The sequence below is a fragment of the Pseudonaja textilis genome, chromosome 4 (genome assembly GCF_049901715.1).
Source record: "Pseudonaja textilis isolate UNSWEBS1 chromosome 4, rPseTex1.2, whole genome shotgun sequence".
Lineage (NCBI taxonomy): Eukaryota > Metazoa > Chordata > Lepidosauria > Squamata > Elapidae > Pseudonaja > Pseudonaja textilis.
In genome coordinates this window covers 32,028,075-32,172,253 of record NC_141993.1, presented here as the reverse complement: position 1 = coordinate 32,172,253, position 144,179 = coordinate 32,028,075, and positions in this window count along the sequence as shown.

Below are 144,179 nucleotides of genomic sequence, written 5' to 3'. Positions count from 1 at the left end.
TGCGTATGAAGTATTAAAACTTTTCTGTAAAATATATATTTGAATGACTCCCAAATTGGAAAGCTAGCAAGCCAACATTTTATCTTTTCTTGTGACTAATAATTTTGTGCCACTTACTAGTTACCTAAAAACTGGATGCATTTGTTTGCTTGTTTGTTTTCTAGGGCTTTTATGGTGGTTTAACACTCCCACCACCAAACCTAAGGGCTTATTATTTCCAATATCAGGAATTTAATCAAAAGTATAAAAGATAAATAAAAAATGAACAACAACTAATAATGCAACATAAGTTGAATACAGCACAATGCATTATAAATTGGCTCAGTGGCTAAGATTCTGAGCTTGTCAATCAGAAATGTCAGCAGTTCAGCGGTTCGAATCCCTAGCACTACTTAACGGAGTGAGCTCCCATTACTTGTCCCAGCTTCTGCCAACTTAGCAGTTCAAAAACATGTAAAAATGCAAGTAGAAAAATAGGGACCACTTTGGTGGGAAGGTAACAGCATTCCATGCACCTTCGGTGTTTAGTCATGCTGGCTACATGACCATGGAAACGTCTTCAGACACTGCTGGCTCTTCGACTTAGTAATGAAGATGAGCACCACCTCCTAGAGCTGGAAACGACAAGCACATATGTGTGAGGGGAACCTTTGCCTTTTACCTTTACCATCAGTCCAACTTGTGCCTTCTCTCAACTTTAGAAACAGCTAAATCATGTATGTATTCCATCTCCCAAACCACTCTGAGAGAACAGAACTTAATAGTCTTCCAAAATACTAACAAATTTGGAGTCATCATTGTCTCTCTGAAATAATGTTATTCCAGAAAAGGGATACCATAAGCAGAATAATACTTAATCTTTTAAAAACTTCACCCTTACATACTTTCATTCTGACACCTGACAGAATAGGTAAATCATGGTTTTTACATCATCACCATCCCTTCCCCACATTGCCTTGGATCCATCAGAGATAGGACATGACAAACTAGTGGCTGACTTATTGGATGAAAAAAAAATGAAGGATGGAGTACTATGTATGCCATTCAGAATTCCAAGAAGAAAGGTGGGAATGTAAATCTGATGAATAAATAAAGGATATTGCCAAACTCAATAAAAAAAAGTAATAAAATGACAGTAAATTTTTAAGTAGGCAAAGAAGCCAAAATCCTGATGCATTTTAGTTTTAATTTTTTTAAAAATAATTTACTAGGAAAAGAGCACAAGAAGGTATATAAATGATGAAGCAAATAGGGGGAAGCTCTCAGTTAATTATAGTAATTTGGCCTGAAATTTCCATCACTGATGTTGATTGTAAAGTGTGACATTTTGCAACCAGTCCCTGATCAGTAAGTGAGACAAACTGTTTACTCTCCTTTATCTTAAATCCTGGGCAACTGAAGTGTAGCTTCGTAGCTATTTGTGCTATGTAATAAATGCATTGAATTACCGCACTCAACATGATAAGAGCTACCAGTTTTGATAGGTTTTAATTGAGAAATTAAATGTTTTCTGAAATATAGTTCAATTTAAGAGAAGTGCTAAGTCAGTGCATCGGAGCTTCCATTTCAGAGGTGGCATGTCTCTGGATGCAAAATATTATCCTAGGGAGCTTGTACTGTATTACAATTTTCACAGGAACTGCCTTAATAATCTTTGCAATAATCCCATAGTAAGGAAGGTTTGTTCTGCTTTCCAGGCTCAACTTGTTCCTGGAGACAATAATATTGCACATGTTTTTCAGTAGCAGTAAAGAAGGGAGTTTCCCCCTCTCCAACTTTTACTTTATAGTAACTAAGGCAGAAGACTCCCTCTGTGATCATTACAAGATATCAGCTTCTAGGCAGCATCCCTCAAACTGGTGCTCTCTGATAGCCATCTTAGATAAATGTTGGCAGCTGCTGTCCTAACATATCTGAAGGCTACCAGGCTAGCAGTAGTTGTCATAGATTCTGGAAATGTAGTTAATGTTCTAGGCACAAAGAATATTTCTGAGAAACATCATCTATTTATGCTGAATTATTTCTAGAACAGGTAATAAAACATGGTCCAGCCAATCGCATATCAGCAGGTGATCAGGTGCATCAGAAATTATATGTATTGATTTACTATATTTGTTAACTACTCCAAATGTACAGCTCTGGGCAGTGAATAACAAAGTAAGCAAATGCAGAAAAACAATGCAAAAATAAACATTCTAAGACAATAAAGTTCTCCAACTTTATCAGTTTGTGGTGCCCTTAGCATCTCAGTAATTTGTTCATGGTGACCCCAGTGGTTCCCAAACTGTGCATTTCAGCACCTTGGGGCACCACAGTAAACTCATGAACAATTCTGTTTATTAAGTAGTAAAATATCCCAGGGTCCCACTGTGAATTTGCTGTAGTGCCTTGGAGTTCCACAGTGCATAGTTTGGGAACTGTGGCTATAAGGTAATATAAAATAATGACACATGTACAAAGATGGGTACTGATAGCAACCGAAGCCAAAACCTTGCTAGAATATGAAGTTTTGATTATCTTACAAGCATAACATTGTAGAAATTAAAAAACCACAAAACTCATTTAGTGCTTTATGTAGTCCTCAACTTGCAATCACAAGTGGGACCAGAACATCTATTATTAAGCAATGTGGTTGTTAAGTAAGTGGTGCCTGGTTTTACAACCATGTTTTGCCATTGATGTTAAGCAAATCATGTAGTTATTAAGTGAATCCAGATTCCTTCATTGATTGTGCTTATTGGAAGCCTCCTGGGAAGGCCATAGATGGAGATCATGTGATCCAGGGATGCAGAAAATTTTGTAAATACATGCTGGCTGCCAAGTACCTGAATTTTGACCATGAAGATGTAATGGTCCTGTAAGTATAGGATTTGGTCGTAGGTCACTTTTTTCCAGCACCATTGTAACTTCAAATAGCCATTAAAGAAATGGACATAAGTCAAGAGATGCTACCTACACAATGTACAAGACAATCAAATAAACCATGCAACCCTATGCTAAAAGTTTCTGGAGATGAAGAACCAACAATTCCAGTAGATAGACATTTCCACTACTACTAAATATATCTTACAGTGAGGGTTTTTTCTTTCTTATTAAAAAGAACTTCCAAAGGCTACCGGGAGGTTTTCTCATTTTGTCCAAATGCTGTGAATCTCATAAAGAGGGACAATCAATAGGCACCTTCTAAATCTCTGAATCAGACAAGCGAAGGACCTTAGCAAGGTGATGCTGGATGAAACTCAATACTATGCAAATCATGAATTTCAGAGTACAGATTGTACATTTAAAGTGCCCATAAGTGATTTCAGCTTTGAGGAAAAGAATGAAAATGCAACTCTCACTTCCAATAAATTAACAGGATTTTATCTTTCAGGCCCTTCTTTAAAAAAAATGGTTCTGAATTACCATCAATGCAGTTAAGAGTTTTTTTAAGAAATAAAATGCCTACCGGAAATGAATTTTATTTCCAGAGCACTAATGTTTGCTGTATTTTAGGCATTTTAAACTATAATAATATGTTTTGTAGAAATTTGACCCTCTTTTGAATGGCAAAGAATATGATGATTTTTCTTTCAGAACTGTACTATTCTCCCCCATAAGCCTGGAATAGCAAGGATATTTCTCCCCTTTTCAATTTAAATATCCATTTGTTCAGCTTTCTGCATTTATGGCCATAAGTAATACTCCTCTTTATCCACATTAAACATTCTTGCCTCCTGTTGTTTAACTTAGCACTGAACTGAGCATGTAACCAAATTTAACTCAGCAAAATGTACATGCATCAAATGTTAGAAATCTTGACATAAAGATTTTGTTGATTCTACTAATTCTTGCAGGCTTTATAATTATCTTGTTCTACCTGGGGAGCGTCTGCATTTGAATCATAGTAACACAATGGATTTTGCTTTGAGACAGACCTGGTCAAAAAACATCTTGCTGAAGTGAAGCAAATGTTTTCATCCCCTAACACTGAGGTGGGTAACTATGGCCCTTTTATGACTCGTGGACTTCAATTCCCAGAATTCCTGAGCCTCGGACTCAGGAATTCTGGGAATTGAAGTCCACGAGTCATAAAGGGACCATAGTTCCCCACCCCTGCCCTAACTCAATGCCATTTTAGTCACTTTGGCAGATCAGGCAGAAAAGTTCACCAGTCATCCTTCCATTCCCTTGGCAGTAAAAATCCAATAACAATAAATTTAGAATCTTTATAATTTGAAATTGAATTTTGGGCAACTATTTTGGTCTGAATATGCTCATAAGACATGCTGAAGTGCAAACAGCCACATTTCAGCCTAATGAAAGTGTTTTTAAACTCTGTGAAGCCATGACACCATGTAATAATAAATAAAATTGTGTGCCCCATCAATAAATCATGACATTAATACTAGTAACAATACCATCACTAATTCTATTTAAACCTTGTCCAAGGATATGGATTTTTTTTACCATAATCTTCAAGCTCAAGAAACCAAATCCCGTCATCCTCAGGCTGGAGATGATGGACTTGGACTGGATGGTCTGGCATGTGAATTGGTGTTGCAGAATCCAATCTAGGTTAGTCTTCTGAGCTTTCAGACTAATGCTGGGACCTATCTTCAGGATACTTGTCTCTAGTAGAGTGTTTTGTCTCTAGCAGAGAGAGGTTATCTGAAGATGGGCTCCAACAGGTGTTCGAAAGCTTTAAAAGACTAAATCTTCCTGTGACAAACCCAGATTGGATCCTGCAACATTATCCTGAGACACGTATATTTGCCTTTATTCATGATTTTCTTGTAAAATCAGCTACACATGGGTGAATGCACCATGTAAACACAACTTCTTTCTCATAGGTGGCCAACACTACCTGGAAATGTGATAAATGAAATAATAGTCTTTTCAGGGTTGGGAAACACCCACCTTAGTGTAACTAGAAATTACAAATCCCCATCCTACTCTCCTCTTTCTCCCACTTCTCCTCTTCTTCCTCTTCCTCCCTCCTCCTCTTCTTCTTCCTCTTCCTTCTCCTCTCCCTCCCTACTATTGTTATCATTCTGATTCTTTGGAAGAGTCAGGAGCTTTCTGAAGGATTCTTATTTAGGACCCAAAGGCTGCATTCACATAACATGTTTAATCAATTTTCTGATTTCCACAATACTTTGAATAATAGGATAATGATTTTGCTCATTGTTTTGAGCACAATGTGATAAGCATTAACAAACTGACTAGAGTTAAAAGCAACAATGGTTCATGTATTGTGCAAGTTTGGCTACTAAGTCTTTGACTGCTATGGTTAAGCATATTGCTAAAGCCCAGCCAAAGTTTATTTCAGATAAACCAAACCTGGTTACATACTAATCCACTTTTCAAATAAGCTTCACTTAAATATTGAGTGGATGTGAAACTTAGATGCTTTCTCTTTTAAAAGGTGTTACTTTCCAGATTAATGCTGGGTTGATCCTTTCATATTGCAAGTCCAAAGACTGCCATTATGAAGACTGGGTTAATATAACAAGCTATGATGAAAAGTAGTTGGCTAAGTTCAGGGCTTATGTGAAACCAGGCACTGGGGTAAATTCAGTGAATTGTACTTTGCATGCTAAGAGCAAACACATAATATGAAGATATTGAGCGCATTGTTATTCTTACATCATGCATTGTTAATGCCCAAAACAAACCTTTTTCTGGGGTTCAGGAAAAGGAAAGTCATGATGTCAAGAAGCAACTTAGGCTCAGGCAATTCAGACAAATGATCTTGCTTCCATAAAAGAGAGCTACACTTTATAATTATTGATTTGTTAATCCTGTTGCTATTATGGCTGTACATGTCATGACAATGATTCAGATGAGGTGGTTTAAAATAAGTGGTAGTGCGGATGCACACCTCTTTAAAGCAGCTACTTCTGCTTTCAAGTTTCTATACAAGCCAGTATTAATAATAAGTAGCTATAAAGAGGCAACCCTTTTTAATGAGTTCGCTCAAGCCAAGGCAGTAAGTGACATGATTGTTGACTTGACAGAGCTTGCTCAGAAGGTTCATCTTTCTCCCCCATTTTGGCAGATATTGATGACAATAATGATAGACCAATCGCTTTATATGCATACCAGAGATTTGTTCTTGCATTTTTTTTGTTTACTTGTTTCCTAAAAGTGTTGGCGCAAAGTTAAGAGACTGTACATGTCACATGTAAGAGACTTATATGTCACATATAGTTCACAGGTTTGACCACTTCACTCCTAAGCTAAGAGAAAACAAGTGAGAGGTTCTTCAGTGCTTAAATGGCTTAAAAGGAGAGCATGCAAATCATTCACAAGGCCTGAAAACAAAATGGTAAAATGCACATCATGAGTGGTAGACCCAAACTCAGCTGCATCTTTACTAGTATGGCCTGGATCCTTCTTGTTATCCTAGTTTCCACACACAAAAAGTTTATTTTAGATGGGAAAGACAGAGTTTACTTGATACAGATTGAAGATTAAAGGAAAACTTTCTAGATTCTAACATTTTAGGGTAATACAAGGCAAAGTACAACCTCATCTCATGATTAGAGGATGCCTTCTACCAGATCAGATTCTTCATCTATATTGCACTACTGCTACCTGATTACTGCGAGCATGATCCAAGGTCTCAAGACTTCCAGAATTGCCTGCTACTTCTTCCAGAAGGGATATAATAACATGGGAATGACTTTGGGTGATAGGGCAAAGACGATGCTACCTAGGAATTTTCAGATAAAAGACAGCATAGTCCACAGTTGATGTGAGGCTCAGAAGGGACTCACCCTAATTTCTTGAGGTCTAAAAGTGACAGATATCAAAGAGAAACTGGCCAAGACAAGTGGAGAGGTCAAACCAGGGAAATAGTCTGGAATATCTAAGTGGTCATAAGATAGCAAAGTCTGACTCCCTCTTAAATGCCATTGAACCTTATCTAGGTGGTGTAAACCACCTATCTGAGAATATTCCTTATATAGGCTTGAGCAATAAAATAGCTAATTAATCTCTTCACATGTGGATCTGATTGCTCTTGAATGATACAGCAGTAGAATTATACTTTCAGACTTATATTTTTCTGTTTATGTAGCTTTACGATAAAGTAGATTTAGCTTATGTGGCCATGTTTTCTGTCTGGTCTCTCCAGTAAGACTGGCAATGGAAGAGTCAGTATTCTCCGTCAGAGTATAGCAGTTACAGGCACACAATACCACATTTAATTCTATAGAGAGGTTTAAGTATGTTTTTCTTTACTCAAGACTTGGGCAAAGAAATCATGAGTAAAACACTTAAAGGGAAAGTATAGCCAGTCCACTATATGGGTTTCATGTACAATGCTTATATCAAACATTTCATTTTTCTTGCCTGCTCCTCTTTCTCTCTCTTTCCCTTTTAAATACATCTTATACATTATTAATTAACCCCTCATTCCTTTCATTTCATGTGCAGAACAGTGAGCAAAAAATAATGCTTCTTTCAGGCTTAACGAGCAATTTGCCATTAATTACTGAAGCTTATTAAGGGCAGCTTTAGCTTAAAATATTTTCTTCCTACCTTTCCTCTACAGTATTCACCAAAATTTGGCTTCCTGGGAGGAACTAATTTAATTTCATGGTTTGTGCATTACTTGCACACTTTTTAATCCACTATTCCCTGTTTCTTTTAAATATTGTCCCTAAAGAAAACCAAAACATTAACTTTCTATTCATCAAACAAATAAGATTTGGTTTTAGTTCTATCTGTGCATGAACATACGGACATAAAACTCTTCATTCTCTCCACTACATCCCAGTAAGTCAATAAATTGCCGGGATTTTTTTTCCCAAAAAAGGAAACTTGCAAGGAGATTTTGAAGGTGGCCAGATTCATCTACTGCAATTAACTGTTATAGACATTGAAATATTGATTATATACGTATACAGGTAGTTCTCAAATTATGACCACAAATGAGTCCAAAATTTATGTTGCAAAGTGAGAAATTTATTAAGTTTTGCCCCATTTTATGATTTTTCTTGCCATATTTGTTAAGAGAATCACCGCAGTTGTTAAATTAGTAACGTGGTTGTTAAGGGAATCCAGCTTTCTCATTGACTTTTTGCTTGTCAGAAGGTCACGAAAGGTAATTACATGACCCTGGGACCCTGCAGCCATCATAAATATGAGTCAGTTGTCAAGAATCTGAATTTTGATTCAGATTTTCTATAGAATAAGTCTGAAATATGGTCATAAAACACTTTTTCAGTGCTGTTGTAACTTCAAACTATCGCTAAGTGAACTGTTGTAAGTCAAGGATTGCCTATACATATACATCTGTCTCTGTGTGTGAGGTTAGTTATTTGATTGGTAAAATATTTGCTTACTTGCTTGTTATTTTATATTGTTCATTACTTTCTTCTAAGTGACATGCCAAACTCTATGAGGGAATCATTTACATGGTTTACATACCGAGCTATCATTTGTTATTGTTTCTCAAATGTAGATTTATTTGATTGACTGGAGATTGAAAAAAAATTGTTTTTAGACTGAACTATTTTAGACTTCAAGGTTGTACCTGGCAGGATACAATCAAACATCATGAAGAGAGAATGGTGCCTTCCATCAGATCAATTCAGGTTATTTAACTCTGAATTGGCTAACCTGAGTGGCAGAAGTTTTTCAGAGTATATCCCAAATTGTAAGTTCAGCAATGAAAGGCAGTGTTGGCAGTGAGCAGCCACAATTAGCATCACCCAGAAGTATCCCATAGAGCACACAAAAGGGCATTAAAATAGAGTAGAATTAAGTGGAGTAAGCCAAATGATACTATTCCCCTCCCAAAGTAATGAAAATTAGTAGAAAGCATGAACAGACAAAACTTTTTTGTTAGAGGCAGAAGAAATAACATTGCTTGGGACAGAACCAATAATACAACCCTTTCCCTATTTAAATCAGCTGGCAGCCTTTTTAAAACAGACAGGTTTACTTTACAGGAAGACTGCTGAACATTTTTAATATAAGTCTGGTGCTCTAGTTCTCATAAAAGTGACCCTATTCTCAAAGCATTTAGTATCTGGGATCTGTGTCTCCAAAGGGGGGAAAAAGCCAGTCCAAAATCTAAGTTCAGTCTTGCCCAGTTTCTTGGTCAAATTTTAACAGCATGTTGGTTCCTCACCATAATATATATTATAGTCAGGAACCTATATACATAAAGCTTAGTAAGTATAATATAGTTTTAGTTCTGGAGATCATAAGATGTCTGTTTCTTCTCTTACATATATACAGTGTGTGTGGGTGTGTGGGTGTGTGTAAAAATGCATTACCACCAGATGTATTGCAGCCTACCTTTTGAACTAGTGAGTCTTCTTCACTTCTTCCAACTTTAAATATTGTAGTAGCTATAAGTTCTGCAAATTTTCATTTTTGATTACTTTGTCTATTATGTGGTCTCCCTAGTTCTCATTTAAAGGCAAGTGGCATTTCTTGCAGATATTCCAATGCACCATTGTTGCTGTGTTGTCATGCTATTGTTTGTAGTCACACTGTGCAATCTTCTTGCAACAGCTTAACTAGATGATCTACTGTTTCTTCATATTCTTTGCAAAGGGGACGTGTGCTATCTGTTGCTATCTTCTCACTTCTGGCTTTGTATGCTCTTAAGGCTCTGTTCTTAAAGCTTGGCATTGTGCAGTCAGAATTAGCAGCTCTGTCTCTTTTCTCAATGTTACCATTCTTAGCAATTGCCAGGTCTTTGTTGTTATCTACTTTGCCAGCAAGTTTTTTAAATGTACTGACCATGCCTTGCCATGTCTCTTTTTTATTCTTCATTTAGTCTTTCTTGTGGACCAGTTTGGTCTCTCCAGTACTCAGTGAGCACCCATGGTATACTATCTTTGGTGCTATTACTGTTATGGTTTGTCACATAGTCAACCAGATGTTTAAACTGGATTTGCCATTTAATCCACCTGCCAGAGTTTCACAAGATATGGCCAAACAGTCAAGATGAGAGGTGCAATGCACAGTGCAAGTGAAGCTTCAACTGTCTGTTGTCTATTGCAGCTACCATCTTGACATTTGTTTTATCTCACTCTGCAGATGCCCTTATACAAAGACAAGACTAATTAAGGAACTAGCAACAACTAAAAGATAAGACTAAGCCTTCTGACTGACTAAGGAGAAGATTAACAGTCAATTTTACAGTGCTTCTTGGTATAAGTAAGGAGGCAAAGAAAGGATAGAGCTAATTGAGTTAGTTAGGATGTCCACCTGCCACCCTACTGGAGTTGGACTACAATAATTGTGTGATGGGATTTTGGAGGTAGAATCACTTATCTACTTTTCACTTGAGTCGTTCCCAATGGCTTAGAACTTAAGCTCCAAAATTTCATACCCAGATCTGACATTTAAACTTGTAGCCCAATACATCAAAATGGTAGCATGTTGAACTACTCATATTGCAATTTCCTATCTTTGCCATCAATGAAAGAAAATGCATATTTTCTAATCATACTCCTTAACTAAAGTGAACAAATAATTACGTGCATATGGAGTTTATTTCTTTACAAACCAAACAAATAGTATACAGTAATTTGAAGAAGGTATTGTTTCTCTATTTCCTAGAGATCCACCATATTAAAAGCAGTGGGAGGCAGGAAAGCCCACCATACTAAAGCGCACATTTTATGTTACTTGAACCTGATATGAAATACATCAACTAAATCTAATCAGCAAAGTAAAAAAGTATTCCAAAAATACTTGGAGGGCACAGCATTTATCCTTAAAGAGGGAATTAAGCTAAATAAACTTTCAGGTAACTTCCAAGTCTCCAATTTTGTATCTATATTTGTTGCCAGTTCTAACAAAAAGCACAATGTTTTATTTTTAAAATTATATAACTTTTAAGCTGTTCAACCATTCTTTTTTTTTTTAATAAAGGTTCGGTTTCTTTATTTCTGTAATTTTAATCTGACTGCCAATTTTCTAGCTGCTGGGCCATGGCAGAAGAAAAGATTGATCAATGTTACCGTCATTTGCCAACCACATTCTTATAATAAACAATAACATATGCAGAGAATAAGCTGCAGAAATTGTGTTGCGTGTTACAAATTTGATTCCCTAAGAATCGTTCTAGGGTTAATTTAAATACTATGCTCAAAAACTGTATAATCCAATGAATTTTATTTTTAATATTATGCTGTAGATGCATTCTGTTACCTGATAAAGACTCCAGATAAAATATATTTTCATTTTGCCTTTACAGTCTCCCGCTAAATTAAAGCATCAAATGTAATTAATTAAAATCCAGCTCATGGTTTTCAAGGCCTGGTCTGGTGAAGCAGGTGACAATGAGTTATCCTAATCTACTGACTCAATATCTGATCCATCTCTGGAGAGCAAACAAGGGGTATTTGCTATGAAAAATATTTTAAAGGAACAGCCTGACATCCTGTGTGCATGTGCTGAGGGGAAGTTCCATTAACATAGGATGGGGCTGTTGAGTGTGCAGGTGTAGCCCAGATAGTTTTCACACAATTAGGTCCTCAGCAGCAGTATTATATCTGGAAATGCTTGCAGGCAAAAGGCCTTGCACACCCACCATTGTTCTCCAAACAAATGAGAACTACACAAAAGGACACAGATACAAAATGTCTGTGTGCTTTCTTGCGACATGTGTACTCAGAAACCTGCTGTTCCATTTCTCTCCTCTTCTTCGATGTTCTGTTTTAAACAGTAAAAGGGCAATCCTGTATTTCTGAACTGAGCAAAAGCTTCCCTGAATTTGGTGGGGCTTATTTCTGAATTACATTTATAGGAGTACAGTGGAAAATATAGTTGCTTGCTTGCTTGCTTGCTTGCTTACTACTTACTTACTTACTTACTCACCAATTCATTCTCTGGAGTTACAGCAGAAAACAGATAACAGATAATCAGAGTTGGAAGGGACCTTATAGGTCATCCAGTTCAAATCCCCCTCCCCCGCCCAAGTGGGAGACCCTACCATTTCTGACAAATGGCAGTCCAATCTCTTCTTGAAAGTCTCAAGTGATGGCACTCCCACAACTTCCGAGGGCAAGCTGTTCCATTAATTGATTGTTCTCACTGTCAGAAAGTTTCTCCTTATTTCCAGGTTAAATCTCTCCTTGGTCAGTTTTCATCCATTATTCCTTGTCTGGCCTTCAGATGCCTTGGAAAATAGATTGACCCCTTCCTCTCTGTGGCAGCCCTCAAATATTGGAATACTGATATCATGTCTCCCCTGGTCCTCCTCTTCACTGGACTAACCATGGTAGCCAGTTCCTGTAACCATGTTTTACATTTATGTTTTAGTCTCCAGTCCCCTAATCATCCTGGTTGCTCTTCTCTGTACTATTTCTAGAGTCTCAACATCTTTTTTATAATGTGGTGACCAAAACTAGATTCAGTACTCTAGGTGTGGTCTTACTAAGGCTTTATAGAGTGGTATTAGTACCTCACTTGATCTTGATTGCATCTCTCTGTTAATACACCTTAGGATTGCATTAGCTTTTTGGGCTGCTGCTGCACACTTCTGGCTTATATTTAGTTGGTTGTCCACTAAGACTCCAAGATCCCTCTCACAATTATTGCTATTGAACCTGGTTTCACCCAGTCTATATGTGTACTTTTGGTTTTTCTTGCCTAAGTGTAGGACTTTACATTTTTCTACATTGAATTTCATTTTATTAGATATGGCCGAGTGTTCTAGTCTATCAAGATCCCTCTGGATCTTGAGCCTATCTTCTTGGGTATTAGCTATTCCTGCCAGCTTATTATCATCTGCAAATTTGGCATTTCACCATCCCCTAAGATATAGTACTTGTGAGAAACAGAATACATTATAGAACCAAAAGAATATACATAGTTCCTGACTTACAACAATTTGTTTAATGATAGTTCAAAGTTACAACGGCTCTGAAAAAAAATGACTTATGACCATTTTTCACACTTACGATCACTGCAGCATCCCCATGGTCATGTGATCAAAATTCAGATGCTTAGCAACTGACCTCATATTTACGACGATTGAAGTCCAATACCTCTGCAAAAATTGATGGCTTCGGAGTTTTGGTTCTATAATATTACCCAAAGATAAAAGTTTTTGTGCAGTTTTAGGGTATTTTATCCAAATTCGTGGAGAACAGCTTTGTAGACCTCTTCTATTTGTTTCTTGAGCATCTGAAGGGAAGGGAAGTAGGGCACATGACAAATAATGCATCATAATATCACAATAAAAGCTCCATCACTTTTATCTGTGTATTGTGGCATACCAAGCACATACTGTACATGAGAGGTGGGGCTTGCAGTGTGAAGTTCTGATGGTCATTTCAACATTCTGATGAAACTACCATATTCTGCAGATAATTCCAATGCTTATCATTGTTTGTGGGAAGGTCAGCTAGAGCACACATCTTTTAAATGTAGGATTTGCCTAGGTCCAATCCTGCCATCTCCATCAAGATTACAAACATCATGATGAGGCAAGACCTGTGGATAAGATGATGAAAAAAAAAACTGGTATTGAGAATAGATCATGCTATATGGACAAATATTCTGAACGTGCATAAAATAAATTGATTCCTTTTTAAAAAAAATTTTTTGAATTATTTTCTTTTCTGGACCTCAGTGAATGGGGCGCTGTAAAATTACAAGTTCTCCTGACAGAGCATGAGCCTCTAGCCATCTTCTATACTGCAACAAGGCATTGTAAAAAGAATCTTAGCTATCATAACTAGCTAAACTACTTAACCACTCTTTGAACACTGTCCAGAGTCACTGCTGTAGATGGGTCGCCACATAAATTGTTTTTTAAAAAATGGATAAATTAGCTACTTGTTGTCTCTATTTTTATCTGCCAAAGAGTATACAAGCTTTTACCACATCAAAAGGTGAAGAGGAGCTGTTACGGAACCAAAACTCAGAGCCATCATTTTTTGCAGAGGCATTAGAGCACTCTTTTAATATGTATTTTATTTATTAGGTTTCTATTCTGGCTTTCATTCAGCAGTTCAGGCAGCTCCTTCTTTTTTTCTTTTTTCGCTACAGCAATATTCCTGTGAGGTAAACTGGCCCTATGGAGACTGACTCAGAATCACTCACAGGGTTTCCATGGCTGAGGGAGAATTAGAATCTGGATCTTCCTGATCCCAACTTATCCAATGAACCACAGTAGCACTCACAAAGCACAGGAATAAGGAAAAGATGTGACTGTATAAGCAGAAGGCTGCAAGGAAAATAGTTGAAAACCCCAGGCATCTCTACTCTCCATTTCTGATTATCCTATGGACATGTTACTTGTAATAGGGAGTATTAGAGAAGTCCTTCTCAGTTAGATCAGCATCATTTCACGTCTTATTTTCTGACATCCATCTCAGAACATCATTCCTCCATGCAACTCTAAGACTTAATACTGAATTAGTCTTGTATTTGGACAATGGCTGTTAGCATATCAATTTGGTATGCCTTAAAGGCCAATTGTGGAACTAAACTGGCATAACCTCTTGATGGTGCCTTAGATGAATAGTGTGACAAATATTGATTCTGGTTACTTGAAATGCAGATAATGAAATACACCTCCCAGAAGATTCCCATAGCTGAGCATGATGAATCAGAGTTGGCACTCTTGCTTAGTAGTCATTGGTGAAGATGAGGAAACATTCAACATGGAGAGACCACCAATCCCACCCCTTTTGGCTTTTTTTCCAATGACCAAAGGATCCAGCTCTGCAAATGCTATGCAGCAGGCTGACTGGAAAATACTGGGAGTTGAAGTCCACAAATTTGAAGGTTGCCAAGTCTGAAAAATACTTATGTAGCAGGAATATGGTCCTTAACAAAACCAAATAAGTGTTTTATATATGGCCTCCCATTTTATTTTTAAACAGTTTGCTTATTGTTTACTTCTGTACTGGTCTTTGACCAAAATAAACTAGAAAAATGGAAGTAAATGTTTCAAACAAGAACCGCATTCAGTTAAAACAATTGTTGTCTTGTTGAAAAAGACTAAAATCCAAATATGTTTCACTTATGTTTAGTAGAATAACCCTCTGTGTTCATAAAAAGAGGAGAACAGGGAGAGAAAGAAACACTGAAAACATGATCTGAAATTGAAAAGGTCTGGTGATAGTCCTCAGAAATTGTCAAGTTTCCTTGTTTCCTTTTCAGCTGATCTTCACAATCATATATTAACTTACTTTTTAACACATCCTACAGATCAGTGAAGAAACTTCTGATCTATACACATTATTATTACAGTTCAGAACCATCTCCTCATCTGGTCATATCAACTCCAACATTCATACTTCTCTCACTTTTCAAAGCTGGATTTTTCAGGTAATAGATTCTCAGATGTAATTTCTACTACCCTTAATTAAAAGATATGGTTTGGATTTTTTTCAAGAAGAACTGATAAAAAAAAAAATCAAACCTGTGTGTTTGAACTCCAAGAACACATGTAAAGGGAATATTAGACATGAAACAACCAATTTTGAAATATTGTGCAGCTGTAGGCATTGCCTCAAAATCTGTTATAATATGAGTCTCCTCTGCCTTTTCCCTCTCACCAAGGTATAAGACGTAATGTCAAGGTGGTAATTAGGAAAGAGTAACTGGTACTATGTGCCAGTTTACATGCTCGTCAGGCAGCATCAAGCCTCTCTTATAATTTAAAAAGCAGGCAGTTTAAATTAAACAATTTTGATAGAAAATTCAGCGCCGGTGTTTCCCTTCCCTTTCTGAAGCTGCTCTTCCAAGAGGCAGAGAAACGGCACATTCTTTCTAAAAAAAAACAAATAAGGTTAGCTACCCTTTTGCCACTCACAATTCAACATTCACACTAAATTAATTTTTCCAAAAGTAATTCAAATAAAAGCTTTGCTGCCACTACCCTTTCCAGAACCAGAAGATTGAATAAGGCATCTGAATAAAATTGTGTATTACAGCCTTCTTTAATATTTAAGCATGACATTCATTGATTTGTTTCTTGTTTTCTGAAAACCTTGACAACATGATAAAATAAATCATAAGAAGAAAATATAGTGGTAACATCTTTTATGGACTTCACATAGTCATCAATCTCAAGCTGTGAGTGAATTATCAGTGCAGCCAAAGATCTATGTTTTAAGAGCTCCAATAGCATACTAGCTAGAGGTTTTTCACAAGGAAACTCTAGGCGAGTGACTGATAAGCATCATTATTGTTTTCTGAGAGTCTAGTTTATAGTGTGTTGTGGAGGTGTTGGCATATACGTTTCAGAAGGAAAGGTTTGATCAATTCTAAGTAGACATCTACTAACATATAAAAAATATAACAAGGGCTCCTGCTGAGCAGTATTAAAGTACCTATCACACCATGTCAGTGTGACAGCCCCCATGTTGTGTTTCTGATTATATTTAATATAGAATTAACCTGCTGTAATGTAGCATATTGTGCATGCAGTATGGATCAAAAACATTTATTTAGCCCCCCAAAAAAGCCCAAATCCTACATTTATATTTTAAGCAAGGTTTATTTATTTTCCATTTCTAAAACTACGCATTACAGGAAGGAAAAAAAAAAAAGAGGCTGGATCTTTGGGGACAAAAAGGAGATCATAAAACGTACTGCTTTGTTTTTTACTATACATTTGCGAACCAGTAGGATACAGAAAATGCAAGCAATCATAAACCAGTATGTTGCTTGTCAGGATCTAATGTGGCTCAGACAAAGCCGGGAACTGCAAAGAAAAATATTTTGGATTCTGGGAAAAAAGATCAAAGGTAGAAGGATTATAAAACTTAATTGTATAACTGAGCAGTTTATTAACAAATATATTTTTAGAAGTTGTCATTCAGTTATAAAGATATGTAATGTAAATACTGCACTTCCAAGCAGCATTCTTAAACGGGAACTTCAGAGGTCTGCCTTATCCTTTTCTTCTTAAGAAACTTCTGCTCATCACTGTGATTGTGTTGCATATCACATTTTAGGAAATGAGGAAGAAAATACTCAGATATTTACAAAATGCAATGTAAAAATAATATCCTTGGAATGTCTGGAAGTTATTAGAAGAGCAGATGCAAAAAATAATTGAAGAATGTACCTAGGATTAAACAAATAAACTGATATAATTTAAGTTAGTCAGAACTAACCTGTCATATTTATTTCAGACAAAGAGTGACTGTCTTTCTCTGTTTTTTTTTCCAGATGACTAATATATAGTAGATGCATAATATGTGCATAGACATCTTTAAACAAGTAAAGCAATATTTCTAGCATCCCTGACAACTAATATATACGCGTTGTGTTAAAGATGGATATACATATTATATGTACATCTGATGTTGATATTCATCACTGCTGCAGAAAAACAGAACTAAAATATCAAGATCTCCTATAACTGTAATCTTTGAAATTATCCTGATTCAAAAAGGGCTGTATTTAAAGAAACCCTATGGTTTTAAAACTCAAGATAGGCTAAGTAAAAAAAAAAAATCTTTTACTCTCTGCAAAGGGCCATTCCTGAAAGCATCTCTTTCAACAGTCTTGCAAATGCTTTATATCTGGTGAGTGGGCTAATGAAAGCTTTAGGTTTAGAAAACCCTAGCACAGGGATTGCAAGAGTAAATATTAAGATGTTTTCTGACAAGCTGAATATATATATGGTTTCCCACAAAATCCCACAGTGCTTTGCACTCCATAAATATCACTCCTCTTCCCTCACAACTTTTACTATATGAAATATGTTACCCTGGTCCACTAAAACATAGCCATATTTTCACTGGACTTGAATTTCAGGCACACATATATTTACATAGGTTTGAGCACAATTCATCATGCTCATAATTAATCCAAGTCAATTGAAGGAACTGGAGGTATTTCCTTTGCTTGCAGGATGTTGCATTAATATTTTAGTGGAATTCATCAACAGAATCTTTTTCAGGTTCACAGATCCAATTCCGCCGGATCTGGTGCATTAATATATTACAATAAAATAATAACATTTTGTTCTCACCTTTCTACTGAAACCAGGTATTCTTATTTGAGCTGGGCAAACAGAGGAGATTCTTCAGCAGATAGAAGTCTAGTTTCCATCAGCAATAATGTACATTAGCTCACCAAAGCAATTCTGTTATTTATCAAGTGCTTAGCAACATTTCAGAAAGTTCAGTTCTTCATAAGCATGTGACCTTCCTTATGCTCATGCTCCCCACTGCTGAGTTGATGCTCAGTCCATATAAAACAGCATGCAATTTGGTGCCCCCTTTGCTGATCTCTAGCCCACTTCCACTGCCTTTGTTTCAAGTCACTGCAGTCACTCAAAATCTCTCCAAGTTAATGGATAACAAAGCCTAACAAATGTCATGTACCTTGAGACTGCCCTTGGCTAGAGTTGGAATACAGGGGCAAATGCTACTTGAACATCAATACAGCTAAGGACAAGTTGAGCCTGTCTCAATCATGGACTGGGTTTGAGAGAAGGAAACCTGATGGTGACACAGGAGAAAGGCATGTTTGAGTCTTAGTAAAGTGCCAGGGCATCTTTGAGTCTTAGTAAAGTGCAAATGGGGAAAGTCCTTAGAGAGAAAAAGGAAACCATGGCCCCTTTTCTCTTTTAATTGAGAGAGAGAGAGAAGGGATCAACTTATGGCCAGAGCCATCATTTGTGTTGCTCCAGTTCTCATTTCTTTTTTTTAAACTTCAACAATCTCAGGTAATTACAACTAAAAATTGATTTGATCCATTTATATTGTGTGTGTGTCCCTTCAGGTCAGCGGTGACCACTTAAGAGACATATCCCTGAAGTTTCCTTGGCAAGTTTTCTGGATCCAAAACATGTCTCAGAGTGCAGAAAATATCACCCCAGACACTCTTTGTCATTTCCCCACTAGTGACTTAAAGTGTCATCTAGAGTCATCCAAATTAGTAATGCCAAAACAGTAGCAATGATCCAGGCTTCATATCCCTGCAGTGACAAACGGCTAATACTCTGAAGAAGTTATATGGCAATTCATTAGTGGGGACTTCTGGTGTTTCATGTGTAATAATTAAAATGCTATACAAGCCATCATTAAGAGCAGAAGTCTCCAAACTTGCAACTTTGACTTGTGGACATCAACTCCCAGCTATGCTGGCTGGAGAATTCTGAAGTTAAAGTCCACAAGTCTTAAAGTTGCCAAGTTTGGGGACCCCTGATTAAGAGTATAAAATACAACAGGAACAGGAAATGCATCACAGGAACAATAGAGATGAATCCTAGAGTGGCAATGTGATACAGGAAACAAGTACACTAGAGGTGAATGATAAAACTGCATATAAGGGAGACATAATACCTGTAACATCTGGTTTGTGATGGCACTGTGAGTGCAGATCTCTCCCCTCTCCCCTGATTAAAGTGTTTTCAAATTTCTGCAGTATCCGACAGCCTGGGTAAAGACTTCATTAATTAGGCAAATAAAACTTTCCATCACACAATATTTCATTTTCGATTGAGCTGTTGGATGGCAGCTAGATCCAAACATTTGACAGCTGGCTGAATTCTCCCTATGGCAATATCTGATGACCCAAACAAGATGGCAGAGGAAGATTCTTTTACTACTTTAACAATTTTTTAAAAAAAGTTTGTTCAACAGGATCTGCCAGATCTTAAATTGGATTTAAAATTGATGCAAGAAAAAAAAATGGTTTGCCTGGAAGATGTCCACAGGACTATAAATCAAACCCGTCATAAAATTTGAGATAAATGTTGGATTGATAGAAGGATGGATCAATGGATGGATGGATGAATGGATGGATGTTTTTAACTGAATGTGCATCTGGATAAGCACTTGAGGTTAGAATACAACAAACTTTTTTGAAACTGATAGTGACATTGATTTGATCGGTAGGTCTCAATCTTCTCTGATCTTCTGAGGACCAGTCTATTTTGAAGACAGTATAGTGAACATGGGTAATCCACAGAGGAAGCAAGGATAAGAATGACGCATATGGTGACATCATGCAAATGACACAACTTATGAAATTGAGTTAGTCATTGTGATACAAATACACTATGATTCCATTTGTAGGACATAATCATACTCAAATCAGTGGTGGAATTCAACAAATTTTACTACTGGTTCTGTGGGTGGCTTGGTGGGTGTGGCAGGGGAAGGATACTGTAAAATCTCCAGTCAGAGGTGGTATTCAGCAGGTTCTGACCAGTTCTGGAGAACCGGTAGCGGAAATTTTGAGTAGTTCGGAGAACCAGCAAATACCACCTCTGACTGGAGATTTTACAGTATCATTCCCCTGGCTCAAATCACTTGGATATCATAACAGTATCTGCTCAGTCGTATAAATTCAGCAGATTCTTCACAAGATCTAGAGTATGCAAGTTACAACTGTTTGTACCATGATGTTTGATGTATTCTACTGATTCTACATTCTTTGTTTAGGGAAAGCAGTCATTCATTCATCCAAACAGATATGATGGTACAAAGAATTACTTCCTTTGTTATAGTTTTTACAGCCTTGAAGTACCATTTGCCCCAGATGTTCTTTTGAACTATACTTATGTCAGTTGAGGGTTATGACTCACTATGGTTTAGGAACATGTCAGGAACATGCAAGGTCACTGGAAATAATGCCTGTTTGTGTGAACAAAAAACTCTGCTTTGCCTAAACAAAGAATGTAAAGCCCTGTGCTTGAGATTTAATTCCTATATTTTATTTATTATTTCGTTAAACAAATTTGTATGATTCCCACCCACCCAACTCACAGACAGTAACTCCGGGCAATGTAAAGCAATCAAAGCCATGATTTAAAATCTCCCAAACCCCCATATGGGGTTAGATTCCATGGTCTAAATATCCAAGTTAACCCTATGATTCTATCAAACATCCCCAAAAGTATTGCATTTGATGATCAATGCAACATTTTTCATCTAGTAATTACATGATTATCAAATAGCAATAGCAGTTAGACTTATATACTGCTTTACAGTGCTTTACAGCCCTCTATAAGTGGTTTACAGAGTCAGCATATTGCCCCCAACAATCTGGGTCCTCACTTTACCAACCTTGGAAGGATGGAAGGCTGAGTCAACCTTGAGCCTGGTGAGATTTGAACTGCCAAATTGCAGGCAGCTGGCAATTAGCAGAAGTAGACTGCAGTACTGTACTCTAACCACTGCACCACCATAGTTAGAGCACAAATGATGTGTCCATTGCAAAACATGCATTTATGAGAAGATTAATAGAGGTGAGAATGCTTTTTTGGCCTCTTGTTTAAGAATCCTAGATATTCTTTACCTTATAGCAAATTTACTCTTTGTATCTGGATAAGAGAGTCCAATTTAAAACCAAACTACATTAAAAAGAAAAAGAAAAAAACTGAAATGCATTTCGAGTACATACTGAGCCCAGAGATATTCTTGTAAAGGAAGGTGATATTAGAAGATGGCCTCCAGGTTTTTAGCAAGGTAGCTTTGAATTTTTATAAAAATTAAAATATAATTCATAAAGATAGAGAGGCAAGAAGCCATCCTAATAGCAGAGGAAATTTCATGGACTCACTAATACGTAGTGGCACTGTGGTGTCAGGTCCTTGCTCCAATACGTTGAGTAAACCACTTTTGGTTTACAACCCAAGTAGCACAATATGTGATTACGATTTGTCATACTGTTATAAGGCAATCAGTGTTCTCATCTGAACAGGTTTTCCCTCACCATGTTTGTAATAAATAAATGCATACATGCATCTTAAAATCATATCAGTAAGCATCAAAGTCTTTTTTTATAACCAGTTTTAAAAATCACTTACTGCAATGTATCTATGACATTTCGGTAACTTAATTAACCAGGGACAAGCTTCCGATTCATTTTAGTCATGTATATATTAATCCTAAAAACTAATAGAAAACAGCTAGTAAATTGTCTCCTGCATACATTGGACACAGCAACAATTACTCTGGCAGGGAAGATATAATAAAAGGGGAAATTTTAATAGTATCCTTATTCCATTTATTCTCATGGGCTTCTGTTTCAGTGTACTGTAGAAATTAACAATTATTTCTTTCCATTGTTTTTGATGATCTTTTTCTATTATGAGCCTATCTGTCTTAAAATAATATATATATATATAATTTAAATTTTCATTTTTTATTCAATTTGATGGTATCATGAGATTTACTTTCTGGTTATAGGCAGGTCCTTGATACTGGAGGGGAGGGAAAGCTGCAACTTTATTTGTTGTTGTTGTTGTTGTTGAGTTACTATTGAGAGCTAGTTAAAGCTATGTCAATCATCAATGTAATTGTGATACCTTGACTTAAGTGGAAGGTTTTTTTTCCCATACTAAAATAATTTGCTCTTCTGTGGTTTACTTTATTGACAAATATGTCTTTCCCATAGTTTATGAATGTCTGTCATATGATATGTCCAAATACTTGTGATTGTTCCACCATCTAAAGCAATTAACTGGTTTCATACATGAAATTGTCTAAGGATTTCCCCTGCCTGCTTGGGAAATCTAACAAAGGGAACTATTCTCCAATTTAGTGACATGCTCATATGTTGCAGGAAAAAATAGGGCATCAATAAAAAGCCTTTGCTGGAAGAGTGGGATCTGATTATAAGGGCTGGGAGCAGGAGACCAGGGTCTCGATTAAAATACATGGTGCACCATCTTTTGCAGAATGAATACATGTAATCATTTTGATGGGGCAAGAAATAAGAGGCAGGCAGGTGTCTTTGTATTTCCAAATTTCTCCATAAGGCAATCTGCTTGGACAATTTGAAATTCTGAATATAATTTATCTTACATAGCAGACCTCTCTGTTTCTTTTCCCACAAGCGAGCATGACAAGTTTGCTATACTGATGCTAGTAGAGTAGCTTCTGGTCTAGTGTACTCTTGTCATTACTCAGTAAAGAAAATTAAAATTGGGTTTTCTGAAGAATACATTCTCATTTTTTTTTCCTGGAAGAAATCTAATAAAGACCTTCTATACCAGGTCTATTCAGAAGCAAGTAGCAAAACGGGGAAGAGTGTATAGAAATGAATTTTACATTGAAATGCTGCTTATCTAGGAATCAGCCCCCTTGGACTTAATGGGTCTTACTTTTAAGTAAGCATGTTGGGATTTGCACTGCAACACTTTGCTGTTACGGTCTATCAACACATAACTGTTATGGTCCATCAAGCCAGCCCTGATTCATAGGGACTACAGAAACAAATCTGCACCATGTTTTCTGCTCCAAACTCGATTGCAGAAAATACGACTTCAGCAACAGAGTGGTCAGAAGTGGTATTCAGCAGGTTCTAACCAGTTCTGGAAAACTGGTAGCGGAAATTTTGAGTAGTTTGGAGAACCAGAAAATCCTACCTCTGACTGGAGATTTTACAGTATCCTTCCCCTGCCACGCCCACCAAGCCATGCCCACAGAACTGGTAGTAAAAATTTTTGAATCCCACCACTGAGAGTGGTGAGTCTGTGACTCTGTTGTCTAACCCACAAAACCTTAACCTTAAACTGTCTACCGTGGACCTCACTCCATTCCTTAGAGGTCTGTAAGTGGGTGTATGTAAGTGCACCAGCATGCCTACCGTCCCTGTCCTACTGTTCCTATTTATCCATTTATTCATACTCATTTATTATGTATATATGTATACCTGTTTATACTTATATGTTATGTTCATACTTAGACTTGTTTTCTCATACATGATTTGACAAACAAAATAAATAAATAAATAAAAAGTATTTCTGGCAATAATTTTCAATGTTTTGAAATAGTAGAGAATATTTGTAGCTCATGTTGCAAATTTTATCAGTGGTTTGTTCTCTGAGCTTCCCTTTCTGAATTCAGGCATACCAGAGAGCAGTCAAACAGCATGACCAGAAATCCCTGATCTCGAACCATGTTGGCAATGAACAACACCATTTCAACTGGGATGAAGCAGAAGTCATCACTCATGCCAAAACCCATCATCCATGTGAATTCATTGAAGCCTGGCACTCTTACAAATGGACCCATCAATAAATAGATTGACTTACAGCCAGAATATGACCCTATCAGAAACTAGCATCCAAATAACCAATAAGCAACAGAACTGAGCACATCCTCATTGGTTGACTTTTGCACCATGAATCGTACAACCAATTGACTACAACACCACATAGGAGCTATATAAATGGAAAAAGAATCAAATAAGACACATTTCACCCAAATTCCACTGAAGATATTATCAAGTTTAATAACTAAATGTTCGGAAGCAAAAGGCAAGCTCAGAGAACAAACCACTCCCAAAATGTTTGAAGGATTAGTTAGTACTTTCTTTCTAAGGCTGAGATAGAGATTGGTATAAAGTTGCCCAGCCATTTTTCATATCTTATGCAGGACAATTGGTTCCTAATCAATCTCCTGTAACCACTATATTCAACTGGCTCTGCCACTGTAATGCTTTAATTAATACCATTGTTTTTACATTGATTTAGGATTCCAAATCCCAGCAATGGTGGATAAATCCTGGAAGATGGTATCCCATTTATGCTGTTCTTTGGTATGTTTATGTCTTAAGAGTCTTGTATATTTCAGCAGCATAAAGAAAAAGTTTAAAGACATGAAACCTTGTAAAAACCCTCAAATAGAGATAATAAATTCTACAAGGCCCCCATAAAGTGATCGAAGTCAAATGCTTCATGTTCAATAACAATGAAAACTACTAAGAGCTCAAAGAGAATTAAGTCAAACTCTCCTTAATTTTGTTCCCGAATTGAAATACATGGAATTATATATAGGGATGTAATAAGCTACAAATATGGAATATTTATATAGATTTATAGAAGCACTTATGATGATGTTTTCATACAATAAATATTTCTTCTCACTTATGTTGTTAAGTATAATAAAGCCTAACTATGGAAGGAGAGAAAAAGTAAAATGGTAATGATATCTTCTCACACTACAGTGTAGAAACTTTTACGGAGCTACTAAATCATAATCTGGGTACATTGTGGATAGAATAAATTAGAATACTGCTCTATCACAAAACATTCTATAACCACAAAGAAATCTGCATTTCGATGGACTTCATCTGCATTTGGTCTGACAAATAATAAGATGTGAAATAGCAGTATAAAGAAAACATTTGGACGATAAATGTAAGTCTAATGATTTCTTCCCAGCCATCTGCCATGTTTATTAAATTATCAGTCTCTTTTGCCTTTTCTATTCTTTTCCTTAAAGTTACTGTTCATTAATATTATTTTGCTGCATGATGGTTTTCTATTGAATATAGTTAATCATCGCATTTGAACTCTGGCTTGATTTGTTTTCTATGTTTCTCTTCTTGTATCTTTAGGTCAAGAATAAACACAGAACTCTTTTTAATACATTTAAAGTTAATATTACATATGGAGTTCTAAATGGTATCATGATGTGTGTATGCCAATTTGCTTTTACCAAAAACGGTTCTGTATTAATGTGATAAATGATAATATGGGGGGTTAAAAGGATTTAGTAAAATGCAATACATTTTATGGGAAGTCCCTGTGGAAAAAATAGTTTAATACATAATGGAATAGGTACAGCTTACCTGAGACTGAAATATTCAGTCCCATTAGCAAGGTAAATTGAACTAGTTCATTGCATAGTATGGGTTGCCAAAAATTTATTCTCACTGCTAGAATATCTCCCAATGGCAAAAGAAATGTTTTGAATCATTCGCTTTTTGATAGATAGGACTTACTATGTGATGACCCAGGGTGGGATACAAAATAAATACAGGCACAAAAACAGGTGAAGCCCCTTTTATTCCTTCACTTTGCTTCAAAGCTCCAAATATTCTTGACTGGAGACAAAAAACTCCCCCACAAGCAGTTATGAAAAGGAGGAAATGCCATTTAAACTAAAAATACCTATAAATTATAAAAAGCAAAAACAACACAAACCACACTGAAGCAATTAAGGGAACCAGGCAAGATAAGGGCTTGAAGACATCCACAGATATCGGAACATACACTGGGAAGGACGCCAGAGATATTTCCATGCTTTGTTTCCAGCACTGGCCCATACACATGTCCGTTCTTTTAATCAGTTCTCACAGCTGCAGCCCATGAAGAGGATCAAGGCCCTTTCTTTCCCGGTAGACCATGCCATTCACATCTCTTCCTTATCCTCTCCTCCCTGCATGCCCTAGGATGGAGAGATGGGCCTGGGTCTTCCGCTGAATGCCTTATTGGCCTTTGCCCTTCCCCAGTTTACTCCACAACCTCCGGAGCCACACCCCCACTCCCTGTCAGTATTCTTCCTCTCCCTCAGAGTCAGTCTCCAACACGAGCATAACATACTGTGTCCTGTACTACAGCAAACACTATGGAAAAATGGGATGCCTTGTTAGCTCTTTGATGTTGTCCATGCAAGAAATACAACTCGTGCTATACTACTAGCTCAATCTTTATTGTAAGGTTACATCAACAGAATCTTGAAACCCTGAAAATATTTTCCCTTTTTTTTTTCACTTTCTGGTAAGGATCACTTCTGAATCATTTCCCTCTCTCCTTCTCTCTTCTATGGACTGAGATATCTTTTATATTGATGGTTGTGTATTCTGTGGCTCTTCCTCCTGTCTCCCAAGGTTATTCCCACATACCATTATAGCCTTATACTTTTTAATAAGTCCACCTCTCCTCCTGCAGGCAACAGACTGAAAAACAGGAGTATAGCAGGGAGGATCCCTATTTTAAGCACTGAGAGCAATTTTTTATGGCAAAGCCATTGAATAAATACCACTATATTCATCTCATATTAAGAACAATGGGAAGACCCTAAAGGCTTTCCTAAAATGGAGTTTGTGAAGAATTCCAAAAAATATATTTTATCCTTCCTAAGAAATTGAATTACTCAGTGAGTTCCATACATCTTGTGGCAGAAAAACATTTTGGTGGCTATTATTGGAGAAACTGATAGCAGTATGGAGAAAGAAAACTTGGTATCATTAGTACAGATTCTTCTGTTGAGTATGTGTGTGTGTGTGTGTGTGTGTATTCATATATACATATATATTCATTCATTCCAGCTAATTTTTAAAACACTCCTGCCATAGCCATATAAGTATAATAAATAAATAAACAAGCAAGCAAACTGTTTGGAGAAAGGCTCCTACCATTCTCAGCATTTTTATATGCCCATTTTACATTCCAAAAGGATTTCAATTATCGGAAGAACAAGTTAGTTTTCAGTAATGTTATCTCTTAATTGGCAAATAATTTTGTTTATTCAGGACAGTCACAAATCAAATTTTATTTTTTTCCACATAATCCTTTGCTCAGCAATCATTTTTTTAAAAATAAACTCTGTTCCATGAGGTTTCCATGAATTTACAGTTGCATATTTACAGAATTTGCAGTTGTGCGTTGCTTAGTAGAAGGCAGAGCAGGCCTTTGAGAAACACTGCAAATGTATTCAGTATTTCTGAATTTATAGACAATACAATACAATTACCCAATGCCTTGCAAATAGGGTATGCAGGTGCATTTTCTTTGCATTGTGCATGGATCGACACCTAGCATCATTAACCACAAAATGTGTGATGTGATCACATCATATGTGGTGTGGGTGAACAATATTCCCTAGATAAAAAGACAGACTTATTTTCAAATGTTCTTAATCTGTCCTAGTCTTTGGTAAATATTGCCTCAGAGAAGTAGTTTGAAGATTTTATTATTAGAGATGTCTTAGAGAGTGTGCAGGTTTATTTAGCTTTGAAACTGTGTAATATAAAATCAAAGAGCACAAGTCCAAATGATTGAAATAATCATTGACTGCTCCCTTCTTAAGGGCATTTAATTATTTATTTTGAAGAATCTGATACCCAAGTGAATTAATGCGAAAGCATTTCTCTGTTTGTGCCAAATCAGTGCTTCTCAGTAGGAAGTTAGTCCATCTTCGCAAGCAAGCTTTCTTTCTCAGTAGGCAGTCCATTTCTGTAGAGTGCCATTAAGTTAATTTCAAAAAGAACCAGTAAAGGTATATGGAGCAGGCAGTAATAGCATGGAAAATATCCAAAATTACTAGACCCCAGCAACAGAACTTGGATGCCATTTTCATGCACTAATAATTTGTAGTTTACATATTGAAGGTAACTATAAACTGTCTACTTGCTTAGTTAAGGCATGCACATAATTAAAAAAAATATGTCATTAGTTGTTTGCCATTCAGTGTCTGAGAACAGCGCTTTTTCCTTCCCCTTTGGAAAAAAAAAACACAGAATAAAACTATTTACGGATCATTATCAAAGACAATGCAGAGGGTCTGTGTCACTAAGACTGTGATTGAAAAACCAATTAAGAGGAGGCACTTGAATTTAAGCTGATTTAGTTCTGAATTCAATGGGATTAAATTGTCATTAGTCCAAGTATTTTCAGGCTTAAGCAGGTTGTGGACCGGTCTGTTTACTTCATCGAGATCTGCATACATAAATAGATAAAGTTCACCAGTAGATTTTTAATCTGGAAACATCCCAGTGAATTGCCATATTCCTAAGACTTCACATTTCTCTAAACAGAAAGAAAACCCTTCTAATTGAGATTAACACTCTCCTTAATGGGAAATTCCTAGGGGTCTCTATCATTTCATATTTAATACACATACACAGCAATAGAATATTGCACATTATTCTCCTGAGAGTATGGAGAATTCAAGGTAGATGTTTCCAACTAGCAGTGTTGCCCCATGCTTCTTCCCTAGATCATCCTTTTCTAGCTGATACACAATGTTTTACAACATTTCAGTCCCCACTGGGGTGCTTTAAAAAAAAAAACAGACAGGATCCCCCTTAGTTTTTAGTTAAAGGATCTGGCATTTTTTTGTTTGTTTGTTTTATTTTTGTATTTATGCAACCTACAGGGTTCCTTGAACCCTGCTGACAGCTTCTTTTTTTCAGCATCCTGTTGTCCCCAATTATCAGTTCCTATTTCATGTATTTAAACATGCTTATTCTTATTTCTTTTATATTGTAAGCATTTGACAAAATAAATAACAAATGTCTGAATTTCAATTGTTTCATCGCTGTTACATTTAATGTACTAATTAAGGAACTGGTAGCTCCAATTACAGCTCTGGACACCTTGTATGGCATTGCACCCATATCATTGTCTGTGATGGACAATGATCCTGGACTTCATGGCACTCGTATCTCACTCTTTGCAACCTTCCAGAGTTTGCTATTGCACCACTTCCCAATTTTTCAGAGAGGCCTGAATAGCCGCTAACTTTCTATCATGGCCAACATTAGCTTTCTTTAAACTGGTGCCTTCCAAATGTGCTGGAAGGTTTAGAGACTGTTCACTTTCCTTTTTCTAAATCAATTCCAGATACTAAATGCTCCAGTCCTGATTTCTACATGACAAGAAAGCTTATCACTATTTCATTGACAAATGCCCTCTTTGGCATGCTGCTAAGGATATTATTTAATAGAAAAAGAAGAATTTTTTATAAAACGTTGAACTAAATGAAAAGCAATTTCAATATTTCCAGTTTTCCTATTTCTGGAATTTTCATGTCATATTTTGCTTCTTTAGAAAGAATGAAATAGACCACATGTATAATGAGAATTATACCAGCAGTTGGGTTCAGGAATAATTAAAATGTATAAAATTATTACAATTTAAAAAATTGATTTGAGTTTTAATGCCTGGAAAAGGAAGACTATTTTGGAATAGCCTGTTCCAGATGCCAAGAAGATCTGGTGACATGCAATAACATACATGAATGGATGCAATCTCAGCCCCCCAAAAAATCTTAGATCTCCTCTATATTATAGACACAATGCTACAATAGATGTTGTTTCAATGGAACATTAGCTAAAGAAGGATATGATTTTTCATTCATCTAAAATTATTCCTGGAAATTACACAGAATTTGGGTTATGAGTTATATTGGGGAAAATCTGAAGAGAAAAGGGCTGGATATCAATAGGGGAAAAAACAAACATTAACAGCACCTTGATATTCCTGTTAAGTCATTAGAGATTGATCATGAAGATCACAGGGAAACCTACAAGTCCTCACAAGTCTATGGAGATTCTCAGTCATCTAAGTCATGGTTGTCCCAAAGGTGTTTTTTTTAAAAAAAAATCTAACTGGACTTTCTTGATTTTTTTTCTTGAAGACGTTTCACTTCTCATCCCAGAACCATCCTCACTTCTGACTGAATGCTAGAGAATGCTGGAGAAGGATTTCTATTCCTTGCAGTCATCTGGTTGTTAGCATTTTGAAGGTGGGTCATTAGGTCTCTGAGAGTTGTTGAGGCCCCTTGGGGTTTTATCTGTGCCCTCAGGGTCATCTGAATCCCAGTACAAATGGGTGTGGAACTTTCTTGGAAATTCCGAAAGGATTGTGTAGTAAATAGGAGATATGTGGTGTCATACCACTCCCTGTCTGTTGAGTGAAGGCTGTTCTAGCCAGAACGTGGACTTTTTGCTGTCTTCAAAAGTGTGGCCTTAGTCTTTCAAATGCAGGTGGACTGCTGAATCTTGTCCTGATGGGTTTGTTCTTCCATGTTGTGCCATGCATTTATGAAGTGGTTGTTTTGTTTCCCCAATGTACAGATCTTGCACATGTTTCCCTGCATTGAGACAAATCCATCAGGACAAGAGCTCAGAAAGGTTGCCTCAAAAGTCTGGCAGGTCAGGCAGAAAAGGGGAAGGGATTTTTTTTGTGAACTAAGCATGAGAAAGCACTTATTATCCATCAGTCAAATTGATCTCTATGCTGGGCAACTAAGAGGAATCCTATGCTAGATCATTTTAGTAAACTGTTTATTAACAAGAGTGGGAGGAAAACTTCATGGATTGGACCTTATAATTAATTTAAGTATCAAATTATTTAATGGGATGGGATGCAGCAGATCTGATGATCTTTCACTAAAGCTTTATGTTTTTTTGTGGTTGCTCAGGCTGACAAATATGAGCCATAGGCAACAGCTTCAAAATAATCCTAAAAGAGGAAGCATTTTTATTGTGCAATTTGTGCCCATTTGAAGAAAGGACACAAGACATCACTGTTTACATGTCAGATTCCCTTTTGCTATCATCCTCTGCCATCAATCAATCAATCAATCAGACTAGAGTTGGAAGGGACCTTGGAGGTCTTCTAGTCCATCCCCCCTTGCTCAAGCAGGAGACCCTATACCATTTCAGACAAGTGACTGTCCAGTCTCTTCCTAAAAACCTCCAGTGATGAAGCACCCACAACTTCTGGAGGCAAGTTGTTTCCCTGGTTAATTGTGTTCACTATTAGGAAGTTTCTCCTTAATCCAAGGTTGCTTCTCTCCTTGATTAGTTTCCATCCATTAGTGTCCATCCACCTTGTATCTTGTCTCATCTACACAAAGGCTGAGAAAGAGAATGAGAAGGAAAAAAAGCATTTGGTAGAAATAGAGGAATATATGTATTCCCGAGAATGTACAAACATGGGGGTAAAAGACGTAAAGATTAAGACCAGAAGCACTAACTCATATCCTTCCCATAGGGATGCCCTGTAGGCAGTGGAGGAAATGTAGTAAGTACAACTAAAATTGGATTTCATAATTGCCACTAATAAAGGGACGAGCCTGTGCAGCAATTTACTGTGCTGTTGGCAAAATGAATTGCTCAAGGCATATTAGATAACACAAATACAGTAAGTAAATGATGATTAAAATAACTATATAGTAAGCACTGTATGTGCTACACAGCACAACTCTGTTCACAAATACTTTAGATATCTTCCCCAGTGGTTGCATGTTTGTTGTTTATTACTACATTAATTGCTACATTAATTTTTAAATTACTACATTAATTCTGGGGGAAAAAAATCAATGAACATAGTCTCACCCTATAAAATGTTTTTGACTGTTATTTTCATCCCCACCCCCAAACTGCGTAGAAAAAAGTGTGACGTCATTCGGCAGCATTAAATAGCATTAAACAGACCATAACTAACATTAGTCGTATAAATTATACATAAGGTGGCATTTTTATGTACTCTGTGAATAATTGCTTCATGGGTTCTGCAATCTTTTCCAAAACAAGTTCCAAATAAATAACATATCTGGTTATGTTTCATAGTTATATGTTAGTAACTGAATTAGCATACATTTACTAAGTTAACAGAGAACATTCTTCTTGTGAGATAATCATTTATTTCTATCAGAGGTTTAATGTTTCATGCCACATCATTGCCAAAGTCAATATACATGGAATCAAGGGCTGTTTCCAGCTTTATTCTCTTTTGTAGGATACTTACCCAAGACTGAAGTCCTTTATTCATGTAGACACAAATAAGTCCCATTGAATCAGTGAGTTTATTTATGGGTAGCCTGTGTTGTATGAAACCAAGCCTTTGCATACTTATTTAGTCTTTCTATTATATGGAAGAGACCTAACTGTAGTATTATACAAAATTTACAAGGGCTAAGATTCCTACAGCTGTGTGTTAATTTTAGAAAATGAAGAATAAATGTGTGTCTTTCAGTTTAGCTGGCAAACAAGCTTAATTCTTAAAGATCAGTTTTAATAAGCTGTAAAATATGCATGTGTATACATATGCCCTGACTGATATTCCAATAAATAGAGCAATTGTTCTTTAGCAATTAGAAAGCTGCATAGCTTGTATTAATATCCAGATAACACTGTATAATGACCACATGATCTAGTGCAGCTTTTCCCAATCTGCTCTCTTCAGCACTCTAGGAATAAAACTCCTGTGATGCCAGAGTAGACAATACTGGAGGGAAGGAGGATGATAAACCTAGATTATTAAGGCAGATCCCAAATTTACTGCCTTGCACTCTTAAAAAAAAAAAAAACAATTCATTCCAAATTTTTCCCTGTCATTCCTGTGAGAAAGAATACATAGAGTGCTCCACCAGGGGGCATCACAAGATATTTTACTCAACCTCCTTCAATCTTGTAGTCCTACTGTCGTGAAGGGTGTGGTGTTAAGAAATAGGGAAGCTGTAATGATTTAGAGTAGAAAGAATATTAAATAAATAAAATAACTGTTCAGAGAAAATGGAGGATAAATTTAGAGTAGTGGGAAAAGATATCAATAAAGGAGAATATTTAAAGCTCAGAATTGAAATGCTGGGTCCTTGATGCTCTCTGAGCTTGGTTGTTTTTTTGCAGATTTTTATTACCCAGGAATATCAAAAGTGCTATCATCTATAGTCATGTCTCTGATTTTTTTGAAGGCCTTGCAGTGGACAGTTGATAGAGTGTTTGCTTCCTCTTGTGAGGTTCCCAAGCCTTTTGGTTAAGTCTTTTGCAATGATTTATGTAGGACTCATGGTGGCCCAGTAGTTAGAGTACAATATTGCAGGCTGACTCTGGCCACTGCCAGTAGTTTGTTCCTGACTAATTCAAGCCTTCCACCCTTCCAAGGTTGATAAAAATTGTTGGGGGCAATTTTAAACTGCTTAGAGAGTGCTATAAAGTATAGGTATATAAGTCTAACTGCTATCGCTCTGTAGCGGTCCCTGGTAATGATACAATGGACAGAAGTGTATGTCAGGCTTGTGTATTTTGGAGTATATGTAGAAATGTGAGAATATAGATCCACTGCTTCTCATCCACGACTATTCCTTTTTGGTAATTTGGCTTTTCTTAGGTCATTGAAAGTTCTCTTGATCAATTTGTCTATTTTTTGTATTCTATTAGTGCTGACTGATATATAAGTTTCTTTGTCTTCTAATATTTATTTTGCTTTTTGTAAATATTGTGTTCTGTCCAAATATTTTGCTTTGTCTAGCACTCATGATGTCACCTAGTTTGGGTAATGGAACATCTGCAAAAAGCAGCCAAGCTCAGTCAGCATCAAGGTCCCTTCAGGGAATAACTTTGAGGTAGAGGACTGAGATCCACTATCAAGGCAACGATTAGATAAAAGAAAGATGAGTCCAGGGCAGAAGTGTAAACTGAGAAACCATCTCATACAATATCCTCCACAGAGATAAAGAAAAGGAGAAGAAATTGTATTCAGATTCAAGATCCTATTACAGTAACCTTAAAGAAAAAGTACTATTGAATTCCATGACTCTAATTACCTAGTCTGGTCCTACTTGAAAGGCTTCTAGACAAAATAAGATTATAATTGGACATCAGGAATAAAATACATGCAGAAATACAAGTTTTTCATTGAGAAACTTGTAACTTCAAAAACATAAGAAAGCATATTTTTGGATCCAATAGGTTTTTTCCATCCAGATCACACTTCTCTATAGAAGGAAGAAATTTACCCTTTTGTCACCACGTATGCGTGGAAACTTCACTCTCTCAATATAGTGCCAGATATATGAAACTCCACTCCCTCCCTACTGAAGGTCAAACAAACTGAATGGAGTAGATACAATCCCAATCTCCCTTTCTACTAGTTTCACATTCAAATTGGAGTTTTGATATTTCCCTACTAACATTTTTAGGGCTATGGTTGTTAGATTGTGGCACATGTGTAACAGTGGTGGGATTCAAATATTTTTACTACTGGTTCTGTGGGAATGGCTTGGTGGGCTTGGCTTGGCTTGGTGGGTGTGGCTTGGTGGGTGTGGCAGGGGAACAATATTGTAAAATCTCCATTCCCATCCACTCCTGGGGGAAGATTGCTGCAAAATCCCATTCCCTCCCCACCCTACTAACCTGCTTTCCAGCTCCATTCTCTTGTGCAGGGCAACAAAAGAAGACCCAGCCGATCATCTGGGACTTGGGAGGCAGAGAATAGAATGGGTCAGGGGCAGTCAGAGGTGGTATTTGCCAGTTCTCCGAACTACTCAAAATTTCCATTACTGGTTCTCCAAACTACTCAAAATTTCCATTACTGGTTCTCCAAACTACTCAAAATTTCCACTACTGGTTCTCTGAACTACTCAAATTTTTTGCTACTGGTTCTCCAGAACTGGTCAGAACCTGCTGAATACCACCTCTGATGTGAAATAAAGACTACAGAAATATAGAAATAAATGTATGTTGGTGTGTGTGTGTGTGTGTGTGTGTGTGTGTGTGTGTGTTGAACACATACAATAAACCAGGACATGCCTCCCTCTTGCTTTCATTTAACTTAATCACTGCCAATGAGTTTTGGGAGAATATTTAGCAAGCTATTACAAATTGACTTGAAACTCCTTTTGCCAACTTACCTCAGCAAAACGGTACATCTTCTGCAAATTGCAGAAAACATGTTATTATTTTCACAATGTATTCTGGAACATAAGAGAGTATCAGAGACATTTCCTTTAATTTATAGACCTACTTTTAACATCCTGTACAGGAATTTTGCCCTTTACTAACATATTGAATGCTCCAACATGGTTTCTTGCTTGCTCACCCTTATGCCCATCTGTCAAGATGGCTTAGTGCCTGATGGCTAGGGGGTATGCCAGTTTCATTTGGTCATAAACTCTTATCTGAAATAACCTTAGATCAACAACAGTGCTATAGACTAACCCTGCAAAGAAACTGTCCACCATGTGCAAGATAGAAAGGAATGATAAAGAAAAGAAGGGAAAGGAAGGGAAATAGATGGATGTTAAAAATACATGCTATCATCACAAAACATTTTTTTCTTTTAAAATGTCTCAAAATATCAGCATGTTCTTTATAATTCTAATTCTATATTCTTCCTCATCAAGAACATGTCTGACTTCTGTCAAGCAATCTTTCTGACATGGGAAATCACTTTAGATTGTTGGGTTTGATTTGAAACAAAGGTCTTTTCAATTTTCAGTATCATTGATTAAGGCTGTAAGTATATATCATACACTGGCTTATATAACAATTTTAAACTTTTAAATAGAAAAAACAGTGGGCTTTTTGAAGTGCGACTTTTTTAAAAAAACTTGTCTTCTGTCTATTATATTGCATATGTACAATATTTAATAATATTATATCAGAAGATTAAACTGTTATTGAATGTACCTTTTGTCTACAAAATAAAAGAGCTAGATCAGATTAAGAACAAAATACTAGATATTCAATGGAACAATTAAAACTCTAGTTCCAATGTCTTAGATAACACTGGATGTTATCCAGTAATGCCAAATTTATATTCCATTCTGAATCTCGTCTATCTAAAAAAAAAAAAAAGACACAGAGAGAAATAGATCATCTCCAAAAAGCCAACAAGAGGAACTATGTAAGAACATTTATTCAGGTGACTACTAACACACTTCAGCATACATCAGAAAAAGAAACAAATGGCCTGATCTATTATAAAAAGACCACCTATACAATGTCTTTCATCTTTCCTATGCTTTCTCTGACCATTTCTTGTCTGCTTAGAGGAAGTAAGGGAGAAATTATTTGTAATAGTGAAAACACTGGAATTTAGAACATTATTTCTCGTCTTCCAATATCCCATCTCTTATCTATAAACAAATCCATAAAGCATTGCCATTTCAGGCCTGGTGTCAACAAAAGGAATAATAATACCTTTCCTTTAATCTTGCTCTAATAAAGCAACCTTATATTTATTTATTTTCATTTATTTATTTTGATTTGTCAATCACTTACAAGATAATAGGTATAAGTATATACATAGTTATGAATACATGAAATGGGTACATATAAGAAAAATAAAAAACAATAGGACAGGGACGGTAGGCACGATTGGTGTGCTTATGTATGCCCCCTACAGATCTCTTAGGAAAGGGGTGAGGTCAATAGTAGACAGTCTAAGATTAAAGTTTTTGGGGTTTCGGGAAGAAACCACAGAGTCAGGTAGAGTATTCCAGACATTGAACACTCTGTTGCTGAAGTCGTATTTCCTGCAATCAAGTTAGGTGTGGTTAACCTTGAGTTTGTATCTATTGTATGCTCTTCCTTCTACAGGTGAAACTCGAAAAATTAGAATATCGTGCAAAAGTTCATTTATTTCAGTAATGCAACTTAAAAGGTGAATCTAATATGTGAGATAGACTCATTACATGCAAAGCAAGATAGCTCAAGCCATGATGTGTCATAATTGAGATGATTATGGTTTACAGCTCATGAAAACCCCAAATCCACAATCTCAGAAAATTAGAATATTGTGAAAAGGTTCAATATTCTAAGCTCAAAGTGTCCCACTCTAATCAGCTAATTAAGCCATAACACCTGCAAAGAGTTCCTGAGCCTTTAAATGGTCTCTCAGTCAGGTTCAGTAGGAATCACAATCATGGGAAAGACTTCTGACCTGACAGTTGTGCAGAAAACCATCATTGACACCCTCCATAAGGAGGGAAAGCCTCAAAGGGTAATTGCAAACAAAGTTGGATTTTCTCAAAGTGCTGTATCAAAGCACATTAATAGAAAGTTATGTGGAAGGGGAAAGTATGGAAGAAAAAGGTGCACAAGCAGCAGGAATGACCACAGCCTGGAGAGGATTGTCAGGAAAAGACCATTCAAAAGTGTTGGGGACTTTCACAAGGAGTGGACTGAAGCTGGAGTCAGTGCATCAAGAGCCACCACACACAGACGGATCCTGGATATGGGCTTCAAATGTCGTATTTGTTATGTCCTGAGGACTCAAGGAGTTCTCACTCAGGTCCACTCACTTTGTGTGGGCGATATTCCCCCATTCCCATTGGTTGGTTCTCCCCAGCAGCCAGCTATAAAAGCAGGCTGCGGGGTCCAACTCGCTGCTGATTGCTGCGAGCCAGTTCCAGGCTTGGCAAGCACGGTCAGCCCTTTATTTGTAAAATAAAGTACTGTTGCACTCATGCTCTGGTTCAGCCTCTCATTGCTCAAACATAACACTGGCGGCGAGGATGGGATGGCTACCAGATGCACCTTGCAACCGCTGAGTCACTAGCCACCGATCCGCAGCCCAGAGAAGCGATCGGCTGGCGATAAAGAAGCGCTGATCCGCAGCCAGAGAGAGAGGTCAGCTAACAAAGCGAGCGATCAAAAGAGCAAGCGCAGATCCGCAGCCAGAGAAAGCGGTCTGAGTCAAAAAGTTAAGCGTCTGTAGCCGCTTGTTAGCCCCGCTACGGGGAAAGTGAAGCGCTGCGAGCCGCAGCCACTCTGCATTTGGCGCGAAATTCAAGCGGGTGTCATTTGAATTTCGAGCCAGTAGAAAATCACAGCACAGCGCTGTAGAGAGTCACTAACGCCCACTTTTTTTTGGCGCGAATCAAGACACCTCCAGCGGCTAGCAGCCAACGTGGTAACCCAGAGAGAGAAAGAGAGGGTAGCAAAAAACCTCTCCAGAGCTGATATCACTAGTAACTCACGGCGCTCGTAGTCCCAGAGAGATTTTTCCGCAGGTAGCCCAGCCGTTCCAGCACCATGAGTTCCAACCCAGTATTCCCAGCGTTTAAACCAGACGAAGAGAAGTGGGAATCGTATAAGAACCGTTTCAATCATTACATCGATGCGGTCGGCCTGGCGGATGCGGGAGAGCATCGGAAAAATCCTATTTCCTAATCTACTGCGGAGCCACCGTTTACGATACCGCCGCAGCACTCGTAGCGCCGAGAGAATTGAAAAATGTTCCGTGGTCCGAGTTGCTTGAGATCCTCACTAACCACTACACTCCCAGGCCTTCACAAATCGCCAGGAAGTTCACGTTCCGTATGAGGAAGCAATCAAGTAAGGAGACCATCAATCAATATATGGCCGCCCTCAGAACAGCAGCCCTGCACTGCGGGTTTGGAACATACCTGGAGGACATGCTCCTCGATCAATTAGTTTGTGGGGTCAAGGATCTCAACCTACAGAGGCGACTGCTAGCTAAAAAAGACCTCAACCTCACGCAAGCGGTAGAGGAGGCCCTAGCAGCCGAGCTAGCAACGAACTCAGCCACCGAAATTCAGGGCCCAAGTGCCAAGCTAGCATCGTTCCCAGTCCATTCCGAAGAGGTGGAAGCGGAGGAAGCCCACAAGCGATGAGAGCGATGTCCATCGCCTCACCAATGACAGACGGTCGCAGGTAGGGGCCAAACAAGAATACACCGGTCCACCCAAGCACATCACACTGTGCCTAGCCTGTGGGGATCACATCAAGGGCCACCTGCAAGTTTAAAGGAGCCGTTTGCAACAACTGCCATAGAGAGGGCACATTGCGAGAGTCTGCCAAGCCCCCAAGCGCTGCACACAGACCCCGTCCTCGCACTCGGGACCACAGAGGCAAGTATTAAACTGTCTCGCACCGCCTTGCCAGGCGTACTTGCCACACTGTTAGTAAAATTTCTCTCTCCGTTTCCCTAGAAGGTAAACCGTGCCACATGGAGGTTGACACAGGGTCAGCGCTCTCAATAATCTCGTGGAACACCCTCAGAGACTCCACCCCAGCCTATCTACTACCCGGCTTCAGAGATGCCAGTTCGGTCTGAAGGACTACCAGGGGAAGGCCATTCCCGTGATCGGCAGAGGCAAGTTCTTTGTCAGTTTTAGAGCTTTTAAAGGCCACCTACCTCTAGTGGTAGTTAACGGCAATCTACCCACCTTATTGGGGCTCGATTGGTTTCCCCACCTCGGCCTAGGGTTAACAGGAGTCCATGCTGTCTCAACCTCAGACACTGACTCCTTATTCGCTGACTATGCAGATGTGTTCAGCGAGGAGCTGGGGTGTTATAATGGAACCCCCATCTCGTTCACCGTTGACCCCAGGCAGTCCCAATCAGATTAAAACCACGTAGAGTTCCATTTGCTATTAGACCAAAACTAGAGCTGAATTGGATAAACTACTAAAACAAAGGGTCATTGAGCCAACAGATTTCGCCAAGTGGGAGGCGCCCATTGTCACACCCCTCAAAAAGATGGTAGCCTGAGAATTTGCTCGGACTACAAGACAACAATCAATAAATATTTACAAGTTAGCGCCTACCCTGTGCCCGTCATTCAGCACTTATTGCACACATTCGAACCGGGCAGTATTTTTGCTAAATTGGACATGTCTCAAGCATATCAACAGTTCCCTGTTGATAACCAAACAAGCGGAACTTCAGACCATCGTCACTCACAGGGTGCCTTCGATGCAAGCGTCTCCAATTTGGCGTAAGTGTTGCCCGGGTATTTTCAGTCCCTCATGGGCCGGATTTTACAGGGCCTCCCTGGTGTAGTACCCTACTTGACGACATCTTGGTCTCGGCCAGGGACAGACCCCAACTCTTCCAGAGAGTGCGAGCAGTGTTAGAGAGGTTCAGACAGCATGGCCTCAAGTTAAAAAAGAAAAATGTGCCATTGCCACTAGACAGGTGGACTTTCTGGGTTATAAAATTGACGCCTCTGGCATTCACCCCCTGGAGTCCAAGGTTAGGGCGATCCACGAAGCTCCCACACCGACCTCCAAAAGCGGAGCTACAAGCTTTCTTGGGGCTCCTAAACTTTTATGCATCCTTCTTGCCCCATAAAGCCTCAGTAGCCGAACCCCTACACAGATTACTAGACAAAAAGTCACCGTGGCACTGGGGGCACAAAGAAGACCAGGCGTTTAACGCCGTCAAATCACTACTTACGTCAGAGGCAGTGCTCATCCAATTCGACCCCAACCTTCCTTTAGTACTGGCAGCAGACGCATCCCCTTTTGGAATTGGGGCGGTCCTTAGTCACCGACTCGCCAATGGCGCCGAGGCCCCCATCGCCTTTTTCTCCAGGACGCTCTCGGCCACGGGCGAAATTACAGCCAAATAGACAAGGAAGCCCTAGCAGCTGTTGCAGCCGTGAAAAAGTTTCACGAATTCCTTTTGGCCACTTCTTGAACTGGTCACCGACCATAAGCCCCTCCTGGGCCTACTGGCTGGCGACAAACAGACACCTCAAGTCCTCTCCCTAGGATGACAAGGTGGACACTTTTCCTAGCGGCCTACTCATACAAACTTATCCACCGCCCGGGCAAAACTCTATCACGCTGGCGCGCTCAGTCGCTGCCCCTTACCGCTCCGGCTGAAGACCCAGCTCCTGTCAATGCCATTTTCGAAATTACCCAGTTGGACCTGCCCATCACCGCCCTTGACATCGCCGCCAAAACCAAGGCAGACCAAGCGCTCGCCCAGGTGCTCGACTGGGTGAGGAGGGGGTGGCCGGGAGGCAACGTTGATAACAAATTCGCACCCTTTAAGACTCGCATGCAGGAGCTGTCCAGTTTGCAGGGTTGTCTACTGTGGGGCACTCAGTGGTCATTCCGACCTCGCTGCGTACCCGAGTCCTGGAGCGTTGCACGAGGGACACCCGGCATTGTGAGAATGAAGGCATTAGCACGCAGCTACGTGTGGTGGCCGGGTCTAGACGAGGACATTGTCAATTGGGTAAGTTCCTGCAGCATTTGCCAGGAATCCCGTCCTGCTCCCCCCATCGCCACCCCTACCAGATGGGAGCGCCAGCGCCATGGTCTAGAATCCATATCGATCTGGCCGGCCCGTGCATGGAAAGATGTTCCTAGTGGTCGTGGACGCTTATTCCAAATGGATAGGCGTGGCACAGCTATCCACGACCACCACACTAGCAATCACCAACGTGTTAACGCGCCTGTTCGTTACACATGGACTACCCGACTCCTTGGTCTCCGATAATGGCCCACAGTTCGCATCAGTAGAATTCAGCCGTTTTGCAGCCAACCTAGGCATTCGCCACATTTTCACAGCCCCATTTCACCCTGCGAGTAATGGGTTGGCTGAAAGGGCCGTCAGGACCACCAAAGAGGCCCTCGCTAGGTTTGGCAGAGATGACTGGCACCACAAACTCTCACGGTTCCTGATGAGCCAGCACTCAACCCCCTGTGCAGTCACCAATAAGTCCCCAGCGGAACTTCTGATGGGCCGGCGCCTGAGGACTGTATTAGATAGACTGCACCCACAATACTGCCCTGACTCTCCCCTCGCTTCCACTTCGGGGGTTAGACATTTTATGTTACAGGAGCCGATATTCACAAGGAATTTCGCTGGGGACCCACTTTGGATTCCGGGCGAGGTCATCGCCGTCACCGGGCCGAGATCGTATAGAGTCAGGCTGGAGGATGGTCGCGTCTGGAGGAGACACAGCCCTTCCTGACAAAAAAACAACATCAGAAGCATCTTACCTGAGCTAAAGAAAAACAGACCTGGTCTGTTGCTCAGTGGTCCAAAATCCTCTTTAATGATGAGAGCAAACTTTGCATCTCATTTGGAAACCAAGGACCCAGAGTATGGAGGAAGAATGGAGAGGCACACACTGCAAGATGCTTGAAGGACTGTGTGAAGTTTCCATAGTCTGTGTTGATTTGGGGAGCTATGTCATCTGCTGGTGTTAGTCCACTGTGCTTCATTAAGTCCAGGGTCAATGCAGCCCTCTACCAGGAGATTTTGGGGCACTTCATGCTTCCTTCCGCAGACAAGCTTTATGGGGATGCTGATTTCATTTTCCAGCAGGACTTGGCACCTGCCCACACTGTCAAAAGCACCAAAACCTGGTTCAATGACCGTAGGATTACTGTGATTGATTGGCCAGCAAACTTGCCTGACTTGAACCCCATAGAGAATCTAGGGGGCATTGCCAAGAGAAAAATGAGAGACATGAGACCGAACAATGCAGAAGAGCTGAAGGCCGCTATTGAAGCATCCTGGTCTTCCACAACACCTCACAGTGCCACAGACTGATAGCTTCCATGCCATGCCGCATTGAGGCAGTAATTGCTCCAAAAGGGGCCCAAACCAAGTACTGAAGTACATCTGCATGCTTATACTTTTCAGAGGTCCAGTATTGTTCTATGTACAATCCTTGTTTTATTGATTGCATGTAATATTCTAATTTTCTGAGATTGAGGATTTGGGGTTTTTATGAGCTGTAAGCCATAATCATCACAATTATGACACATCACCACTTGAACTATCTTGCTTTGCATGGAATGAATCTATCTCTTATATTATGTTCACCTTTTAAGTTGCACTACTGAAATAAATGAACTTTTGCACGATATTCTAATTTGTCGAGTGTCACCTGTACTTCCAAAAATCTTAATAATTAGTCCATTCAAGAGATGTGTTTATTAGAGTTTTATCCTGCAAACATACCTAATACTCCTTCATCCTCCTATTTTCCATACAACAGGGTGAACCTGGAACAGAGATGATGGTGTTTGAATTCAACTCACAAAGGAGTTGCTTTCATTGAGCAAGTTTTATAGTCCCTCATTGTCTCTCTCCCAATCTACCACTGGAGTTGCTTAGTTGTGGCACTAGCAAGTGGAAGGTACATATGAATGTGACTTAGCATGCAGTAAGAATTATATGACTGCTACCACAAATGAGGAAAATATTCATCTTACTGAGGTTGTAGCAGAAAGTGTGTTATCTGACAAGGTGCAATAGCTACATCATCAAAGCAGCCTTTTTCTTTTAAAAGTTCATTTACACAACCATCTTCTGAACCTTTATCAGTCTAAGCAACTCTTATAGAAAGTAATTCCTGAAATGGGAACAATGTCCAAAACCATAATTTTTTCAAATCCTAACAAAAACATTTGGAATGTTTAAGTTGAATAGAACAATGCTAAGCAGATGCATAACAAGATACACTGAGCTAGGTTTTTGTATAACCACCACATTTGATAAAACATTCCTTCCTTGTTGTGGCATTTCAAACATCTATTGTTGCATGATTTATCTATCTTGGCAATTGTTGATTGAGTTATATACCATCTGTAAAACATTTTATACCAATTTTCCCCCAGATTGTGGCTTGGTGTAAGTTTTATTGATTTTTCTATAAATCTTCCCATTGATCCATTGTTGTTACTTCTTTGAAATTTTGCATCCATTTTAAAATGCAAGGTGGTTTTTTTTTTTTAACATTGGTTCTGTATCTGTTTCATATTTAAGTAGCAGTTTCTAAATGCATTCTAATTAATTGTCTTGGTTCTATATATAAATATTTTAAGGTCCCTTCTTTTTTTGAGATTGCTTTTTATTCTTCTAGTTTTTTGAAGATATATTAACCAAGCCAGATTTCTTACATCATTAACTAATTCGTATTGTGTCTTTAGTCTATTTCTTGAGTCTAAATATATCATGTTGGCATATGTAATCAGATCTTTCTTACTTTAAATATCTTTGCAATAAAAAGCATTTGACAGGGATACTAGTGGTAAAATCACTGGATTTATTCTTGCTTTTAACGATTCCAAATTATCAACAGATTTTTCTCTTATAATGTGTCCCTTGAGATTCTTGTCTCCTTTTGTTTCCTTATACCACAAATATCTGTGAAGTCCATTAGCTAAGTCTACTTTCTCCATAGTTTATATTCTACTATTGGGAAGTTTCATCCATTTTGTTAACCATGATAGGCAGTTTACTATATAATATAATCTGAGGTTGGGGAAACCTTATCCCCCCTCTCTCCCTGATATCTTCTGAAATTTTGAAGGTTACTCTTCTGTTTTCTATTTATGTAAACCTATTAATTGTTCTTTGACAACTTCCCAATTTTCCTAACAAGACGCACTGAGCTTGACATAAAATATAGCCACTCAAAATTGTTATAGTGAATATTAGTACACTAGGACAGATTTAAATACATAATTTTGTTACTAATTCATAAAAAAGATCAGAAAAGAAAAGAAAATATGGCTTCTAAAATTATTCTTTTTATTCTAGGTACCATACAATTTTGCCATAGATGCAATAAATTAAACAAACAAACAAACAAATACATAAATAAATAAACATATCAAAACAACACATTTGGTAAAAACATGTTTAAAGGAAGAAAAGAAACATTAACATATAAGTCCACTTTGGTGGATTGGAATTCCCAGATCCACAAAAATAAACTGAGGTACATCAGCGGAAGCTGTTTATTATGATACATTTCTACCAGTTGATCAAGAATTTCAAACAAGTATGAACACAGTATTTAAATGTTATTATTTAATTATGCCCTTCTTAATCAAAGAATTCCACAAATTAAAGTAATATCCAACCCATTTATAAATTAGTTTTTATAACTAGGAAAATGTGGCAAAAATAATTAAATTATTTTATTTATTTTTCATTCTCAGTTTTGGAACATCTTCATGCTAGGGTAGAGATAATTGTTTTAAATGGGGGAGGGGGAATTACAAAGACTACAGAATTTATACTTGGATCAAAACTGTTCAGTGAAAATCAGCTAAAGGAAGGTTTGGAAAACATGCCACAATCCTAGATACAAATTCACTGAATCATTTAATTCATTTCAAAGAAGAAAATTAAAACAAACCAAAAAAGGGACCAAAAATATTACTTTTTAATAATTGAAGCAAACAAAATGTGCAAAATATAGTTAGCAAGAGTTAAAATAATTTTCAAAACTTGTATAGAAAAATCACATTAAATTAACTGCTAATATTTAAGAATTCTTAAGTCTTTCCTAGAAGTAATGCACACTCAGAACTATATTGATGACATATTATATTAAATATATAATATATACATGAATGATATTACAACAGGAGGTAATATCAACGTGATTTCAAAGTCAACAGTTTGACAAAAGGAGAAAAATCAAATCAAAGCAACAGTTTGACAAAAGTAGAAAAATGGGTGGGGGAAGGTGTTTTGGCTTTCTTGGAGTACCTAAATTTCACCATTTAGTTATTCATAGTATTTTAGAAGGAAGGAAGGAAGGAAGAAATTCATGTGAGCAGTGGACATGCTTGCCCACCACTCACGCAAATGTAGCATGCAAATGCACACACTTTCCCATTGCTCATGCAAATGGGGATGTGCACACACATATGTTCCCCACCCCTTCACTTTCGTGTCCCAGTTCTGAATGGCTCAAGGCCCGGTAATGGGCAATGGCCCAGGGGTTTGGGATCCCTGTCTTAACCAATATACCAAACTGGTTGTCATTTGCTATTATAATTTATTAAATTATCACTGTTGTAAAATGTCATAGTGTGTCATAACAGCTCCTCTAATACAGTGCTTTACTGAACATCTTCAGTTTATCAGATTTTGATACTATTTAGATACCAGAAAAATTGAAAATATTTATTTGAATATATTTCCTAGCTTCTATTTTTATCTTGTAAGTTTCAGATCTATATCTTCACTTAATGAACTCAGCAAGAATTCATTCTATGTAGGCTACTATACATTTGTGCAATAATCTGTTTTCTATAGCAGGGAACTTATCAATACGCTTTCCTCCTATGTTGCTTCACCATGACTGTGTAAAATTACTGTGAAATCAAGGCATATACAAAATGATATGCCAGTATTTTAGTGTTTTGCATGTTGTTTACAGCCGATCTTTCCTCATTCTCCCAATTTAGCTATATGCCATCATACATGCACTGTGACAGTCATTTACATTGACACGGTTTTCAAATGTATGTTTGTTAGCTTGCTATCTGGAAAAGATATGTCATTTTCTTTCTGTATGGGGTTCGGAAGGGATGGTTGTGGAAGCTTAGGAAGGGAGAGATTCAGGTTTTAGCCAGCTTTGGAAAAAACCCAAAGTTCTTTGATCAGAGTTGTTTTAGAAACTATGAATGTTGGCATAAATCTGGGGGAAAAGTAAGGGTAACTAAGAAATCTTTTAGCTTGGTCAATAGTATTCTGACTTGCAGTGTAAATATCTGGGAAATGGAAAGGCTAGTGATCTAACGTTAAATCTTCCAGTCATCACATAATTGGAAACAACAGGAAAAAAAGCTTGATCCAATTGCTGGTGAAAAACTTAATGACTATAAATCTGTCCACACATCAGCAGATGTGGTTAATCCTCAATGACTGCTTGATTCCTAAAATGAGGTTATTTGGTCCAGGAACTGTCCAGTTCGGTTGTCTCATAAATGTGCAAATGCTGCTTCAATGTTCTAATGGCTAATTTCTCCAAAAATCAAAAACCTAAGGCTTCCAAAGCTTACTTTGAAAACACTAAGTCATAGTGAAAGCAATGTTTAGAGAAATTCATTACTCAATTTAATCAACAGTCTTTACAGGAAGTGATATGTTCTTTCCCAAAACAATATAAAGTCCTATTAAAAGGAAGATGCTAGAAGAACAAAGGGCCAATTTCAAGAAGTTGGCATAAGGTGCCAAAGGGGGGGGGGGATGTTTCCTGGCATTGTATTTCCAAGACACACACACACACCCCAAAGTTTCTTGCCCAGAATTGTTACGTTACAGAATAGAGGTGGAAGGGAGCTTGGAAGTCTTCTAGTCTGACTCTCGGCTCAAGCAGGAGACCCTATCCCATTTCAGACAAAATGGCTGTCCAGGTTCTTCTTTAAAACCTGAAGTGTTGAAGCTATGAAGGCAAGCTGTTCTCACTATTAGGAAGTTTCTCCTTCATTAATGGAAGATTCAGATACTCTCTAACAATTGTGTCTCTCATTCATTGTCTCAGGTCCTCATTGGTTTTTAATGTCATTAATTCAGAGGCCTCCATATTCATTGCACAAATGAAAATAAATCAACTGGAGGAGGCTTGATCCCAGTGGAACTCTTCAAATCAAATTAAGACCACTAGATCCTTGCCTTTGACTTCTTATTGACCTCTACACAGCTGTCCATTTGGTTATCTAAATAACGGGCCATTCTGTAAAACTTCTAATTTTTAAGAAAGGAAATAAGTATATTCCAGCAAACTGTCAGCCAATGAACTTATTAAACATTAATACTACTATGAACACACTTCTACCTAAAACATATTGATTGACTAATGCAAGAGAAAGTGTTGGCTGAAGAACAAGCTGGTTTCAGAGCTGGACATTCAATATGAGATCAGTGAATGTGATGCCTCATTTGACAGAAAAAATACATATTCTTGCAGTCCAAGAAGAACTCAGCTTGAAGATGGCTTTTGATTCAGCCTCTAAGAGAGGGGCCATAGAGAAAACTGACTCCTCTATAAATTGACTCTGTAGATTGACACATATAATGGCTGATCCTTATAATTGTATGTGATAAGGAAGGATGTTTGCTTCCTTTCTTCTTGGATCTTGTTTTCTTTTTGAAACAGTTTGTAGACAGGGTTTATCTTCCTTATGTTTGCTTCATTCTTGGATCTTGTTTGCTTTTTGGAACAGTTTATAGACTGGGTTTATCTTCCTTATGTTTGCTTCCTTCTTGGATCTTGTTTGCTTTTTGGAACAGTTTGTAGACTGGGTTTATCTTGATGTCAATTAACAGTTGATCCGTCAGGATGCTGCTAGGAAATCGTTTATGTATTTGGATTTTGCTTGACTTAAAATGGTTATAGTCTCTAAATTTATGATTAAATTTGTATTCAGAACAACTGGCTGGTAGATATGGATGCATTCTCCTAATAGAATAGGTAAATATATTTAAAAAAAACTTGGTGGTTGAAGAAGTTAGTGCAGCCCCAGAGTGCCTTCAGCATTCAATACTTTGCTCTTTTCCCATTTGTTTTCCTGAAAGTAAATTTCATCCTGTGTCAGGTACATTTTTGTACTACAAAAATATCCAAGCCTATAGCCTACTTATGCTTTCTGTCTCACAATTCCCATTGATTTTAATGACAACTTTTCTAAAAGCATATCTGGATAATACCTATTTGTCACATGATTGAACTCAGTCAACAGTCAATGGTTGAGTCAGCAGGTGTTTCCATTCCTGGGACTATTGGTGATTCACATTTTCCAAAAGTCAAAAAATATGAAGCCAAATTTTCAAAAAGTAATCTTAGAAATGGAATAGCTCTCAGGGAAAGATTTGAAGAATGGCTGCAAAAAATATTTATTTGTGACCAGAGAGTTTGCTACTCTTATCCCTCCCTTCTCCTCCCACAGTAGCTTAGATAAAATTACTAATCATCTTGACACCTGTTGATTCCAGGACATAGAATTTGCTTAAAATATAATAAGCCAATCTGTCATGGCTGCATTTCACTTATACAAGCTTCATGAGCTGGCAGCCAGACATTAGCGTGGGGAAGAGGAAAAGATTGGAATGTGAAGAAAGAGGGGGGATTGAAGCCCATCTGAACTGTGTGAGAAGTTCCAGTCATCCAAGGTCATTAATGATATGCAGAACTAGAACCTGAGCACCTGTTTCCTGAACAATATACAAGCACCTGATAGGACATTTGCAAATAACCAGAAGATAACTGGGGGGGAGAGAACTTTCCTTTGTGTTGTTTGCATGGGAAAAGCTCAGATTTAGCTTACACTACTTCTGTGATGATTTAAGCTTCAGTAAAGTATACTCTTGGCACAACCAATGACCAAAAATATTTATTTGCTAGATGATGAATGAGATGGTTGACACAATCACTGTATTCCATCCAGCTAACCAATAAGAGCCTTCTAGAAATGTCATTCAGTCAATGTCCAGCCCAATCAGCTGTGAGACACACACACAAAAGAATCCCATCACGTCCACATTGCACACTAAAAAGAAAAAAACTGAAAGACTGATTTTTCCCCCACTTTATATAATGATTTACAGTGTATTAGCTATATAAACTCATCTAAAATGCAATGGTCCATGAATTCAATTCATGATAGGAAGTTTGCACCCATCTGGCTATTTACCTCTGAAGAATCTCAAATAGGATGAAATTGATCATATACAGGTGAAACTCAAAAAATTAGAATACCATGCAAATTTCATTTATTTCAGTAATGCAATTTAAAAGGTAAAACTAATATATGAGATACTCATTACATGCAAAGCAAGATAGTTCAAGCCGTGATGTATCATAATTGAGATGAGTATGGCTTACAGTTCATGAAAACCCCAAATCCACAATCTCAGAAAATTAGAATATTGTGAAAAGGTTCAATATTCTAGGCTCAAAGTGTCCCACTCTAATCAGCTAATTAAGCCATAACACCTGCAAAGGGTTCCCTGAGCCTTTAAATGGTCTCTCAGTCTGGTTCAGTAGGAATCACAATCATGGGAAAGACTTCTGACCTGACAGTTGTACAGAAAACCATCATTGACACCCTCCATAAGGAGGGAAAGCCTCAAAAAGTAATTGCAAAAGAAGTTGAATGTTCCCAAAGTGCTGTATTGAAGCACATTAATAAAAAGTTATGTGGAAGGGAAAAGTGTGGAAGAAAAAAGTGCACAAGCAGCAGGGATGAATGCAGCCTGGAGAGGATTGTCAGGAAAAGGCCATTCAAAAGTGTTGGGGACTTTCACAAGGAGTGGACTGAGGCTGGAGTCAGTGCATCAAGAGCCACCACACACAGACGGATCCTGGACATGGACTTCAAATGTCGTATTCCTCTTGTCAAGCTGCTCCTGAACAACAAACAACATCAGAAGCGTCTTACCTGAGCTAAAGAAAAACAGACCTGGTCTGTTGCTTAGTGGTCCAAAGCCCTCTTTAATGATGAGAGCAACTTTTGCATCTCCTTTGGAAACCAAGGACCCAGAGTCTGGAGGAAGAATGGAGAGGCACACATTGCAAGATACTTGTAGTCCAGTATGAAGTTTCCACAGTCTGTGTTGATTTGGGGAGCCATGTCATCTGCTGGTGTTGGTCCACTGTGCTTCATTAAGTCCAGGATCAATGCAGCCATCTACCAGGAGATTTTGGAGCACTTCATGCTTCCTTCCACAGACAAGCTTTATGGGCATACTGACTTCATTTTCCAGCATGACTTGGAACCTGCCCACACTGCCAAAAGCACCAAAACCTGGTTCAGTGACCATGGGATTACTGTGCTTGATTGGCCAGAAAACTTGCCTGACCCTGAACCCCATAGAGAATCTATGGGCACTGCCAAGAGAAAGATGAGAGACAGATGAGACTGCAGAAGATCTGAAGGCCGCTATTGAAACATCCTGGTCTTCCATAACACCTCAGTAGTGCCAACAGGCTGATAGCTTCCATGCCATATTGAGGCAGTAATTGCTGCAAAAGGGGCCCAAACCAAGTATTGAGTACATATGCATGCTTATACTTTTCAGAGGTCCTATATTGTTCTATGTACAATCCTTGTTTTATTGATTGCATGTAATATTCTAATTTTCTGAGATTGTAGATTTGGGGTTTTCATGACCTGTAAGACATAATCATCACAATTATGACAAATCACTGCTTGAACTATATTGCTTTGCATGTAATGAGTCTACCTCATATATTAGTTTCACCTTTTAAGTTGCATTACTGAAATAAATGAACTTTTGCACGATATTCTAATTTTTCAAGTTTCACCTGTATTGCCTCTTGGTGGCCACTATAGCTGACAGTACTACACTCTTTCAAAAAACAGAATTTTTACCCTGTCCTGCAAGAGGTGCTTTATGTCATGCTCCATGTAAAACTTCATGCACGAGGGCATGATGTAATATTTGTATATCTCTCTTCCTAAGAGCTTAAAAGATGGAGGATTCTGTATATTATTCTGATAAAAAAGAAGGAATTTCCACTAATATGTATCTATATTGTTATTTTTTTAAAAAAGTCAACTTATCAAGGGGTGGATACTGTCTGGTTAATGTTATAAGGAGGCCCCCAAAGGTGCTTTTCAAGAGGCACCTGGACTTTCTGGTTTTTCTTTGAAGACGTCTCACTTCTCATCCAAGAAGCTTCTTCAGCTCAGCTTCATTTCGCTTCTTGGATAAGAAACGAAATGTCTTCAAAGAAAAACTAGAAATCCAGTTGCCTCTTAAAAAAGCGCCTTGGGGAAAACCTTGACCTGTCTGACTGAGAATCTCCATAGACATTATAAGGAGGTGAAGGTAAAGGGAGGTGGGAATCATTTTCTCTCAAAAGTAACGTCCTTTTCCATCATCATATAAAGGAAGAACTATTACTACAAGATGCTTCTATTCAGTCTGAACAAAACTAACTTGAGCTTCGCCAATAAGTCAAGCTCACTCAGTACATTTGGGAAAAATATATAGGTAGTCCACAACTTACCACAGTTCATTTAATGACATTAAATGTTACAATGTCACTGGAAAAAGTGACTTATGACCATTTTTCAACTGTTGTAGCATCCCCATGGACATGTGATCAAAATTTGGATCCTTACTAACCGACTCATATTTATGACCACTGCTGTCCTGGGATCATGTGATCCCCTTTGCGACGTTCCTACAAGCAAGGTCATTGGGGAAACCAGGTTCACTTAACAACTGTGTTACTAACTTAAGAAATGCAATGATTCGCTTAACAACAGAAGTGGTATTCAGCAGGTTCTGACCATTTCTGGAGAACCGGTATCAAAAATTTTGAGTAGTTCGGAGAACCAGCAAATACCACTTCTGACTGGAGATTTTACAGTATCCTTCCCCTGGCATGCCCACCAAGCCACAGAACCGGTAGTAAAAAAATTTGAATCCCACCACTGCTTAACAACTGTGGCAAGAAAAGCTGTAAAATGGGACAAAATTCACTTAACAAATATTTCGTTTAGCCACAGAAATGTTGGGCTCTATTGTGATCATGTTGTAAATATCATGGATTTGAAAACAATCTATTTCTCACTGAAAAACCCTTTCTTGAAAAGGGATATGTCAAACAAGCATCATTCTGAGTTGTATTGAGCTTAACCACAGCCTGTGATGCAAATAAATTACTTCTATCAATGACGATTGCCTTAAAACTAGTACCAGTACATTTGATTCATGTATTTTAGTCCAATGTTTACATATATGAAAGGAAATCAGGGGGGAAAAGATTAGAAATATAATAAAATATTTTCACAGCAGCCTATTTTATTAAACAAAGATAAAAGGTTCATTTTAAAAAATCAAATTAGGTTTCCAGGTGGTCTATAAAGAAATGTGAGAGCCAGGTTTTTTTTCTCTCCGTGTGTGTTTGTGTGTTGGCAGTTCAGCCAATTTCTAATCTCTAAATATGATTAAATAGCTAAATAGAGTTTAATCGAATAATTTATGTACTCTACATAGAAGGTATTCATTTTTTAAAAAAAATGATGAGTTCTCCTCACTTCCCCAACTAGGAAATTGCAAGTGTATTCAGCAACGATGTTTAATTACAAGTGGTTCAATTACATGCTAAGAAGTTGTAGTCCTCTATCTGTCAGTTGTCCAGATGTGTTGGAGAACTGGGCTGGAAATTTCATTCAGTAAATACTGCAGTCAGCATATCACACTGTAACCTCAACCCAGAATTATCACTGCTTATTATAATACACAAAACTGAATCAGACCATTGATTCGTTTAATTCAAAACTGCTTATATTGACTGACAGCAGATCTACCCCATTTAAAAAAATACTTTTCCTAGAGGTGCCAGGGATTAAACCTGGAATCTTCTGTATGCAATGCCTGTGCACTGTTAACATGCTATAGAGCAGGGGTGTCAAACTTGCGTCATCATGGCAGCGTCACGTGATGTATCAGGACTTTTTTCCCTTTGCTAAACCAGGTGGGGGTGGGGCCAGCACATGATGCATCTGGCCCGTGGGCTGCGAGTTTGACAGCCCTGCTCTAGAGAATAAGTTACCTGCAAAGGATATCCATCTCCTAATTTTATGGAAGTGGAAGTTTTCAGTAGTATTTCAGTCAGTAATTTCTAATAGGATCTGAACAAGAGCAGAAGAGCCAACTAATTGAATCTCTTAGTTTAGCTTGTGAATTTTCTCTAACCCACTTTGAAATACAATAAAAAAACATTGCCAGAAATATTTGTATGGTTTTGCATTGCCCTATAAACTGATAAAGGAGATGGCCAGGCTTAGCTGAGGGGTCAAATGAATCACTAGTCATGAGTCCCTATGTACCCACAAAACACAGTCTAGCCCAGAGGGGGGATTCAGCAGGTTTTGGCCAGTTCTGAAGAACCAGTAGTGGAAATTTTGAGTAGTTCACAGGACTGGCAAATTCCACCTCTGACTGGAGATTTTGCAGTATTCTCCCCCTGCCACACCCACCAAGCCACGCCCACAGAACCGGTAGTTTTAAAAAAATTGAATCCCACCACTGGTCTAGGCCATCTTGAATTCCTTTCTAGTCTTAATTCCCACTAATTTCCCTTGACTGTTAGTAGTTCAGATTCTTGTAGAAAGCTTAAACTTGCAATAAATATTTTATACTCATTTGAACAGCTTGAATCTCCTGTTGTTCTCAGCGCTTGAGAAGAGATTCTATTATTTATTTATTAGAGTTTTATTTAACTTTATTAGCTTATTATCCTAACCTATTTCAGTTCTTACTGTAACATGCTACAGGAAAGGATAACAGATAACAAATAATCAGAGTTGGAAGGGACCTTGTAGGTCATCTAGTCCAACCCCCTGCCCAAGCAGGAGACCCTACACCACTTCTGACAAATGGCAGTCCAATCTCTTCTTGAAAGTCTCATGTGATGATGCTCCCACAACTTCCAAGGGCAAGCTGTTCCATTGGTTGATTGGAGTCAAAATGCTCCTATGATAGGAATTTAATATATCTTTCTCTGTCCACCCACTCTCTCTCTTTCTCTCTCTCTGTCTCTCTCTCTCTCTCTCACACACACACACACACACACACACACACACGAGAGAAAGAGAGAGAAAGACAGAGAAATTATTTATTTCCTAAGAGAGAGACTCAGCTTTCAGAAAAATATGAAGAAATTAAAAAATGAGCATATGTTCATATGAGCATAATTATATGAGCATATGAGCATAATAGGGATGCAGTGGCTCAGTGGCTAAGACGCTGAGCTTGTCAATCAGAAAGGTCAGCAGTTTGGTGGTTCAAATCCCTAGCACTGTGTAATGGAATGAGCTCCCATTACTTGTCTTAGCTTCTGCCAACCTAGCAATTCGAAATGTCTTTGGACAGTGCTGGCTCTTTGGCTTTGTAATGAAGGTGAGCACTGCCCCCAGAGCTGGAAATGACTAGCACGTATGTGTGAGGGGAATCTTTACCTTTATGAGCATAATTAGCTAGGTGGATAATTTCCCCAAAACTGATTTTTGACCCAAAAGCTGTTAAATTGGAAGAAAGCAAACAAGATATCTGTAATGTAGATTTTCAATATAAAACTTTCTCTATTTTCATTCCATCCAACACCACTGTCTCTTCAATGGTCTCTGATTCTTCTGCTTTGGAGCTGATGCTCTTAGAACGTTATTTCTGCATGGCGGCCTTTGCTCGCCACAACCTCAATTAATACACAAGTCTGCTCAGATAGGCTAGCCTTATGCCAGAGCAACTTTCCTGCCTACAAATTCTGTACATCTCTACCACATTTGTGGAAACGCTATATCTAACACAGCAATGCCAAGGGAACATAACTCTCCACTTACTGAAGTCACCATGGAAAAAGATATCCAGTGGCTTCTACTTGGCAGCCAGAATGTGAGAATTAATCAGACCTCATTGTCCCTAGGAAAGAAATGTTATTTGCCACATATCACAGAAAAACTGTGTAAAGAAGGAAGGGTGAGCCTGGGATAGGTGAATTAGAGGAAAGAGAAGCCTATGGCCATTGCGCTCCCCAGAGTCCATAATTTCTCTCAAGATGCCTGAAAAAAAATCCCAGGGACCAACCAACAGAGTGTAAATTGCAGCCAGGAAGACAGAGAGTGACATATATTTAAAGCTGCATAGATATGTTGCCATTCGGGAACCGTCAAGTGACAATGGTTTGTCCCTTTTTTTTTTCACTTGTCCATAAGTAGCAAGTGTGGCAATGAATTTATGCTGCTAATAATAGTGGACATCACAGTCTGCTGCTTCATCTTCTTTTTAAAAAATTCTTCCTTTCTCTTTTTTATATCTTTCTCCTTGATCTGACTCATTTAATGTTTCGGAAAGATGCAAAATTGACATACTAAAAAGCAGAGCTATATATACTTGTGATATATATATATATATATATATATATATATATATATATATATATATATATATATATATACATACATACATACATATATACATATACACATATACACATATACACACACACATATATATATATGTATATATGTATGTATATATATATATATGTATATATGTATGTATATATATATATATATATATACATACATATATACATATATATATATACATACATATATACATATATATATATATATATATATATATATATATATATATATATATATATATATATAAATTATTTTATTTTGTAAAGCAATTATAAGATAACAGGTATAAATATAAACATAGTTATGAATACATGAAATGGATACATATAAGAAAAATAAAAAGAAACAGTAGGACAGGGATGGTAGGCACATTGGTGCACTTATGCATGCCCCCTATAGACCTCTTAGGAAAGGGGTGAGGTCAATAGCAGACAGTCTAAGGTTAAAGTTTTGGGGGTTTGTGGAAGAAACCACAGTCAGGTAGAGTATTCCAGACACTGCCCATCTGTTGCTGAAGTTGTATTTCCTGCAATCAAGTTTGGTGCGGTTTACCTTGAGTTTGTATTTGTTGTATGCGCTTGTACTGTTATGGTAGAAGCTGAAGTATTCATTGACAGGTAGGACATTGCAATATATAATTTTGTGTACTATACTTAGATCGGACTGAAGGCAGCATAGTTCTAGGTTTTCTAGGTCTAAAATTTCAAGTCTGGTGGCATAAGGTATTCTGCAACGAGTAGAGGAGTGGAGAACTCTTCTTGTGAAATATGATTGTGAAACCATCATTGATTTGGCCTTAGATAAATAATAGCAATATATATGCCAGTGGTTATTTTATGAGGCTAGATATTATTTCAGTTTATATATTCATTCATGGTCCTTGGCTTCTCCTTGGTGAATCTTTACCAACCAGATCTGGCTTTTAAGCCACTTATCTTTCAGTGGAAATGTCTTGTCTGGTTCCTTTCAATTGTGTTGTTCCAGCAAACTATTATGGCAGCCATTCAGTTATGCAAAGATTTATGCCTTCATCAAGTTGCTGCAAAAATGATGTGTCTTAAATACCAACAGCTCATTTAAGTAAACTGTTACCTGCTAAATACAAAAGACTGGTTTTAAATTATTTTGTTAAAGAAGAGAGCTGTTAAAGAATCCTTGATTGTACAGATGTAGTGGCTGTTCTGTTTTGTACAATGATACCATGCCTGATCATAGACTCCTTTATCTTTTTTTTAATTAAAATGCATCTAATTTTAATTCTTTTTTAATTTAGAGAGTTAATTTGGTATAATGGTTAAGGCATCAGGCTAGAAACCAGGAGACTGGAAGTTCTAATCCCATTTTAGAAACAATGCCAGCTGGGTCATCTTGAGCCAGTCACTTTCTCTCAGCTCTAGGAAGGACACAATGACAAACTACTTCTAGGGGAGGGAACCAACTTTCCAAAATTACAGTAGGGACTTGTCTAGGCACTCTCCAAGAATCAAACATGATTGAATGGTAGAAAGAAAAATGTTTTTACACAATCATTTAGATTTAAAATACTATATACCAATGTTCTGTTTGGAATAAAATTGAGAAATAAAGGTTTTTAAAAAGTAATTTACACATTGTTTATCCATCGACTTTTACATAGCTGTAAGCAGTTTACAATGTATACGGGCAAATCTGAAACTTGCTAAATCCATTGGTCCACTGACCTGCATGAAACAAAAGAAAAGAGTTAAGAATAGGTACATGTGGAGGAATAGATTAGAACAAGAACAATTTCCCTACTATTCCGAATGTCCTTCGAAGACTTTCTTGTTCCTTCATTTTGTTTGAATATATGTTAGCGTGGTGTGTGTCTGCGTGCGCGCATGTGTGCGTGCGCATGCATGTGTCCTTATATGTATATTTTTATACTACATTACAATTAACAGGGAAATCAACTCCACTGTTTTACAGAAACAATCATGTTTATATCCTGAATGTTGGTTTTATCACCTTGTTTTATATATAAATTTGATAAATAAATAAATTTGATATATAAATATTCAAAACTATTTTCATAATCAGGGACTTTAAAAAAAACTTTTCATGTCAGAATTATTTCTCAAGTTTATTCCTTCATGTGTATGGTTCAGTATTATGTTTTCTGTTAAAGGCTTATGAATGTGTTGCTCGTACATTAAGTCAGGGTTCAAAATATGTAGCTGTTGCTTTATTGTGTCAAAAAAACAAATGCCTTTTCAACTATTATATTTCATTCATTTGCAAAGTATATGCTCATTTATATATTGTATTGTATTTGTGATGTCATAGTCATAATGCTATTGTAATGTTATCCTATTCTCTTTGTGAGCCATGATGGTATTGGATTTACTGTATAAATATTGAAGGAAAGAGGAAAAAGTGAGGGAAAGAGGAATGGAAATTATTCTAACTTAGTAGCCCTAAGAAACAATGAAAATATGTGCTATGGTATATTTCAGGACAAATGTTTAACTTGCTGAATTTTCAGTTTCTAAGGAAGATCGAAACTGGAGAATATTCATTGTGGCTCTAACAACAATTCACTTTTACCTGAATTCTAGTTTTTGCATCAGTGACCCCATGGCAATAAATTTCACAGACACGTTATGTTATTGTGGTAATGCACATTTCTTTACATACACATTTTGTCAGTGGCACTGTTTTTCTTTAACTTCCCCCTTTGTATTCCCATATTAGGCTTCATCCTGTTGCCAAGACACTGTGGATCTTGAGATTCATAAATAACATTAAAAACAAACACAAAACCTTGCTTGATTATTAGCAAACAATGCAGTGCGGTAAACTCTTGCTTACTGCATTTCAGGAACTGATGCAAGTCAAATGCCTAATCAAAAACAGACCAAATCAAGCTACCCACTGTATAATAAGACATCGCTCACTCCATTCCTTATATATTTTCAGGCATGTTGTTAGCAGCATCTATTACCAAAGTTAGATGCCTATTTGGAAGCTTTCAGTTCTGTGAGCTTGTGATACTTTCTCTGAAACAAGAACCATAAATCATACGGCACTGAAAACCATGTTTTCCCAGATAACTAGCACTTGTCACTAGATTGTCTAAAAGGAGGGATCAACCAAAATTTAGGACAAGAAGGAATGCAGACATGTTCAGTGGAGTTGTTTTTATCACCAGTAGCAAAATAAAAGTACTATATACAAAACAATTCTTATTTTTAGAGAAAAAGATTTATTCCCAACAATACTCCAATCTACTCATCATTATCTAGGCATAAAAATAGGAAAAGGGAGAGTGCATTTAAACAGTACATCTTTTCAGTATTAAATTAAACAGACACAGAGACACAGACATTATAGTACATGTTTATAAAATATTCTTTAGCCTAGATAAATATTGAAGATGGTAACTTTAACACTCATTGCATTTACCATAAGCTGTTCAAGCTATTCCCTAGTCTTTTTTTCTTCTTCTTCTTCTTCCATTTGGGACAAGTTTTAAATAAAATAGAAATTCCTCCTGCTTCTTACAGATTGTGGTTGATTAAATATTCCACTGATAAAGGGTAAGCAAATGTCAGATTCAATATAATAAAAAGAGAAATGAGAGTTCATACAAGCAGCAAAGCAAACACTCCATTTTTGTACTTTATTAGAAACATTTATTGCTATAATGACTGCATTATACTAAGCAAGCAGGTAGAAAGGTGCTGCACATAGGAGATTCGCAAATATCTTTATTTTGAGGATTTTTTTATATGTCTAATATTTAGACAGATGTTTTATTTCTTATAATGTAATCAGGGGTGAAATGTGGTAATTTCTGTTACCACATTAGAGGATCAAAACTGTACTTGGAAGAACATGGCCTGTCATCATGATTTCTACAGTAATGGTAGACCATTACATGCTCAATTTTTCTGCTTTGATTTTATATTCCCAATTGGGAGTGATGGCTGGCTTAGCTATAAGACTGCAAAGCACAGAGCTCATTGGCAGGCATTCTGCCTGAATTTGCACAATACATTTTCATCTCAATTATTTTGTTTCAGACACAATTTTAGACATAACTAAGTCAGATCCAGAGAAATTATGGAGGTGGACACATTTCTTAACACATCTATGTTGCTGGCCAGTCTGGGGCAGATAACCCAGGAAGCAAATAGTTTAAAGTAAGCTACTAAGAAGAATTACTCCCCATCTATTTGTTCTTGCAATATTTATTGAGATTAAAGTAACAGAGCTAGAAGACTAACACTAGCAATAGCACTTAGAGTTATATACCTGTAGAGTGCTCTAAAGCCCTTTGTAAGTGGTTTACATAGTCAGCATTTTGCCCCCAACAATCTGGGTTCTCATTTTAATAACCTTGGATGGATGGATGGATGGAAGATTGAGTCAGCCTTGAGCTGGTCAGGATCAAACTTTTGGCAGTGGGCTGAATTAGCCTGCAATGCTGCATTCTAACCATTGCACTAACACGGCTCATGGCACATGGCATAGATAGGTGGATTATGCTTAGTTGAATGTGTTTACTGTCACTCTAAGAGATGAGAGACAAAAAATAAGGGTTCTGCTTTCTGACTGGTAATTCATTTTCAGGATGACTCTTTGCATGGCTGGCAAGAACTAGAATCATTGAATGGGAGATACATGAGCAATATCTGTTTACCTAGTCCCATTCTGTATTTTTAATTATTTCCTTAAAATATTTTATCGTACTAATCTATGAAAAATAATTGAAAGTCAAATTTGAAAATATTGTGCCTGCTATTAGTTTATTTGTTCATTTATTTAAAACATTGATCAGGAGAAAATTGCCTATTAAGGGAAACCTATAGATTATGTTAATAATATAATTATCCTTTGCATATAATTAGGAATCACAGAGAGATGACAGTAAACTTGATCAGGTTCATTGAGTGGTATGTGAAAGAGAGGGAGAGGGAGAGGGAGAGGGAGAGGCAGGAGGGGAGGTTAAATTTTCAGTCTTCTATTATGCATCAATTTCATCACAGAAAAATTCTGAATCCTATTTGTATAGACAGGTAAGGTTTCATTAGTTCCCTTCAAAAGATAATTGGAAGTAAATACCAGGACTATAATAGGAACAAAAGATTAAAATCTTGCCAGTCTCATTCAAATGTGTCCCATTTCCCCCACCCCACCCCCGCCCCCACAGTTATGTGATAATTGTGTATTAGAACTGTCACTCAAAGTATGGCAACATAAAGACCTCCTCCTAGTATTTTAGAAGCAGAGAAGGATTGAAAACAGAGAGATATAGGAGATTGTGACAGGCTTATTAATATACATTTAATGCCAGGGAAAGCAAAGGTTGGCAGTGTGTAGATATCCAGCAATATTAAGAGAAGCTGTTTATGTTAAGTCTTTTTTAATGAAAGTTAATTTGATCCCATGTTTAAATGTTAATGAAATTATTATGGTATTCTTCTGCTTCTTCCCTATGTTTATCCAGTTGTGCTATGATAAAGGAATGATAAAGAAAGATAAATAAATAGATGAGATGGTGGATAGATAGACGATAGATGCCCTGTGTAACAAAGAAGAAGAAAAAAAACATGGAGGAACCATGAAGAATGACTCACATCTATATTGAAAGAAATTTGGATATATTTCACTTTGAATTTGTTGCTGAAGTCATTCCATTGTCATTCTATTGTCATTCCATTGTCATTCCATTAACAGTTATCATTAAAACATATAACATTCTTTTGGTTCATTCTGTTATCTGTAAAGTACAGTATATTCATTTTCAGGATTTATTATAGTAATATGACAATAGTATAATATTATAGGTTCATATATTTATTAAGATTATGCTCCAATTGCTGCGCTTTTTTATAAGACTCTACAAAGGTAAAAATCTGAATTGGCAATAGATATTCAGGAATAAAAAAATAAGCAATACATCAAAAATTACTTCACCTACCTTAGAGTTTAGCTAGAGGGATAAAATATCATTTTTAAAAAATTAATATAGATTTTTTTTGTTTATTTCAAAAGTATGCAGTATTTATGTTCATTATCATTGCATTTTCTGTCATTTATGAATGAACATATTGTTGGTTTTGGCATTTATATGGCTTAAATGTATATCTATTTTTTATAAATGGTTTTTGTATTATAGTTTTATTCTCTTCAAAATAGTTGCATGCTTACAATATGGCTACAAGAGCAGCTAGCACAACTGCTAATAGAGAGATGTACCAGATCTGGACTGCAAACAAATGGATTACCACCTGATGGAAGCAAAGAGGCAAACTTTACTGTATTTTTTTGTTATCATCTACTGGTGGTCTGGTTTCTTGCAGTTCAAATCTCATAGTTCAATCCCCGACTTTCATGTAAACTTTTATTTCTGTTCTTAGAAATAACATTTTTGAATTGTATTTAAGGAACTTGTTTCCAAGTAAATACAATAGGAATTGGAAAACTGGATTTGGGCCTAATTTTACTTAGGCAATTAACCTAATGTCAGGGTTCCAAGTAACACCCCCAATAGAAACAAAATTCCAAGCTGGGCATATTTCTCAAAGTACAGATTTATATATTGGCACATCTGGGGAAACCCAAGTCTCTTGGGATTTCCCCTAGTAAAAAATACACTTTTTCCCCGCTCCTGACCCTTCAGACCATTACATGGCTCAATCAGGTCACAGTCCAAAGTTCATCCATACTCATGTCCCACCTCTTCACAACTGGTGGGAATGTCCTTGGTTTTCAGAGGGAAAAAAATTATTTTGGTTACAAAGCCTTTGCTATCTCTACTTCCCCCTGTCTGGTCTCCACAGCTTGCCCAGCCACCACTGTGGCAGCCCTAAAGACACCAAGAAAAATGGCTCCAGGACTTACACCCAAGTTCAAAATCTAGATGTAAGTGAGCAGTTTGGGGTTCCAAGACACATGAAGAATTAGTGAAGAGGAGGCAGAGACAAAGAGATGGAGGATTAACAGAAGAATAAGAACACACCAATCTATTGTCATTCTATCCTACCAACTAGTAGCTTCCATCTAAATTATTATTGGAGGGTCCCACAAATACTACTACCTGGTGTGGCATTAGCTAATTATTCTTCTGAGACCAAACTGCAGAACTTGAATGAGATATCTAGAAATGGGATGTCCTCTATTCCACTTTTATAGAAAACTGGTTAAGCACAAGCTATTATGTTGACAAGCTCCCTTTCTGTGACATGGGAACACAGCAGAGAATCAAAAAGACCCTGGGATATGAAGACAGCATGTAATTACACAATCACTAAAGGAACAAGAGGTAGAGAATGTTCTTTATATTTTTAAATGAAAACAGTGGGTAGCAAGCCATATAATTTACACAGACATTTGCTTTTCAGGTTCAATTATCCACAATTCTTAAGTTTACCCAATTGTTTCTCTTGAGAATATGGTTCTTCCTTTGTTCATTTTGGTTTGGTTTGGTATGTATGTGAGAAAGAGTGAAATGGTAAGTGAATAGATGGAATAACCCCAGGGATGTGTGGGTTATTAAATTCCCACATGTTTACAATTTTGCAATGAAAGAAGCTGAGAATGTTTTTTCAATGGTTTGAATTGTGTTGACTTATTTTCTTGCATTGTTCAGTTTTCAGCCTCCCAAATTTTACAAATATTTCACTGTCTTTCTGAATGCTTATTTTTGCATTTTTAGAAAAAAGAATGACTGAGGTCATTGCTTTTTCCTTTTTTTATCATGATATACCAAATAATAATAAAATCCTTTGTGAATAAGGAATAACATATATGTATTTGCATATATTTATCAAGTTAGGGATAGTATCAAACTGATTAATGTGGACCACAAAAACTTAACCATTATCTGAACTATACAAAAAGCTGCATTTTTATCTTTAGTTAAAGTCACCTAATGATTGTATTAAAATCTATGAAAAATATTGACTAAATATGGTTTTAGTACTCAAAAAACAAAGAAGGATATAATGGAAATTGGCAACTAGGATTAGTTCTTGGTAATTTCTTAATAGCCTCAATTTCCACTGCTTTAAAGTCAAAGAAAAGTGCTTGAACTCCTAATAGGAAGAGGGGGAGAAGTCCATTATCAAATATAGATTGTTGCCCTTTCTGTTGCCCTGATACATTTATAGTGAACAAGAATCCAAATTAACTCCTAGAGTAGAAAAGCTCTGAAATAAAATGTTAATCAAGTAGATAAAAGCAAAACAAACCTTAATGGAAAACATACTAAGGCCAGTGAACATTAGAATCAAGCAGAATAACTATAAGGATTTTGTAAGAATTCAGACATTTCTTCCAGGCTGCTTGGGAATATTTGTAGCTCAGGGTTCAAATGAGATATCCTTAGTGATCTCTAAGCTTGCTTGTTTTCTTACAAATGTTTCATTATCCGACTAGTTTAGGCAACTGAGTAACTCAGTGACTAGCACTGATGATGCTTTTAGTTTGGGTAATGAAACGTCGGCAAGAAAACAAACAAGCTCAGAGGGCACCAAGGACTCCTCATTTCAATCCTGAGTTACAAATGTTGCTTTGTTTCTTTCAAACCTCAAAGCTTTTCAACTTGCCAAAGAACTGGGGGAAGGAAGGGAGAAATGGAAAGTATGCGGAAATCATGAGAGCATGAAACCCATCAAGATCACCAGTGCAGGTGCTTAAGAAAGCGACGGACTGTTCCCATAACAAAAGTATGTCTCACAATGTGGTCACCCAGGGATGGGGAGAAAGGGAAGCTATTATTTAAGTAGGCAACTATTTGTGTAGGAAAACCAGAGCTGGTTTTGGTTCTTCAGTAACAAAATGGTATAGCTAATAAAGTTTTACTTTTGCAAATTCCATCCTCCCGAGAGTGTTTCCTTGTTTTAGGTTCAATAGTTAAACAGCTATATATATCCTATATCTATTCTATTTATATAAGTCCATCCTGACCATTCATCTTCAGTCACATGACTAAATAACCCTTAAAATATATGTCAGCCCCTATCTATCTTCACTCAGTATTGTAGTATATCTACTAATAATGCATTGCCTGGAAGACCATATGAGATGTGATGCAAATATGCTATCACCTTCTTGACAGGTTTTGATTTTGATTTGGTCAGTGATAAGCATGCTGAGATTTAGACATTTGCCAGAATTAATGGCATCACACTATTGGGGGTGGGAGTAATCTTCAGCCAATACAGGATGTCCTTAAGCTCTGTTTTTAGATATTCATGTCTCATGAATGGCTTTGAGAGGGCCTGCATTGCAGATGAGCAATTCTGATTGAAGTTTGGTTCCAGAAAGCAGTTGGGTTTGTTGCTGCTACACTGGCCTCTTTGGTGTGCGGCAACCTCCTTGCCTGGGATGCTTGATTCCATTGCTCAGTTAACGGAGGAATCTCTAAACCTGATAATTCAGGAAACTTTAACCTACCTTTATCCAGTGTAGAATTGGATACAACTCAGGAGTTCATGGTCATCATGCAATCATGGATGTGACACAAATTATAAACCTTATAGGTGGTCACATTACACATTTGCTTCAGGGCATTGGTTATGCGATCTGGAAGTGGTCAGTTTTTGGCCATGGTCAGATCACTCTCTGCTTACTGTTCATCTGTGCTGCCCCTTGCCGTCCCCAACCACAAACCTATATTTTTGGTCCATACCAGGCAACTAATAAACTAACAAACTGAGAAATGGTTTTCCTCTGGAGATTGACAGATGGATAGATTATAGATAGATAGATGATAGATAGATAGATAGATAGATAGATAGATAGATAGATAGATAGGAAGGAAGGAAGGAAGGAAGGAAGGAAGGAAGGAAGGAAGGAAGGAAGGAAGGAAGGAAGGAAGGAAGGAAGGAAGGAAGGAAGGAAGGAAGGAAATAGGAAGAGTAGGAGATCCATAAAATGATAAATTATGTCATGTGTGTATGCGTGTTGGGTCTTGTCTCTGGGTGTTATGTGAATTTCGTTGTATGTATATTGTGTATATACGTACAATGACAATAAAGAATTCAAATTCATATAAATATAAATAAATACATTGTTTACAAACAAATATTTGGAGGGTATATAAAGGTTGGGTTGTGGTGATTTAACTGTTATTATTAAGTTCTTGTTTTCACTATTTTCATGAGATACATTGTACTACCAATGGAGAGTACATAAATTCTTAAAGTAAATAAAATTTATACAGTTGATCAGTAAACCCATTTTTGGAAATTCTGCCACTAGAACTGTGGCATGGACGCACATGAGAGAGATGCAGTCCAGGCATCACAAGTATGGTCACTCAAGTTATTCTATCTTCTGAACATCTTAGGTGAGGGAAGGAGGAGGGACTTGGAGAAATTTAGAACTTTGCACACTGCACAACTGTATTTTGCCTTCCTCTTATTATAATATATAAAGTTGCATGTAACTTCTGAACATCACTTTTATACTGTTATGCATATATATGATAACACCAATAAATGAGCTTAATGTAAATAAATTGGCATTGTCATTTTCTATGTGTGCTTGTTGTTTCTAGTCTACTGAAAAAATATTCAGATTCTGAACTGGTATTTTTCCTTCCTTCCTTCCTCCCTCCCTCCCTCTCTCCTTCCCTCCCTCCCTTCCTTCCTTCCACAGTATCTTTTCCCATAATGGACTATTGGTGCCAAAATCTGCAGTAGAAAAGAAGTAATTGGTGTGGCAAATTCTCCTATTGATCAAGCAATTGATTCACTTGTCCAATCTACCATATAAGTATCAAGGATGTAAGGAAGGTGTCACTCTAGGGAATACAGATACTGAAATGTCATTTAGAGGGAAAGCACATGTTCCATGGAAAATAGCACATAGTTTGGTGACTTTATGATCGATCAAAAGAACCCACCCAATAAATATCCAATAGTTTCCTTCCTACATCACTTGCCCTGCCAATGTTCACTATGTGTGAGAGAAATATTGCAAATGATACTAAAATGGACAAAGCCAAAGTATAAGTTCCTTATATTTCCAACTGTCCCTTTTTTTCTGAAATATCGAGTGCAATTTTCAGATTTCACTTTCCTGATTTCAGTGCATGTCACCAAAACTGGGGTTCCTAGGATTATTTCAATAGAAGCAAGTTTTCTGTTCCCATAAATTTGGAAAATGAGCTTTCCTCCTTTTTGTTTTTTGTTTTTTTGTTTTTTGTAGATATTTTTGCAAAAGCAACACAAACAAAAAGTAGCGTTCAATGAAAATTTATGCTTCTCTTGTTTTTTTCAAACTTTCCTCTGAATAGAAACTCAAAAATATCAAAGTTTGTTTTTCTATTCTAAAAGTTTTTTTTCAGATGTGTAACCTATAGATCAGGGTGTCAAACTCACGTCATCACATTGTCACATGATGTAGTTTGACTTTTCCCCCCTTTGCTAAACCGGGGGTGGGCATGGCCAGCATGTGATGCATCCGGCCCGTGGGCCATGAGTTTGACACCTCTGCTATAGATGCACTTGGGTCCCCTAATGATTTTAGCTCTTTTCCCATTTGGGTCAAAGTTGCACACTTATATTTTGTATAGAAGTCTTTCTCCTTTCATGAAATAAAACTGATATGATGTCCCAATTAAAAATTAGCTTCTAGAAATCCATAATTCTAAATGCACATAACCTGCAAACTTACCAAGTGTCTTTGTCAAGGTTCATGTAAGTCTTGAATCTTTTTTCTATATTGTAGAGAAAATATCATCCTTCCCTATGGATTCAAAATCTTCCTGAAATAACTCCTGAGCATTTGGGAAAATAAGTGAAATACTCAAAGGTATGAGTGGCAAAACGCCGTCTCTTTGGCAGAAAGTCTCGAAGGATTCTGTTGTGGCCACTGGAGATAAAAAGCTTGAGTTTATGAGTGAGATCACGTAGATCTTTGCAAAATATACCTATTTACTTTTATTCCCATATTATTTCTTGGGGCTGAAGTGAGGGTAATTTAGAGAGGGATTACCCACTGGTGTTTGGCATAATCCCATTTTAAACTTTGGTATTCCTCTTTTCCATAAAGTTTTTTTTTTTTCATGTTCATATTCTACTCTCCCTTTTCCAGTGGATACTTTCACTACATTTTCCAAATAAGCAATTTTGGCTTTATAGATATTATGCTGTATTAAGTTTATAGATATTATACTGTATTGAGATGGAAAATAACCTTTGTATGATCTCAGTTTACAAAAGGAATTGGTGATGGTCTAAATTCAAGTCAACATTTTTTGAAAGTTTGAGCCAGGTAAATGTGTTTCTATTATAGTGATACAATAGGAAAAACACTATTTATTATTGGCTGGTGAAGCAGAACTTATGTAAACCATTAGCAGAGATTTCATAATATTGGCTTATAATCATTAATGCTTCTATTTCATTTTGCATTATTTCAGACATTAAATTTTCTTTCACTCCAAGGATCCTGTTTGCTATTTGCAGAATGGTGGATTTCTCAAACCTAGTAAAGCAGAACTTTAAACTGTTTCTGACAGGACCAATAGCTGTTCTACTTTTTGATGAGATTGCCTTTGCTATTTATTTTATTTATTTATTAAATTTATTAATTTATTTATTTTTAATTTTTATTGGTTTTTAAAACAAACATAAACAAACAAAACATAAAAACATCAAGCCATCTTCCATATATATACATACAATGTGCCGGTTGGTTTACAAATTGTTTTGTGCTTCCATTTCGTAGTCTTCAATTACAATTACATTGTATATACTCTCATATTTTCAGTCAAATATTAAATACATTAATTTCATTATTAATCAATCATTTGACTATATTTTTATTCATTCATGTTTTACAAAATAATCATATTTTACTTAATTTGTTTAATGACGGTTCATATTATCATCCCAAATCTATCCTAAAATCATTTTGTAGATATAATAAGAAAAGAATACATCTTTATATATTTATTATTTTCTAAGAATCTACATATTTCATTACTGTATTTTATTGTCTAACCATTGATACAATAGATCCCAAATTTTATAAAATTGTTTATCGTCTTGTTCTCTAATTTCAAATGTCAATCTACTCATTTCAGCACATTCCAATATTTTCTTATTGATTTTCTCCTGTGATGGTGTTTTCTCATTTTTCCAGTTTTTAGCAAATACAATCCTAGCCGCTGTTAATAGATTTACAATCAGGTATTTTAAGTCTTTACTATATATTTCAGGTAAAATTCCCAATAAAAATATCTCTGGTTTCAAATCTTTATGCTTTTTTGTCATTTTTTCCAACCACGTGTGGATGTTAGTCCAATATTTTTTAGCATCCACACATGTCCACCACATAAGGTAATATGAGCCTGGTGTCTGATGACATTTCCAACATTTTTCGGATTTATTCTTGAACATTCTTACTATTCTTGTTGGGGGGAAATGCCACCTGTAAAACATCTTATACAAATTTTCTTTATATGCTGTTGACATTGTCATTTTATTTTGAGATCACAGTTTTTGCCATTTCTCTAGATCAATCCCATATCCAAAATTCTTCCCCCAAGCAATCATTGTTTCTTTAACTTATTCTTCTTCTAGTTTAATTTCTAATAAATATCCATACAATGTTTTAATCACCTTTTCATCAGTACCTGTCAAAATCTTATCTAAGTCAGTCACTTTATCATAGAAACCTTCTGTTTTAGAATCTTTATACCTTGAATGTATTTGCGCATATGAAAACCAATTCATCTTTATACCTTGTTCCTCTAGTTTTTGCATATATTTAAGTTCACCCTTTTCATTCAATATTTCACCATATCTAACTGTTTCTTCCTTTTTGTATATTATAGGATAAGAAAATGCTTCAATAGTTGATAGCCAGACTGGAATTTTCAAATAACATTGTCTTTTAATCTTCTCCCATAGTCTCCCACAGAGACTCCCATATATAATGTTTTCTAAAATACCCCTGTGTTTTAGTTCCTTTATACCATAAAAAAGCATGCCACCCTAACAACAAATCATGTCCTTCTAATGTCAACAATCTAGTATTTCTTAATGTTATCCATTCCTTAACCCACATCAAATTTGTAGCTTGGAAATACAACTCCCAATTAGGCAAACCAAATCCTCCTCTTATTCCAGCATCTTGCAAAAGTTTTAACTTTATTCTCGCTTTCTTACTTTGCTATATATATTTCAACACAATTTTATTTAAATCTTCAAAGTATTTTTTTCCAAGCCTAATTGGAATTGTTTGGAACAAATATAAAATTCTGGGTAATATATTCACCTTGATTGTTGATATTCTCCCTATTAATGACAGTTGTAAATTTTCCCACTTCGCCAAATCTAGCGCTATCTGCTGCTTAAGTTTGATATAATTATTCTCTTTTAGTATACTGCATCTTGCTGTCAAATATATCCCCAAGTACTTAATCTTATTCGTGACCTGGATTTTCAATAGATCTGCCAGTTCTTCCTTTTGTCTTGATAACATATTCTTTGTCAGGATCTTTGTCTTATCTTTATTTATTTTCAAACCAGCCACGTTTCCATATGTCTCTATCTTTTCTATCAATTTTGATGCTGTTTCTAGTGGGTCTTCTAAAATGAAAACCAGATCATCTGCAAATACTTGCAATTTAAATTCTTCCTTTTTAATTTTCATCCCTTTTATATTCTTTTCATCTCTAATATTTCTATTTAGCACCTCCAAGGTTAACACAAACAGCAGAGGTAATAGTGGGCACCCTTGTCTTGTTCCTTTTCTTATATCGATAGAGTCTGTCAGTTCTCCCTCTATCATTACCTTTGCCATTTGCTTATGATATGTAGCTTCTATTGCTTGAATAAATTTTTTAGCAAAGCCCATCTTTTCCAGCAGTAATAACATGAATCGCCAATTCACATTATCAAATGCCTTTTGTGCATCTAAAAATATCAAAGCCATTTGTTTTTCAGGATGTGCCTTGTAGTATTCCAAAGTGTCCAAGATTACTCTCATTGTCTTTAATTTGTCTCTTTGGCAGAAATCCATTTTGATTAGGATGGATAAAATTGTTTAAGTATTTTTTAAGTCTTTCTAGCAATATTGAAGCAAAAATTTTATAATCTGCGTTTAGTAAGGAAATAGGTCTATAGTTCTTGATTTGTATTGGATCGGCCTCCTCTTTTGGAATAAGTGTGATATAAGCTTCTGACCATGATTTAGGTATCCTCTTCTTTAACATAACTTCATTCATAACTTCTAGCAATGGAAGGTTCAACGATTCTTGTAATGTTTTGTAAAATTCTGCTGGAAGTCCATCTGGGCCTGGTGCCTTTCTATTATTTTGCTTCTTGAGTGCTTCAGTTAACCCCATCATCATTATATTGCTTTCTAACATTGTTTCAATCTCTTTAGGTATCTGGGGTAGATTAGCATTCTGTAAATACTGTTTAACTCTTTCCTCATCAATATTCTCTTGTGTGTATAGTTTCCCATAATAGTCTCGTATGATTTCCTTCTTCTCTTTACTACCATAGCAAACTTGGCCTTGGTCATCTATTAATTGCAATATTTTCCTTGATTCTTTCTCCTTTCTCAATTTATATGCTAACCATCTACCTGATTTATTTGCATCTTCAAAGTAGTTCTGTTTAGCACCTCTAATTTTCTGTGCTAGTTCTTTTTCTATTAGACCCATTTTATGTTTGGTTAGATCCATTTTTAACTTAATGTCCTTTTTCTGTGGCATTTTCTGTAGCTCTTTTTCAAGTCCTTTATATTAATCCTCTAGTGCCTTAGAGGCTAATCTTTTCATGGTATTTCTTTTCCTTGTATAGTCTATTATCAAGCCTCTGTCATATGCCTTCAATGTATCCCATACATTCTGGATTGATGTATCTTCTTTTTTGTTTTCTCTAAAGAAAAAAAGCAGTTCTTTCTCCATCCACTGTGTGTAATCTTTTTTCCTTTAAAACAGTATTATTTAATGTCCATCTAGATCTTCTTCTTTGTCCTTTCCATTTAATTGTCATTGGATTGTGATCTGCTCAAGTACTTGTTTCAATATTTATTTCTTGAATATTAGTTTACAATTCTTTCTCAGCTTTGTCTGGTCAAAAGAGAAATAGAATATTTCCAAGCCTCTAGTTGGCAGTGTTACAAAGTTTCTTTTGCTTTCACTTTCCCCCTCCTTTTCCAAGCAAAATATAAAAAGAATTAATTAAAAAAAGAAAAAGATATTTTTAAAAAAATAACTAAAAGGGAGTCTCTAGCCTAGAATATTATAAAATCAAAAGGGAGAAAAAGAATAGATAAAAGAAAAGAAAAAACAGTCCAGTTTCAAAATATAAGATCGTGTGTAGAAAATCCAGCAATGAGAAAAAAAAATTAAAATATTACTTTGACATTCCTGTTTAAAATCTCCGCTTCTGTCAAAACTTTTACAGATTCTTTCTTTTCCTTAGGGTGTCCTTTCAAATCTTAGAATAAAGAAAAAATTCTCACCAAACCTGCACACTCTTTCCATTTTCTTTCGTTTCAGAGCTGTCCCAACTTCAGCAGCTTTAATGGCTGCCTCTTTGCCGCTGGCAAAAAGAGCTTCTCCTGGATCTACCAGGGACTTTGTGGTATCCCTGGAATCGACAGGATGCGCTCTTTACTTTCACCATCTCTTCAGGATGGTTTAGATCTGATTGGACTGTCCAGGAGCAAAGATATTGGCAGCAATCTCAGACCTCCAAGATCGCATGTTGTATCATCGCGATGCCAGCTCCGCCCTCCTAGGATTTATTTGTTGCCCATTTTGACGTATCAAAATGATTCTTTGTTAGGAACTGCAGGGTACAAATTCAGTAATTATTTGTTCAGTCTTTTTATAGATTTTATTCTAATAATTTATCAGTGTGTTTTTTAAAATTTGTTCCCCAAAACTCGGTATATTTGCTTCTTGAATAACAAAAATGGATATGAGGTCTAAAATAAAAGATTGCAGTATGAGATATTCCTGTTCTAATTTTTTACTATTTTCTTGGATTTTTCATCTACGTTTCTCAGTCCCTGTTCCCATAATATTATGTCATACCAAATGAACACATTCTGATCTCACTGAGTTGTTTCAATATTTTTTCCTTTCTTCATCTAATTGCTTTTGTAATTTTTTTTAACTTCTGCAAACTCCAAAATCTAACTGGTAATGAATTGTGCTTGTTCAACTAGGTATATATTTACATTTAGGGAATACAAAGTATGCGTTTACTTTGATTATTTTACCTTAGTTATGCCTTTAATTTGTTTTCCCATGAACTAGGCTGTCATACTACATGATAAGGTCAGGTCAAAATTTTTCAAATGAGGAAGTCATTTAGGCCTTTTAATTCACTGTTTTCAGTCATGGTAAACTTGCACTCAACAGTCCAGCACATCCTGTCTTCTCTAAAGTAAGCTACTCTTACATTATAGCAAAAAGCAGTCTACCATAAAAAAGACATATGCATGAAAGCTGTCCTGCAGTAATGGCCAGAGCACATATAATTTGGTTATTACTACAACTGAGAAAGTTCTAGCAAGCCTTTACAACTGGTCTAATACTTGAGTCTGAGATCAGACATGATCTTGTATTAAATCATGATGTTTTCACCTAGGGAAAGGAGATCTCCAGCCATTCAGTTGCTGAACTTCAGATCTCAGCACTGCACAAATGATTACAACTTGTTAAATGGTGTTAAAATTGTTAAATTCCCTAAGGACATAAAACATTTTACAGCAAACCTAAAACAAAACCTTTCAGAATGTTCCACATAATTTTCTACAGAGATCACATTCTAAGATGAGTCCTAAAGTCACTTAACAAATCAGCGTGTTTTTAATCAGAAAATAAGCGTTAGAAAGTATGTTTTTATCAGAACAATCTATTTTAAATACAGAATACTCTTAACCATGTTACAGTTTTTTCTGGCTTAATTACAATGTTTAGAAACAGATCCAGTTGCTCAAATTGAAACCATATTTAGGAAGAAAAAGAAAGATTTGTGATATTATTAAAATCGTTGCATGTCCTCGTGATTCTTACATAAAACCACCTAGACTAACAGTGAAGTCTCTTAACAGAATTTAATTTGAATTTAACAGAAGAAAGGAATGCCAACAACTGTTCTCTTCCTATGCCTGGAAGAACATCGAGGAACAGAAGAATCTTCTGTCATATAGCCAAGACTTTCAAATTGGCCTTTGATTACCATGGATCCTGCAATTTATGATTTACAAGTCACCCAAATGTCATCATGATTTAAAACATTGAAATTCTGCCAAATAATTAGCAGAACAAAAATTCAAGGAACACTACTCTGGGGTTATCATTAAATTAGTCATTTATGGATTTTATAAAGAAAAGAGACAAAAATATTTTATAGTGTACTTTAAAAATCATTGCATATTTCCCTCATGTCGAACATTTCCTAATGTCAGAAACAGGGTGGATGACACTAAAATCATAAATCCAATGGACAAGTGTTGAATATTACTTTATTTTGCCAACACAGAAACTGAATAAAATATTATGGGTAATATATCTGTGCAATGTATATATTTATATAGCTGCTCAGAGTCATCTCAAATTGCGAGGTGGGTGGCAAATAAATTTAATAATAAATATATAAGAATATTTACATGCATGCAATTTTCCAAAAAGACATAAAGTAAAGGAAAAACAGTTATATAAGCAACTAGTAGGCATAGTTGGGAGAGACAGACAGATTAAAGACTGAAGAAATAAATTAGATTATATTAGGAAAAATCAATAGTGATGACCCTGTTCTAAATATCAAGATTCAACTGCAGTTAACAAAGAATCTTCCTAAGAGCTGATACTTCTAGGATTATTTTCCTGAATCACTTGAAATGAGTGGAAAATCGTGAGAGTAAAAGATAGCCATTATACTTGAACAGTTCAATTCCTGTCATTGACCTTGGTTCCAGAACAACTAAGTTTGAGAATAGTCTCCTCCTTCATTTTGCTATTTTTGTCTCAAAATCCTAGACCTCCAGTGCTACTGTTGAGCCTGTCCGATTCTTCACCCCTGTAGCTCTTAAGACAGCTAAACATTTACCGTGTTTCTCCAAAAGTACGGCCTCCCCCAATAGGAGGTCCCAGCATGCTTTATAGGCATAAAATCAAATTAAGCCCCTCCCCCAAATTAAGGCCTACATTAAACATGCGAAATGGGGAGGAATGGCGGGGGGCTGACTATTAGGAAGTACTTTTGTTGCATACCCAGATATGGTACTGCCTGCGTTGACCTCGGCAATGGTGGGGCACATCGTATCGGGAGACCTTCCGCCATTGCTTTCCCTTCTCCCTGTGCTGCTGTGGTGTTTAAAGCAATGCTGCAGCATTTGGTGCAGCCATGCACGGCCAGCCAGGGCTCCTCCCTGCAACCGGAGCCCAGCGGAAACACTCGGCTTCAGGCACTCCTGTTGCTGCCTTCCCTTCACCTTCGAAGGCAAATCCAATTCTTTTAAAAACTATGCCCTACTACTGGTACGACAAAGACTGTTCGGGTAATTTCCCACTAGGAGAATGAGCGCATACAAGGAGGCGTATAGAAAGTAGTGTTTGAATAATAAACACACAGCACACAGATACACTGTACAGTAAATGTAGGTTTTTACTTCCAGAAACGTTAAGCAAAGTCCAGACAAGCAATCCAAAGTCATTCACAGGTAAATCAGTCAGTTTTTTGTCCAGGGATAATTCAATAAAAAAGTCCAGTGTCACAAACAGTTCAGTAACAAACTTACATCAAATCCAGAAATATCAGTCAATTAGGAAAAATGACAATACTCTCCAACAGAAGGAAACAGAGATACACTCACACTCTCTTCTGAGACTAAGACTAAAACAACCCAGGTTTCTGGCTCCATCTTATGGCCGTTTGAGAAACCACTCCCAATTACATTTTTTGCATTTTCTTAAAGATACAGTTTTAAAATGTTTATCCTGGTTTATATATTTCTAACCCAAATAGCTGTTAGGTGACTCATATTCCTAACAAAGACTCCCCTGCCCGAGAGGGCAGCCCAACCCCATGTGGGGGAGCCTCAGTGCAGGATCGGCCCACCCTGGGAGAAGAGCCCAGCCACCATCCCTGCCTGGCGCCAGGCAGAGTGCGAAGACCTTCACCTGGGGTGCCCAGTGCAGCTGACAGGCGGGCCCTCCTGCCTGGCAGCGGAGCTCTCACCAAAGCAATGAGCGCCTCCCTGCCGGACCCTCCACTCATCCCACCAGAGCTGTATGGGCTGGGCAGAGCCGGGAAAGCGAGCAGTGGGTGCGCGCCCAGCTGCCAACCGAAAGAGAGGGCCAACCTGAGCTTTGCTTCCTTCCCAAGTCCCTCAAAGGCTGAGCCCAAAGGGGTCACTGGGAGAGGCTGCCCAAGGCAGTGATAGTGCCCACCCGTCCACAGACAGGGAGGCGAGGCAGCAGCAGCACTGCTTTCCTGGCTGGTGGGTCTGGCGGAGAGAGCCCGAAGCTGCCCATTCTTTCCACCCCTTGCCCAGCCCATCCCCATCCCCATACATCTCAAAACATACCGGCAGCTCCAAACACTGCAGCAGCATGGGTAGGAGGACGCTGCGCAGGCTGTTGCCTTGCGTCCCTGTCCACGGATGGGTGGGTGCTATCACTGCCCTGGGCGGCCTCTCCTGGTGGCCCCTTTGGGTTCAGGCTGGAGGAATTTGGGAAGGAAGCCAAGCTCGGGTCAGCCCGGCTCTTTTGCTTGGCAGGCATGCTCGCACCTGTGGCTTGCTTTCCCAGCTCTGCCCAGCCTACATGGCTCTGGCAGGATGAGCGGAGGGTCTGGCGGGGAGGCACTCACTGTTTTGACAAGAGCTCCACCACTGGGCAGGAGGGCCCGCCTGTCAGCTGTGCTGGGCACCCCAGGAGAAGCTCTTCGCACTCTGCCTGGCGCTAGGCAGGGATGGCAGCTGGGCGCTTCTCCCGGGGTGGGACGATCCTGCACTGCAGCCCCAGGAGATTTGCCTCCCCACGTGGGGTTGGGCTGCTCTCTCAGGCAGGGGAGTCTTTGTCGTACTAGTAGTAGGGTGTCATTTTTAAAAGAATTGGCTTTGCCTTCGAAGGCGAAGGGAAGATGGCGACAGGAGCACCTGAAGCCAAGTGTTTCCACTGGGCTCCGGTTGCAGGGAGGAGCCCTGGCTGGCCATGCATGGCTGTGCCAAAGGCCGTGGCATTGCTCTAAATGCCGCGGCAGCACGGGGAGAAGGGAAAGCAACGGTGGCATAAGGTTTCCCGATACAAAGTGCCCCACCAACGCCGAGGTGAACTTCCAAGCTGTCGCCACCCGCCCACCCAAGCATGCAAGGGGGGGGAATTAAGTCACCCCCGAAAAGATGGCCTAGTCATTTTTTTTGGGGGGGGGTAAAAAAAAAAAAAGGTCCAGCCTTATTTTGTGAGAAACACGGTAAGAGAATGAGACTGGCAGAGGTTCAGTGGATGCAGTTGTAACTAACATAGGAAAAGAGAAGTAGCAACCGTGAATACTTAACCAACATCTGTAGCATGGTCACCGGAACCTTAGTAGATGGAGTAGCCATCTCCCAAAGCATTTACTGACTCCTCCTGTCACCCCATGTTGGACAACGAGCTCCAGATGTGGGGAAAGTAAGATTACATAATTACATGACTTCTCATGTGGGACAGAATGAATAATAGATCACAGTCCAGCTGACAAGGATTGCCCTTTTTTGTGTGCTCCAGGCCAGGTGTCCCAGATGATTTACAAAAAAAAAAGTCCCAGAAAATTGCATATGCTCTCAGAGAAAAGTGCAGATTTAATCATCTATTACAACTTGTTCCAGCTCTGCCGGAACAACCTGTGCAAAGTGGAAACAGCACCTGGTCAAATGGCTAAATCTGAATTCTCTTTTTCCCTAAAGCAGTGACTTTTGAAAGAGCACTGGAGTCTTTACTTTCTTGAACCCACCCTCTGTCCAGTTTAATTGCTTGAGAAGCCTAGAATACTTCATATTGGCCCTCTCCCATAGCTCCATGTATCACTCTTTTCATATGCATAAACAAATACAATTATAATATTCATAATACCAATATCTGAGGACTAACAGAAGCATATTAAGAAATTTGGACTAAGTTGGATAAGTTCCTGACACAGTCATCACATATTTCTTTCAGAACAATTCTTTATTACAGCATTTATCAATTCTTTCTGTCACTTCACCTCCGTAGAGACACAATCGGTCTTGGGTACTTTGCATGGTATTCTTGCCCAAAGGCACTAGACTTGTATGTCTACTGTCCAGTATTTTTTTTTAAAAAAAAAAACCACAATCTGTATTTCAATTATATTAGAAGCAGCTTTGGTCTATCCATGCTCTCCAAATAGGTATCATGGAAAGATAGATATGATATGATAACACTGTCATGCGTCTTATTTGGGAGATTTCTTCCCCAAATTGAGAGGGAGGGAGGGAGGGAGGGAGGGAGGGAGGAAGGAAGGAAGGAAGGAAGGAAGGAAGGAAGGAAGGGTTTTATTAAAAGATTTTATATAAAAAAATGATAGTTAGATAAATACATTTAATATATCATGACTGAATGAATGTAGGAACCTTGTTGGTTCCCTGTAAGCATTCAAATGCAGATTTAGTTTAGGTCCCTTCCCTGCTTTTCTTCACCTCCTTACATATATTCACCCCAAATCTATTGCCTGAATAGAGTTTAATTTGGGTCAAAACACAGGGGTTAATTTCATCCTTCAAAATGATGCAGGAAGAACAACATTATTTAGCAAAGGCCTACACTACATGCAGACAAGAAAGCTGTAACAATACACTTAGAAATTCAGAATTTATTCCATGCTGTGCAGCCACCCAGGAGGTTCACAAAATAATGATATCCTGAGCAGCAGCTGTGGAAAATGACTAATGTATACTATTCCTTTATTTTCCCACATTTCTTTTTACCTCACCTGTCCCATTTAACGTTGTATATTCAATTCACTTTTTCACCTCATGTAGTGGGACTTTGGAGAGGTAGGAAATGACAAAAATACAGCTTTGTTTTCTATCTGAGTTCTTTTCTAGCCAGCTTCCTCCAGTGCCTGATTCTGCTTCTTCATCAACATATCCAACAGAGCCTGGGGCAACGCTGAAAGAAACACCCAGTGCATTCAATTTACAAACAGAAATAAACACCTTTTCAGCAGGTTCTACATAATCACTAAACAAAACCAGGCAACAACAACAAAAAAATTTTTTTGATGTTGCTACAGTGTGACTATGACCCCATATTTCCTTCAAGAAATAACACTATTACCTAAAGATGTCTAGCACTGGGATCTCAGACAGAATTGCAATTTCCTTTCTTGTTTACTAAAAAGCTAATATTTTGGTTTTTGTGTCACACCTAGGCATATTGCTTTGCTATGTGTGTGCTGCATTCTATTCCCCTGTTCTGTAGGGAACACACAGTTGCTCTCTCTAAGGATCATACCTGAGCCACGGACTGAAAAGAAAGCCATTTCATGGTGCCAGGTATTCTCAGCTCAAAGGATACTGAGGCTGGCAGAAGCTGAGAACTTTGTGGAACGGCAACTGAGTGGGTGAAAATGGATCAGATATGAAAATGTCTGAAGCAATAAATTAACACACAGCAGGTGGGATGATAACTTAATCTCGTCTAGTCCAAACAGTACCTGACACCCATTATTGTTATAGGAAGTGGTGCACTGTAATGGTACTGGAGCGAAAACTATCATTCCCCAGTGATTTGAAGCAATGGAATAGGTATGTAATGTGATTCCTCAAAGGAACCTATAAGGCGATTTACACTTATTTGTGCACTGAATCTAGGTTAACCTGCCAATATACTCTCTGACATGTTTGCTGGGTTTTGACTTCTGAGTAGTCTAACTGTACACAATTTCTCTCGATTTTAAGCATATATGATGCTTTGGTAGGCAATATTTTCCAAAGTAGCATATTTGTTGCAAAATGTTATCTTTATGTCTTGAAAGATATATGACATATAATGTTGCAATTATATGTGCTAGCCAAGAAGAAGCGGACAGCAATAAGAAAAAAAAAAACCAAAAGGCTTTATTATAATCACTAAGATTCCTTTTGTTTCACCTACACATGTCACCAACTTCATAGCAAGGACACTTAGCATACAGCATTCATTTGAAGTAATGTAAGAATTTTCTCTTAAGCAACAAAATTTAGGCAATAATATTATTCAGTAAACAGAACAAAGAACAACAAAAAGAATCAGATCTTTTAATCGTTGTTGTTGTTGTTTGGAAAATCCTGGTTCCAGTTAGAAATTGCTCAAATAATATCAGTAGATATAACAGGTACACATCAAAATGAAGTAGGAATTGTGGTTGTAAATCATAGCTGATAGTCAACATATTTAGATCATACCCCAAAAATGTTCAATATACATGCTATTCCATCTAATGTATCAATAACTACAGGGATGACTTTGTAAGATCTTTTCTATAATCTATTCATTTAATGTGATAGATTTCTGTATTTTGTTCAATACTTTTTGGAGAAATCAGTTTGAGAATATCAAAAATCACACTATCCAATTGAATGCATATCTACAAAAAATATTAAGATTAAAAACTACAATATATAAAATTAGAGATAAAAAATAAACAACAAATAAAAAATTGAAAGTTAGATAATATAAATCCTATTGATCTCTTTCTCTTACGCTTTTCCTTTCTTTGGTTCAAGAAAGAATTTCACGCTATTATTTTACACTGAATTCTAATGAGCAAAAATGTTATAGCTCCATATTTTATTTCAAATTAAATGCCTTTATTATGAAATAAATTTTATTTGGTCCCTACCATGTAGCCAAATTCTGCTTTCAGTCACAGACATGTGATAAAATCACAATATTTATTATTCCTATATCCAGTAATATGCTTAGTGTAACTATTATACTGCAGTTCATTATTCCTATTATTATATTTGGCAAGAACAATATGCAACAATTGGATTGCAGACATTATTGTTTTAGTCATCTGATAATCAAAATCAATAATTTTATCAAGAGGGAGAGGGAGTAGGAACTTTCTGAAAGTCTACAACCCAGTCCTTTCAGCAGTTCCAAGAGGGGTTCACACCCATCTGCAAGGGGTGACCCTGAGGACACAAACTTCCAAGTGGCCTCAACAACTCTCTGAAAGAATGCAAATGATCAGTTGTCTGAAAGGAGTATAAATTCTTCCATTCCCCACTGTTCAGTCAGAGCTGAAGAAGCTTCTTGGATGAGAAGCAAAACATCTTCAAAGTCCAGTTGCCTCTTGAAAAAAGCACCTTTGGAGGATCTCTGGTAATATCACACTACTAACTTGAGCATACAAAACATTTGCTAGACCAATACTCGAATACAGCTCATCAGTCTGGAACCCACATGATGTATCTGATATTAACACAGTTGAGAAAGTCCAGAAATATTTCACAAGAAGAGTTCTCCACTCCTCTACTCATTGTAGAATCCTTATGCCACCAGACTTGAAATTCTAGACCTAGAAAACCTTGAATTATGCCGTCTTTGGTCTGATCTAAGTATGGTATATAAAATCATACATTGCAATGACTTTCCTGTCAATGAATACTTCAGCTTCAACCATAACAACACAAGAGCACACAATAGATACAAATTCAAGGTTAACCGCACCAATCTTGATTGCAGGAAATACGACTTCAGCAACAGAGTGGTCAATGTCTGGAATACTCTACCTGACTCTGTGGTTTCTTCCCCAAACCCCAAAAACTTTAACCTTAGACTGTCTACTATTGACCTCACCCCTTTCCTAAGAGGTCTGTAGGGGGCGTGCATAAGCACACCAATGTGCCTACCATCCTTTCTAATGTTTCTTTTATTATTTTTATATGTACCCATTTCATGTATTCATAATTATGTATATTACTTATACCTATTATCTTGTAAGTGATTGACAAATCTAAATAAATAAATAAAATAAATAAATAAATAAAAATCTTCCTGAAAGTTCTGTTGTTAATGGCAGGCAGTCCTAAATTTCTCCTCTACTTCATGAAGGTCTTATCATGGCAAAGTACTTCCTGTACATGAAATGAATAGAATGTCAGGGAATATCTAATTCATTGATAATAAGGGATTTATAAGAGCAACAAGGGTCTTTCCATTGACTCTTGATCTGGCTTGCTGATGCTTGATTTGGCTGGATTTGGTCTGCTCTAAGTCAGTTTTCCCTGATGAGACATTCACCAAATGGGTTGAGACTGTAATTCCCAATATTCCTTAGCCCAGGGGTCTCCAACTTTGGCAACTTTAAGCCTGGCGGACTTCAACTCCCAGAATTCTGGGAGTTGAAATCCATCAGGCTTAAAGTTGCCAAGGTTGGACACCTCTGCCTTAACCAACATGGGAAGCTGCAATCCCAAAACCAGGACGCTGCATCAGGTAGGGAAGGAGGACCTATGTAAATGAAGTGCTTCTCTTGTTGCTTTCCGTACCCTTAGGACAAACATTTATCCCCCTTACAGTTGGAAGGAATATGATTTTAACTTTGCTGAGTACAATTATATTTGCAAAGGATACAGATGCTAATATTTGAGTTTTGAGAAGTACTGAAAAGGATAGGTGAAAGCCATTTCACTTGTTCTAAAAGCTTTTCTATAGCAAATTAGATTTATCAGATAATAATAGGAATAAAAGTGTTCTTGAGAGATTATGTTATTCATTTCTTTTCACTTTTCTGTATTCCACATGATTAGTAGTAGAAATTACTCTGTTTTTGTATCTCCAAAACTAAGGAGGCAACTTTGAAAAATATCCTGAAATTATTCCTAGGAATAAAATAGTAGCCGGCTTGCAAGTCAAAAATACCGTCACTAAAAACTGGAGGAAAGAATGAATCAATAGCAGCTGTGTTAAATGGTTGTTCCTCTCTGTGCTGGCAAACTATGTTTGTCTGATTCCAGTAGGTGGCACAGGTAAATCTGGATAACCCTCTACAAGTGTATGTTTCACAAACTTAATTTTTTTATTTACCCTGGGCTAAAGGATTTGCCTCTCTTCCAGGTCCTGGTTCCCTCACCTTCTGAGGCAGGTACCCATTTTGTTCTCCCTACCTGATGAACAAAAATGTTCATTTGATCTCTATTCTTCTAGATCATTTTCACCCTACCACATTCTAAACATAAGATCAGGATAAGCATAAATTTGATTCCTATTCTTGAGCTCTACACAGCATCAAGTAGTTAAGCCACTAATCTATATTTCAGAAGAATACAATCAACCAGTATTCAGCAATCCATTCAGTTAAGAAAGATAACTCTAAAAGCATTTTTATATACTACAATGTGTGGTGGGGAAGGTACATATATTTTCTAATCCTGGAATAGAGACTGTTTTGGAAGATAGAGAAAAGTAGAAAGATATGATAATACAATAAAAGTATGATAAAGCAGTTTAAGACACAAAGCAGACTTGGCTAGCTTTGCCTATTATTGGTTTTTCATTCTATTAGTCATCTGCTCCCCACTCTATTAATATCATATGGGACCATCAATTATTGATATAGAATAATGCCCTACCTTCTGTATACTAATTTGCAGAGCAGGTGAATTTTTTCAATAAATTTTAGGAGGTTATCTCTGATTTTTTTTCTTCTAGGTTAAATAGGTTTCTGTTTTTCACTTACTAGTAATAAAATAAAATATTTATCCAATCCTTTAAATTGTATTTAGAAAAGAATAGGATATGGTAAAGACATCTATAATTATATTTCATTTTAACATAACTGTTTCTTCAATAGCATCTCATATATATGGCCTTTTCTTATTACTCCACTATTATTATGCTATTGATTCTAAATGTTTTTATACTATTTTTACATTTTATGTTATTCAGCTTTGAATCATTGTTGATTTGGTACAAATAGGAGAAAAAGAAAGAAAGAAAGAAAGAAAGAAAGAAAGAAAGAAAGGAAGGAAGGAAGGAAGGAAGGAAGGAAGGAAGGAAGGAAGGAAGGAAGGAAGGAAGGAAGGAAGGAAGGAGGAGGGAGGGAGGGAGGAGGAAAAAGCAATTACATCTAATATTGCATCATATGCTGTATGCGTCTCTCCTTAAATACAAGAAAAATATTTTACAAATTAAGTAGAACTTTGTTTTCAAGTACTGTTTTAATTCTGAAGAAACAAAGACTCCAAGAATTTACCTGTGCTACATTCATTTTAAAATTTGCTTTCTTTATATTCTGATTTATTCATTCATATCAACTGCTGTGAATTAATGTGCCAGTGGCACATAAACATAAGGCTAAAATCCAAAACACCCATTTTGCTAACAACAATAACTGATTTGTTGCAAAGCCTTTTTATAATTCCTCATAAAGGCAAACCATGTTCATCGGTCATTAGGATTTCTTTACTTAATTTGTTGGAAGGATAGATATGATTACCATTTACTAGAGAAACCACTGCCCAGTGCTGCCAAAATAAGAAATGCTCGCTGCAGCAGCTCTTGTAGTAAATCTCTTTCTAGCATCCCATTCCCACCGTATTTCTCATTGCATTGCACAGCCAGTTAACTAGGATTAACAGCAGCATATGCTTTTGTCTAAATGGAAGGCCAGCTCCCATACAGCCACAATATGCAGTATATGGTGGAAGTCTGAAGGTAGCTAAATATTCCAGCGTGCCTTATAGAGTGCTCACTTTCCAAATTTCCTTTGCACTTTGTTTACTATATATACCAATAGTGTAATATTAAACAAAAACAGTGTGTCCTGTGCCAGAATGATTGATTACTACACCATGGCAAGGTCACCTACCAGGAACAGGCTGAGTGCAGTAAGGGCTGTCTGACTCATACAGTTAACACTATATCCGCATTGTATGAATGTCACCAGCAATCCAGTGATTTATTGCTTGGAAGGCTCTGTTCAATTTTTTCTGCCTGACCAAATTGCACATTTTCTAGAAAAAGAAGCAAAAATATTTCAGCACATGGATTACCCCCAAGTCCTCATTTCCCCCACTAGATTCAACAATTCTTTTCAAAGATGTTCATCGTCAAAACCTTCAGTATTTTCCTTCTGCTTTTCCCCATTCCTGATGCCTGCCAAATAGTTGGTAAAAAAAATTAATTGTTACAGTAATGAAATGGTACAGCTGGAGAGACAATAGTAACAACTACGGGAAAACACTGAGGAGGGTCATTTGTTTGTTTTACTAGATTGATCCTCAATATGTAAAACATTATTTCTTAATTATTGCTCGCTAAAATGCAGTTACAAACATCTGTGTGTTTCTTGCAGAATTCCTATTTGTCTAAAATCATTTATAAGTATCCATTTTCAACCATTTTCCTTGCTTACGGAGATTTTTTTACCCTGAAAGAAAGAGTACTTATCACTGTATATAAGACGGATTGCTATTTTCTAAACAGCCGTTTTTAAAAAGACCTGATCTAGCCAAAGCTAAGCAATATGGCATGTTTTAATAGCACTTTAATAAGATTATACATTTCATCTTTATACAGCCCAAATGCTCAAACTAGGTAGTGATAGACCTACATTTTCATGCCTTACATTTTCATATTTGCATTTTTGTGTGTGTTACATTCATGACCTAAAATTCAGTAAGTCACTGCACAAGTATTTCAGAACAGATTACTTCACATTCAATATCTTCTACAGAATTCATGCATGGTCCTGTAACTCTCTTTCAGCCTTTTTCTTTTCTTTTTAATCTCAAACTGTCTCATACATTTCATTTAAAATAGTCTAGAGGCTACTAAAAATCTCAGCAACTTCCATATAATAGAGCATTAACATTAACTAAAGTATCTTCTCTGACAAGTTCACTTTGAACCCACAGAATATTTCCATGGGATAAAGCAAGGACAGATCCTTTATTCAGAATTTCCCTGTAAGTAACATAGAATAAAATAGATCAAATAAGGAAAATGGGGTATTTTTTTTAGTGACAAAAATTCCAAAATTTGCAATTTGTTTTTGACATGAGGGGTTGACTCATAATATTGCTATTAATTTCAGTTTTGCCAATGTAATGTTTCTATGAATGTATGAAAGTAGAACTGCTCATTTATTTTAGCTAAGCTTTTCTATTACTGTTGGAGGTTGAAGTATTTTGGTTACGTAGGGAAATATTCCTAAGAGTCTCTAGATGGGCAGAATACTTACATGTATGGGTATTTACATGTATGGCATTCAGCTTTGTTCAGGTATTTTCCCACATCATTGTAGTTGTGCTTTTAAAGTTGTAGCAACGTTTCGGCAGAATCTCATCTGCCATCATCAGGCTTCCAGAAATGTTGCTACAACTACAATGACGTGGGAAAATACCCGAACAAAGCTGAATGATGTGTGTGTGTGTGTGTGTGTGTGTGTGTGTGTGTGTGTGTGTGTGTGTGTATCTTTGGTTATTCGGGTTTTCTCCCACGTAAGATTGGAATCTTCCAATCTTACGCAGGAGAAAACCCGAATAACCAAAGATCCACATAAAAATACCCGCGAGAACCTCAGAAAACAAATACACACACACACACATACACACACACACACGGAGGGAGGGAGGGAGGGAGAGATTCCCAAAGAAGAATTAAGAATCAGGTTATAACTAGAATAGAAAGGATGTGTTTTTGTTTTTATTCTTGTTTTATAAGACCTAAATTGTAAAATAAGCAAGTCTAACACATAGTTAGTTATATCCTACCAGAAATCCAAGAACATGTATGCATTGTGTATGCCTAGAAAAAAGGGGCAGAAGTAAATTCAGAGTTTACTCTTTACTCTTATTTAAAGAGCAGGCACAGTGATAAACAAAGAAGAGACACAGAGCATATCCTTAACTTTGTACTTGCGCCCAAGCACTCTTTTGCAATCAGGAGACATTGTATGGAGAAGAGCCAAATTATTCTATGGGGCAAAAAAAAAGAATCAAGAATCTAGTAGCACCTTTTCCCCATGAAGTAAGCTACAACTCAGAAAAGCTTATGCATTTCAATATATTTGGTTAGATGGGAGATGTACTACTAGACTCGCAAAGGTGGACTGTGGTTTTAATTCCCTTTGGAAATGAAGAATGACTCACTTTTCCTCCAAGAAGCTTCATCAGTTCTGACTGGATGGTTGAGAGGGATCCTTCCATCTGCCCCATCATCACCACCATCTAGCCAGAGTTGATGAAGCTTCTTGGATGAGACGCAAAACATCTTTTATTTTATTTATTTATTTTTGTCAATTGCTTACAAGATAATAGGTATAAGTAAAAACATAGTTATGAATCCATGGATACATATAAGAAAAATAAAAAATAAAAGAAACAATAGGACAGGGATAGTAGGCATGTTGGTGTGCTTATCCACACCCCCTACAGACCTCTTAGGAAAGGGGTGAGGTCAGTAGTAGACAGTTTAAGGTTAAAGTTTTTGGGGTTTGGGGAAGAAACCCCAGAGTCAGTTAGAGTATTCCAGACATTGACCACTCTGTTGCTGAAGCCATATTTCCTGCAATCTAGTTTGTTGAGATTAATCTTGAGTTTGCATCTATTGTGTGCTCTTGTGTTGTTATTGTTGAAGCTGAAGTATTCTTTGACAGGTACGACATTGCAATGTATGATTTTATATACCATACTTAGATCAGACCGAAAACGGCATAATTCAAGGTTTTCTAGGTCTAGAATTTCAAGTCTGGTGGCATAAGGATTCTACAATGAGTAGAGGAGTGGAGAACTCTTCTTGTGAAATATTTCTGGACTTTCCCAACTGTGTTAATATCAGATACATCATGTGGGTTCCAGACCGATGAGCTGTATTCAAGTATTGGCCTAGCAAATGTTTTGTATGCTCTAGTTAGTAGTATAATATTCCCAGAAAAAAAGCTACGTAAGATTAGGTTAACAACTCTTAACGCCTTTTTGGCTATGTAGTTACAATGGGCTCTAGAACTTAGGCTATTAAGAGATGAGTACTCCAAGATCCTTGACAGATCTTCAACAAGGTCTTGACTATTCAGCGTGTATTTTATTTTCTGATTATTATTTTTTTGCCAATATGTATCTTCTTCCTCCTCAAGTGAAAAGACATATGCCAATTGCCTTTGTGGGGGGGCGGGGATGCAGCTTTAAGACAACCATGACCTGGATGACTGAGAATCTCCATAGACATTTGCTACTAGATTCCTTTTGATTTGTGTGTGTATGTGTGAGTTGTAGATAAGAGACTGTTAAAGCGTCACTGAGGTTAGAGTTGGCTTTCTACAAATATAAAGCAATTTATATCCCAAGTTTCCTGAAACAAACCTCCCCACCCTGCAACCTATTTAATCTGTAAATCACAACCCACTCTTTATGCCATGCTTTTCAAACTTGGCAACTTGAATATGTCTGGACTTTGAAGACTATCTTGATGGCTAGAAAATTACGGAAGCTGAAGTCCATACATCTTAAAAGTTGCCAGGTTTTAAAAATACTATGGCATGCTCTTTCCTCTTCCAGAGTGTTGGTTTCACCAGCTGTGAATCAAATGAGTGGCCTTGTGGCAAGAGGCAGATAAACCCTAGTTAGGCAAGCTAAATGATATGACTCCTATAATTATGTAGGAGAAAGGCCGGCAAGCTTCTAAAACTTTCCTTCAATCTTCCTATCAGATTAGCAAGTGTTTTTCTCCAGCTAAAAAATGTCAAGGCTGCTATTGCATGATGGCAGCCTAGATTGAGATGCTGGCAGACTTATCCAGGCCTAGCTGGCAAGCTCTCCAATTTTATTTGTTTGTTTGTTTTTTTTATTTTTAAATCTCTACAACCACCAAAGGAATACATAGGAAACTGATCTCCAGCTAGACTTGAAGCGCAGTGGGAGAAATACACCTGATTTTCCTGGAGCTGCTCTTTCTTGTAGTTCACTCGGTAGGGTATATTTAGTAGTGAGATTATATGTGGAAACACCTCAACATGTTTCTAGAGATAAGAATGTATTGGGCTACAAATATATTGTGTTACAGGTATCCCCTGCTGATTCAAAAGTCTGGAAATCTTGAGGAAGGAAAATTGGAGGAAAAATGAGAAAGGAAAGACATAGGAAAAAAGTATTCTTCCTGTCCTCTCAATATTTTGTGTATATGTATATGTATTTGTATGTGTATGAGTGTGTGTGTGTGTTCATATGTAAGATAAAAGTAAAGGTAAAGGAGTCCCTGCTGATTTTATTTTGCTAGTTGTTGCTGACTCTAGGGGGTGGTGCTCATCTTTCAAGGACATTGAACTAGCACTGTATGAAGACATTTCCATGGACATATGGTCAGCATGATGTCATGGAGCATTATACCTTCCCACTAAAGTAAAGGTTCCTCTTGCACATATGTGCTAGTCATTTCTGCTCTATGGGGTGGTGATAATTTCCGTTACAAAGCTGAAGAGCCAGCACAGTCTGAAGACATCTCTGTGATCATGTGGCCAACATGATTAAATGCTGAAGGTGCATGGAATGCTGTTACCTTCCCACCAAAGTGGTTCCTATTTATCTACTTGCACTTTTACATGCTTTCAAACTGCTAGGTTGGCAGAAGCTGGCACAAGTAATGAGAGCTCACTCCGTTATGCGGCACTAGGGATTCGAACCGCCAAATTGCTGACCTTCCTGATAGACAAACTCAGCGTCTTAGCCACTGAGCCACCACATCCCCATGATCCCACTAAGATGATACCTATTTATTTATTTGCATTTGCATGCTTTATCAGTTAGGGCAAGTAACTGAAGCTCACGCCATTGTGTGGAGTTCAGGTCTTGAACCTGGGCTGCTAGCTTGCCAGCTGACAAGCTCAGTGTCATAATCACTGAGCCACTCAGCAGCTACAAACACACACACACACACACACACACACACACACACACACACTGCTGACTAAAACCTGTTGTTTCCCTGTCTTTCCATCTGTGATTTCTTTGTTCCAACCATTGGCCAAATTATTATAATATCACTGAATATTTATAAGTTATTCTAGTTGATGACCTATACAATTGCAATACAATGTTCAAGATCAATTGCTTTATTAAGTGAAGTGAAAAGTGATCATGAGTAGAAAGAAGAGACACACTTTGAAGATAATCTAAACCAAAGAAATAATCTTTGAGCAGAGTAGGAACTATCTTGATGAAAGGAAAGGGAAATAAGGCAAAAGGATCACACCCTTGGTGAAGGAATGAAATTTGCCATTATATTCAGAAACATGAAAATAGATGAGAAGAATCAAAAATGAGCACCATGATACAATTTGGAACCATCGGAAATGTTTACTTAGACCTAAAATATACCATACTTGAACTATCTGTAGAATGATGCATGAAAGGATAATGTTTTCATTTAATCCAGTAGGAATTAATAATTATCAGAAAATAATAATAATATCCCATCTCCAATTCTACAATCAGAAAACTGGCTGAATAATCAAGTAAGAAAGGCAAAGTTAAGCCACTTTTTCTAAGGCAGTTCAGTGATGTGTCTCAGATAAGACTGCTAGTAATTACTCAAGAGACAAATACTGGGGAACCCAAATTGATCGGTCAGTTGAAATGACTCTCCAGCTCCAAATTCAGCTATTAGCCACACTGTTGTCACACTCCCTCTTCCTTTTTTTCCCCAACCAACATGCTTATAGGACTTTTTCTCAAAGCATTACCTTTGGGCCTAGTAGTGCTTGAAAAGCATTATTGCTTTCCTACAACTTGGGGCCTTACTATGAAAAGTCTTCAGGGCAGCACATCAGGACCAACACAGTTTATCAAAGCTACAGCAATATATTGTTTTGAAAAACTGTAGCATTGTAACTTAGCTATATCCATGCTGCCATCTTAGCTGATTGTTACACTATTCTTAACAGAAAAGTCAGTGCTAGTCAAATCTCTAGATGGAACCACAAGGGCATTTATAGAATCAAGTGAAATGTCCATCTTTTCTATTTCTCCTTACATTGGTAGTGCCCAAGTGAATAACAGACCAGATGCAACCTGTTTAAGTGAGCTATGATATAGAAATATCTGACTAACACAGTCCCTGTTTTGACCTTTGGTTGTTCTCTTCCTTTGGTAAGTGGAACGTCTTATGCTTACAAAGGCTTTTGTGTATAAGGCAAGTTTGGTTCAGGTAATCATTGGAGAATATATTTCTATTTCTGTCTCCTAAAACCACTTTTATGTAGATATATTTGAGAAATCTCCAACATACAGAGAACTAAACCTATCCTTGCCAGGTCCAGTTTTGCTAATCTATTGTGATGGGGTGATCACATTTGTGAACAGAAGAAATGCTACCTTTCAAATTATATATATATAAATAACAAGTGTCTACAATGATATCACATATTTTTTTAAATTAAGCTGCCAGCAACTATTATTAAATATTACCTAATACCTCACTGAAAATTAAATCAGAAAAAAAATTCAATGATTTCATCCAACTGCAAACTTTGCACAGTGCTAACTTATTTAGTAGATTCTGATCACTCTAATTGGAACCTTATACTTTTCCTAACCCTCATATACTTCTTTTTCTTACGCAGTCCAAAACCATGAGATACTCATTTCCCAATGGCTAGACCTAATTGTGTCACATTACTGGAGTGTTTCCTTCCCCATCCATTACAAACCAAATTGGAATATGAGTAATTGAATAGGAGAGGAGTGGAAATGTTAACAGGAACTTACCAGCCAAAAAGATGCAAAGCAGAAAAAGTGATGAGACACCAGCAGGAAACAGCAGATTTGAGGTTGAGGAAGAAAGGCCATAAGGATGCATGCTGTGAACTTGTCCCTATGGGACATGGAGCTGAGTAGAAAAGGGCTCCTTTGCAAGTTGTGAGGCATAATATAAAGTAAAAGGGAACAAGGTGGGTTAATCATAGATAAATAAGAATTAAAGTGATCTTTTGTTCAGTATCTTTGAATATCTACATGAAACCAAGCTTCCCAAAGCAGTTTTGTAAGATCTCCAACTGCAATAAACACAGTGAAATCTATATTGAAAAGAAAGCTGCAGGATCTGTCTCTATCACCTTTTAGTTTTTCAGCTGAGTATCCATCATGTGTCTGCTCTAAAAATTTGCTATGTAGCAAATCAGATCAGGTATAGTCAATTTATTTCTAAAGTGGCCAAATTGCTCCCTGGATAGCAATGATCTGTCCCTGTAGTCTTCCTTGGCTGTGGTACAGCCAAATTGGGATCTTCCATGTTTACCCTGTGCAGGATAACAATGAGTTAACAATGGCTAAAACAGCTTTCTCATTGGACCTGGCACCTTTGGGATACTTTTCTAGGTCAATTTCCATCTCCTGGCCCTGAAATGTAAAGGTTAAGTGTACATCTCCACTGAAGATCACAAATGAAATTCCAATCTGATTGATTCTAGTCAGAGAACCCATTAATACGCACTCCAAATGGTAGATAGGTTAATAAGTCCACTCATTTCAACATCTGATATTGAAAATGCGCCACTTTCCCCTGATCAGTACTTCTCATATTTCACCAGCAAAACTGAAGTGATGAGGAATCAACAGTGCATCTCAAGTATCAATGATCATCCTTTCCTTCCTCCCTCTCCCTGTGTGATTCTTCAATGGACCTTGAATCTTTCACCCTGTCACTGCTTTTTTATCATTATCTAAGGTGATCGGTCAGCTCTGTGCCACCACCTGGCTCTTCGATCCAATGCCAAATGTACTACGAAAAGCTGTCATTCCCAAGCTCGTTCTATTTCTAGAGAGTCTCATTAACACCTCTCTTGCCTCTGGCTATGTGCCACTACAATTTCAGATGGCTGTTGTTACCAAACAGACCGAAAATACTATGTTAAAATACCTCTGAGAATCTGAGTTAAATTTATAAAAGCCTGGTAATTCAGGGCTAAATAAAATATCCCATCTTTCACACACTACTTCATTCCAAAAGTCTATTTGTTCTATTTCATGTGAAAAGAGAAGCTGATTTTATGGGATTTATACGTCAATGTAACCTAGGCTACACCAAATAGTATAAACAATCAAGGCAAATTTTTTTAAAAAGGAAAAAGGAAGGAAGGACTATCAAATAGAATCAATTTAGAACTGGGGATCCAACAGTTCCTTTTGAAATATATCCCCAAATATCTGAACTATTTGAACTATATTAAAGAAACTTCATTCTCAAGTTTCTACTTCAGAATATCACCCATTTCTTCCCATTTCCACTCACTTAACAGTGTCAATGAAAAGTGTTAGTAAAAGAAAAAAACCTGGGAAAGTCAGTGATTTGGACTTTCATTCAAGCAAAACTTATATATGTATATATGTATATGTGTATATATATATATGTGTGTGTGTGTGTGGGTGGGTGTATGTGTATGTATGTGTGTGTGTGTGTGTGTGTGTATATATATATATATACTGCAATGACATAGTGTGCTTTATTTTTATTTTTGTTGCATTTTTTCCCTTATTTTTAAGCATTTATTATGTATTTTTTTAACTAATGTATATGTCCTTAGACTTTGTTCTTTTTTTCTGTTATTATGTTAATAGCAAAATGAACAAATAAATAAATAAATCTCAGTTTAGTTTTTTATTAAGTTATGGAGCTGGTGTGATTAGAGGTTTTGCTCTTTGATGTATTTGATCTTAGTTTGATAACATTAATGCACAGGAATAGTGGCATTGTTTTTATGGTCTATTTTTTATGTTTGGTTTATCATTCGGTTTAGTCTGTGACAATTGCAAAAATATATATAATTGCACTGAAACCATAGCCTACTTGTTCTTCCCTCTATTCAGATTAGGACTTTCGAAATCCATGGATATATGTCAAAAAGTAAAAAGTTCTGGAGAGGATCTTTATATTCCCTAAGCCAACTCTTTAAAAAAAAACCAGAATAATAGCACATTAGGATACCAAATCTTGGAAATAATGGTTACAAATAAACAAGAATAACCCTATGATGTTGCCAACAGAACTGAAAGCTTTACAGTTGTTCATTCTTCCACTACACTGTTGCCAAATCAAGATTCACATACAATGAAAAACCCCTATTGTACTTTCAAAATTCAGCTGGAGGACTGCCTGCTATCATAGTATGACTGAGGATGGAAAGAGCATGTGAAGGGGACGAGAATGGAAACAGTTTCCGTTTTAAAAAGCCTAATGCTCTGTTTCCTACCTATATCTAGATATCTAAGTATCTATATCTATCTATCTATCTATCTATCTATCTATCTATCTATCTATCTATCTATCTATCTATCTATCTATCTATCTATCTAATATTATATGCCATATACCATTCTGGCACAGCAGTGGGCTAGCCCCAAATTTAAAACTGAAACAACTGTAAAAGTCTGACTCACAGACGAACACAATACAGAAGCCTGATGATGGCAGATGAGATTCTGCCGAAACGTTGCTACAACTTTAAAAGCACAACTATAATGATGTGGGGAAATATAGGTAGGTAGGTAGGTAGGTAGGTAGGTAGGTAGGTTGGTCGGTCTAGGTGTGTTCAGGTCTTTTCCCATGTAAGATTAAGAGTATCTTGGCGACGTTTCGGTGAGGTCCCACTCGCCATCCTCAAGCTGGTGAGAGAGAGAGGGGGGCGGGGAGGGAGGTAGAGAGAGAAAACAAGCTAAACAAAAAATAGCCCTAGCCTTATGGTGATATTTAGCATCTCTAGAAGACCTCTTGGGTCCTTCTCAAAAGTCAGGAGACTACAAGGCAACTCTCAATTTCTTGAGCATTGCACATCCAGGGAATAGTTATGGAAAACAGGGTCCTGTGTACATTGATGAGTAAGCAGAACAAGCCAAAGAAGAACTCAATGCATCTTTGTGTATGGAGCATCACGGGTCAAGATTTCTAAACCATAAGTTACTGTCTGCTTCCCCCCCACCCCCTCCAAAATGTATTGGGCACAGACATGAAGAGTTAGCTGTCATCCAATTTACATGTAATTTAAATTAAATTTAATCAATAGGATTCTTTTCAAATCACCTATATCTCCTACCCCATTAAAATGACAGTTTGAATGCAAGGCTTTCCATGGGAAAAAAAATTGCTTCTCTTCAGTAGTTTCTTCTTATTATATCCTTCTCCCAAGTTAGCTAAAACACATATAGGAATGTGGAAATGTGGCTAACGAGTTTTTCACAGCATGTCATGCAGGATCCAACACAACTGAAAGTTGTGAAAGGCTATTCAAGTGCAGGAGATGAAAATTATTGAAATTATTTCAGGGATGTCACTCCGAAGTGTAATATTTCATCCAATGTGTATCAGTGGCAATAATACAGCAGGCATTACTAAAGCAGAACAGCTTAAACAATAGGCATCAAATCAAGAGCTCGCACAACACTTTGGAATCACAAGCTAATGACCCTGAAGCAAGAATAATATTAAATTAGCCATACAGAGGCACAGAAGTTGTTCAGTGACTTCCAGCCTGTTTTTTAATGTCATCTCAGCATACAGCTCTTGCTGCAATTGAATATTGAGTGGCATCCTTCTGTCATGTCAATGTCTGGAATTGTATTTCAAGTCTTGAAGTTTCCTTTCAAGAGTATTGATCATGTAATCTTGCTCTGCAACCTGGAACATGTCTGCCAACAGTGTTTCTTTGTATTATACTGGCTAAAGTTGAAAAGGTAAGTTACTGCCATGAGTTCAGGGAAAAGTCACATTGTATGAGTAGTCAAATGCTAGAAAATGCTTTTAAGCTTGACAGTTCATCAGTTGAGACAATTGTAGATTGTTATCTGTTTGCTTATAATGTCAAATCTCAAACAATCATTCAAAACAATGATGGAAATTTTGCTTTATAATATGATAGAAATTATACATTTTTTAATCAGCATAGAATCATAGATATTGAAGTAGAAAGGACAAACTTTTGGCATGTGGTGGGTACTCTCAACATGCAACCCCTACTTTGAAAGGAAGGATTAAGAATTGCAGAGATGTGCATTCAAACAACCTCCATATATTTGAAATATTATGTCTCTCTTTTCTGTAAGTCCACTTTTAATGCTGATCTTTGTTTTAGAAGAGTTGTCAAGTGCTATAATTAAAGTTGAATTTCAGCTTCCATTGTTCTTCCCCTTTTTTCATTTGCTCATAATTAAAAAATCCTCTGTGCTAAAATTGTCAGTACGTGATCTCATCCCAAAGGTATTTCTTTGTAAAAGAGTGAAACCAAAATTAGTTCAAGTATTTTTTTTCAGTTATACAGACATTAAAAATTACTCTTTTCCACACTGCTTCAATTGACAGTTTTATAATATATCTGAAAGCCAATTTCAGCTAAAATTCTGACCCTGTAGGGCTTTTATGAGTACAAAGAGAGCTAAAAGCCATTCAGATTTACATAAAATCTGTTTAAATTATGTTACAGTTTTCAATGCTGTGAATATCCAGGTTGATGTTTTGATTTTATCCAAGGCAAAATCTGCCTTGAGCCACACTCATCAAGTTGAAATGAGTATGCCATTTTATTTCACATACACAAGAGCTTACATGGGTTGCAATGTGGTTCCAAACCTGCCCTGTGGTTCCAGGAAACATGCACCCCATGCACTTGTGATGATGTCACACTAAAGCACCTAAACATAAGCTCCGAAAATGCACAGCATCTGATTTGATAAAATTAATTGCAGCCCTGAAGATGTGGGACACTGTTTACAACCAATATTGTGTATAGGCAAGGGAAGCATATGTTTTTATTCCTCAGAATGATCATTCTAAATTACCCTTCTGGTATGGCTAGGTCACCGAGGGTGGGGCGAATATGGGGCTCTTTAGACTTTCATGGCACTCCTCTCCCCATATGGAGTTTTGTTTTTAAAATAAATATTCCCCTGCACACCTATAATTAGCATTACCAAAAATGGAGCATCAGCTTTTCAATCTGATCCACAAAAGCCTTATGTGCAACCCTCTGTGTACCTACTATCCAGTCTGATGCAGAAAGAAAAAAGTCCTGCATCTGAATCTGACTGCTGAGATCTCAGGTATTGGTGGAAGACAAGTGGAAAAGCCAGAAATGCTAAAATGAAAGGTAGAGCTTTCCTTTCTAAGCAAGCAGTGTTTTCTCTTCCCTTGTCCAACTTGGCTTAGAAAAATCACCATAGCCTGATAACTACCATCAAGTAAGAGATAGTAAACTTGGAAGGGTTTCAGACAGAAGCTTAGAGCTCTATCAGTATTCCAGACCTAAGCAAGAAAAGAACAGCTGCCTAATTCAAGGAAGAATGGTAGCTATCATTCCTTACCATCTAAAGCTGAGAAGGCTGAATTCTACCCCTCTGCTTTTTATTTCCAGATCCTGCCGACAGCAGAAGATGAATGAAAAGCTCAGGGCTGCAAAATCTATGCCTCATAGGATCACAATACTTCGTTTATTTTCAAACAGAGCGTGCATCTTTTCCCAGCTAGGACTATGCCTGGCCCTTAAATGACAAATACTACATTTACATTGGACTGTACTATATTTAATTCAATGTATTATAGGAAATGTAAATGTTTTTGAAATATTGCGCTAATACAGAAAAGGAATATAGAAAAAAATAGCTTTTAGTGTGGGACCCATCATTTCAAAATGTTAAGAATTCACAAGTCAAAAACAATTGCAAAATATATTGACTAGGCCCACTGTGGTATTTAGGCCCTTGTGTAGTTAGCAGGGTCCAGGCAGCTTGAATGAAATTTCACTAATGATCCAAACGAAATAAGACAGAGGGGAGAATCTGTTCATACATTTGACATGATGAGGTCAAGGAAAGAATAAATCATTTTTTAAAAAAGGAAACGTTGATCTTGGTTTTGTTGATTATAAATATTTGATGTTGTAGAAATGGCTAGTGATATATTAATGTGTAGAAGCAAAAAGTTGAGGCTGGAGTGTAATCTTGTACTGTGCTAGGAAGAGTTGGAAGTCAATGCTCCCTTTTCTTTTTCTCTTTCCCCTTGTTCCTTTTCTCTCAGTGTATGTCCTTACACATTTACCTAATCATCCCATCTAAACAAAAGGATAAGTACTCCTGTAATGTTTTCAAAGAGAGAAAGCACATTGTAATGCCTTTTCTCATTTTTTAGAGTTGGCCCGAAACATTTTAGCATCTAGAATCCAAATATTAGGGCTTTAAAGGTGAGAGTCAATACTTTAAACCAGATAAGCTAATGAGTATCGTAGTTTCAAAAGCAGTGCAAATAGGTTTCCAATGGTAGATTCTTATTACTAGCTGAAATCTAAATAGCCCTACATATAATATGCTTCAAAAATGTATTCTGAAGATTACCAAAGTATAAATTATTATGATCAGATTGCCCTTATACAAAAGAGATCATGGCTAAAACATCACAACCTCTTCCTGCCTCAGCTATCACTTTTGCTTTAGCTGATTGAGTAGGATCTATAAGGACCTTGAGACTGAACAGCTGATTTTTCCAGAAAACACATTATCTCTTCAATCAAGCAAAATGTTTTTGCTTTTTTGTTAAAACTGAGCTCAGATTGCTGCTTCTTATTCAAGCTTTCATTTCCATATAGGAAAATAAAGCTGAAAGGTTATTTTCATCCTGATAACACTTCATCTTGATAGAGATTTGAGTGAAGCACCACAATAGCCTGCTTCTAATTGGTGAAGCAAAGCTGCAGGGCACATCGCTTTTTAAAAATAACTTACATAGAGTACATGTGAGGAAGTCACTTCTATTAAAGTGAAACAACTGATCTAAATAGCACCTTGCTTCCTGCAATGATATATGAGAAAGACTATGAAAGATGGAGGGAAGAAATGGGTCACGTAAGAGGGGGCATAATTTGTAGCTGAATAATGGGTGGAAAAAGAGACCCTTCCTAGCTTCTCAGACTGTAAAGGGGATGGTGTGAGATTTATACTTTCAGACCTGCAAGATTTTGTTAATGCAGCCTTACAATATAGTAGAATTAACTTATCTCGTTGTGTTTCCTGTCTTGCCCACCAGGGAAGGCTGACACTTGCAATCAAAGATAGACCAATGTAGCTCAATTATAATTTACCAAGTCTGTTGTTGACATTTCACTCCAAAACACCATTTATATTAAGAAGTTTCACATATACATTAAAACACATGAGACAAAATGTAATCTGTTTAAGTGGTATAGAGACAGAAGAAAAATAAAGAGTGGAAAGGAATAGAACCAAGCTGAACTAGAACAAACAGTGATTTTGGTCTGAGAAAGCTGAATTCCGTAAACAATGTGTGCTGAGATAAATGATTGGAATGAGTTCTAGAATAATTTTTTTAGCAATAGCATAACTGCCTTTGTTTCTCCCTTTAGTTGCTTATTGTTTGTGCAACACTCATTGTCACTTATGCATTCCCAGTTCCAAAGATGAGTGTATGTATATATGGATGTTGGTACACTTGGGCAGTTTGATTTAGCTCCATGTGTGTTACTTGTACATGCACTCAGCTTTGGAACTAGTGTTGCACAAGTGACAACTAGTGTTGCACAAACAACAAGCAACTAAAGGGGCAACAAAGGCACTTATGTATATTGCTAAAAAATTATTCTAGAATTCGTTCCAATCATTTGTCTTGGTATATTTCATACTAGTTCCTTTATGAATTGAACCCACCATTTTAAAGGTTTAATTTCAGGTATTAAGTTACGAAGGCAGTAGGGTTAAAACTATTTATTTTTCTTGCTCCCTATTTTTGCCTACCAACTACGGAGGCCTCAAGGCTGAAACATCCGTATGTTGAGAGGTTATTTTCCATAATCCTTTGAGAAGAGAAAAGAGACTTTTCACTCATTAAACAGTAGGAATCTCTCATCTACAGCTAAAGGATATGTCCTATTAAGAGAAAACAGAAGCCCATTTCTAATTCAGGGCAGTTCTGCTATGTATTCTCTAGGACCAATAAAAACTGCTGATTAACCAATGGACCAATGGATCTCCATGTGCTGTGCAGCTGTCACATCAGCTGTTTCCTTTGCCACATTTGGGGTGTAATTTGCTGGATATAAGTGCAGGACAGGGGAATTTTCGTATGACCATACAAATAATTCATCATCAGCTGCATTTCTTAAGACTCTTACGGTTGGAACGGGAGAGAAATATTTCACATAGTTCATCCTAAATCTGACAGAGGAGCAGCTGATACATTCAGTGAGTGACTGAATTTTTTTTTTTTTAAATAAGGATTCCTTTTTCTGCATTATTTCAGGAAGATGCATTTCACAACTTTCAGCATCATGGTGATACAAAACAAATGTAGGTAAGTTAATTTCATGTGATTTCCCCACACCAACATCCCAAATGTTTCCTCTGTTAATTTTAAAGCCATAACAAAAAGGCCAAAACACTCAGGCTTGCATTCTTATATAGCACACTGCAGTTTTTATGCATATATGCTACGTGAACAAGAGGGTTAAAAGTTAAACAGAAGCCTGAGGGAAGCACACTTGCAAGCTGAACAGGTACAAAATAGGCTTTTGTTACTTCCAAACTATTACTGCATGTCTCTTGCAGAAGCTAACATTAACAGGAATCCTGGGTTGAAAAAAAGGAAAGGAAGAGAAAGAGGAAAAGGAAAGGAAAGGAAATTGTTTTAAGGATGCAGATATTATGAAATGGAGTTATTTTAATGGCCTTTGACCTTTAATCCAAAGTCATAAATTTGTCAGTGTCGGTAAATGACAGGACATTATTCTTAATGAGAGTATTCCTCCCCCTCTTCCCTCACCCCTCCCACTTCTATACATGTGCCAATTGTGTAGTTCAGGCAATTTAGTTCGTACTAGTTTAGAGTTCTACAATTACATATGAAACAAGAACAGTACAGATATGGCAGGTCTTTTTAAAAAATATGTAAATTAGAGAACCTTATAACTAAAACATTGTTACCATTTGGCTTGAAGCAATGAAGAAAGCTCAGAAAGCACAATTTATTCTCCATTTTACAAAATGATAAATAACACAAGTCATCATGTTTATGTATAATGAATTACAATCCGACTACATTTACCTTAGTAACATTTTACTGGAGTAGTATTTTACACCCAACTACCAATTATGTCATCATCCTGGCATTTACCTGGACATAATGATACACAGCAAACCCATTCTTGTAACATAATTCATGGCTTAAAGTGTTTGTAAAGCCAACCAGAATTCTACATACACATAATGATGTGGAGATTGCTATTAAATTTTACAGATTAAAGTTTAGTAAACCTTAAAAACCCGAGCCTGGTTTGTATGGTATTTATTAATCCTGAAGGAGAAGATGTTCTGCTACTTAAATGTCAATAACACATAACCCCTATTAAAATATCCCTCCCTCCGAAAATGCCATTACATGCATCTCGTTATTGAAAACCACATGTTATAATGCTAGATGCATTGCTAAATGCCCAAAAGACACGACGTTTATTGTTTGTATAGCGTCATAGAAGAACATTAGATTCACTATCATCATTTTTTACCATTAAAACAGAGGAGGCAGCAAGTAAACTCTACCTCACATTTATTTTATACTATAAGCATATATAATAAAAAGATTTCAAAGCCTTGGGAGGAAATCTCCACTGTTACATCATCTCCCATTTATTCAATTTAATTTCAAGTTGAGGAGGGAAACATATAGTTCATTTTATAAGCTTGTAAGGTCGTCACATTTAAATTAAACTGACCTCTCTTTAAAGCCTATTAATAACAAGGACTACACAGAAGAAAATTTAATATGAATGGTTAAAATGCATAGAATTCAGACTTTACTGCCCAACAGCTCAATTAAACAAATTGATTTTTTTTTTAAGCAACGAAAGGGAATTTAATCAAACAGGAATAGTCTGGGATCTGAAATGTGGACATATATGAATGATAGTCCAAGGGTTCTTCAGCAGGCGGTTGCATTCATTTGTTGCCTCAGCAGTTACAAGGGACTGGGCAGGCAGCAACACAAAAGGATAAAAATGTTCACCAGTGAAACACAGGGTTTGGCTCCCAATAAATCATCTGTCACTTCATCACAGCCCAGTAGATAATGAGCAATAAAGTTTTCACACTCAGAATGAGGAAGCAGACCCAAGCAGCCCAGCAAAGCCTCTGGCTCTCTCTCTCTCTCTCTCTCTCTCTCTCTCTCTCTCTTTTTTTTTTTTAAATGCCCGGACACATCGTATAATAAATTATCACCATGTCTCAGGGAAAGCATGACCCCGACATCAGTAACATAAACAATTTAATGCTGTAAAGAAGCCTGATATAATCACTTTTACCTACACTTTTTAATCGCTGAAATAATTCCCACGGCTTTATATTTATAGGCATTAAGAAAAAAAAATGTAAAAATTGACAACCACTGATTTGCCTGGAAATTACAGATGTATGATAGAGAGTGACTCAAATTGAGATCAACTTCTGTTGATTACCAAACATTTATATAATTTTCATGGCCATAGTGGTTGGACATCTTTCTTTTGGAGTAAGAATACAGATGTTGTATTGTAACATTTTACCTGTTGTGAAATCTAACAATAAAATTGTGAGTTGTTTTCTTGGTTGTGTAATTAATTTATGGATACTTGTAAAAGGAATCTTTGCAGTGAACTCAGTGTGTAAACTGGAAGCATGCATATGACTGAGGCACTGAATTTTTAGCAATGTTAAAGAAATGTTAAATTGAAGCTATGTTACAAATAAAATGGTTCCAAAGCTGATATTTTAAAGATCACATGGAAAATGGAGTTAATACTTACTGGTAAGTGATAAAAAATTAAGAGAAATCGATAAAATTGTCTACTTTAACAAAAAAAAATTGAAAACCGGGTGGAGAAATATTAGGAAATGAAAATCCTGAAAGGAAGTTGGTTGTATGCAATGTATAACAAAAAAGATAAATGTTTGTAGAAATATATTTAAATTGTTGTGTTTATATTTTCATATTCAGAACAAGGGAGCAGACCTAACCAATCTAAACACAGTAACTGATTTTCATTCATTCATTCAATTGTAAATTCATGTTTTAGCTAACTGTCTTATATGAAAGCAAGAGTTATATGTGAGATGAAACTAAAGTAATTTGCACGAAGAGGAAATGGGTTACTTAAAAAGTATGTGCTGTCAAATAGAAGTGGTAGAGTCAAAAGTGAGTAAGTGATGAATGAGCCGGGTTCACTACAATACCAAAAGAATTACATTACAGAGGAATAAAAGAAGTCAACTGAATGGTCTAGTCATGTAGAGAGTGTGAAATTTAGACAAATGCATGGAAGAAGAATAAATAGGCTGAGAGGAAGTGGAAAACCAAAGAAGTTACAGTTGGGTGGAATTGAGGAGATTGTCAAAAAGAGAGTTTAGAAAGGCAAAGGGCAACACAGGTAATCCTTGACTTAAGATCACAATTGATCCTCAAATGTATGTTGCCAAGTGAGACATTGGTTAAGTGAGTTTTGGCCCATTTTACAACTGTTCTTGCCACAGTTGTTTAGTGAATCATTACAAGGATTAAGTTAGTAACTTGGTTGTTAAGTGAATCTGACTTCCCCATTGACTTTGCTTGTCAGAAGGTCACAAAAGGGGATCATATGACCCCGGGCCATTGCAAGCATCAAAACTATGTGACCATGGGGATGCTGCAATGGTCATAACTGTGAAAAATGGTCATAACTCTTTTTTTCAGTGCTTTTTTTCAGTGAATTGTTATAAGTCGAGAACTACCTGTATATTCATTAGCATAAGGATATGGTTGAAACAAGAGTGGTGGAAACAAAGTGTAAAATACATTTCATTTTCTATTTTCTTACCTCCTGCTTTTATTTCAGTTGGCTTACTTCTTATAGGACCTGGGTCTGAATTGGGTCCTTTTTATATTTGCTAAGAGGCACTTTCCTATTTGAGTTATAAATTAATTTTGCTGAGAGATAGTTTGGTACAGTGGTTAAAGTGTTGGAGTATGAATAGAAAAGTTGAGGTTCAAGTCTATCAGCATGGAAGCTCATTGGGTGACTTTAAGCCAGCCATGCTCTCTAAATCCAGACTTCCATACCCATAGGTTTCTTGTGGAGGAAAAGAGAGGAAGAGAGTCTACATACCCTCCATTTCTTTAAGGAAAGACAGGACATACATCCTACAAATTAACAACTGACTTTTTTCTGCATTGTTCCTGACACCCCCTACATCAATAGCTTATGAAAATATATGCATCTATGTAGATAAAATCTTAACTGGTGCACCTTTCACAGATGAAGACTGCATTGGTCCAAGGTGCTGAAAATGTTGCTTATATAATCATTGGACTGAACATGAACTGAAAATGTTCAGCAGCAAAGCTCATCTAAATTTGGGGGTAAGTCTCCTAATGTGAAGATGAGTATAACAATTAGCCCCATGCTCAACGTCTTCCCTTCCTTTCCATAATGTTTAGCAGTAAAGGATCATCACTCTCCCCCATTTTAAGCTTGGTTTATGTTCAGCTCTGTAGGACCTTCCAATTTCAGAAGTATTATATAATTTCTTCAGAAGTGAATATATGGAAAGGAGTCTTTTCCTGCATTGTAAAAGCTATGGAATTCTTGGTGTCTTTGCTCACTGTCTCTGAAAGAACAGACAAAATGTATTCCGCCAATTTAATATTAATATATTGATATTAATTAATATTGATTGTAATAGTTTTTATTTATTTATTAAGTCCTGACAATTTTAAAAGTAATAGGAAAATAAAATGGAAAGGAACAAAACACAACGATGCATGTGTTGTCAGAAAAAATGCATAACATGTGCTTAAAAATACATGAAAAACTTTGCACATTTTTTTTAAAGTATAGTATATTGGTACAACATAAACAGTTGGAGTGATATGTATAATTATCCAGTGCAAATACAAGAGTGTGTGTATGTTGCACTTACATAACTATTAGGGTTTTTTTTTAAAACCCACTGTATATTTTGTAAAAATGAATCCCATGTTTCATTATACTTATCCATGTACTTTGACTATAGAATATTGGCTATAATCTTTCATTTTAAAGATTGTATCTTATACTTTAATTGTTCTTGGGAATTACAGAGCACAAATAGAAAAGAGGAGTATAAAACTAAAAAAAATGAATAAATAGTAGAAAACATTAATTACACTTTAAATAGAGAATTGCGCTGGATTCAAATTTCTCTGGAAAATTGGGGTGTCGATTTCATCTGAAGGACTTTTGAGTTTCATTTACACAGAAACAATTTCAATTACAGAATTCAGTTTGAATTATAACAATGGTTTTCCATAAACTGGAATTTTAATCTATATCGAGAAACCATATTTGTAATCCTGTTAGAAGCATTTCTGTGGTGTCCGAGTTTGAGAACCAAGGACCACGCAACAGGGTACGCTCCCATTTCTGCCCCAGCTCCTGCCCAACTAGTAGTTCAAAAGCATGCAAATGTGAATAAAAAAAATAGGTTCCACTTCAGTGTAGCTTGACATATTGTCATGCTGGCCACATGACCAGGGAAATTTCTTCAGACTACTCTGGCTCCCCTGGCTAAGGAATAGTGATAACAACTGCCCACGTAGAGTCAGAAGCTATTGGAAAGGGGAAACCTTTACCTTAGAGATGTTTATATAATAATCTTGAAAAGCTGTCTCTTTGAATGTTATTGAAAAGGGTCATAGTCTCTTAAATAACTTTTTAAAAAATAAAAAAAACAAAGAAAAGAATATGGACTTCTTAATAATTAACAGAGCAGAGATGCATACAAAGGTATATACTGCATTCATATCCAATATTTGAAATATATTGCTTACATCTGCGGTAATAGCAACACAGAATATACAAATAGGGTTTGTGTAGCAACCACAGTGGAAAAAAATATTTGCAAAGATGGCAGTCTGGCAATATTGCTTGTTAGGCAAGCTATTTGTAAGCAAATTTATATGAAAAGTATGCAATCTCTAATACTAAACTACTCTAGCCCCCAACTGAAGGGTGATTTTACAAACGTCCTGCAGCACTCAATCATTCCTTCATTTTAATGTCTTTATTTTATGATTTTGTTGATGAAATACTACTTACCCGGTGCTCAAAATTCCTTTTAGGCTTCAGGCAGTGGCTAGTTGACATGGCAAGCCATATTTTACAGCTATATATTTCAGCTTTCTCTGTCCAAGTTGGAGGACATAGTAGCCAAGATGGTTTTTCATAGTGGAAATATATTTTCATATTTATTTATTGATTTGACTAATGTATCTATTTTTCAATTCACATGCTTATGTTTCAATCCATTAGAGTGATTCATGGTGAAATAATATGTTACTGCGAGTACAAAGAGGAGATAAAGCCACTGTATGCTAGCTCTAACACCAGAAGAAGAAAAATAAAAAAGAAATCACTGAGTGGATAAAGATTGGCCAAATAAACAGAAGTAGTAATGATGTGATTTGTTTGGTGAAAATTTTAAACAGTTTGAAAAAAAACTCCTATAGCTCATAAAATACATTTATTTTTAAAAGCTATCTATAGATCTCTTTCAGTTACATTAAGTTCTCAGATTGCCATCAAAATTAAAGTGTTTTAATTATAGCGATTTCCAGGGCAAGTAATAATGCAGAATGAAGCCACTCACCTTATCTTGGAACATTGCCCAAAATGATAGTCACCAAAAGTTGTAATTACAATAACCAGTAGCTATTTGGAATCTGGAATTAAATTATTTTTGGTCTGGTTCCAACTCTTAGGGGACAGATGCCCATATACAAATGAACTGCCATCTGGTGAATTTCTATGCAGAGTCAAGGGTCTAAAGATCCTATAGATCCTTAGAAAGCAACTCTAGAAGTGGCAATAAGTTAAAACGGATGTCTAAACTGGATAATGGTTGTGGTCAATCCTTTTCCTTTATGAAAATGTTTTTCTATGCATTGTTTAGCACTTGTCTTAAGACATCTCTGCTTTTCTGATTCTATGGGCTCCATCCACTCAGAGGAAAAGCAAAGGGAATGTTTCTCCGTTTTAATGTTGTTGTACATGCCTCAGGACATAAAAAAACCAAGTTCTTATGGATAAAGAGTTCCAGACTAACTTAAGGTCAATGAATCAGCAGGAACAGTAGAACAAAGACCTTAAAAAGCCCAATACCACATTAATTCCACTAGCATGATAAGGCAGCCCTGTATTTGGATAAAGCTAAGCAAGGTAGGCATGCATTGAGGTCCTGCCTTCAATGACCCAATGAAAGTATTGGTACCATGTTCAGTGAATGCACTTAATCTCTTTCAGAATTTTGAGGAGAGGACTGGCATGCATGAATATCTTGCATGACATTTCTTTTAATTCTGCAGATATACACCAAAATGGGTTAGTGTTGGATCAACAGACAAGGGCAGAAGTGCAAAAATAAATTAGGACCACTTGAACTACAATTGTGGGCCTCAGAATGTGTAGTACCTAAAATTCCAGTCTGAGATAGGACTTGCTGTGGGTCAATTGGGGAGATTTTAAGTGGCAGATTGGTAATTTAAGCCTAGAAGAAGGTTAATCGCCATGTATCACCCTATAGCTTCATGAAATCTTACCCTGGATTTGTACTTTTGCTGCTTGTAAGGTGCTGGTTAAACACATCACACAAAGTTCATACAGCCTTTCAGCTCCAGATATGTGGCATGGGAGCAAGGCAAAAAGTTAAACTATAAATAAGCATTAGAGAGATAGACAGACCTTAGAGCACAAATCAAAAGTAGTAAGGAGTTGTAATCCAAGCAGCAATTTCAAAAAGAATTTGCTTTTTGAAGCAAGTTGGTGTTTCTGTGCTCCAAACAGTTACCCAGATGAGGACTGATTAATTGCAAAACTCAGTATAGCACTGATTCTAAGAATTTTCATCAGGATCTTAGTAAAAATAGTCCTTAGCTTTCCAAAATGTTCCTTTTCAATGGTACTCCTACTTTTGAAGCTTTTTTTAAAGAGGACTTTTAGCTGAGGTCTGAAATGTATTAATTGGCAAATTTCCATGAGGTTATTTTTCCCTTAGACTGGGAATATGAAGGAAAAATAATAACTGACAACTTTGGTACATTATAAAAATTGTGTTGCTGAAAATAGTCTAACTTCAGGCAAAATGACAGCTTCCAAACAGGTAAATTTATTGCATTCACCATAAATAGTTTCCAAGAGGTAGGAAATCGGAGCACATCTGTGCTCTGCGCTGGTCAGGTTACCACCAGGAGAACACGAGGTCCTGTAACCATCATACTTCAACATGTAGATAAATTAGAGAGGAGTCAGAGAAGGGCAAACATGATAAAAGGCTGAGCAAAAGAATGTTGTACCAAAAAGATTGCAGTCATGAGTCTGTTTAGCCTAGAGAAAAGAAGATTAAGGGAGGACTGGATAACAATCTTCAAATATTTAAAAGGCTGCCACTGAGAAGATGGAGAGGAGGTATTCTTTGCTGTCACTTGCAGCAGAGCAAATGTCAACATAGGAATATTTTATCCCTTGGCAGGTCCCTAATGCAATTCTGTCCAAGAGACAACAGCATCTAGCAGATTCTTTTCCATTTATTCTATTAAGGGGCGGATTTCTACCGCTCATAAGTATATTAATTAATAGGATCCAATCCTGAGCTGAAAGTTTGCTGAAAGCAAAGAAAAGGAAAATCAATTCAGGTAGTCCAGTTGGTTGTGTTTGACCAGTACAACATAGAAAACAACAAGCGAGCCAAAGAGAAAAGTGTGAAATATCTCTCCTTAAAAAAAGTAATTAAAAATGCAATGAAGAATTCTTGCAATGGGGAAACCAGGGTAGAAGCTTAGAGTTTGAAATGGGATCCCAAAGTTCAGACTTCAGCAAAGACAACTAAGAGAACAAACACCTCCTCCACCTCCACCTCTACCCCCTGAAGATAGGCAATGAGGAGGAAAAAAGCCTTTTGGGAATTCTTGGTCTGGCATAGTGTAATGGTATCTGGGAAAGAGTCACCACTGTTTGTGCTGCCATGTGTTGGGGAAAATTCTGTCCCAGCTATAGTGTTAATAATACTATGGCATTTTGCAAATTGATTGTCTGTTTATCCACTTGTGGCTGGGGTTGCAACAATGCTGTTATCAGATGTTCTGTAGCTAGTGGAGTTCCTTGAATTCCTTAAATTCCTCTTCTTGGAAGAGAGTATGAGATTTCCAAGATTGATGTCAACTTTCCCAGGTAGATGAAAAAGGAAGCACAACCAGATAAACTAATTCTATTTTATTGTAAAGCTTGATTAACAGAATCCTGCTACTGCAATTGCCCAGCTGTTTTCTTTATCGCCAGAGAAACAAGGGAGGGTCCCTTCTGAGCCTCTTGACCCAGCCACTATCCAGCTGCACGCTATTCTCTTTCTTATCTGGCCGTTCTCTAGGCAATATCTCCTTGCCCCATCTCAAGGTCTTTCCCACATACCAAGTCATCGTGTTATTGTTATTACTATTGTTGAAAAATGCAATCCATTTACAAATGTTAACTGTATGATTTTTAAAGAGTATCATTTCTTTCTGATACAAAATACTCCTGATACCTAAATTGTCAGCTCAAAATCACCTAGTTCAGGTCTTTGGGAGGTTTTCTGTCATTGCCAATTAAATTTACTCCTTCAATTCAGGTTAGCTGTGACCTTACTGCACTTGCCATGCCTGACCAAAAATATTCTCCCAGGTCAGGAATCCTGATCATCTGGAATGCTGCAACAGCATACAACTGAACCTGATTAATTTTGAAGGAACCAACCAAGGGAAAATGGCAAGAAGAGACCCAAAAGTGACCAGTTAGAGAGAGAGAGACAGCCAGAGACAGAAACACACACACAGAGAGAGAGTGACAGAGACAGAGACTCCTATAGGAACCTGATTTATCACAAAATGCCCAAGGCAGAGGATTTCCTGCTTTTTCGGGGACAATTTTGGTAGCTTTTCTAAAAGAAAGAAGAAAAATCAATGCAATCTTGCTTTATCTCAGAAAAGCAGCAACTATTAGCCATGAAGAAATAGGAAATACATTGGGCATACCCATACCCCATAAATAATTTTATCCATGACATTTTTTCCTCCTATAATTTCACATGAGATCTTCCCTGTTGACACAGAATGATCAAAAGCAAGATAACAACATGCTTTTTGTACTTCTACACCACAAGAACATTTGAAGGACCTTAATATTTATGTCTTCTTTGCTTTGTACTCTAGTAGCTACATAAGCTTATGTAAACTGAGTTCTTCTTATTCCCATTATTCTCATTTATGACAGTTCCAAGCAACTTGTATAAATGAAAATACATATTTCTTTTTTTTTCTCTTTCTTTCCTCCCCTCCCCCTTTCTTTCTTTCTTTCTCTTTCCTTCCTTCCTTCCTTTCTTCCTTTCTTTCTTGGCTTCCCTCTCCCTCCCCTTCATCATCTACACATGTATGAATTTTGGCCTGTTACAATAAAGGCTTAACACCAAATAAGGACTTAAGTAGTCACAATATTTTACACTGATGATCAGAGCAGTCATTATTATAACTGAGCAGTGAAATAAACACCCCTCCTAATTACAGGAATTGCATGAGGCTCACCAGGCAGTGACAGGCGTCAACCTTAACGATAAAGTTTGGTTTAGAGCATATAATGTTGGGGGAGTGGAAAGGAAGAGATGAATAATAGCACAATGGTACTGTGTATATTTTAATTAGCTAAAGGTAACCAAATGAGATTTGCCACTATTATATTGAGGTCAGTTCTCCACATGGCTTCAAGCATAACACATTAAGGCAGGCAAGGTGATGCCAAACCGGGAGTTTAAAAGTAATCAACATAATTAAACATAAAGTAAGAGCATGTGTTAAAAGCTACACCCATTTTACTGATCACCCTATTTGCATTAGACTTGTACTGTAAATATTAGCACCAAAGAAGTGCTAATTAAATTGTTGCCTTACAAACAGAAAGAAGGGAGGAAAAGTCTAATCTAATTTGATGCTTTTAGAGTATCTACACCACATCTGAGTCTGTAGAAGTCATTCCAAAGAAATGTTCCATTTGTGCTGCATTGTCTAATTGGTTTGAATGCACCCACATACTGGTGATAATATTTTATGGGTAAGATAACGATTGGCCAAAAAAAGGCAAGGGGAATTAGCAACAGAAAAAAAAGTGATGCAGAAAGTGCTTTTATATTTTATGTTTTAGCTCATGCACAGAAAAATAGTTCTACTTCTGAAGATCTAAAACATTTTAAGTCGCAAGAATACTGTTTCCAATATCTCCTGAATAGGAAATGATCTTCCAATATAATAGGATTTCCCCAATGTGTACAGATGTTCCTGAATCAATACTGAATCTCATCTTCCAATCGTCTCCTGGGTCTAATTTAATTTAATTTAATCTAATTTAGATTTTGCTATCTCAAATTTGGGGACTGATATCCAAATCTGTGTGGCATAAGCTAATGACAATAGATGGTATCCTTTTCCTTTGTGCATGCAAAGAGATTCCATTGTTGGCAATAATCAAATTCTGCAAAAATCTGTGGTTTCCATTCATCATATGCACCCATGATCATACAGGATTACAAGTATTATAGGAACCAAGAAGGCAATTACTTCTAACTATTTTTTTTATTTTGCCCAGATACTATTTTGTATATAAGTATCCAAAACACAAATGCAGATATATCTGTATATACATGCATATATGTATATGTATGTGCATGTGCACTGTTTTGAAGCTTCCTTTCTTTTTGCTTCTTTCTTGTATCTTCCTTTATGCATCTTTCTTGCTATTTCCTGCATTTCTGCCAAAGAAAACCCATACATGGTCACTCCTTTTCATAATTCACATAATTGTATATTAACAACAGTTAGTACCTTGTAATCTGGGTAAGAAGCAGCTAACTTGAGATGCTATGGTCAATGCGGTGAGAGAACTGTTCACTTGGGATTGCTGGTAGGGACAGGCTGTTGTGAAAAGCAAACTACTGAATAATGAGCCCCGCGACTCGTCAGATTTTTCAGCCCCTTCCCATCCAATCCGGGTAAGCGCTGGCATTGAAAAGACCCCCAAATGAGCCCGAAGTCTTTCACTCCATCATGAAGAGCTGCTCTCTGGAATATGCACCAGTGGGGAAATGCTTAAAACACTTACCATATGTGGTTAAGAAAGGCCTAATTTGTCCATTTGGAAATTTTGCCTTGCTTGTGAAAAGGATAGTTAATTTAAAGTAATTTGTTTTGCAGGTGAGGCTTTATTCAGAGTGGTTAATACATCACCCTTGGTTGCCTGAACAATTAGAAATTGTCACCAAAGAAAAATGTTGCCGTTCACGTAAATAACTATTTACCTAAAGGAAATGTGAATCCACAAGAGTCAGCATACTTTAATGAGGCATGACAACAGGGGAAAAAAACAGCAGTATGCTGCATCTGCTAAAGCTGACATCACTTGTGGTAGAAATTGGCCAAAACAACTATTATTTGTTTTGTGTGTATGTAGGTTGGTTCTTTTTTTTTCCTTGTCAGAAATAATGCAGCTTGAAATTTTCAACAGGCAGCATGAATCCAGGCCATTTGTTATTTCTAATGGCCTAATTGTTCTCTTGGCAGAAATAAAAAATTGGGGCATTTATGTCATTTACCTAAATTTCTAATTAATGCAATGCCAATAGAGAAACTGGAACATGGGAAGAGGAACTAAAAGGTCGGATGACAAATGTCTGTGCTGGCCTGTTCGCAGTTTGTCTTGACTTTATGTTGTCTCATTTCCCACCATGCTTTAACAAGAACTACAGAGTTTATTCCATACATAAGGCAAGATTTTCTTTGGTTTAAATAAACAAAAGGAAAATATTATAATCCATCATTGTTCATTGCTATGCAATATGTGGGCAGAATATTTATGTCTCTTATTTGTTTTTGTTTTTTTTAATTTAAATTTTTATTCTTTAAAAACAAAAACTTATGTCTCTTATTTGTAATGCTGCTCTGTGACCATAATAAATAATAACATTACTATTGCTTTATACCTGTTTATTATTAAGCTCATGCTTTTTTTTACAAAAGTGGTGACAATAATGTGTCTAGTGTACTGGGCATGTGGAAAATTACCATAGTACTTTGGATTCGTCCTGCCAGGAATTTAAAAAAAAATGGATAAAAGAAAGAGTTAGGAATTGCTTTCTTGACAACTCCTTTTTAACTCAAGGAATTCCTTCTCAGTTTTATATTGGGTTGTGCTGGGTAATCAGAGGGTAAGCCAAATGTATTAACAGAACCCTAAGCTTCTGGAAGATGGGACAGCATTAGGATATATGATTGAAAGGCCCATTAGATACAATCCACAAATTTCAAGATTTATAAGTTGTTTATTATAGAACTCATAAAAGAATTTGAAAAGAATTTTGCATAGCTTAATGAATACGATTCAAAAGTTGTTTCCATATTTTCCATATAACATTCCCATTATGCATGCAAAATATTACACTACTGCATAGAGAAGCAACATATCAGGCTCTGAAAGCTTCTAAATCTTCTGGAATTATTTTAAACGTATGATCTAATAACCGCCTTTCTGGTGGAGAGGTTATTGAAGAAACTGATGGTGACCTATACTATAAAGATACTTGTGAGTGAATCTTTAACTTCATTGAGGAAGTTAATCTGAATTACTGTAATGCCATTAGAATACAGGTATCCAGTGATGCATGAAAACTGAAATTTCAAGGGGATTTTAAAAAGGCTTAGTTATTTGGAATTGAAGTCTGCCCTAGTCACCAATGGGATAATAAAGCAACTCTGTTGGGAGTGAAAGGTTGTAGGCAGATACTGATAATAGAAAAGTAAAAGAGAAGAGTGGCTGACTAAATTCATGCTGAGAACCCATAAAATCCAGAAAGAATAAGAGCTGCAGACTTGTGACTTTGAGGAAAGAGATTAAGAAAGCTGGTTATGTCTCGCCTTCAGAAAAGGGGACTATGATAACACTATTTTATTACTTGGAGGTGCATCATAGGACAAAGCCTGCATTTTGTCAACCCAGACGGCAGGACAAAGAACAACAATCTTAAACAACAGGAAGGCAGAATCCAGTTGAATATTCGGGGGAAAGGATGATTTCCCTTTGAGGGCTTCCATTGGGGTGTTGGTATTCATGTCTTTGCATTCAAGGAGAGAATTCCACGAAATATCTTCAAATGCAGGTTTGACGAATGGAAACAATATATTATATAATCCACCAGGCTTGTACTTGGCCTTGTTAGATGACCACAATACATTTTTACTGGTGCAAATGAAATGAAGAGAATGAAGAGTTTCTCTGGCAGAAATCAGGAAAGAAACAGTGACATTTTTTCTGGAGATTGGAAACAGCCCCAAAACCAATACTACAAGGTTGATATCTATTATACAAGAACACAAATAAATAAACAAATTGGTAAATCTCTCTCAGGCACAACCATGTCACTTTGGTTTCATATTTATTTCTAAGGTGACTTCTTTTCCAGCAGGGTTATTTTATACATGTATAGTTTGAAAAGAGCCTTGAAAGATACAGCCCCCTGTATCTATTCAGCACTCCAATGCTGAAAAGAACAGAAGGTGAGCTATATCGTACTGTGGTGGGACTGCATCTCCCTACCAGGGAACAGTTTGTAGCAAACAGGCTGCGATATGAAAATGTATTTAATGCAATTAATAATTTAAGAAGTGAGAGTATGTGCTCTTGGAGAGTTAAATGCTTGTCAGAGTGATAGATGTACGCTTCAGCACCAATACATTTCCTATGAAGAGCAGAGGGATTTTGCAAACTTGTGTTGACCTTGGGTTGCAGGATATAGGAGGCAGCTTGCAAGGCAGGCCTGCTTAGAGTAGGAGAGTACGTCAGTTCTCAATTTACAGCCCTTTCCCCAATTAAAGGACTGTAAAAACATTAAAATTAATGCCGTCTTAACTCCAGAGTAGGCTCTACTTTCTTAATTAGTGCATAATTATTCAGTTTTTGATATCCTGGAAAATTATCACATGGAAATTATTTTAGGCACTGTAGCAATAGCAAAAATTGCTCTCCATCCCCTCCTCTCCCCCCCTCTGCCACTCTATTAACATGTGGAAGTAATTAACACTTTATTACAGGGAAAATACTATTACTGCTAATGTTTAATGACTTTTTGCCATTGTATCATAAGCAGGAAATTTAGAACACTGTAGAGCAATCGTCAGATGATCATGCTAGAAATATATCACAAAGGTTATGGAACAGCACCAAACGATACATATGAATAGGGTTTAAGATGAAGGCCCCACATGCAATCAGTTTTCAGGACATCTGTGTGCAAGAAATATGATTTGAGTGGAGTTCATTGCCTCCGTAGAATACATTTCACTGTAACGTTGATAAATCAGGGGATGAGCAGCAAAGATATGGATTAAATTCTGGTCCAATCCAAAAATCTGTGGTATCATTTTCTCATGATGATTGATCGTGTAACAATTTCAAATCAAAATAAAAACCCGCCTCCCCACCCCCCCAAAAACTCAAAGTGGTTTTAAATATACAAATACGTCTAATATAAAGTGGCGGTAATTTTCATGTGGGTTATAGATTTCTACATTTTTGTGACTCATAGCAAATATCTAGAGTAGGCATCCTATAAATGTCTGAAAAAATTATGCACCAGCTTAGATGATTCACACCAACAGCAATTAAGATGCTGAGTCTACGTAAGTGTCGAAAAGGTCAGTGCTCAGGAAACAGCATTTCATGTAAACTAGTGTGACAGAGCCAAAGGTATTGAAGACAAAGGGGGTGAGAGAGAAAAGGAGGCAGGTTTCTTGCTCATGGAATTCCTATGTTTGGTAGTGATGAAGCTGCAGCAGTTAACTAGAATACCATTGTTTACAAAATATGTCCCAACTATCAAAATGTAAATAGGAAAAAAAAAAGTACAGTTAAGGCCAAAGCTATTTGCTTTGAAATGTCTTTATGGAAATGTCTGTGGTAACAGCACAAAACAATGAGCTACAGAGCTCTGTGTTAAATAAATCTAGAAGGAAATAGAAAACAAGAATGACCCAACACAACCTCTGTATATATCTGCATTGAGTTTCATTCTGCATATAATCTAATCAAGATATTGTCAGGGTCACTTGTTCAGATGATAAAATGAACAGGGTGTACTAATATTTTAAAGTCAATCTATATGGATTTGTTAAAACAGTTGGGGGTGAAATCTCACCCCTTCATTTATTTTTATTATTATTTTCAAACTGTGCATGTTCACATTGTACATTTATTTGTGAATTCACTTACATATATATGCAGGTAGAATTTGTCCCAGAACATTATATATACAATGCATCGTATTGTGGCAATTCATTTCTCATGCTATTGCAAGCATTTCATTGAATATGAGCCTATTATCCAATCTTACATTATCTTGCCAGAGGAGTTTATCAGGAGATCCGTATAAATATAATATGGAATGATCAGGCTCATTTACCATATAGTTCTATTAATGAGAAAGTAATCATTTTGTAGTTACAGATTAAATCAATAATCACCTAATTGAACCAGAGAATAGAATAACAATATGTTTAACACTGATTGAGCCATAGTTCTAGGGTCTCTTGTAATTATATTCTTTTATAATAATAATATGGAAATCGCTCCGAAGATATATGTTACCACAGTCATACATTTGTTTTGAAACAATATAAAAGTGAGATTATTTGGTAATCCAACCACTGTAAATGGGACAACTTGATATTTACAAGACAACAAAAATCCTTATCTCTCTGGAGGAAGGCGGAGCCTCCTCGCTGACGGACCGTAGATCACAACTCTCTGTGGCTATGGTCCATGCTCTTTTGTTGAAGAGTCCCGATTATTATGATTAGGGGCTGAAGCTGCCTTGGAGGGGCAGCAGAGTAAGGGGAAGCCACAAGCCAGGTTGAGGGGAGCTGCATCTCCCCCCCTGGGCTTGGTCTTTTTCCCCCCAAAGATGACTGCAGTGATGGTTTAAAATGGCCATCCCAAAGAGGAGGACTCAGCTGGATTAAGATTTGTGCAAGAGGGAAGAAAGAGGTGGATAACATCTGAACCAGGACAACTGGGCAATACAACTAAACAAAAGTGCCCTGGGATTAAGGTAACATGAAATTTTTAAGAAAAGAAAAGTGAGCGGCGAAATTACAAGGGACAGGGGGAAAAAAAAAATATTTTTGACAGCTAAGTGGGGCTTCGAACCGGGAAAGGAAGAAACTGGAACTAAAGATTTAACTAAATTGAACTAAAATATTTCGGGAATAAACAGGCATAAAATAAAGCTGGACTTAAGATTGTCAAATAATAATAATAATAATAAAGTTTACAAATTGGAGACTGGACTGTGCTGGAATATTGAGGTTCGAAAAACCCTAAATAAAAAAATAGAGGGAAAAGGTGAAGACTTTGTATAATGGAGAGTGCCACCTTTTCACAAAACTTGAGCTCAAACAAAAGGGAAAGTGTCCTGTTTCTGAATGAACTTGCGAGGATATAACATTAAAAAAATATTGAAACAAAGTAAGAATCTTAGAAAGTGAAAGCAGAACTAGAATAAAGAAAAAACAACAAACAACCTACTCTCCAATAAACAATTTGGTTTCAGAAAAAAACTATCCTGTAATCTGCAACTCTTACACTGCAAAAACATATGGACTACACAACTTGATCAGGGCAAAACAATAGATGCAATCTACATAGACTTCTGTAAAAGCCTTTGATTCAGTGGTACATGACAAACTACTACTAAAAATAAAATCCTATGGTATCTCTGGACAACTGCATAACTGGATAGAAGCATTCCTGTCAAACAGACAACAAATGGTCAAAATTGGGAGCGTCCTATCAAATTCTGTACCTGTCAATAGTGATGTCCCCCAAGGCAGTGTTCTAGGACCAACTCTTTTCATACTCTACATAAATGACCTCTGTGATCATATTAAGAGCAACTGCGTTCTTTTCGCTGATGATGTAAAGCTGTTCAATACCACAGACAATACTGCTACCCTTCAAAAAGATCTTGACTGTGTATCAGAATGGTCAAACAAATGGCAACTTCAAATCTCAACAAATAAATGCTCTCTCTTACATATTGGCAAAAAAAATCTGAAAATAAAATACAAGCTGAATAGTCAAGATCTTGTTGATGATCCAAGCTCTGTAAAGGACCTTGGAATACTCACCTCTAATGATCTAAGTGCTAGAGCCCACTGCAACTACATAGCCAAAAAGGCATTAAGAGTTGTTAACCTAATCTTACGTAGCTTTTTCTCTGGTAATATCACACTACTAACTAGAGCATACAAAACATTTGCTAGACCAATACTCGAATACAGCTCATCAGTCTGGAACCCACATTACGTATCTGATATTAGCACAATTGAGAAAGTCCAGAAATATTTCACAAGAAGAGTTCTCCACTCCTCTACTCGTTGTAGAATACCTTATGCCACCAGACTTGAAATTCTAGAACTAGAAAACCTTGAATTACGCCGTCTTTGGTCTGATTTAAGCATGGTATATAAAATCATACATTGCAATGTCCTACCTGTCAATGAATACTTCAGCTTCAACCATAACAACACAAGAGCACACAACAGATACAAACTCAAGGTTAACCGCACGAAGCTTGATTGCAGGAAATACGACTTCAGAGTGGTCAATGTCTGGAATACTCTACCTGACTCTGTGGTTTCTTCCCCAAACCCCAAAAACTTTAACCTTAGACTGTCTACTATTGACCTCACCCCTTTCCTAAGAGGTCTCTAGGGGGCGTGCATAAGTGCACCAACGTGCCTACCGTCCCTGTCCTATTGTTTCTTTTATTTTTCTTTTATTTTTCTTATATGTACCCATCTCATGTATTCATAACTATGTATACACTTATACTTATTATCTTGTAAACAATTGACAAATCAAATCAAATAAAATTAAAAAAAGCAAGGAAAGACTAACTGTGGGATTGATTGATGTTTTTGGTATAGACCCTCGGCTGGAATAACAGAACTTTAGAAAATTGAAAGAAGAAAGAAGGAAAGTAAAAGTGGTTTTTTTGTGGACTTTAACGATCATAAAATGTAAGAGTGTGTAATGATGATATCTCTTCGGGAATTAAAAATGGAACTTAAAAATATGAGAGAATTATTACAGGAAAGAGGCGAATCACTTTGCTCTGTGTTAGAAAAAATGAAAATGGCGATTGAAGAACAAGAAGAAAGAGCTTCAGAGGAGGAGGAGTCGATTCAAGGAGAAGACATTTTAAATGGACAATTAACACAAAGAACACTACAAAGAAGTGGGGGAAGAAGGAAGGTTAAAAAGTTGAGATTTAAGAAGGCAATCAAAAGGGGGAATACCTGTGAAGTCAGAAAATGCAGAAAGACCCAGCAGAAAAGGGGAAAGGAAGATATTAAGAAAGAGAGGGATATAAACTGGAATGAGAAAAGATTTGGGGAAAAGAGGGGGAGGAGAAGCAGTTAGAAACAGGTGCATGAAATAAAGAAATACGGAAATAGTAAAGTGTTAAAAAGAAATTGTTTTTTCAGAGATATGGTTGATCAATTAAAAGGGAGATTTTGCAATTAAAAATATTTAGAAAATAGGGTAATATAGATACTGATAACTCTTATTAAAAATCAAGGGGGGAAAACATGCTGTGGAATCCAAATGAAAAGATGTAATTATTATTATTGTAACTTCTTAAAAATAATGGTTTATTGGGAATCAAGATGAAGGAATAAAGGTATATTTTAACCATTGAGGTGTCACACTCAAAACAGTAAAAGGGGGGAAACCTATACTTGTTTTTATTTTTTTTAGTGTTAAAATTTGTATTAATCTAGAATTTATAAAAAGAATGTGTAATGGAAAGGGAATATGACAGACTAAAGAACCAACTAAATTAATAAGTTAATATAGACTATTAAAAGCAAGGGGACACATTGGTAACTATTATTATTATTATTATTATTATTATTATTATTATTATTATTATTATTATGCAAACACATATTGTTTATCTTTATTTTTAAAATAAATATTTTATTTGAAATAATTGAAATGAAACAAAAAAATGTTTCAATTTAGATTAATGAAAGAGGCTAGAATTAATGTGCTTGTTTCTCTCCTTACTGAAAATTTGGAATGGAAAAGGTAATAATAGAATTAAGTATGCATATATGAATGTATAATTGCTGTCATATTTATATGTAAAGGTGATGACCCGGAAATATGTTGTCCACTAAAAAGAGATTTTTGTTTTTAATGTGAAAAACTGAATAAAATTTGTTTAAAAAAAATCCGTATCTCTGTCTCTCCTTTCCATTAAATAAAAATATTATTCCCAATGTTCTGAATCAATGTTTGGACTACATAACAGACTGGAAAAAGACCATTTGTCTCAAATTAATTATAAAGAAGATGTAAATCTTATCCGTGGACTATTTGTCTGTTCAGGATCTGAGGATGGGAGGTGTACATTACTCCCAAACAAGTTGGTTTACTGTATTCAAATTAAATTTAACCCTAGAAACATAGGTCTTCTTAGCTTAGATATCTTTGCCAACTTAGTTTACTGTAGCAACTGTGATTCTGTTTGACTTGCAGCATTGGTTTGTTATTTGATAGTCTTCCGTTTGCATTATTATATTGCATTATATAGCCCTTCATTGGAAAGCAATCTAGAGATTCCAGTAAATCAAAATCACAGAATTAACTTTATTTTCTTTGGCCAGTAAAATAACATTACACTAATAAAGTGATTTTATTACACTAATAAAGTGTAATATTCACTGCCCTCATTGGGTCTTCAAGAACAGCTGAAAAGAAAGAAAGGGCTTCAAGTTTTCTTACATAAAGGTTCATTTCTCACATAATTATCTATTGAGAAGTGAGATCATCATCTGAGGACTTTCAATGGCCCTGCCAAACAAAATGAATGGGATAATTACAAACATCTGGAATAATATCACTTTTGCAATTTCTCAATATAATTCTTTTATCCACCCCCTCCCCCATGCTTGATGCAACCATAAATCCTGGTAAAGAGTCAGACTCCAAAACTTTGGTATATAATTCAACATCACACTAACATCTTTAACATTTAAAGATTTTCCCACAAATCTACTTGTATTAAAATACTATTCCAAAAAGATACCAGATGATCACATAACCATATTATATGGGTCAAGGAACCCTCAAATGTTTTACATCTTTCAAAAAAAAATCTGTTGTTCATGCATTCAAGTACATTCTGTCGGAAGTCAAACCCTCACTTTATTCACCTTTTTATGAATCAAATTTACTTTCAAATATATTCATATAATTTTAAATTTTAAGGACATTAAGCCTTTCATGGGGCATTATTGAACATTCCAATTATTTATTCCATGTCTTGAATATTTCAGAAAAGTCCACTTGTAAAATATTACTGAGCTTTCCATAGAAATATGTTATGGGATTTACTCTTGTCATGGATTCCATCAGAACATCTCAGGAATCTTTGAAGGGGCCAGAGTGTTTGACCATCTTGATTGATCAAAAAAAATTCTTAAATTGAAGATGCTGCTATTGATGTGACTTGAGAAGACCAAATTCAAGTTAAAATTGAGCAAAATCTTTAAATAGTAATTACATCATAATTGCTATTGAAACATTCCCTGGTAAAAAAATTACCACTTCTTTACAGACTAGAATTTTTCCAAAAAGTTAAATGTTCATAAGTTTCATTATTGAAACCCAATCTATACCTCAACATTGCTCAAAGATTGCCTGCACTTCTGAAAATAGTTTTTTTTCAATGTTGTTCCAAGAACTTACCAAGACTACAAGACAAATACATAATAGCTTTCAGACATATCCAGTGGTGGTATTCAGCCGGTTCACACTGGATCAGGCAAATTGGTAGCAAGAATTTGGGCTGGGTTGCCAAACCGGTAGTAAGTTCTGGCTGGCCATGCCCCCACCTGGTCACCCTCCCACCTGGTCACCCTCACTCACCCCACCCACCTGGCGTTTGCGTAAGGTATTTCTTTTTGTTTTTTCCTTCCTGACAATCAGCTCTACATAGATCAGTTGTGCCAGGATTCCCCTTGCTAAGGCAAAAAATAGCTCAGCCCCCGCTTTCATTTTTTGCCTTCCTGAGTCTCAGAGGAGCTTTAGAGGAGCAAACCCCCCCCCGAGGCTCTTCTGAGGCCAGAAAACTCCCAAAACGGAGGATGGAGGGGTGCTGCGTGTCCCTCCCATGCTCTGTTTTTTTTCTTCCTGAGCCTCAGAGGACCCTTAGAGGAGCAAACATACCCCCCTAGAAGCTCCTCTGAGGCCCAGCGGTCCCCCAAAATGGGTAGGGGCTGCAAAAAAAGCCACGCCCACTCAGTCACATGCTCATGCCCACCAAGCCATGCCCACAGAACCCAGTAATAAAAATTTTAGTATCCCACCACTGTACATCTCCCATAAAGTCCAGAGTATTTTTATTTCACATATTGATGGCTGATAATATACAAACCAAATGATACTTTTGCAAATCAGACAGATTAAAACAACCTTCTTCAAATGATAATTGCTGTTTGCTAAACAAAACTTTAGTGGTACATTATCACAAATGCATTTCCTATGAAGGGAATATTTATTTGATATTACCATACAAATACCTCTATGGGCATAAATCAAGAGAGATACAATATTCATTTTAATAACATTAATTTTACCCCACAAACTTAAGGGAATTTTAACCGATCTGTTTACATCCAATTCAACCTTTTATAAAAGTTTCAACATATTTATTTTCTGATATCTAGAAACATTTTTCCAAAGGGTATGTAAATCCCAAATATTTAATATAATCAGTAGAAATCACAAAGCCCAACTCTTTACATAACTGTGTGGATCAGTTAGGACCTAAGGCAAGTAAACATTACAGATAACTATATATCTTTGGAATTTGTCTCATCAATTCTTCTTACAGTATATACAGTATGTTTTATTTCACACAAAATGTTTGTGGTAGAAATAAGAATGTTTTGCAAGGAGAGACAGAGAGAAAATAGTGTTAAAATAGTTTTAACACTTAGTTTTTTAAAAAAATCTCTTATTTTCTGCATTTAATTTCATTTTCTTGGTATTTCTCATTGTATCTGAAGTTGCAATGTAATATTATTTATACCTAAAAGGAGTACAGTAATTAAATGTGTATGTATATAATGCTAATATTTGTGTTAGTATAATTGTGTCCTGCTATTAAATGTTACAACATGCAATACTCTGGCTTTCTGATTTCAGCCAAGTAGCCTTTATATTCTCCTTCCATTAATGATTTTCCATTTTTCCTCTCTAACTTTCATGCCATTTTCTAAGATATTTAATCTCTTTTGAGGTCATTTCTATTTATTTCTTACACACACACACCCCACCCCCAAAAATACACAGACACACATGCCAGTTCTTTTGTAATTCTGAAAAGTCAGAGTTTCCCGAATCTGCTCGTATCTCCTGTCATCTGAAGGTAGCATTGCTTTGGCTATATAAAAATTAAAAAATCTGGTATTAGCATTGTATTAATTGTTGGCAAAATTTATCAGATCTTATCAGCAACCTTAATTTCGTTGCTTAAATCAAGGCAATCAATTTTATCAGTGTTCCAATATTTAAGGGGCTGCCACAAAGAAGAGGTAGTCAACCTATTCTCCAAAGTACCTAAAGCAGGACAAGAAGCAACGGATGGAAACTAATCAAGGAGAGAAGCAACATAGAACTAAGGATAAATTTCCTGACAGTTAGAACAATTAATCAGTGGAACAACTTGCCTTCAGAAGTTGAGGATGCTCCAACTTTGGAAGTTTTTAAGAAGCAATGGACGGTCATTTTCTGAAATGGTTTCCTGCTTAAGCATGGGGTTGAGTTGGAAGACTTGCAAGATCCCTTCCAATTATTCTGTTATCATATAAATGTATATACACAGATATCTACAGAAATATTCAGCAAAGAATGTGGAATACAATATCTAAGGCTATCCGGAATGAAAGGGGAGTGATGAAAATCATATGTATAGGGATGGTCATTTCATTTTCTATTAAAAATAAAGTCAATTTAAATAACTAACATTTCTGATACTGACTATTATTAAGAATTAATGGTATTAAAATGACATCCCTGAATAATTAGTTTGAGGGCTGTGCTATTAGCATCTAACCAAACATATTCTGGCAGTGTTTTTTCTGACCTGCTGCAATGATGTTCCTTGTATTTCATCCTTAGCAAGGTTTACTGGCTGCATTGGTTAAAGTGCTGCACTCCTTCCCTTAACGCAACAGCACCCAACATCAGCCACAAGTTACATACAATATGCCATATTTTGCCATTAGAAGTGACTGGTAGAATTAGAATTGGTGATTCCTGGCAATTTCAAACTGATGTGGACATATGCCCTCCCTTCCAGTACAAGTGCCCTATTTCTGCTGCCATTTTATTTTATTTTATTTTATTTTATTTTATTTTATTTTATTATTTATTTTGTCAAACATGTATAGGTATGAACATAAAGTATAGGTATGAACATAAACATGAACAAAGGAAATAAATACAGATAAATGGGGACAGTAAGACAGGGGCGGTAGGCAAACTGGTGTACTTATGCACACCCCTTTAAGGACCTCTTAAGAATGAGGTAAGGTCCATGGTACAGTTTCAGATTGAAGCTGTGAGGGTTTGAGGCTGTAACAAGGGAGTCATTTTTTTGATATTTTGTTGATATCTAAGGGAGTTGGATAGTGCCACAACTTCTAGTCCATTTCTTCAAGTCCATGATTGCTTGGCAGTGAAAGAAGGATAGTATATTTTACAAAAGCCCACATGATAGGCCAGAAATGTAAGTTTTCAGCTGTCCCACTAACTAAAGTGGCCCTCAGCAACATTTGTTTTTATTTTTCCCATCTTCTTTTTTGTTTAAATGTGAAATGTTTGTTAGTTAAAACATTTATTATAAAAGATTGAGATCACCTCAGTTAATTTAATTTGGGAAGACTGAATGGCAAAACAGTCTAAAGTTCTGTTTTTTGCTTAAAAGATCTCAGTAACAATTGTAAGAATCTGGAAATATGCATTATACAGATCAAGAGTCAGCTTAATCTAAGGAACCATAGAGATTAATGGCTTTCATTTAGTTGGCATTTTTTGATCCAGCTGACCTTAGAAATTAAAATGTGAATACTAAACATAATAAATTGAAGGGTGGCACCATGAGGCTTCAAATAGTTAAACATTTTTATATAGACAAAAATAAATGAGAGGGGTGTATGTGTGTGTGTGTGAAAGAGAGGGAGAGGGAGAGGGAGAGGGAGAGAGAGAGAGAGAGAGAGAGATGCAAATGTATAGATACATTTGCATTTGTACAGGTACAGCTTTATGGTGAAAATATTTTGAATGAACATTCACTGACCTTAAAATAGTGCAGATTTCTACATATTAAATCTGACTTCACTTTAAATATGACTATTTGATTATTTTTATATATTCTGCACTAAATAAATTAGTATGATATCTTGAAAATAGAGGTTGGTTGAATAATTCAAAAATGGTGAACAATTACCAGCTGAAGACAAATTCTAAAAATGGGAGAAAAAAGAAAGAGAAATTAAAGAAATCTACTCTGCTATACAGCTAAGGGGCTTTTATAAAGCAGCCAATTGTTATGATTCCTTTTAATTAAACACAAATGAATTAATTGATATAAAGTACTGCTAGCCAATTATTTTGCTGACATTTCGTCTCTTTTGAGACATATTTTGTTTACTGCATCTATCATCTCTAAGAATTTGCTACCCATTTCTATGGTAGCTATTTTAACCATATATTTAACCAGTTAAAGTTTGTTCTATTCCAAAGTTTTATATTAATTTAGTATTTGTGTTAATGGGACACATATTAGACCCAATAGTATTTACATTTTTTAATCCATCTGCTGTCCCTAGGCCATCATTGTACATGAGATATTGCATCTTAATGAATTTTCCTGGTTAAAGATATTTAAATAAATGAATAACTAAATAAGTAATGAAATGCTGATTTTCATTTCAGTATACACAAATTTACTGACAGCCTTTTGCATTCTGATTTTTCAGTAAGTTATTTTAGTCTATTGATACCATTAAGCAAAAAAGGAGAGCCCGTATCAAGGTGATCGATTATATAAATTGAATGAATGAATGAAGAAATAAAAAAAGAACAAGATAAAATTTAAAATTCCCAATAACTGAATTTATTTACAGTGAAACAACAGTAATATGTGCCAAGCTCAGAATGTCCACTTTAATGAAAGTATTTCCTTTTATTTCAATTTTTTAAAACTGAAACAGGGTAAACTAATAAGAATATGAATTAAAAAGTAATCCAATATATATTTTAGCATACAAAGTAAATAACTCAAAAAATTGTACACAATTTCCTTTTGGATGAATAAAATATTTTATCTTGGTATGTACTAAGATGGAGGGAATCCTTATCACTAATCCATATTTAAAAAGTGCTAAGAGCACTCCATACTTTTAGCAGTACATATATGCTTAAAAGTTGAAGTGATAAATGGAGGACAAAGTTAGTCATGTAATATATTATTAATACATGCAAACAAACATCAAGTATTTCTTGAAGGAGCTAGGATAACTACAAAACTGAGAACAATCAAATGTTTATAATGCACAAATAGGATTGAATATTGTCTAACCAGACCAATCTCAATTTCTTATGAGAAATTAGGTGTGACACCAAATTGATGTCCCAGAATAAATTAATTGAATATATTTATCTCTCCACTTTTTATTTTTCACATTTCAAACTGTCCAGCTCCCTGGAGAGTGGAGTTCTGGGTGGTGTACATTAAACATTAAAATATAAAAACAAAATATAAAAATTAAAACTTTAGAATGAAAATTTTAGAAGGCAGAAAAATAATTAAAAGCTATTAAAATTGGTTTAAAAAACAAGCAGTGATGTTTTTCAAAATGCATTGATTTATGCATTTTGGTTCATTGGCTCATGAATATTATTTTAAATGCTTTTTTCAAAAATAAAAACTTTTTGGAATGCTTTTTAAGTTGACAAGTAGAATATTCTACATGTCAGGTTTTACTTGCTGGGCATTGTGAAGTCAGGTGTAGTCCAATTAAAACAGTAATCTATTAAAACATCAGTAGAAAAACACCTCAGATAATATTGTTATTCAATATGTAGGAAAGAGTAGAGTCGATTCTAGATATACAGTTAAAGATAGGAAATTTCAAGAATTCAGGATGCCATATTTGCCTACTTGACATAAAGTTTTATTTAATTTTGTCTAGGGGTATTTTCCAGTTCAATCTGTATGACTACAGATTGAATATGCTACAGGGAATATAAAATACATAACCATTGCCATGTGATTTTAATGATACTTTCCAAGAAGTATAGTACCATGTAGACCTTTAGTTTGATTTTATAGACAAGCTTATTGAACTGAATATTCATCCTCATAACGTCAATTTCATTGTACAATTATTTACAACTCTCAACATTATAAATAGTTCATGTTATTTGTTACATATTGTTATTCAAAATATATATTTTGTTCAATAAAGAGATTTTTCATATTTAGTACAAATGTCTCAAAAGCTATAATCAGACATATTAGGCATCATTTGGCACACACAAGTAGATATATCTTTTGATGATTGCATCATCCTGTGATTCTGGTTGACAAACAGAACTGGAATTTGGTGCCAGTCAGCTCACTGGGATATTCTTTGAGTCAACTAATATGACACTATCATTTTTTCTGTCTACAATGCTTATTTCAGGATAGAATCAGGGCAACTGAAAGAAGAAAATTTACTAGCCAGATGCCCTTCCTGATGCCTAAATGGAGTTCATAGCAGATATTTTCTCTTTGCGTCCTGAGAAACATCTGCCACTGGCTAGGAATGAACTCTCAACCTTCCGAATGAGAGGTGAACATCTTAATCACTAGGCCACAATGCAGCATGTGACATTCATTGATGTATTAGAAAATAAAGCAGAGAATTTAAGCAATATAAATGTGTCTGTCAATCAAGTTGCATAAGCCTTAGTAGCTAAGGAAGAAAAAAAACCCTACATAATTATTATTAGAATTTGGACAAATGAAAATAAAATCTATGTTGCTTCTACAGCTATTGATTTAGCTGTTTAAGATTTCTGTCTCTTTAATAAACAAAGATCCAATAAGCTTAAACAGCTACATTCCTGTTCAAAAGCTAGAGGCCAGTTTAGGGAGTCACATTACTACTTTTAATGAAAATGTGGTAGAATAAAAGAAAGCTGTGATTGAGAAGGAATAGATTTGAATGATGTGTTTCATAATTTTTGAGTGTTTGATCATCTGGGGTTTCAACAGAGATACACCATATCCTTCTTCCTGCTTGTTACTATAATTCCTGAGAATGACAAATAATCAATCAATCACAATATATTTGTATTGTACCCTTTATCCCATGGATTTCAAGCTTTCACAATACAATAAAATTTATAACTCATACAATTAAGAAAATGCCATATTAAACAAATGAGACTGGAACCTCCTTTTTCAAAAATGCAAAATCTATATCATAAAGACATATAGAAAAAGAATATAAAATCCAAACGTAATAATATACAAGTTGTAGGAGCTTTGTTAAAAACTTCAAAATTTCTAATTTCTAATATCATTCAATAAATGGGGCAAAATAAGGTCATTTAGATTGAGTATAAAGAGATGTGTGAAGCATACATATTTTTAAATATGCAATTAATTATTATTAAGCAATAATTATTTATTATTAGTAACTTTAATTATTATTTTAATATTATTCTTTTCTGCCGTTTACATTTATAACATTTTAGAATAACTTTCTAATGTAAAAACAATAATGAAATAGGAAAAAGATAGTATGGAAAATTGGTATTTGTAGCATAATTTTAATGTTTTTAGAAACATCTGCAGGCAAAGTGAACACAAAGTTTGTTTCTTGTTCATTAATTCAAGTATGTGTAATTTTCCATCATGTGGGTCAACAAAGAAATCCAGCTGGGAATGTTGAAACTGTCTGGGAGGAGAGAGCTTGAAGGACAAAACATCTGGGTCTGGAAGACCAATCTTTCTGCTTGTGTGATTTTCCCTTGCTTGCAATTTTCTTCCTAAACAGGCTTTCTCAAGCTGGTTCCTTCCATATGTGTTGGGACTACAATACCCCAAATTCCCAATTAGCATGTTGACAAAGCTAATCTGGAACATCTGTAATTTTTTGGTGCCTGTTTCCAGGGTACCATGGGAGTTTAGAAAGCATGTGGAAGTACTTAGCAATCCTCCAGTGTGGTGGAAGTGCCTACCATTCAACCAATTGGATTTTTGGATCGAAGCCAGGAATCACTCCAAGAGGAAGTAAGCAAGCATCCCCTTGATTTTCTAATATCCCCTTTGCTCTCCTATTATACATCACTTATACTTAACAAATATCCTTTTATCTTAATCACAATTTTTGCCACCTCAAAGTAATTTTTCCAAACAGCCTTCTGTTTGAAACCCTAACTGGGTAATATAACATCCACCTATGGGGAAAGCAGAGGTCGGATTTTTCCAATGTGGTGGTAAATATCAGTTTGATTGCAGATGTAAAAGTAGGTGGCAATATTTTTATAAAAAAAAACCCAAAACTTTTTCTCGATTATATGTTATTTAGGAATTATGGGAAATGGAAACTTCCAGGGAAGAAATGGCAAACTGAAGATAGATCCATTGAGAGTGGAGTTGACAACTGTGGTGGAATTAGGAAGCAGTGAGTGGAGCAGCAATTTGGGATTCTACTCCAGATAAGCAAAATGACTTGGGATCACCCACAAGTGTTCCAGACAGATGCTCCTCAGGAGGAAATTGCAACACAATGGTCTATGGTGGGTTTAGAGCTCTGGGAAGTAAGCAAATGCCATCTACACTTGAACTGTTATCTATACCTTTATGGACAGCGAATTTGTATATTTCCTTTTCTAATTATTTTTGAAAGTTATATATTAACTGCTTTCTTGTTATTAGGAACCTTTGGAATAACATATTTCACGGCACTAAGTGAGTCTCCCTCAGTCATTATCCAAACAAGTTTTAAATAGAAATTTAAGAACTTAAAATAATCATTAATAAATGGCAAGGGCTGGTTAAAACATTGATTTTGGAAAGTTACAAATGGACTAAAAGTCCAGATAGATTTTATATAAGATTTTGGAATTAAATAATCCTTCCTATGGAAAAATGCTACTGTTTTTAATTCTTTTTACAAAAAATTATGGGATAAGATTTTGAAGATTGGACACTACAAGGAACCAGAGAGAACTAAAAATTTCAATTAAAGGAGAATAACATTTATATTTGATTTACTAATACAGAATGGAGCAAAATACAGTAACATTCAATGTATTGAAAATATTTGTGAACAAAGGACTCAGAAGTTAATTTTAAGTTTGTCTGCCATTATAAATTGACTGTCTTTAAAAATGTTAGGGAAGAGGAACAAAATTTATTGACAAAACTGAGATTCATCTAAAAGTGGATTTAAAAATAGCAGACAAAAAGAATGATGTAGGGGGAATGTTATACTAGATATGCAAATAAAACTAACTTATCCTTAATAATTAAAATTAAAATAATTAAAATAATTCTATTCTATTATATTCTATTCTAAAACAGACATACAAATAACAAACCTAAAGAATGATTTGGATAAAGTTACTATGTTAGGTTTACAAAAGAGACTTGTTAAAGCTTCAAATAATTTTATGGGGACAAAGGAAAAATGAAAAGAAATAAAGCTCCAGGACATTATTTGAAGGGATTAGAGATCAAGATTACCAAAAGTAGAAAAACAGGTTTTTAAGATGGTTTATTTGTTCAATGTTAAAATAAATATGTTGTTATCTCTGGTAACCCTTAATGGACTTTTGCTGATTGGGACTGAGTTTTGCTGGTTTTAGGATTTGTTGATAGAAAAGAGAGAAATAATTTGTTGTAGTTTAATTTATAAAATTGTTTATATTTGTGATGAAGGAGCAAGTCACTTCTTTATACATTTCTTTACTATATTTTTTCTATTTTTATTCCGTTTTATTATTTTCTTCCCTTCTATTTCCTTTCATCCTTTTATTTTTCCTAGTTGGTATTAGTTTTATCTTTTTATTTGTAATGTTTAATGCAATTGTTATAAAAAAATGGAATTATGGGAAAGGTAGCCTAAAATATTTGGAGGAAACTGGATTGGGGAAAGCTGTTACAGGTACAAAACAAGTAGTATATGGTCTCCTAATGCACAGCTTTCAAATGCAATAACCAAGGTACTAGGGCAAAAAATTGGAAATAGGCAATCCAAACATCAGAATTCCATTACAATTGCTGTTCCTATCCTTTTCCTCTTTGAGAAACAATGCTCCAATATTACCAGAGGGATTTTCTGCTCAAAAGATTGCACTGTTTTAACTACATTTCAGAATTAAAAAGAGTGCATCGTAGAAGCCAGAAGATCTTTCTGCTAAGCTGTGCCAACAATGTTTTACTTCAGTGTCACAGCACAACAGAAAGAATGGCAGTCCAGATACTTGGTTGTCTCTCTAAAGCCCCAGTGTGAATACCAGGAATCCTAGCAGGGATTTTCTAGTGTCTTGACGACTTTCTTCATAAATGATTGGGGGTATTTCCACTGTGGAGTTATACAGTATAGTGCTATAACAGTAACAAATAACTACCCCAAAGTATGGATGGGGGAAAAATGAATGAAACAAAAATTAATGGACCAATAGATAATCGGAGTGAAAAAATACTGGTTGACTGATAGTAAGATAGGTAAACAATATATATGCTACCTGTGATTCATAATATTTTCCTAGTTTTTATGCTGCAAGAACAAACCAGTTCCTTATTTAAGGAATATTTTATGTTAAATTCATCTCCCAATATGAAATAACAGGGTGTTCTATCTGTCCTAGAACACTAAGTTATATACTCTGCAATGTTGCTTTGTTCTTCCAAATTCTCTCTGAAAGAATATGGTGCCATAACATTATGTCCTTGCTTTCTTAAAATCACCTACTAAGAATGTATTTGTCACTATCTACTTTTAGGTTGATTTGAACTTTCTCGTCTAACCTACAACTTTGGGCATTCACTGGTAAGTTCCCATACAGATGCTAACTGGGTACTATCGAGTTTCTAAACCCAGACAAGTTTAGCTACATGCAGCCACAACCTCACAAGAGTCCCACAGTTGCACCCTCCAGGTTCCATGCAAGACTGTGTGAAATAGCACCACAATCAGTTGTGGTTTCATTTTCAGATTTCAAATTTTCATTAGGTCTGGATGATTTTCTGAGTAAGCTTTTCTAAAACCTGCATATAAAATCTATCTATTTAGCAATGTTTCCCTTTCAGGTGCTCTTGTTTACTGCAGTGGCTTGTTTAAATAATGTGGATCTTCTCAGAAGTGTTTTGCAAAGGCATTTTTTTTTCCTTTGGATGCCTGTAAATGCGGGGTGGAGAAGCCAAGCAGCTGTGAGCCAGAGTCCTTATTGTATCTCCCTGTAGACCCAGCACTGTGTTCCTCTTGGTTGGCTGCTCATGACTGAGTTGGCTACAGTTCTCCTGGAGTCCCAAGGGTAAGCTTCATGAGGAAATAAATCCTCCTTTTTTTTTTAACTGTTTCACTTTTCTCTCCCTACCAGGTAAGTGACAGACTGCACATGCTGTGCATCCTCATGCACTTGTTAGGGCTCATTGAAAAACCACTCCTGCACAAAGGCAGTGAGAGGTGACCACCTCAGTAGACAGGCCAGCAGGCATTGTGAATATAAGTGTTAGTGACGCCAATGAAGATCTCTGGGGTCATTTAAGTATAAGTGAATGATCAAAAGGGAAACTGTGCACTTTTGCACTGAAATATGTTGCATTACTAAGTTCAAACTAGCCCTTATAAAATTTGCTTGCTTTTGCAGGGCTTATAAAATAGGAACCAGCTTCTGAGATCTGCAAGGGGCACCACACACGACCCAAAAGGATAAATTATGCATTGTAAAGATTGCTTGGAGGTGGGTGATACTTCCAATGCAATCTACAGGATCCCCTGAATGGATTGCCCCTGTGACAATGTAGGACAGACAGGGAGGAAGCTAACCACCAGATTGCAAGAACACAAGCGAGTGGTCAGATGAGGAGACTCAAACTCACACTGCAATGAACAAGGACATACATTCAATTTTGAAGCTACTAAGATTGTTGGATGAGCAGGCACAAAAACAGCCAGGGAAGTGATTGAAGCCTGGGAAACAGGCCCTTCAACAGTCAACAGGAGTACCTCCAGCTTATCAGGTACTTAGGAGGCAACGCAAGCAAGCAACAACTTAATAGCCAGCCATCAACACCTCAATCAACATCTAAAAAGCTACATACAATAGGCACCATATAAATATTACACAGAATAGCCCAAAGCACACTCTCTGCTAGAGAGTAATTCCTTGAAAATGGGCTTCAGCATAAGTCCGAAAGCTCAGAAGATAAAACCTCTGGTCCTGGTGACTGATCTAAATTGGATCCTACAACATTATCCTGGGACATGTATATTCACCTTTACTGGTAATAGGAGCTAAACTAGACCATAGGTCCCTGGTGCGGAACACTTCACCTTGAAGTTGTGTCTAGTTCTTATGTTTATATGTTTATAAATAATCCATAAAGACATGGAGCTGACAGAGGTTTCAGATTACATTCCTGTGATCAAGAGATGATTCTTTGGTTTCCAATGATAGATTCCTTTGATAGAAACATGGGACTTATGCAGGGGTGGGATTCAAATTTTTTAACAACCGGTTCTGTAGGCGTGGCTAGATGGGTGTGCCCATGTTACTGGGTAGGCATGGCTTCTTTTTTTGCAGAAAACTCCCTCCTCCCATTTTTTTACCTCCGGGAAAGCTTTCTGGGGGCATTTTTGCTCCCAGAAGGCATCCCTGGGGCTCAGGAAGGCAAAAAATGAAGCATGGGGGGTGCACACCTCCTGCATGCCCCTTTTTTTCTTCCTGGGTCTCAGGAAAACCTTCTGGGTGAAGCAGTAAGACAACGAGGGGGATCTCAGCACTGCTGATCATCAGAACAGCTGATCATCAGGAGGGGGAAAAAAGAAATACCTTAAGTGACTGGGCGGAGAGAACACAGATGTCGGGCATGCACGTGATGTTGCGCATGCATGGTAAGGACTGACTGGGTGGGAAGGGGTGGGATGGGCAGAGAGGGGAAGGACCAGCCAGGGGCAGGATTTGCTGGTTCTCTGAACTGCACAGAATCGTAACAACCAGTTCTGTAGAACTGGTCCGAACTGGTAGAATCCCGCCCCTGGACTTGTGTGCCACTTTGATGTGTAAAGTTTCACCTTGGAAATAAGAGAGCATCTCACAGGATAGAAGTAGTTCAGAGGAAAGTTATCAGGAAACACTAAAATAAAATTAGCTAAATGACAGTTACAGGTGATTTTTAAAACTTGGAATAATTAACTCTAGGAGAACTTGACATTTCATAAGATAGGTCAAAACAAGGGACAATCAGAGAATGTAGAATGCAGATTTGAAGAAAGTATTGCCTTCTCCACTCAGTGGTTCAGAAAGATATTCTCCGTAAAGGATAAAAATGAGGACAATTTCAAGATTGGAATTGAAGGTAATCCAACATTTTATTTTAATCAAAGTTTTCATATTTCTAAATATACACTTCAGCTCAGCAGATATGTCCATCTTTCCTAGACCTGTCATCTCTCTGACTTGGGTTTTACTGCTCCCAAAGCTTCACTCAGTATAATTCCTTCTTTGTCTTGAGTAAAAAATTTGTCCAACTATTGAATCTCATCATTCCTGACTTCCCTTTTTTCTCTTCATTCCATGCCTAAATCTTGCCAAAAGAAAAGATTTTTATTTGAAAGATACAATAATATGTTTTTAAAAGTTGCCTAAAATAGTTTTTTTTAACAAAAAATAATTAAGATCACAAATCTGAAATACATGCATTTAGACTTATTGAACTTTACAACCACATCCAAAGATTATAATTAAATATCATAAGAGCTTCCTTCATTCATAATGGTCTATAGACATTCAACCTTTCCTTCATCTTGTAAAATAACACAAAGGAAAGAAATCTGGATTTAACTAAATCTAAATCAGTTTCTATGATCTATAAACAGCTAACACTACAGGAAAAAAGACTATTTATTGACTTTTATATAGATGCTTTTTTAATTCGATGACATCATTTATTGGAAGTGTAATAGTACATCCAATGAGATTTCTACTGGGCACATTTTCAAAAAAATTCAAAATTCATCTCACAGATATTTGGACAAAAAAACAACAACAACCAAAAACTGCAGGCAGATTTGAATCTTTAATTGCCTGCTATGAAACATAACCAGGAAGAATGTCGAGAGTTACTTCCTACTTCATTTCAAAGGTTTTCCCATCAGGTTTTGAAAGTCCACTCATCAGAATTTGTAATAACATACTTATTGTATCTGATGTTAGGAATCCATCCTTTGTAATACTTCCTGACATATATGTAGCTTTTGATACATTCAATCACAAGATCTTTCTAAATCATTTTGAAAAATATGATGGTCTTTCAGCTCCTGTTATTCAACAGTTCAAATCTTATTATAACCATTGACAACAGTTTGTTAATATAGTTTATTTCCATTCCTCCTCTTATATTGTCATCCAGAGTCATCTGTTACAATATCATCTGGAATCCCACCGGGATTGGTTCTGAATTCCATGCTCTTCTTCTTTACCTACCTGCTACTGTTAGAAGCTATAATATCTTAGCTCTTGTGATATGAGTTTTCTTATGATACTTTAGCTTACATGAGGCAGTTTAAATTTTCTATTTCTTGTACCCACATATAGAATCGATATTGTAATGCTTTATCATGGACTGAGCAATGTAGATTGAACTAAGCAATGTATGTATAGTAAAACTTGGCCATTACATCTTCTGCTTTTCTAAGCATCTTACAACCTGATGCACCAGTTCCCTTTTAAAAAATAATGGCTTAAGTCATCCAAGATACTACTGAATTTCTGTGTGCTTAAAAAAGTCACAAAACAAAGCTGCAATTGTTCATTTGATTGATTTATAAATATGTACGCCTGCCTTTCCTTCTGGAGCTTAAGGCAGCTTGACCAGTTCAGGTAGTTCTCGACATGACCACAACTGAGCCCCAAATTTCTGTTGATAAATGAGACATTTGTTAAGTGAGTTTGGCCCCATTTTATGACCTTTGTTGCCACAGTTGCTAAGTGAATCACTACAGTTGATAAGTTAATAACCCAGTCATTAAAGCTTCCCCATTGATTTTGCTGGTCAGAAGATCGCAAAAGATCATCACATGACCTTGGGACACAGCAACAGTCATAAAACAGCCAAGCATCTTAATTTTGATCATATGATCATGGAGATGCTGCAAAGGTCGTAACTGTGAAAAACGGTCATAAGTCACATTTTTAAGTGCTGTTGTAACTTTGAATGGCCACTAAATGAACATTTGTAAGTTGAGGACTATGTGTAAATCAAACTTTTGGTCCACCTAAATTAATATAGTCAACATGGAGTGGGAACCACTTTTTGGGAATTCATTCATGGGTTGAAATATTTTGCATGAAAAATGTGTGCTTCTCTCAGTCAGCTATAGGATCTTATAATAAATGCAGTAATATTAATTACAATAAGTCTATCTTATAAAAACATACATTTAAACAAAGAAAGATGAACAAGTCATTCATGAAAGAAATTACCATGTTGTCTAAGAAAAAAGGTCAAGTTGAGCTATGCTAGACCATATCAAAGTCTATCTAACATATTGCTTCCATTAGATGATAACCAGATAACCAGATGCCTTTGAGAAGCCCCAGTGTCACAAAATAGTTAAAAAAAAACTGGTGTAACTTTCTAGCAATTATTTTTTTTTTAGATTGCAGGAAAATAAAGTAACCCTGGTTTGAATGTTTCCATTAATTTACTGCCATCCATATTTAGCAGAGTAAAGACTATGAGAGAAAAAGAAGAAATAGCTGGAGTTTCAGGCTACAATAGTAAATATGCATTTTTAAAACATTTTCTTTTCAGGGAAAGGAAAAGAAAAAGGATTGAAGTACTGCAGCAGAAAGTAGCAGGCAAAAGTAGAGAGCCTAAAGCAGAAACAGAGAGGGGAACAAAGAGGTATTTTTTTATTTTTTTCCCCTTTCTATCCCTATTCTCCACTCCCCTGATATTCAGTAGGAAAAAATACTTTTGGAGCAGTAGCTTGAGTAAGGCAGTGTATGGTATTACTTGATGCTACTGATGCTATTATATTCCACTCATTTGCCAAATATCCTGTAAATGTATAGCCAAGAAGATCAGCAAGCAAATGTCATAATTTAACTATTTGATGTTTGAAGAAACATTATGAATATCCTACATTCATTTGGTATTGGATTCCTAGAGGTGTCCAGCAAGGGAAAGGAGAGAGATGTTTTCGAGCCTCTTTATCCTCACAGAAGCAAATATCGATAGTTCAGGGTTGAAGGATGGAGTTCTTGGCGCTCTCTGAACTCACTTGTTTGCTTGAACACTTTTCATTAACCAACATACATAACATCAGCACTGCATCAATCTTTTGTTCTTTATCAACATTTTAGGAATCTGGCTTGATTCCTCATTTCTGACTGTTCGTGCGTTGTGAAAGTCTTGTTCCTCGCAGTGGGCTGAATCTGGTGTCTGCTAAATGACTTGAGATGAATTTTAAATCCATACATTTCCTATCAGAAGGGAATTTGACCATGTGGCTGATAATTCTGGAAAGGGCAATCTAATTTATTAGAATCATTACGTATTTGAGGATTTGTTGTTGTTGTTCAGTCACTAAGTCATGTCTGACTCTTCACAATCCCATGGACTATGGCAACTCAGCCAACTGCTTCCCGGTCCTCCACTGTCTCCCTGAGACTGCCAAAACTCATGCCCACCCTGGCAATGACACTTTCTAACTATGTCATCTTCTGCCACCCCTTTCTCCTTTTGCCTTCTTTCTTTTCCAACATCAGGGTCTTTTCCAATGAGTCTTCTCTTCTCATTTGGTGGCAAAAGTATTTGAGTTACATTGGAGGATACTACAATGCAATAAAAATTTGATGCTGCAGAGCTGTATTCCGATATTAGATTTTCTTTTGCCTATTGAAATCAAAGTTAGTTTACTGTTCTGGATGGTTCACTGTTTCCATTAATTTAAGATGGGTCACCAGCTTCTCTCTTTAGTGCATGTTAGGGTAGTCTCCTAAGAAACTTCCATAATGCCTCAGGCCAGTCTTTCCCAATGTGACAGCTTCTAGATATATTGGATTATGACACCCACCATGGTTGTGCAAACTAGAGATACTAAGTTCAGGAGAGGTGCCCTAGGGCTATGAAAAGGTGGTCAAGTGCAATTTATATTTATTTCTATGTATATATATTTCCCCATATAGGTAAAGTATCTTATTAGCCACCCAGAGTACTTAGTGAGCAGATGGCCATAGAAATTTAATAAAGAAAGAAAGAAATATTCTCAAATAACTTGTATGTGGAAAAGATTGATAGCTCTCAGTCCAGCCTCTTGGCTGAATCCTGTAAAAGAAGTGACACATAGATCTATTACAAAATGAAACCATAGCTCTCATTCAAAACAAAACAAGGTATACAGATAGTGAAATTCAGTGTGTCAGAAACTAGTTTCCCATACTGGGAAGGTAAAGAGGCAACCGCCATTTAGAACTGTTGTAGGGACATAAGGTGACTTTCTATGACATATGAAGGTGGGAGATTTGATTCCAAGATGACAGTGACTATCAAATCTTTGAAATGGTTTCAGCTCCGAAGTTATAATAAAGTTTCATTTCTGCACATGATGTTGAGTTTTTTGGAAGTTCAAGCCTGCAATGAGAAGGCTGACACACTGACAGGTATCATTTCAGGAGGCCTGAAGAAAAGAAAGCCTTAGGCCTGGTTCGTGATTTTAGGAAGTCCTAATGTAAGTGGTTTCTGAAGACTCTTCTACATCAGTAAAGTTCTGATTATGGGATCTTCCAGCAACCGTGGAGACAGTTTAAATTAAGAATATGATGGAAAATGTAGTCGGCTGCTTACCTTCGAGACACCTAATAACACCACAGTTTTCAGTCTAAGTCAGGTAACAGTTTGACAGACTCTCTAGTCAAAATATCTTCTGGTGTACAATCTTCGGTTATACCTTGGTTTTAAGAAAATGGCATTTTTTGATATGGTTAGTTTTCTATGATTTGGCTGTATTCCCTTTTCAGTACTGAAATGGCAACTTTTCTGTCAAGTTACTTAATTATTGCAAGTAAAGAAATAGCACAAAAAAGCTTCATTGTTTTTCTAAAATATGGCATGTGGACTATATAGTAACATTCTTTGAAGCATTACCTCTATGACATTTGCTTTTTTTCTGTCTGAGATGCTTCATGGCTCATGGGCTTTGACAAGTCCTTGAAAGTAAAGTAATCTTTCTTAGAAGAAACTCTTGATATAGTTGCTCACATCTATTGATCTATTGGACTTCAGGAAATGTATGCTTAATATTCATAATTAATTAATTTCATTTTTTTTATAAAGGGCAATGAACGAGCTTAAAGAATGTTAGCCCAAATTTGGAACTGCGCCAGAGATTTTTAAACCTCGCACATCTCATTGAAACAGGTAATGAATCAAGCAGGAAAATAATGGTTACAAGAATCATAGGTCACTGTCTTTTCCAACTGAATTCTCCAGGTCCACAGCAGAAATGACCCTAATGGGCTTTACTAGTTTGTTCAATAAGGGCCTACTCAAACTCCATCTGTGAACATTTGGTCAATCGTTTTATGGAAAAAAGGATATTTCTCCAAGTTCATATTAATTTTATGTACATCTGTCTGCTAGCCTAATCCCTACCCACATATCATTTCAATTAAAACTAAAAGAACATATCAAAACTTAAGTTCTGGTTTTCTCTCTCTCTCTCTCTCTCTCTCTCTTTCTCCCTCCCTCCCTCTCTCTCACCTCCCTCCCTTCCACCCTCCCTCTCTCTCTCACTCCTGTGTGTGTGTGTGTGTGTGTGTGTGTGTGTGTGTATGTGTGTGTACGTGTGTGTGTGTTTTAATTGCCATATTGAAGAGAAAATGAAACAAGATTTTTCACTACAAAAATAGATTTGGGTTATTATTTATTTCAGTGGAAAATACTCTGCCTGATATAATGAGCACAACTATCAGTTCCTGATTGTATACAAAATGATCATCTTTGCTTTTATAAATAGTTTTGCAAGAATAAATATTCAGGAGAATTGTAGAAAAATGATGAAATGTAAGAGGAGGCAATTATATTTAACTTATTTCATGTAGAAGAAGACAGAGTTATACTGTACTTAACTTATTTCATGTATGCTGGAAGATCAATAAGTAATAGACATTTTTTAATGCTTTTCTCATGTAATCCCAGACTAAATGCAATCAGCTTCTTTATTTTAAATAATTATGATGGTTTTCAAACAGCAACATGCCCCAAATTTACATTTTAATCACAGCCTATTAATAAGAAAGAGAAATAAGACAATGATGACAATTGCAAATGTCAACCGGTTTAATCATCCTTAACATTAAAAGACTGCTATAACTTTAAGAATCAGCTTAGCTGACTTTGAAGCTTAAGTTTTTATTTTTCTGCTTTATTGCATGCTTCAAAACTACTTGGACAAATACAAAACAAGAATTACAGTGCACCATAAGTTATTTTAATATCTTGTAGCAGTGTGTATATCCAGTGTAATCCCAAGGCTATTATTAAGGTTCCATGTTTGTGTGAAAATGTCAAGATGTTTCGAGTGACTACCCACTTTAAATTATCTATAACTGTTACTTTATGGCTAATAGGTACTAAAATTACTTTAAAACAGAAATATAAAGTTATATTTTTATCCTTTTTGACACACAATAAAGCTTGTTTATGAGATATATTTTCTCAAGTATTAGTAAAATGTTTATAAAGGTACTTGATAGTCAACTGTGAAACGGCACTATCAAAACAGTTATTTGGATGATAATGGTTGAAAAGTATTAAAATAATAATTATGTAAAAGAAGCCCTTTTTTTAAAAAAAGTCTTGTTCTCTGATTACTTTTTAAGAAATCTCAAGTTTTATTATACATCCTGTTCTTAAATCTTTTAATTTAGAAGTGACATGAATTTAGAGTTAGTTAAATTAAATTTATATTAGATTAATATTGAAAGCTATTGTTTTACAGAAGAAAAAATGTCTAACTTATAAGAATGTCAAAATTTGATGTTAATACTGCTGTTATACATTCCGTGTTTTCTAGAAAAGGCAGTTTAGGAAATGAAGATAATATAGATGCAAAAAGAACATTTCATTATTTCCTGTGAAGCCATTTATCAAAGGCTAAAATGAGAAATACTTAACATGCAGATGCAGAATGTTTTACTATGCCAGGTACTGAGTAAATTGCATTGACACAGAGCATGTTGACAAAGAGAGCAATCTAATTGTCTGAAAATTGAAAAGAATATAATCAATTTTACCAACATATATAGAAAGTGACTTAGTGTGTGCTCTTACAAAACAGTATTTGTGTGTCACAATGAAATTTTTTTCACAATAGCATTAATGAGAATTGTATTCCTATTAACAGTTTGGAAGGAAAGACTTTTGAATTTAATACATAATATTTTATCACCTGCCTACCTACCTACCTCCTTTGCTCGCTTTCTTCCAGCTTAACGGAAATAATCTTTCCTTTCTTCTTTCCTTCCTTCCTTCTATTCTTTCTTCCTTCCTTCCTTCCTTCCTTCCTTCCTTCCTTCCTTCCTTCCTTCCTTCCTTCCTTCCTTCCTTCCTTCCTTCCTTCCTTCCTTCCTTCCTTCTCCATTAGCTTGCATTAATATATATTCGAGTATACTTCTTTTTTGTTATTTTTGAATGCTAAATTCAGTTATTAGGTATGCTCTTGGTATTTTATTTACAGGTTTGATTAGTATATTATATTTAAAGTTTTCCTTATATCTTTCCTTTGTGCTCAGAATTCTGCACAATGGACTATTCCCCATTTTATTCACAAAAACCTGGCAAGCAAATCAAGATTTCTCTGTGTCTACTTTGTACATTGTTCATACAGAATTTGAGGTTAAGAAACAGATCAATTCATCCATCCAAACTGAGATCTTACTGTATGGTTATCTTTTTTTTATAATACTTAGATAGAATAACTCTCCACAAAATTTGTAAATTTTAGAAGCAAGCATATACAATTCCACTTTTTCTCTGACTGTATAAGTAAAGATTCCATTCAGTTGTAGATTTTTGATTTGGTTTGGTTTGGTTATGGGCCTGGTCTACCCAAAATTGTAACTACTGTATAATTCTAAATGGAATAAAAAAATCTGCATTAAAAAAATTAAAGGCATGATAAAAGCAATCTGACAGATATCTCCATCTCTCTCAAATGCAAATCTATTTCTTGACCTGGATAGTAGCATAAGAAGCAATTTCTGAGTAAAGAAACATGTTTGAGTCCCAGAGTACATGGACAAGAATTTCTATTCTTTTCTATTTTTATAGAAGTTACCCAAATTCACAAACTCATCATCTTGAAAAAAAAATGAAGTAGGAAAAAGTGAAACTGACAGATTCATTGATCCAGGCAGTGGTGAGCTTGACAAAGCTTAAGTCTGAATTCCTGTCTATTTAACCATGTTTGTGGTATTGAATTAGGGTTGTCACATCTTTTTTGTCAAAGGCTTCTCATCTTTAACAGTGACGTGTCGGGCAAGTGCAACATGATCCCCTCTGTACTGGGAATAGCTGCATCTAATGAATTTGGTTGGAACAGATGGTTAAGGATTTTGTTCATTTAACTTCTTTCATACAAATTTAGCAAATTTTCAAACTTCTGCATAAACAGAGCATAGTGCTTGAAATTTGAAATGTTAGAATTTGGGGGGGGGCGGGCTGGGGAACAGATTTATCCATACCTACAGTATGTTTGACTAGCAGATGATTAGAAGGCATACTGGAATCACATAGAAGGTGGTCAGAAGTTTCTGGTGAAATAAATTGATAGGCATAACTGTGTTAAATTCTTTTTTCCAGACCACTTCAAAGGAATGTTTATGGAGATTCTCAGTCATCCAGGTCATGGTTATTCCAAAGGTGCTTTTTTAAGAGGCAACTGAACTTTTTGTTTTTTACTTGAAGACTTTTTGCTTCTCATCTAAGAAGCTTCTTCAGGTCTGACTGGATGGTAGGAAATGGAAGGTTTTATACTCCTTGCAGATAGCTGGACATTTGCATTCTTTTACAAAGTTGTTGAGGCCACCTGGATGTTTATCTGTTTCATTAGGGTCACCTGAGTGTAAATAGGTGTGGAGCCTTCTTGGAATTGTTGAGAGGGGCCTCTTTGACCCCTCTTTCCCCAGCCCCCCAAATCTCTGTCCAAAATGTGGACTTTGCTGTCTTAAAAGACTGACCTTTGTCTTTTAAATGCAGATGGACTGCTGAGTCTAGTCCTCATGGGTTTGTTCTCCTATGTTGTTCCATATATGAAATGGTTATGAAACAACTAATCCTTCCATCCCCCACATCCAGTCAGAGCTGAAGAATAGCATGCAGCCCTGCATTCATTCATTACTTCTACTATAGACAATGTGGCCTTCTCTCTGATCAATTGCTATACTAGAGAAAAATGCAGTTTGATCAGAAGCATCTTAGGAAAGTAAGCTTTGTCAATCCAAGAAATAAAAGTCAAAATTGAGTGGAAAATGATTTCCATCTTTAAATTATTTGGTAGCTTAGTCATAGACCAGTATACAAGTGGTCTAAATTAGTGGTCATCAGGGGCCGGGGACCACTGGTGGTCTGTGAGAAAATGTTGGTGGTCCGTGGAGAAATGTCCCCACCCCAAGGCACTCCCCCCAAAGCAATTAATCCAGGCTGCAGAGGGAAACAAAGTTGTGCTGGCCACATGGCCCCCTAACCACTGGTTCCCACCCTTTAGCCAAGTGCAAACCTTACCTTGAGTAGAACCACACAAGCTGGAACTGGAAGGTAAGACTAACGGTAGGGAAGGGAAATCCTTCCTGGGGCAGCTTGCTGATGTTGGTGGGAAAGTTGGTCCCATATTCCAGAGCTACAGTAGTCACAAGACTGGCCCTATGGTCATCCTAGAGCAGCTCCTCCAGTCCATGACAGGCCAGTGCACCTGGATGGAGGAGCAGCTGCTCCAGGACGACCAAAGGGTCAGTCCTGTGACTACTGCTGCTGTGGAATATGGGACCAACTTTCCCACCAACATCAGCAAGGCATGTCAGTCAAAATTCATATTAGTG